Source organism: Phyllobates terribilis, unplaced genomic scaffold (genome assembly GCF_046119375.1).
Source record: "Phyllobates terribilis strain yellow unplaced genomic scaffold, ASM4611937v1 Scaffold_7__3_contigs__length_470593459, whole genome shotgun sequence".
Lineage (NCBI taxonomy): Eukaryota > Metazoa > Chordata > Amphibia > Anura > Dendrobatidae > Phyllobates > Phyllobates terribilis.
In genome coordinates this window covers 368,458,802-368,602,980 of record NW_027362767.1, presented here as the reverse complement: position 1 = coordinate 368,602,980, position 144,179 = coordinate 368,458,802, and the positions used below count along the sequence as shown (strand labels likewise).

Here is a 144,179-nt window from a genome sequence, read left to right as displayed (position 1 = left end):
ATTTTCCAGGTCGTTATGAGTTCATAGACACCAAACATGTATAGGTTCTTTTTTATTTAAGTGGTGAAAAAAAATCCAAAGCTTGCTAAAAAACAAATAAAAATGACGCCATTTTCCGAGACCCTTAGCTTCTCCATTTTTCAGGATCTGGGGCCAGGTGAGGGCTTATTTTTTGCATACCGGGCTGACATTTTTATTGATACCATTTTGGGGTAGATCCGATGTTTTGATCGCCCGTTATTGCATTTTATTGCAAAGTTGTAGCGACCAAAAAAACTTAATTCTGGCGTTTAAAATTTTTTTCTCGTTACGCCGTTTACTGATTGTAATAATTCTTCTTTTATATTGATAGATCGGGTGATTCTGAACGCGGCGATACCAAATATGTGTATGTGGGTTTTTTTTATATATATATATTTTATTTTGAATGGGGCGAAAGGGGGGTGACTTAAACTTTTATATATTTTTTATTCTTTTTATTTTTTAAAAAACTTTTTTTTACACTTTCTGCTTGCTTCTATAGTCTCCAGAGGAGACTAGAAGCAGCAGTTGTCTGATTGCTTCTACTGCATACAAGAGATGAGCAGATCGCTTGTATGCAGGAGAAATGCTCACTTGCTATGAGCGCTGACCACTAGGTGGCGCTCATAGCAATTGAGACATGACAACCACAGGCGTCTGCTGCAGACCCTGAGTTGTCATGCCCACCCATTGGTGACCCGCGATCACGTGACGGGGTCACTGATGGGCGGGGCTCAGGACTCCCAGAAGCGCGAGTTAAATGCCACTGTCAGAGATTTAACATGTTAACAGCCGCGGGTGGATTGCGATTCCAATAATCAGCTGACATGTGCTCGCTTCAGTGCGGGCTCACCGCCGGAGCCCCCGCTGAACTGGCCTTCCCGACCTGGTGCGTACTATTACTGACCAGGTCGGAAAGGGGTTAAGGAACATCCTTTCCAGGGTAAAGACTTGTGTATAAGGTAAAATAAATAACCAAAAACAAAAATACTCCTCCACACCTTGGGCTATGTTCACAAGTAGCATTTTTTATGCGTTTTTGCACGTTTGTATTGCTTTCAACCGTGACAAATGCATTCACCGGGAAATGTCATTTTAACATTTTACAACCTTATCTGGCCATGTGCTGTGTGACACATGCATACAGTGCTAAAAAGACATGGGAACAGCATGGGGAAGACCCCTGGAAGAATCTCTGACACCCAGGTCACTGCCTAAAAGTGTGCCCATCAGAAGTGATCCTTGCCGCATCAGAAGATGCAGACTTGCAACTATCCCCATGCAAGTCCTTGTCCCAGGGCAGTGTTCAATTGTACCTCCCCCATAACTTGCAATACAAGCGCAAGTATGCAGCCTGCCACCCACCCACCCCCAGGCTGCAATACCATACTGCTAGCTTGCTTGCACTTGAAATTGGGCCTTTTAGGCATGTGGAGGTGGAATCTGGCCACCACGTCATGGCTGCGTCTGTAGCCTGGTATTCATGCTCAGTCCCCAGCCGCCCGGCGGCCGGGTGTCCACGCTTGGTCCCCAGCCGCCAGGGGGCGGCCAGGTGTCCATACTCAGTCCCCGGCCGCGTGGGGGTGGCCGGGTGTCCATAAACGGTCCCCAGCCACCCCTATTTGTCCCGGTGCGCCTTATACACAAGCACGCATACCAAAACATTACCTGTGCCCTCCCCAGTGCATTTAGTGGGAAGGACAGCCTAACCACAAACACGTGGACAAGTGAATGTGGCCAGGAATGGTCCATCTCACTGACGCCTTCACACTGGGTTAATATTGTGGAAGCCGGGAAACAGTTGGACACTAGGATGCAACACGTCCTCCAGATATAGAGGATTGCGGGTCCTGGGTCAATCAGGCTTCAACACAAAGTTCAGAAGCTAGACAGCAGCAGTGGTCGGCCTCCTACACAACGAGTAAATTATTCATGATCATGAGTAGTGTTGAGCGAGCACTAAAATGCTCGGGTGCTCGAAGCTCGGGCCGAGCTCACTGTGATACTCGGGTGCTCGACCCGAGCAACGAGCCCAATGTTAGTCTATGGGAGACCCGAACATTTTTGCGGCGGCTCCCCCGGCAGTCTGTAGAAAGCCTAAAAAGTGCCCAAAACGATAGTGATAGTGCTCAAATGACATGGGGACAGCATGGGGATCGCCCCAGGAAGCATTTCTGACCCCCAGGTTACTGCTGTCAGCAACGTGGTCAGGGGTATTAAGCCACTTTTATGGGCTCACAATAAAACGTTCAAAAACGAAACTGAAACGGTTTTCCTGTGAAATATGTTAAGGAATTTCCTTTCCAGGGGAAAAATTTGTGTATAAGGTAAAATAAATAACCAAAAACCAAAATACTCCTCCACACCTTGGGCTATGTTCACAAGTAGCATTTTTCATGCGTTTTTGCACTTTTGTATTGCTTTCAACCGTGACAAATGCATTCACCGGGAAATGTCATTTTAACATTTACAACCTTATCTGGCCATGTGCTGTGTGACACATGCATACAGTGCTGAAAAGACAAGGGATTAGCATGGGGAAGACCCCTGGAAGCATCTCTGACCCCCAGGTCACTGTCTAAAAGTGTGCCCATCAGAAGTGATCCTTGCCGCATCAGAAGATGCAGACTTGCAACTATCCCCGTGCAAGTCCTTGTCCCTGGGCAGTGTTCAATTGTACCTCACCCATTCCTTGCAATGCAAGCGAAAATATGCAGCCAACCACCCACCCGCAGGCTGCAATACCATACTGCTAGCTTACACTTGAAATGGGGCCTTTTAGTTTGGAGGAGGCCGAAGCTGGCCGCTACCTCATGGCCGCTTCGGCAGCGAGGTATCCATACTCTGTCCCCAGCTGCCCGGCGGCCGGGTGTCCACGCTCGGTGCCCAGCCGCCAGGTGGCGGCCAGGTGTCCATACTCGGTCCCCAGCCGCCCTGATTTCTCCTGTCACCTTCCCCCACACTTTTCTTAGCCTGGCCTGCTTTAGGGCAGCATTGGACGAGCCCACCAGAGAACCAGACTCCTCCGGATGGCCCTGGCTTCTCCATCAGGGGAGTTGAGAGTGCCTAGGTGAGGAGCATGATGATGATGATAGAAGTTAGCATCTGCTTTGTTTTCTTGGAATGCAAGCGCATGTATGTTGTAGCGGCTAGGCCTGAGGTGGTCCGCGTTTTGGCGCATATCCTACCTCCTCCGAGGATTGCTGGATGTTTTCCTGCTACTATCCCAATTCTATGACTCCCGTTAAAACAAAGCTTCAGGTGATAAATGATGGATGAGGTGGTGGCAAAGGAGAAAGAGCAGGAGGAACAGGGACCATTCACATCAATATCAGGTCAGTCAACCAGATATGTCTTGTAGGATATGTTTCTGTAACAAAAGGAGCGGTTCGGCTACACCGTTATAGGGCATACAGTGAGTGCAATGCCTACCAAAAATTTCGAGCCACTCCAATGCCCCTTGGAAATGACATGGAGGTCAGAGGGCGTTAACTAAACCTTTTTTTCGATTTATAGCAACTGGGTCTCCCGTGCACTGTTGGCCTAAGCAGTGAATGGAAGGCTTTCCCAAAATTATGAGGAACTGCAATGCCCCTTACAAGAGCCATGTGTGGCACCCCAGGGGTCTGGTCACCACAGTAATAGAGATATTACGTCGGAGAGCAAGTGGGAGGTTTCCTGGTCAGGATCCCTTAAACATGCAACATAATCCTGGGAGGGGAGAATTCTGCCCTTATAAACTGGATCTGGGGCGGGGTTGAGTGAGTCAGAGAACAGTCAGAGTCAGAGTGAGAGCAAGGGAAAGTAACAGCAAGGAGGTCCGTAGGAGCTTGGAGCTAAAGACCAGGGGCTGGAAGCTGAGCAGAGCTCGCCCTGGCAGAAGACAATAGGAACCGGACACAGGAGTCCGAAGCTGTGAGGACTTATATATCCAGCAGCAGAAACCAGCCGGCAGGGGATTTCAGGTCCTCTGGCCATAGAAGCCCGGAGGCTCAGTCACAAGCAAGGGACCAGCACCGCCGTCGTGGAGCGGAGGCTAACAGAAGGCCCCAAGTCACCAGCCATACGGGTGAGCACTACACGGTACACTCTGGGACGTGGGGTACTTCTACCCGTTTACAGCAAGGTAGCCCGGAAGAGTGCAGACAGACAGGGAGGCCTACAACTCCACCTGGCCAGGGGAACTCTTGCTTGCTCACAGACTGACCAGGCCTCTTATGCTAGCCAGTACTCCCGGGAGGGTCTACCTTATAATCATCAGTAAAGACCCTGAACTGCACTGCAAAGACTCTGAGTCGTTCCTGCTGCGCTCGTGCACCATCACCCCCATCATCCACACTCACTGCCCTGAGGCTACACTCCTCCCAAGGGGAGTTATCCCATTCTATGCTGCGCACACAACACCAGCCTCAGCGGTCTGCCTCGCAGCGGTGGTACTCCCTGACCGCAATCCACAGGTGGCGCAGTCGGACAATTAACCTCAAAACCTAAGAAAGACTGCCACTGGTTTGACCAGCCTGAGCCACGGGACCGGGTCACCGCCACGGAGACTGCAGACCCCAGAGACCCGGCACAGGGTATCCCACACACGTGTACACACGGCCCAGGGGGCGCGTCACATGCAGTACAGCATATTACAAACATAAGTCCCATTATTGGGGAGTGGGTGTCCCATAGTATTTGCTTATGCCTTGCAAGCAAAAGCTGCCAAAAATTAGGATGGAGCAACTTGCAATGCCCCTTACAAGAGCCATGCAGTACAGCATATTACAAACATAAGTGTCATTATTGGGGAGTGGATGTCCCCTAGTATTTGCTTATGCCTTGCAAGCAAAAGCTGCCAAAAATTAGGATGCAGCAACTTGCAATGCCCCTTACAAGAGCCATGCAGTACAGCATATTATAAACATAAGTCCCATTATTGGGGAGTGGATGTCCCCTAGTATTTGCTTATGCCTTGCAAGCAAAAGCTGCCAAAAATTAGGACGGAGCAACTTGCAATGCCCCTTACAAGAGCCATGCAGTACAGCATATTACAAACATAAGTCCCATTATTGGGGAGTGGGTCTCCCATAGTATTTGCTTATGCTTTCCCAGCAAAAGCTGCCAAAAATTAGGACAGAGCAACTTGCAATGCCCCTTACAAGAGCCATGCAGTACAGCATATTACAAACATAAGTCGCATTATTGGGGAGTGGGTCTCCCATAGTATTTGCTTATGCTTTCCCAGCAAAAGCTGCCAAAAATTAGGACGGAGCAACTTGCAATTCCCCTTAAAAGAGCCATGCAGTACAGCATATTACAAACATAAGTCCCATTATTGGGGAGTGGGTCTCCCATATTATTTGCTTATGCTTTCCCAGCAAAAGCTGCCAAAAATTAGGACGGAGCAACTTGCAATTCCCCTTACAAGAGCCATGAAGTACAGCATATTACAAACATAAGTCCCATTATTGGGGAGTGGGTGTCCCATAGTATTTGCTTATGCCTTGCAAGCAAAAGCTGCCAAAAATTAGGACAGAGCAACTTGCAATGCCCCTTACAAGAGCTATGCAGTACAGCATATTACAAACATAAGTCCCATTATTGGGGAGTGGGTCTCCCATAGTATTTGCTTATGCTTTCCCAGCAAAAGCTGCCAAAAATTAGGACGGAGCAACTTGCAATGCCCCTTTCAAGAGCCATGCAGTACAGCATACTACAAACATAAGTCCCATTATTGGGGAGTGGGTATCCCATAGTATTTGCTTATGCCTTGCAAGCAAAAGCTGCCAAAAATTAGGACGGAGCAACTTGCAATGCCCTTTACAAGAGCCATGCAGTACAGCATATTACAAACATAAGTCCCATTATTGGGGAGTGTGTCTCCCATAGTATTTGCTTATGCTTTCCCAGCAAAAGCTGCCAAAAATTAGGACGGAGCAACTTGCAATGCCCCTTACAAGAGCCATGCAGTACAGAATATTACAAACATAAGTCCCATTATTGGGGAGTGGGTCTCCCATAGTATTTGCTTATGCTTTCCCTGCAAAAGCTGCCAAAAATTAGGACGGAGCAACTTGCAATGCCCCTTACAAGAGCCATGCAGTACAGCATATTACAAACATAAGTCCCATTATTGGGGAGTGGGTGTCCCATGGTATTTGCTTATGCTTTCACAGCAAAAGCTGCCAAAAATTAGGACGTAGGAACTTGCAATGCTGGCACCCTGGTGGTATAGTGGTGGTGGAGGCTGAGGATAAGGAGAAGAAGATTAACAGCCGAAACGAGGAAGCATATACCGATGTGTGGTTGTGAAGCGGTGCATGTGAATACACCTCCCAAAATAACACAGTGGATTTGACTTTATGTTACTCTGCTGTCATTTGGTGGTGATGAGAAGTCTGGCCCAATCCAGCCCTTGTTCATTTTGATAAGGGTCAGCTTGTCAGCATTGTCAGTTGACAGGCGAGTGCGCTTATCAGTTATAATTCCCCCAGCGGCACTAAAAACACGCTCCGATAACACGCTAGCGGCAGGGCAGGCCAGGACCTCCAAGGCGTACAGAGCGAGTTCATTCCAAGTGTCCAGCTTGGATACCCAATAATTAAAAGGCACAGAGGAATCACGGAGGACGCTGGTACGATCGGCAAGGTACTCCCTCACCATCTTTTGAAACTTTCCACTCCTTGTGAGAGTACCCCGCGCCTCAGGGCCTGTTAGCTGTGCGGGTTTCAGAAAACTGTCCCAGAACGTTGACAGTGTTCCCCTGCCTCTGCTGGATTGGAATTGTATCTCTCTCGCCTGTACGCCTTGGTTGGGCAACAAACTGTGACCTCTGCAGCTAGCGTGTTCAGATGGGAAATTTTTTAAGAGTTCTGCAGCAAGGGCCTTCTGGTATTGCCCCATTTTTGTAGACCTCTCCACCTCAGGAATAAGAGAGTGAAAGTTCTCCTTGTAGCGGGGGTCTACAAGTGTCACCAACCAGTAATGACTGTAACCCAACATTTTGACAACACGAGGGTCACGGTTAAGGCAGCGTAACATAAAGTCAGCCATGCGTGCCAGACTGGTAACGGGCAAGATTTCCGTGTCCTCACCAAGATGACGACTGACCATGCTCTCCTCCTCCTCCTCCTCCTCTTCCTCCTCCCCCCTGTCCTCAGGCCACCCACGCTGAACCGACAGTATGACACTTGTACAGGTACTACCGTCTACAACGCATGAAAGCAGCTCCTGTTCTTCCTCCTCCTCCTACTCTCCCTCATTGTCCCCCAATGCACTTTGGGATGAGATTAGGCTGGGCTGTGTGTAATCGCCCGCTACGGCTTCTTGATCCATCTCATCATACTCTGGCTGCAATGCCTCCTCTTTAATTCTCTGCAGAGAGCGTTGCAAAAGACAGACAAGTGGGATGCTGACACTAATGATGGCGTCATCGCCACTCACCATCTTGGTGGCCTCCTCAAAGTTTGTCAGGATGGTACATATGTCAGACATCCAGGTCCACTCCTGAGGTCTTATGTGTGGAGTCTGACCTGAATATCGACGGCCTTGTTGCAGCTGGTACTCCACATCTGCTCTCTTCTGCTCACAAATCCTTTGCAACATGTGGAGGGTAGAGTTCCAACGTGTGGGGACTAGTGTTGAGCGAGTACTAAAATGCTCGGGTGCTCGAAGCTCGGGCCGAGCTCGCCGTGATACTCAGGTGCTCGACCCGAGCAACGAGCCCAATGTTAGTCTATGGGAGACTCGAGCATTTTTGCGGTGGCACCCCCGGCAGTCTTTTAAAAGCCTAACAAGTGCCCAAAACGATAGTGACAGTGCTCAAATGACATGGGGACAGCATGGGGATTGCCCCAGGAAGCATTTCTGACCCCCAGGTCACTGCTGTCAACAACGTGGTCAGAGATATTAAGCCACTTTTACAGGCTCACAATAAAACGAACGTGAAACTTTTTTCCTGTGAAATATGTTAAGGAACATCCTTTCCAGGGAAAAGACTTGTGTATAAGTTAAAATAAATGACCAAAAACAAAAATACTCCTCCACACCTTCGGCTATGTTCACAAGTAGCATTTTTTATGCTTTTTTGCACTTTTGTATTGCTTTCAACTATGACAAATGCATTCACCGAGAATTGTCATTTTAACATTTTACAACCTTATCTGGCCATGTGCTGTGTGACACATGCATAAAGTGCTGAAAAGACATGGGAACAGCATGGGGAAGACCCCTGGAAGCATCTCTGACTCCCAGGTCACTGTCTAAAAGTGTGCCCATCATAAGTGATCCTTGCCGCATCAGAAGATGCAGACTTGCAACTATCCCCATGCAAGTTCTAGTCCCAGGGCAGTGTTCAATTGTACCTCCCCTATTCCTTGCAATACAAGCGCAAGTATGCAGCCTGCCACCCACCCACCCCCAGGCTGCAATACCATAATGCTTGCTTGCTTGAACTTGAAATTGGGCCTTTTAGGCATGTGGAGGCGGAATCTGGCCACCACGTCATGGCTGTGTTGGCGGCCTGGAATCCATACTCAGTCCCCAGCCGCCCGGCGGCCGGGTGTCCATACTCAGTCCCCAGCCACCCCGCGGCCGAGTGTCCACACGGTCCCCAGCCGCCTGGGGGCAGTCGGGTGTCCATAAACGGTCCCCAGCCGCCCCCATTTCTCCTTGGAACATCCCCCCACACACTTTTCTTAGCCCGGAATGCTTTAGCCAGCATTGGACGGGCCCACCAGAGAACCAGACTCCTCCGGTGGGCCCTGACTTCTCCATCGGTGGAGTTGAGAGTGCCAAGGTGAGGAGCATGATGATGATGACAGAAGTTAGCATCTGCTATGTTTTCTTTTAATGCAAGTGTAAGTGTGCAGCCTGCCACCCACCCACCCCCAGACTGCAATTCATACTGCTAGCTTGCACTTGAAATGGGGCCTTTTAGTTTAGAGGAGGCCGAAGCTGGCCACTACCTCATGGCTGCTTCGGCAGCGAGGTATCCATACTCAGTCCCCAGCTGCCCCTATTTGTCCTGATGTGCCTTATACATAAGATTAAGCGCGTATACCAAAACATTACCTGTGCCCTCCCCAGTGCATTTAGTGGGAAGGAGAGCCTATTCCGCTGTAGTGTGTGCATGCCAAACCCCTGTTCATGGTACATGCGAAGATGCCTCCCACCTTGCACCTGTCGTTGCAGACTTGCAACTATCCCCATTCAAGTCCTTGTCCCAGGGCAGTGTTTAATTGTACCTCTCCCATTCCTTGCAATGCAAGCGCAAGTATGCAGCCTGCCACTCACTCACCCCCAGGCTGCAATACCATACTGCTTGCTTGCACTTTAAATTGTGCCTTTTAGGCATGTGGAGGCGGAATCTGGCCACCACGCCATGGCTGTGTCGGTGGCCTGCTATCCATACTCAGTCCCCAGCCGCCTGGTGGCCGTGTGTCCCCGCTTGCTCCCCAGCCTCCAGGGGGTGGCCGGGTGTCCATACTCGGTCCCCAGCCACCCCTATTTGTACCGGTAACCTTTCCCACACTTTTCTTAGCCTGGCCTGCTTTAGGGCAGCATTGGCCGAGCACACCGGACTATCAGACTCCTCCGGAGGGCCCTGGCTTCTCCATCAGGGGAGTTGAGAGTGCCAAGGTGAGGAGCATGATGAGGATGATAGAAGTTAGCATCTGCTTTGTTTTGTTGTAATGCAAGCGCATGTATGTAGTAGCAGCTAGGCCTGAGGAGGTCAGCGTTTTGGCGCATATCCTACCTCCTCCGAGGATTGCTGGATGTTTTCCTGCTACTATCCAAGTTCTATGACTCCCGTTAAAACAAAGCTTCAGGTGATAAATGATGGATGAGGTAGTGGCAAAGTAGAAAGAGCAGGAGGAACAGGGACCATTCACATCATCAACCAGATATGTCTTGTAGGATATGTTTCTGTAACAAAAGGAGCAGTTCGGCTACACAGTTATAGGGCATACAGTGAGGGAATGCCTACCAAAAATTTCGAGGCTCTCCAATGCCCCTTGGAAATGACATGGAGGTCAGAGGGCTTTAACTAAACCTTTTTTTCGATTTATAGCAACTGGGTCTCCCGTGCACTGTTGGCCTAAGCAGTGAATGGAATGCTTTCCAAAAATTATGAGGTACTGCAATGCCCCTTACAAGAGCCATGTGTGGCACCCCAGGGGTCTGGTCACCACAGTAATAGAGATTAAGTCGGAGAGCAAGTGGGAGGTTTCCTGGTCAGGATCCCTTAAACATGCAACATGCTCCTGCCCCAGTCCTGTGAGGGGAGAATTCTGCCCTTATAAACTGGATCTGGGGTGGGGTTGAGTGAGTCAGAGAACAGAGAACAGTCAGAGTCAGAGTGAGAGCAAGGGAAAGTAACAGCAAGGAGCTCTGTAGGAGCTAGGAGCTAAAGACCAGGGGCTGGAAGCTGAGCAGAGCTCGCCCTTGCAGAGGACAATAGGAACCGGACACAGGAGTCCGAAGCTGTGAGGACTTATATATCCAGCAGCAGAAACCAGCCGGCAGAGGATTTCAGGTCCTCTGGCCATAGAAGCCCGGAGGCTCAGTCACAAGCAAGGGACCAGCACCGCCGTCGTGGAGCGGAGGCTAACAGAAGGCCCCAAGTCACCAGCCATACGCGTGAGCACTATACTCCTCCCGAGGAGAGTTATCCCATTTTATGCTGCGCACACAACACCAGCCTCAGCGGTCTGCCTCGCAGCGGTGGTACTCCGTGACCGCAATCCACGGGTGGAGCAGTCGGACAATTAACCTCAAAACCTAAGAAAGATTGCCACTGGTTTGACCAGCCTGAGCCACGGGACCGGGTCACCGCCACGGAGACTACAGACAACAGAGACCTGGCACCGGGTATCTCACACGCGTGTACACACGGCCCAGGGGGCTCGTCACATGCAGTACAGCATATTACAAACATAAGTCCCATTATTGGGGAGTGGGTGTCCCATAGTATTTGCTTATGCCTTGCAAGCAAAAGCTGCCAAAAATTAGGACGGAGCAACTTGCAATGCCCCTTACAAGAGCCATGCAGTACAGCATATTACAAACATAAGTCCCATTATTGGGGAGTGGGTGTCCCATGGTATTTGCTTATGCTTTCCCAGCAAAAGCTGCCAAAAATTAGGACGGAGGAACTTGCAATGCTGGCACCCTGGTGGTATAATGGTGGTGGAGGCTTAGGATAAGGAGAAGAAGATTAAACAGCCAAAACAAGGAAGCGTATACCCATGTGTGGGTGTGAAGCGGTGCATGTGAATACACTTCCCGAAATAACACAGTGGATTTGTCTTTATGTTACTCTGCTGTCATTTGGTGGTGATGAGAAGTCTGGCCCAATTCAGCCCTTGTTCATTTTGATAAGGGTCAGCTTGTCAGCATTGTCAGTTGACAGACGAGTCCGCTTATCAGTTAGAATTCCCCCAGCGGCACTAAAAACACGCTCCGATAACACGCTAGTGGCAGGGCAGGCCAGGAACTCCAAGGCGTACAGAGCGAGTTCATTCCAAGTGTCCAGCTTGGATACCCAATAATTAAAAGGCACAGAGGAATCACGGAGGACGCTGGTACGATCGGCAAGGTACTCCCTCACCATCTTTTGAAACTTTCCACTCCTTGTGAGAGTCCCCCGCGCCTCAGGGCCTGTAAGCTGGGCGGGTGTCAGAAAACTGTCCCAGAACGTTGACAGTGTTCCCCTGCCTCTGCTGGATTGGAGTTGCATCTCTCTCGCCTGTACGCCTTGGTTGGGCAACGAACTGTGACCTCTGCCGCTAGCGTGTTCAGAATTTTTTTAAGAGTTCTGCAGCAAGGGCCTTCTGGTATTGCCCCATTTTTGTAGACCTCTCCACCTCAGGAATAAGAGAGTGAAAGTTCTCCTTGTAGCGGGGGGTCTACAAGTGTCACCAACCAGTAATGACTGTCACCCAACATTTTGACAACGCGAGGGTCACGGTTAAGGCAGCGTAACATAAAGTCAGCCATGCGTGCCAGACTGGTAACGGGCAAGATTTCCGTGTCCTCACCAAGATGACGACTGACCATGCTCTCCTCCTCCTCCTCCTCTTCCTCCTCCCCCGTGTTCTCAGGCCACCCACGCCTAACCGACGGTATGACACTTGTACAGGTACTACCGTCTACAACGCATGATAGCAGCTCCTGTTCTTCCTCCTCCTCCTCTCCCTCATTGTCCCCCAATGCACGTTGGGATGAGATGAGGCTGGGCTGTGTGTAATCGCCCGCTACGGCTTCTTGATCCATCTCATCATACTCTGGCTGCAATGCCTCCTCTTTAATTCTCTGCAGAGAGCGTTGCAAAAGACAGACAAGTGGGATGCTGACACTAATGATGGCCTCCTCAAAGTTTGTCAGGATGGTACATATGTCAGACATCCAGGTCCACTCCTGAGGTCTTATGTGTGGAGTCTGACCTGAATATCGACGGCCTTGTTGCAGGTGGTACTCCACAACTGCTCTCTTCTGCTCACAAATCCTTTGCAACATGTGGAGGGTAGAGTTCCAACGTGTGGGGACATCACACACCAGTCGGTGTGCCGGAAGCTGCAAACGCTGCTGCAACACAGCAAGGGCGGCGGAAGCTGTAGTCGACTTGCGAAAATGAGCTGACAGGCGGCGTACTTTCACGAGCAGATCTGGCAACTCGGGGTACGATTTAAGAAACCGCTGAACCACGAGGTTAAGCACATGAGCCAGGCATGGTACGTGTGTGATCTCACCTCGCCTCAGAGCCGCCACCAGGTTACGGCCATTGTCACATATGACCATGCCGGGATGTAGGTTCAGCGGTCTCAGCCACAGATCTGCCTGCTCTTTCACAGCTGTCCACAACTCAGAAGCAGTGTGAGGTTTATCACCTAAGCTTATGAGTTTCAGCACAGCCTGTTGCCACTTGGAGGAGGCAGTACTGCAATGCTTCCAGCTTGTAACTGATGTGGTGATATCTGAGATGGAGGCTGAACATGAGGAGGAGGAGGAGGAGGAGGATGCGCAGGAGCTGTACACTGTGGGGGCAACTCTGACTGACATAGGGCCCGCAATCCTCGGTGTGGGGAGGATGTGTTCCGTCCCAAGGTCCGACTGAGTCCCGGCTTCCACGATGTTTACCCTGTGTGCCTGTCAGACAAATGTACCGTCCCTGGCCACAAGCACTTGTCCACGTGTCCATTGTCAGGTGGACTCTCCCAGTAACTGCGTTGTTGAGGGCACGGCAGATGCTTTGGGACACGTGCTTGTGTAGTGCAGGGATGACACACCGGGCAAAATAGTGTCGGCTGGGGACCGAGTACCGAGGGACGGCCACCGCCTTAAGATTGTGGAAGGATTCCATCTCCACCAGCCTAAAAGGCAGCATTTCCAATGCAAGCAGTCGTGAAATGTGCGAATTTAGGACTGTGGCCTGTGGGGCGTTAGCTGCGAATTTCCGCTTTCGTTCAAAGGTCTGGGATATGGACAATTGAACGCTGCGGTGGGACGTGGACGTGGACGTTGATGCTGTTTCTTGAGAAACTGCCATAACAAGTGAAGACTGAGAGGAGAGGGCATCTTTACATGCAGTATGGACAGGGGATTGCCTTGCACACACAACAGGGGGTTCTATTGCACGCACAACAGTGGAAGAAGCAGTGGTGACACCCGCTGACACTGGTCGTGGACCGTGGGTTTCGCCCCACAAAGTCAGGTGCTTTGCTGCCATATGCCTGATCATGCTGGTGGTGGTCAGGCTGGTAGTTTTGTCACCCCTGCTGATGCTGGCATGGCAGGTGGAACATATGGCCTTTTTGGGGTTATCAGCAGAGTCTTTAAAAAAATTCCAGACTCTGGAAGACCTACCGCTTGTACTGGCAACGTCCCTCATGTTGGTATTACGGGGAATGGATGCCTGCCTTCTGTCTGCGGCCACCACACTGCTTCTTCCTGCCTGTTGGGGTACTCTGCCTCCCTCCCCCTGTGTGCTGCTGGCCTCACTCTGCATGTCCTCCTTCCACGTTGGGTCAGTTACTAGATCATCCACCACCTCCTCCTCTTCCACTTGCGCACCACGATCCTCCTCCTCACTTCCTGGCAATTGTGTCTCGTCATCGTCCACCTCTCGTGACAGATTGCCAACGTCGACTTCCTGTGGCCGTGGCTGTTCAAATATTTGGGCATCGCAACATGGGATCTCCTCTTCCACCACTTCAAGCGTATCAGACGAGGGGCCCAAATATTGAAATGGACCAGTGAACAGCTCTTCAGAGTGTTCAAGTGTGGGATCACTTGCTGTCTGACGACACTCGGCATGGTGGGAGGAAGGAGCATCAGGGTGAGGAGGAGTATGCGGTCGAGACTCACGGCTACTAAGAGTTGACCGTGTGGAAGACAGACCGGAGGTGGTGGTGCCCAGGTAACTGGAAGTATTGTCTGCTATCCAATTAATAACCTGTTCACACTGATTAGTTCTCAATACTGGTGTTGTTCTGTGCTTCCCTAGTAATTCAGTCAAGAAGTGGGAGCGAGAAGATGTGGCTGTTGGTTGTGGCACATTTTCACCTTGGCCACGGCCCCGTCCTCTGCACGAACCATCACCAGAACGTCCACTTCCACGTCCCTTGCCACGCGCCTTGCCCATTGTAAATGAAGTAAAATAGCTTACACTTGCACTATCAATGGAAAAAGGGGAATAAAGAGTAGATTAGAACCGTGGAAGAGGAAAACCAGAGTTATTGTTTACTGGTGTATACCACACTTTTTTAAATAGAGATATTTGCGGCTGAACAGTGAGCGACACACTCAAACTGCTTTTTTTTTAGATACCAAAGGCCCAAAACTGGATAGTACAGCGATTTGACCCGTGGAACTGCGAAACCACACTGGGATGTCGGGCCTACACAAGACTATTTTCAACAGATATATTTTTGTGTCACAACAGTCAGGAGACACTACTGTTTTTCTTTACGGAAAAAACTTCCAAAACCTGAATAATAGAGATTTTTTTACCGTGGAACAGCAAAACCACAGTTATAATTTACTGGTGTATACCAGGCTTTTTAAAATATATATATATTTGCGGCTGAACAGTGAGCGACACACTCAAACTGTTTTTTTTAGATACAAATGGCCCAAAAGTGGATAATACAGAAGTTTGTACCGTGGTACTGCAAAACCACACTTGTATTTCTCGGGCCTACACCAGACTATTTTCAACAGATTTTTTTGTGTCTGAAAAATCAGGGAGACACTATTTTTTTTTTTTTTCACAGTAAAAAATGCAAAAAGCAGGATAATAGAGATTTTTTACCATGGAACAGCAAAAGCACACTTCTGTCTCTCTGGCCTACACCAGACTATTTTCAACAGATATATTTGTGTCTAAAAAATCAGGGAGACACTATTATTATTTTTATACAGCAAAAAATGCCAAAAACAGGATAATAGAGATGTTTTACCGTGGAACATCAAAACCACAGTAATAATTTACTGGTGTATACCAGGCTTTTTAAAATATATATATATTTGCGGCTGAGCAGTGAGCGACACACTCAAACTGTTTTTTTTAGATACAAATGGCCCAAAAGTGGATAATACAGAGATTTGTACCGTGGAACTGCAAAACCACACTTTTATTTCTCGGGCCTACACCAGACTATTTTCAACAGATATATTTGTGTCTGAAAAATCAGGGAGATACTATTTTTTTTTTTTTTACAGCAAAAAATGCAAAAAGCAGGATAATAGAGATTTTTTACCGTGGAACAGCAAAAGCACACTTCTGTCTCTCTGGCCTACACCAGACTATTTTCAACAGATATATTTGTGTCTGAAAAATCAGGGAGACACTATTATTATTTTTATACAGCAAAAAATGCCAAAAACAGGATAATAGAGATGTTTTACCGTGGAACATCAAAACCACAGTAATAATTTACTGGTGTATACCAGGCTTTTTAAAATATATATATATTTGCGGCTGAACAGTGAGCGACACACTCAAACTGTTTTTTTTAGATACAAATGGCCCAAAAGTGGATAATACAGAGATTTGTACCGTGGAACTGCAAAACCACACTTGTATTTCTCGGGCCTACACCAGACTATTTTCAACAGATATATTTGTGTCTGAAAAATCAGGGAGACACTATTTTTTTTTTTTTACAGCAAAAAATGCAAAAAGCAGGATAATAGAGATTTTTTACCGTGGAACAGCAAAAGCACACTTCTGTCTCTCTGGCCTACACCAGACTATTTTCAACAGATATATTTGTGTCTGAAAAATCAGGGAGACACTTATTATTTTTATACAGCAAAAAATGCCAAAAACAGGATAATAGAGATGTTTTACCGTGGAACATCAAAACCACAGTAATAATTTACTGGTGTATACCAGGCTTTTTAAAATATATATATATTTGCGGCTGAACAGTGAGCGACACACTCAAACTGTTTTTTTTAGATACAAATGGCCCATAGAACTGCAAAACCACACTTCTATTTCTCTGGCCTACACCAGACTATTTTCAACAGATATATTTGTGTCTGAAAAATCAGAGGCACACTATTTTTTTTTGGGGGGGGGGCACCAAAAGGTTAATAAGATGGGTATTTGTACATTGTGAAGGAAGAAAAAAAAAAGAGGATTTAGATAAAAAAAAAGCATGTTTCCTGGCCCCCGGGACCTGGAGCTAAGTCCAGCAATTTCAGCAACAGGAGCAGCACACAGGACTGTAATGCAGCGTTTGCTGGTATAACCACTGCGTCTCCTATACAGCCTGCCTGCCTGCCTGTCTGCCTGATATACCTGGGATGGATATTAGTCCTGAGAAGGATTGTTTGTTTGATCTGGCAGCCTTTACAGACCCTACACTAACTATTTTGCAGGATATATCTCTCCCTAAATCAGCAGCTCTGTCCCTACAATGTCTGATCCGGAGCGACTGTGTCCAAGATAGCGGCGCCCGGTTTTAAATACTCGAGGTGACGCTGTGCGGCCAGCCAATCACTGTAATGCCCACAAACAACATGGCTGCGGCATTACAGTGACTGGCTGGCAATCCCTGCATGTTCATTGGCTCTGTAAAGAGCGCCAAACATGCAGCGCGGAGACCCGAGCTCCCGCCCGAGTAACTCGGAAATGCTCGGTGCTCGCCGAACATCCCGAGTAGCGTGATGCTCTGGCGAGTACCGAGCAGTGTCGAGCATGTTCTCTCAACACTAATCATGAGGCCATCCACCTCCTTAGCTTTCTGCTCCTTGGAATGCAAGCGCATGTATGTAGTAGCAGCTAGGCCTGAGGTGGTCAGCGTTTTGGCGCATATTCTACCTCCTTCGAGGATTGCTGGATGTTTTCCTGCTACTATCCCAGTTCTATGACTCCCGTTAAAACAAAGCTTCAGGTGATGAATGATGGATGAGGTGGTGGCAAAGGAGAAAGAGCAGGAGGAACAGGGACCATTCACATCAATATCAGGCCAGCCAACCACACATGTCTTGTAGTATATGCTTCTGTACCAAAAGGAGCGGTTGAGCTGCACAGTTATAAGGCATACCGTGAATGCAATGCCTACCAAAAATTTCGAGGCACTCCAATAGCCCTTGGAAGTGACATGGAGGTCAGAGGGCCTTAACTAAACCGTTTTTTCCATTTATAGCAACTGGGTCTCCTGTACACTGTTGGCCTAAGCAGGGAATTGAAGGCTTTCCAAAAATTATTAGGCACTGCAATGCCCTTTGAAACAGACGTGGATTACAGCGTATTAAAAACCTTCTACCCATTATTGGGGAGTGTGTCTCCCTTAGTGTTTGCCTATGCATTGAAAAGCAAAAGCTGACAAAAATTAGGAGGAAATGCAATGCCCGTTGCAAGAGTCGTGGAGGTTAGAGGTAATTAAAAACAACATGTCAATTCCCCTTGGAAGAGCTGTGGAGTTCAGAGTGGTTTAACAAAATGGTTTTAATGCCCCTTAGAAGAGACGTGGAGTTCAGAGTGGTTTAACAAGACAGTTTTAATGCCCCTTGGAAGAGATGTGGAGGTCACAGTAGCTTAACAAGATGGTTTTAATGCCCCTTGGAAGAGACGGGGAGTTCAGAGTGGTTTAGCAAGACAGTTTTAATGCCCCTTGGAAGAGTGGTGGAGGTTACAGTGGAATAAAAAGACAATATCAATGCCCCGTGGAAGAGACGTGGAGGTCACAGTAGCTTAACAAGACGGTTTTAATGCGCCTTGGAAGAGTGGTGGAGGTCGCAGTGGAATAAAAAGACAATATCAATGCCCCTTGGAAGAGTGGTGGAGGTTACAGTGGAATAAAAAGACAATATCAACGCCCTGTGGAAGAGACGTGGAGGTCACAGTAGCTTAACAAGATGCTTTTAATGCCCCTTGGAAGAGTGGTGGAGCTCGCAGTGGAATAAAAAGACAATATTAACGACCCTTGGAAGAGACGTGGAGGTCACAGTAGCTTAACAAGACGATTTTAATGCCCCTTACAAGAGCCATGCAGTACAGCATATTAAAAACATTATTCCCATTATTGGGGAGTGGGTCTCCCACAGTCTTTGCCTATGCCTTCCAAGCAAAAGCTGCCAAAAATTAGGTCAGAGGAACTTGCAATGCTGGCAACATGTACCATGGTCACCCTGGTGGTATAGTGGTCATGGAGGCTGAGGATAAGGAGAAGAGCAAAAAACAGCCGAAATGAGGAAGCGTATACCCATGTGTGGGTGTGAAGCGATGCATGGGAATACACCTCCCGAAATAACACAGTGGATTTGACTTTATGTTACTCTGCTGTCTTTTGGTGGTGATGAGAAGTCTGGCCCAATCCAGCCCTTGTTCATTTTGATAAGGGTCAGCTTGTCAGCATTGTCAGTTGACAGGCGAGTGCGCTTATCAGTTATAATTCCCCCAGCAGCACTAAAAACACGCTCCGATAACACGCTAGCGGCAGGGCAGGCCAGGACCTCAAAGGCATACAGAGTGAGTTCATTCCAAGTGTCCAGCTTGGATACCCAATAATTAAAAGGCACAGAGGAATCACGGAGGACGCTGGTACTCCCTCACCATCTTTTGAAACTTTCCACTCCTTGTGAGAGTACCCTGCGCCTCAGGGCCTGTAAGCTAGGCAGGTCTCAGAAAACTGTCCTAGAACATTGACAGTGTTCCCCTGCCTCTGCTGGATTGGAGTTGCGTCTCTCTCGCCTGTATGCCTTAGTTGGGCAGCGAACTGTGACCTCTGCCGCTACCGTGTTCAGATGGGAATTTTTTTAATAGTTCTGCAGCAAGGGCCTTCTGGTACTGCCCCATTTTTGTAGACCTCTCCAACTCAGGAATAAGAGAGTGAAAGTTCTCCTTGTAGAGGGGGTCTAAAAGTGTCATCAACCAGTAATGACTGTCACCCAACATTTTGACAATGCGAGGGTCACGGTTAAGGCAGCGTAACATAAAGTCAGCCATGGGTGACAGACTGGTAACGGGCAAGACTTCCATGTCTTCACCAAGATGACGACTGATAGTGTTGAGCGATCACTAAAATGCTCGGGTGCTCGAAGCTCGGGCCGAGCTTACCGTGATACTCTGGTGCTCGACCCGAGCAACGAGCCCAATGTTAGTCTATGAGAGACCCGAGCATTTTTGAGGCAGCACCCCCGGCAGTCTGTAGAAAGCCTAAAAAGTGCCCAAAACGATAGTGACAGTGCTCAAAAGACATGGGGGCAGCATGGGGATCGCCCCTGGAAGCATTTCTGACCCCCAGGTAACTGCTTTCAACAACGTGGTCAGAGGTATTAAGCCACTTTTGCGGGCTCACAATAAAACGTTCAAAAACTAAACTGAAACGGTTTTCCTGTGAAATATGTTAAGGAATTTCCTTTCCAGGGTAAAAACTTGTGTATAAGGTAAAATAAATAACCAAAAACAAAAATACTCCTCCACACCTTGGGCTATGTTCACAAGTAGCATTTTTCATGCGTTTTTGCACTTTTGTATTGCTTTCAACCGTGACAAATGCATTCACCGGGAAATGTCATTTTAACATTTTACAACCTTATCTGGCCATGTGCTGTGTGACACATGCATACAGTGCTGAAAAGACAAGGGATCAGCATGGGGAAGACCCCTGGAAGCATCTCTGACCCCCAGGTCACTGTCTAAAAGTGTGCCCATCAGAAGTGATCCTTGCCGCATCAGAAGATGCAGACTTGCTACTATCCCCGTGCAAGTCCTTGTCCCAGGGCAGTGTTCAATTGTACCTCCCCCATTCCTTGCAATGCAAGCGAAAATATGCAGCCAACCACCCACCCGCAGGCTGCAATGCCATACTGCTAGCTTACACTTGAAATGGGGCCTTTTAGTTTGGAGGAGGCCGAAGCTGGCCACTACCTCATGGCCGCTTCGGCAGCAAGGTATCCATACTCTGTCCCCAGCCGCCCAGCGGCCGGGTGTCCACACTCGGTCCCCAGCCGCCAGGTGGCGGCCAGGTGTCCATACTCGGTCCCCAGCCGCCCTGATTTCTCCTGTCACCTTCCCCCACACTTTTCTTAGCCTGGCCTACTTTAGGGCAGCATTGGACGAGCCCACCAGAGAACCAGACTCCTCCGGTGGGCCCTGGCTTCTCCATCAGGGGAATTGAGAGTGCCTAAGTGAGGAGCATGATGATGATGATAGAAGTTAGCATCTGCTTTGTTTTCTTGGAATGCAAGCGCATGTATGTAGTAGCAGCTTTGCCTGAGGTGGTCCGCGTTTTGGCGCATATCCTACCTCCTCCGAGGATTGCTGGATGTTTTCTTGCTACTATCCCAGTTCTATGACTCCTGTTAAAACAAAGCTTCAGGTGATAAATGATGGATGAGGTGGTGGCAAAGGAGAAAGAGCAGGAGGAACAGGGACCATTCACATCAATATCAGGCCAGTCAACCAGATATGTCTTGTAGGATATGTTTTTGTAACAAAAGGAGCGGTTCGGCTACACAGTTATAGGGCATACAGTGAGTGCAATGCCTACCAAAAATTTCGAGCCACTCCAATGCCCCTTGGAAATGACATGGAGGTCAGAGGGCGTTAACTAAACCTTTTTTTCGATTTATAGCAACTGGGTCTCCCGTGCACTGTTGGCCTAAGCAGTGAATGGAAGACTTTCCCAAAATTATGAGGAACTGCAATGCCCCTTACAAGAGTCATGTGTGGCACCCCAGGGGTCTGGTCACCACAGTAATAGAGATATTACGTCGGAGAGCAAGTGGGAGGTTTCCTGGTCAGGATCCCTTAAACATGCAACATCCTCCTGCCCCAGTCCTGGGAGGGGAGAATTCTGCCCTTATAAACTGGATCTGGGGCGGGGTTGAGTGAGTCAGAGAATAGTCAGTGTCAGAGTGAGAGCAAGGGAAAGTAACAGCAAGGAGCTCTGTAGGAGCTAGGAGCTAAAGACCAGGGGCTAGAAGCTGAGCAGAGCTCGCCCTGGCAGAAGACAATAGGAACCAGACACAGGAGTCCGAAGCTGTGAGGACTTATATATCCAGCAGCAGAAACCAGCCGGTAGGGGATTTCAGGTCCTCTGGCCATAGAAGCCCGGAGGCTCAGTCACAAGCAAGGGACCAGCACCGCCGTCGTGGAGCGGAGGCTAACAGAAGGCCCCAAGTCACCAGCCATACGGGTGAGCACTACACGGTACACTCAGGGACGCGGGCTACTTCTACCCGCTTTCAGCAAGGTAGCCAGGAAGAGTGCAGACAGACGGGGAGGCCTACAACTCCACCTGGCCAAGGGAACTCCTGCTTGCTCACAGACTGACCAGGCCTCTTATGCTAGCCAGTACTCCCGGGAGGGTCTACCTTATAATCATCAGTAAAGACCCTGAACTGCACTGCAAAGACTCTGAGTCGTTCCTGCTGCGCTCGTGCACCATCACCCCCATCATCCACACTCACTGCCCTGAGGCTATACTCCTCCCGAGGGGAGACATCCCATTCTACGCTGTGCACACAACACCAGCCTCAGCGGTCTGCCTCGTAGCAGTGGTACTCCCTGACCGCAATCCACGCGTGGCGCAGTCGGACAATTAACCTCAAAACCTAAGAAAGACTGCCACTGGTTTGACCAGCCTGAGCCACGGGACCAGGTCAACGCCATGGAGACTACAGACCGCAGAGACCCGGCACCGGGTATCCCACACACGTGTACACATGGCCCAGGGGGCGCGTCACATGCATTACAGCATATTACAAACATAAGTCTCATTATTGGGGAGTGGGTGTCCCATAGTATTTGCTTATGCCTTGCAAGCAAAAGCTGCCAAAAATTAGGACGTAGCAACTTGCAATGCCCCTTACAAGAGCCATGCAGTACAGCATATTACAAACATAAGTCCCATTATTGGGGAGTGGGTCTCCCATAGTATTTGCTTATGCTTTCCCAGCAAAAGCTGCCAACAATTAGGACGGAGCAACTTGCAATGCCCCTTACAAGAGCCATGCAGTACAGCATATTACAAACATAAGTCCCATTATTGGGGAGTGGGTCTCCCATAGTATTTGCTTATGCTTTCCCAGCAAAAGCTGCCAAAAATTAGGACGTAGCAACTTGCAATGCCCCTTACAAGAGCCATGCAGTACAGCATATTACAAACATAAGTCCCATTATTGGGGAGTGGGTCTCCCATAGTATTTGCTTATGCTTTCCCAGCAAAAGCTGCCAAAAATTAGGACGGAGCAACTTGCAATGCCCCTTACAAGAGCCATGCAGTACAGCATATTACAAACATAAGTCCCATTATTGGGGAGTGGGTCTCCCATAGTATTTGCTTATGCTTTCCCAGCAAAAGCTGCCAAAAATTAGGACGGAGCAACTTGCAATGCCCCTTACAAGAGCCATGCAGTACAGCATATTACAAACATAAGTCCCATTATTGGGGAGTGGGTGTCCTATGGTATTTGCTTATGCTTTCCCAGCAAAAGCTGCCAAAAATTAGGACGGAGGAACTTGCAATGCTGGCACCCTGGTGGTATAGTGGTGGTGGAGGCTGAGGATAAGGAGAAGAAGATTAAACAGCCGAAACGAGGAAGTGTATACCCATATGTGGGTGTGAAGCGGTGCATGTGAATACACCTCCCAAAATAACAGAGTGGATTTGACTTTATGTTACTCTGCTGTCATTTGGTGGTGATGAGAAGTCTGGCCCAATCCAGCCCTTATTCATTTTGATAAGGGTCAGCTTGTCAGCATTGTCAGTTGACAGGCGAGTGCGCTTATCAGTTATAATTCCCCCAGCGGCACTAAAAACACGCTCCGATAACAGGCTAGTGGAGGGCAGGTCAGGACCTCCAAGGCGTACAGAGCGAGTTCATTCCAAGTTTCCAGCTTGGATACCCAATAATTAAAAGGCACAGAGGAATCACGGAGGACGCTGGTACGATCGGCATGGTACTACCTCACCATCTTTTGAAACTTTCCACTCCTTGTGAGAGTACCCCGCGCCTCAGGGCCTGTAAGCTGGGCGGGTGTCAGAAAACTGTCCCAGAATGTTGACAGTGTTCCCCTGCCTCTGCTGGATTGGAGTTGCATCTCTCTCGCCTGTACGCCTTGGTTGGGAAACGAACTGTGACCTCTGCCGCTAGCGTGTTCAGAATTTTTTTAAGAGTTCTGCAGCAAGGGCCTTCTGGTATTGCCCCATTTTTGTAGACCTCTCCACCTCAGGAATAAGAGAGTGAAAGTTCTCCTTGTAGCGGGGGGTCTACAAGTGTCACCAACCAGTAATGACTGTCACCCAACATTTTGACAACGCGAGGGTCACGGTTAAGGCAGCGTAACATAAAGTCAGCCATGCGTGCCAGACTGGTAACGGGCAAGATTTCCGTGTCCTCACCAAGATGACGACTGACCATGCTCTCCTCCTCCTCCTCCTCCTCTTCCTCCTCCCCCCTGTCCTCAGGCCCCCCACGCTGAACCGACGGTATGACACTTGTACAGGTACTACCGTCTACAACGCATGATAGCAGCTCCTGTTCTTCCTCCTCCTCCTCCTCCTCCTCTCCCTCATTGTCCCCCAATGCACGTTGGGATGAGATGAGGCTGGGCTGTGTGTAATCGCCCGCTACGGCTTCTTGATCCATCTCATCATACTCTGGCTGCAATGCCTCCTCTTTAATTCTCTGCAGAGAGCGTTGCAAAAGACAGACAAGTGGGACGCTGACACTAATGATGGCGTCATCACCACTCACCATCTTGGTGGCCTCCTCAAAGTTTGTCAGGATGGTACATATGTCAGACATCCAGGTCCACTCCTGAGGTCTTATGTGTGGAGTCTGACCAAAATATCAACGGCCTTGTTGCAGCTGGTGCTCTACAACTGCTCTCTTTTGCTCACAAATCCTTTGCAACATGTGGAGGGCAGAGTTCTAACGTGTGGAGACATCACACACCAGTCGGTGTGCCGGAAGCTGCAAACGCTGCTGCAACACAGCAAGGGCGGCGGAAGCTGTAGCCGACTTGCGAAAATGAGCTGACAGGCGGCGTACTTTCACGAGCAGATCTGGCAACTCGGGGTACGATTTAAGAAACCACTGACCCACGAGGTTAAGCACATGAGCCAGTCATGGTACGTGTGTGATCTCACCTCGCCTCAGAGCCGCCACCAGGTTACGGCCATTGTCACATATGACCATGCCGGGATGTAGGTTCAGCGGTCTCAGCCACAGATCTGCCTGCTCTTTCACAGCTGTCCACAACTCACAAGCAGTGTGAGGTTTATCCCCTAAGCTTATGAGTTTCAGCACAGCCTGTTGCCGCTTGGCGGAGGCAGTACTGCAATGCTTCCAGCTTGTAACTGATGTGGTGATATCTGAGATGGAGGCTGAACATGAGGAGGAGGAGGAGGAGGAGGATGCGCAGGAGCTGTACACTGTGGGGGCAACTCTGACTGACATAGGGCCCGCAATCCTCGGTGTGGGGAGGATGTGTTCCGTCCCAATGTCCGACTGGTCCCGGCTTCCACTATGTTTACCCAGTGTGCCATCAGAGAGATGTACCGTCCCTGGCCACAAACACTTGTCCACGTGTCCGTTTTCAGGTGGACTCTCCCAGTAACTGCGTTGTTGAGGGCACGGCAGATGCTTTGGGACACGTGCTTGTGTAGTGCGGGGATGGCACACCAGGCAAAATAGTGTTGGCTGGGGACCGAATACCGAGGGACGGCCACCGCCATAAGATTGCGGAAGGATTCCTTCTCCACCAGCCTAAAAGGCAGCATTTCCAATGCAAGCAGTCGTGAAATGTTCGAATTTAGGACTGTGGCCTGTGGGGCGTTAGCTGCGAATTTCCGCTTTCGTTCAAAGGTCTGGGATATGGACAATTGAACGCTGCGGTGTGACGTGGACGTGGACGTTGATGCTGTTTCTTGAGAAACTGCCATAACAAGTGAAGACTGAGAGGAGGGGGCATCTTTACATGCTGTATGGACAGGGGATTGCCTTGCACACACAACAGGGGGTTCTATTGCACTCACAACAGTGGAAGAAGCAGTGGTGACACCCGCTGACACTGGTCGTGGACCCTGGGTTTCGCCCCACAAAGTCGTGTGCTTTGCTGCCATGTGCCTGATCATGCTGGTGGTGGTCAGGCTGGTAGTTTTGTCACCCCTGCTGATGCTGGCATGGCAGGTGGAACATATGGCCTTTTTGGGGTTATCAGCAGAGTCTTTAAAAAAATTCCAGACACTGGAAGACCTACCGCTTGTACTGGCAACGTTCCTCGTGTTGGTGTTACGGGGAACGGTTGCCTGCCTTCTGTCTGCGGCCACCACACTGCTTCTTCCTGCCTGTTGGGGTACTCTGCCTCTCTCCCCCTGTGTGCTGCTGGCCTCACTCTGCATGTCCTCCTTCCACGTTGGGTCAGTTACTAGATCATCCACCACCTCCTCCTCTTCCACTTGCGCACCATGATCCTCCTCCTCACTTCCTGGTAATTGTGTCTCGCCATCGTCCACCTCTTGTGACAGATTGTCAACGTCGACTTCCTGTGGCCGTGGCTGTTCAAATATTTGGGCATCGCAACATGGGATCTCCTCTTCCAACGCTTCAAGCGTATCAGGCGAGGGGCCCAAATATGGAAATGGACCAGTGAACAGCTCTTCAGAGTGTCCAAGTGTGGGATCTCTTGCTGTCTGACGACACTCGGCATGGTGGGAGGAAGGAGCATCAGGGTGAGGAGGAGCATGCGGTCGAGACTCACGGCTACTAAGAGTTGACCGTGTGGAAGACAGACCGGAGGTGGTGGTGCCCAGGTAACTGGAAGTATTGTCTGCTATCCAATTAATAACCTGTTCACACTGATCAGTTCTGAATACTGGTGTTGTTCTGTGCTTCCCTAGTAATTCGGTCAAGAAGTGGGAGCGAGAAGATGTGGCTGTTGGTTGTGGCACATTTTCACCTTGGTCACGGCCCCGTCCTCTGCACGAACCATCACCAGAACGTCCACTTCCACATCCCTTGTCACGCGCCTTGCCCATTGTAAATGAAGTAAAATAGCTTACACTTGCACTATCAATGGAAAAAGGGTAAAAAAGAGTAGATTAGAACCGTGGAAGAGGAAAACCACAGTTATTGTTTACTGGGGTATACCACACTTTTTTAAATAGAGATATTTGCGGCTGAACAGTGAGCGACACACTCAAACTGCTTTTCTTTTAGATACCAAAGGCCCAAAACTGGATAGTACAGCGATTTGACCTGTGGAACTGCGAAACCACACTGGGATGTCGGGCCTACACAAGACTATTTTCAACAGATATATTTTTGTGTCACAACAGTCAGGAGACACTACTGATTTTCTTTACGGAAAAAACTACCAAAAGCTGAATAATAGAGATTTTTACCGTGGGATGGCAAAACCACAGTTATTGTTTGCTGGGGTATACCACACTTTTTTAAATAGAGATATTTGCGGCTGAACAGTGAGCGACACACTCAAACTGCTTTTTTTTCAGATACCAAAGGCCCAAAACTGGATAGTACAGCGATTTGACCCGTGGAACTGCGAAACCACACTGGGATGTCGGGCCTACACAAGACTATTTTCAACAGATATATTTTTGTGTCACAACAGTCAGGAGACACTACTGTTTTTCTTTATGGAAAAAACTACCAAAAGCTGAATAACAGATTTTTTACCGTGGGATGGCAAAACCACAGTTATTGTTTACTGGGGTATACCACACTTTTTTAAATAGAGATATTTGCGGCTGAACAGTGAGCGACACACTCAAACTGCTTTTTTTTTAGATACCAAAGGCCCAAAACTGGATAGTACAGCAATTTGACCTGTGGAACTGTGAAACCACACTGGGATGTCGGGCCTACACAAGACTATTTTCAGCAGATATACTTTTGTGTCACAACAGTCAGGAGACACTACTGTTTTTCTTTACGGAAAAAACTACCAAAAGCTGAATAATAGAGATTTTTTACCGTGGGATGGCAAAACCACAGTTATTGTTTACTGGGGTACACCACACTTTTTTAAATAGAGATATTTGCGGCTGAACAGTGAGCAACACACTCAAACTGCTTTTTTTTTAGATACCAAAGGCCCAAAACTGGATAGTACAGCGATTTGACCCGTGGAACTGCGAAACCACACTGGGATGTCGGGCCTACACAAGACTATTTTCAACAGATATATTTTTGTGTCACAACAGTCAGGAGACACTACTGTTTTTCTTTACGGAAAAAACTACCAAAAGCTGAATAATAGAGATTTTTTACGGTGGGATGGCAAAACCACAGTTATTGTTTACTGGGGTATACCACACTTTTTTAAATAGAGATATTTGCGGCTGAACAGTGAGCGACACACTCAAACTGCTTTTTTTTTAGATACCAAAGGCCCAAAACTGGATAGTACAGCGATTTGACCTGTGGAACTGCGAAACCACACTGGGATGTCGGGCCTACACAAGACTATTTTCAACAGATATATTTTTGTGTCACAACAGTCAGGAGACACTACTGTTTTTCTTTACGGAAAAAACTACCAAAGGCTGAATAATAGAGATTTTTTACGGTGGGATGGCAAAACCACAGTTATTGTTTACTGGGGTATACCACACTTTTTTAAATAGAGATATTTGCGGCTGAACAGTGAGCGACACACTCAAACTGCTTTTTTTTTTAGATACCAAAGGCCCAAAACTGGATAGTACAGCGATTTGACTCGTGGAACTGCGAAACCACACTGGGATGTTGGGCCTACACAAGACTATTTTCAACAGATATATTTTTGTGTCACAACAGTCAGGAGACACTACTGTTTTTCTTTACGGAAAAAACTACCAAAAGCTGAATAATAGAGATTTTTTACCGTGGGATGGCAAAACCACAGTTATTGTTTACTGGGGTATACCACACTTTTTTAAATAGAGATATTTGCGGCTGAACAGTGAGCGACACACTCAAACTGTTTTTTTTTTAGATTCAAATGGCCCAAAATGGATAATACAGAGGTTTGAACCGTGGAACTGCAAAACAACACTTCTGTTTCTCTAGCCTACACCAGACTATTTTCAACAGTTATATTTGTGTCTGAAAAATCAGAGACACGCTTTTTTTGGGGGGGGGGGGAGGGAGGACACACCAAAAGGTTAATAAGACGGGTATTTGTACAGTGTGAAGGAGGAAAAAAAAAGGAGGATTTAGATGGAAAAAAAAGGATTTTTCCTGGCCCCCGACACCTGGTGCTAAGTCCAGCAATTTGAGCAACAGGAGCACACAGGACTGTAATGCAGCGTTTGCTGGTATAACCACTGTGTCTCCTATACAGCCTGCCTGCCTGGTATCTGAGATGGATATTAGTCCTGAAAAGGACTGTTTGTTTGTTCTGGCAGCCTTTACAGAGCCTACACTAACTATTTCGCAGTTTATATCTCTCCCTAAATCAGCAGCGCTGTCCCTACACTGTCTAATCCGGAGCGACTGTGTCCAAGATGGCGGTGACCAGTTTTAAAGACTCGAGGTGACGCTGTGCGGCCAGCCAATCACTGTAATGCCCACAACCAACATGGCTGCAGCATTACAATGACTGGCTGGCAATCCCTGCATATTCATTGGCTCTGTAAAGAGCGCCAAACAAGCAGGGCGGAGACCCGAGCTCCCGCCCGAGTAACCCGGAAATGCTCGGTGCTCGCTGAACATCCCGAGTAGCGTGATGCTCGGGCGAGTAACGAGCAGTGTCGAGCATGTTCGCTCAACACTACAAATAGGTGATCGATGCCTCATATGAGGACCGGTATGTTTATCCGAAGAGAGTTGTAGTTAATCATCAAGGTGCCATAGAATTCGAATGACGTAGCAGAACTAGTATCGGTGACTGAAAAAGTTTGTTCTTGAGAAGTGCTATGGTGCGCATTAAGGAACAATACAAATAAGGCATTTGTGGAAAAAGTCAGATATATGTGAAATAAACAGGTAGAGAATAGCAGAAAAACATAAAAAGAGAAACAAAAAATAGAGAGCAGTAGATAGTTAAATCCAAGGAGACCTAAATACCCTGAATCAATTGAGTTTGGAGCCATAGGAGGTAAGTATTCCTCAGGATGGATCTCTGACAGCTGGAACGGAGATTAAAATGAAAATTCATATACCAGGTGTAATTTAAATGAATAGGAGAAAGAAAAGGAAAACAAGGATAGAAAATATGGTTGGATATATACCAAATGTGGAGGTTGATTTAGAGTCCCCAGTGATAAGTAGTATGTGGCACATATGGCCACCAGACTCCAGGAGGAGGAAATTACTGCATGCCAACAAGGGTTGTATGGGAGAATAGGCTGCCAGTCTGTTGACAGAGCATGAGGAAAAATCATCAGGCCATTCTGCATAATCTCATGAGTAATGTAGATGCCCTTGCCCCCCTGGTATGGTGGACCTTACCTGTGTCCTATACGAGGTGACCGAGTGTGTTCACCCTGTGTGCAACTTGGCTTTAAATAGCCAGTTCGCGCTCTGTTTCCCTACTTCCTGTTTGGTGGAACGCAGGTTCCTGTTGTGTGGAACGCATAATCGCGTATGCGCATGCGCGGGATGCGTACTGGAAAGGAGGAAGTGATAGTGGAACGCAAGTTATGCATTCCACTGCGTGCTGACAGTTTAGATTCCCTTGGTGAAGCACATACTGTGCGTTCTGCTAAATAAATGTGACAGGGAATCATAGTAGAGACCAGATATAAGGTAAGATAAGAATTATGCAAAAAAGATGCAATAAAGGGAAAATAAGAAAAATAGGAAAAATGAAAAAAAGGGGGGGGGGGAGAGGAGGGGGAGTATCAAAATAAGTATCCCCTTAAGGGATCAAATGCATACCTGAAATGCCAGACATGAATATTAATTAAATGAAACAGTAAGCATTGAAAAAGGATATGAAAGAAGTGACATTATAATACTTCGAGGGACGAAACCTATCTATATATGGAGAGTCTGTAAAAGAAGCAGATGATGTTAGTGTCAAACATTTTACATGGGTGATAAAGGAAATGCATGAAGATAAATATCTTGGAAGAAAAGAAGTACATAATTATTTCTAAAGTTACATATATAATGGAAAAATTGTCCGAGCAAAAATAGCAAGAGCAAAAGTTGTATGAGGATTAATCAGAGACCTACATACCATACCAAGAATAGGAACAATTAAACATGAATCTCATATTCCCTGTTCAGGCCATGGGGTTCGAGTGTTTTAAGAGAAAAGATCCAGTAAGTCTCTCTCTTTTTAAGTTTTTCTATCCTGTTACCACCCCTCCTATTGATCGGAACATGATCGATTACCTGAAACCTGAGTTGTGAGATGGAATGATTATGTGTGAAAAAATGATTGGGGATGGGTAATAAATTGTATTTGCACCTGATGGTGGATTTGTGCTTACTGATTCTGTCTCGGATATGTTGGGTGGTTTCTCCAACATATCCGAGACCACACGGACATTTTATGAGATAAATGACAAAAGATGACTCGCAGGTAAAGTAGCCTTTAATGGGGAAACTCCGGCCTGTTGCTGGGTGAGTAAAAGTGCTCCCTTTAGTCATATTTGAACACTGGCGACACCCCAGGCATGGGAAATTACCTCTGCGAGGGGTCGCCAGAGTAATTTGGCGTCTTTGTGTCTGCAGACTACCAATGTCGGCTCTTACTAATCTATCTCTTAAATTTTGCGGTCTCTTATTACAGGTCATTATTGATTGTTGAAACTCAGTTATGTCGGGGTAGGATCTGCCCAGTAGTGACCAATGATTTTTAAGAATGTCTTGAAAGAGGGTTTGATATGGATAGTATGTATTAACAAAAATCATTCTCTGTTTTGTTGGTTTTGGTTGTTTCTGTTCAAGAGACGGAAAGGAAATGAACGGAGGGTAACCTCTCTTAATAAATTTCTGTCCCATTTCTCTATGGCGTGTAGTCTTAAAGGAAGGGTCAGATACTATCCTACTCACCCTGGTATGTTGGGAAATGGGAAGAGATCTTTTGACATGTCTAGGGTGGCAGCTGGTATAATGTAGAAGGGCATTGCGGTCTGTTGATTTAACGAAGAGATCAGTGGATAAATGTCCTTGGTTGTCCATAATTACTTTGATATCCAGAAAGTTGACCTGATGTCTGTCGTGTGTGAGTGAAAAACAAATCCCGGGTATGCAACCATTGAGGTATTCAAAAAATTTGAATAAGTGTGCTTCATCCTGTTGCCAAATGACGAATACGTCATCTATGTATCGTTTCCAGCATATGATGCCAGGATGAATACCACTTTCTGGAGTCACAAACTTTTCCTCGAAGTATGCCATAAAAATGTTGGCATAAGGGGGTGCCATATTGGATCCCATGGCTGTCCCCTGTTTCTGTATATAGAAATGATCTCCAAAAAGAAAAAAATTATTGTGTAGAATGATATCGGTCAGGTCTCTGCAAAGCTTTTTATGTGACTGAGGATAACTGCTATGCTTTTCTAGGAACCAGGTAAGGGCCTCTAGACCAAGATTATGATTGATAGATGTATAGAGGCTGTTTACATCTAATGTGACCAAGATGGATGTAGGTGGTATTGTGCCTAGTGAATGTAACTGTGATAGGAAGTCCGATGAATCTTTGATATATGAAGGGATAACCGGTAAAAGTGGTGTAAGGAGTTTTTCTACAGTTTTGGCCAGTGGTGAAAGTAGGGAATCAGTTGATGCCACGATCGGTCGTCCAGGTGGGTGTTGTAAGTTTTTGTGAATCTTTGGTAGCGTGTAAAACACGGGAGTGATGGGGTGTTTGTTGATTAAATAGTCTGCCAATTTTTGGTCTATGGCCTGTGAAAGGTAATGATTCAATCTTATTCTGGATAAGTTGGCTAATCCGGGATGTGGGATTAGTAGAAACTCTGGTGTATACATCAGGATCATTGAGTTGCCCCTTAATTTCTGTGATATAGTATAGGCGGTCAATGACCACAATCGCACCCCCTTTATCGGCAGGTTTGATAATGATTTGTTCATTCGTGATCAGTGCCTGTAAGGCCTGTTTCTCTTCCCTATTAAGATTCATGTGAAGGGGAAAGACACCACTGGAAATTTTAGTCTTGAGTGCTTCAATATCTCTCTTTACTAGTGTGATATACGTTTCCACTGGATGGTGATTCTTAGGAGGATTAAATATAGATGGTGTCCTGAGTCCTAGTGTATTTAAGGACAAACGTTCGGTCTGAGGTTCTAGGGGAGCATGGCCAGGGCTATCCTGATTTGTTGAAAAATGTACTTTAAGTCGGAGGTTGCGAAAAAAACGTCTTAGTTCTAAGTCGAGGGTGAAGGGGTCAAATGTTGGGGTTGGACAAAAGGACAGTTCCTTCTGTAGTAATCCTGTCTCAGTTGGGGTAAGGGCCTGTGAAGAGATGTTATAAATGAGGGTGTCGGGCCTACCTGTGACCATAGTGTCATTCTGTTTGTCTGCACCTGTGAGGGAAGAGAAGGCGGTAGGGTTAAATTCTTGCTGGAATCTGTAGCGTGCCCCCCTATTTTTGCCATGACCACATCGCGTTTTCCGCGTCGGGGTTGACGAGCCCCAAAAAAACGCCTTGGGCCTGGGGCTACATATTCGCCCTCGCTCCCTGAAGAGGAATAGAAACGAGGATTTTGCGTTTTGTAACCAGCTCGCCATCTATATACCTGTCCTGATAAATAGTCTTCTTGATCCCTCCTGAATTTCGCTATTTTGCGATCTTGTAGTGTTTTTTTTATATGATACAAGTATATCTGTTGTTCTTTTTTTAAGACTTTCAAACTGTTCTGTTGAGGAGGTATTGGCTAATTGGTCCTCAAGAGAGATAATTTTACCCTCAAGATTAGTAATTTCTTTTTGTATAAATTCAATAGTTAGTACAATAAGGTCCATAGAGCATTTATTAAGGATGCTCTCAAATTTATTGCAATATTCAGAGTCCTCCGAGAAGAGAGTTGGATGTAGGTTAACTCGTAGTCCCCTCGGTATGCGCTTTACACGATGACATTCTGCTAAGGTCGAGAGGTGAAGGTCCAATGCCACTAATTTCTTCCTATCTTTCTCATAATCCCGAGTTTTATGATCTTCCGCTGAGGAATGTAGAAAAGAGTTCCTGTCGATCTTTGATAAGATGGCTGCAGTCTCTTCGTCGTTATATGCAAATGTGTTGAACGACATGAAGAAGGAAGTAGGAGCTCCGGTATAAACTCAAATATATTAGAAGAAATCTAAAGACCAGGCTCAACTATATGAGATAGGTGCCAGGAACACAACGTAATTCCAATAATCGAGTAAATAAGGTTCCTGCACTCATAAATGAATGATCAAAAAGTCAAACTTTAAATTAAACTCAATTTCTTTTATTGTTTCTCCAGTGAGTGATTTGCCCAACGTTTCAACCCCACCGGGGTTTTCATCAGAGGCTTTAAACAAAATTCTACATGTAAATAGAAAAACAGACAAAAAGAAATTAGCATTTAGTACTGATTACATGCATAGAAAAAATAACTGAAAAAACAACAAATAGGTGATCGATGCCTCATATGAGGACCGGTATGTTTATCCGAAGAGAGCTGTAGTTAATCATCAAGGTGCCATAGAATTCGAATGACGTAGCAGAACTAGTATTGGTGACTGAAAAAGTTTGTTCTAGAGAAGTGCTATGGTGCGCATTAAGGAACAATACAAATAAGGCATTTGTGGAAAAAGTCAGATATATGTGAAATAAACAGGTAGAGAATAGCAGAAAAACAGAAAAAGAGAAACAAAAAATAGAGAGCAGTAGATAGTTAAATCCAAGGAGACCTAAATACCCTGAATCAATTGAGTTTGGAGCCATAGGAGGTAAGTATTCCTCAGGATGGATCTCTGACAGCTGGAACGGAGATTAAAATGAAAATTCATATACCAGGTGTAATTTAAATGAATAGGAGAAAGAAAAGGAAAACAAGGGTAGAAAATATGGTCGGATATATACCAAATGTGGAGGTTGATTTAGAGTCCCCTGTGATAAGTAGTATGTGGCACATATGGCCACCAGACTCCAGGAGGAGGAAATTACTGCATGCCAACAAGGGTTGTATGGGAGAATAGGCTGCCAGTCTGTTGACAGAGCATGAGGAAAAATCATCAGGCCATTCTGCATAATCTCATGAGTAATGTAGATGCCCTTGCCCCCCTGGTATGGTGGACCTTACCTGTGTCCTATACGAGGTGACCGAGTGTGTTCACCCTGTGTGCAACTTGGCTTTAAATAGCCAGTTCGTGCTGTTTCCCTACTTCCTGTTTGGTGGAACGCAGGTTCCTGTTGTGTGGAACGCATAATCGCGTATGCGCATGCGCGGGATGCGTACTAACAAGGAGAAAGTGGTAGTGGAACGCAAGTTATGCGTTCCACTGCGTGCTGACAGTTTAGATTCCCTTGGTGAAGCACATACTGTGCGTTCTGCTAAATAAATGTGACAGGGAATCATAGTAGAGACCAGATGGAAGGTAAGATAAGAATTATGCAAAAAAGATGCAATAAAGGGAAAATAAGAAAAATAGGAAAAATGAAAAAAGGGGGGGGGGGGAGGGGAGATAGGAGGGGGAGTATCAAAATAAGTATCCCTTTAAGGGATCAAATGCATACCTGAAATGCCAGACATGAATATTAATTAAATGAAACAGTAAGCATTGAAAAAGGATATGAAAGAAGTGACATTATAATACTTCGAGGGGCGAAACCTATCTATATATGGAGAGTCTGTAAAAGAAGCAGATGATGTTAGTGTCAAACATTTTACATGGATGATAAAGGAAATGCATGAAGATAAATATCTTGGAAGAAAAGAAGTACATAATTATTTCTAAAGTTACATATATAATGGAAAAATTGTCCGAGCAAAAATAGCAAGAGCAAAAGTTGTATGAGGATTAATCTGAGACCTACATACTATACCAAGAATAGGAACAATTAAACATGAATCTCATATTCCCTGTTCAGGCCATGGGGTTCGAGTGTTTTAAGAGAAAAGATCCAGTAAGTCTCTCTCTCTCTTTAAGTTTTTCTATCCTGTTACCACCCCTCCTATTGATTAACTACAACTGTCTTCGGATAAACATACCGGTCCTCATATGAGGCATTGATCACCTATTTGCTGTTTTTTCAGTTATTTTTTCTATGCATGTAATCAGTACTAAATGCTAATTTCTTTTTGTCTGTTTTTCTATTTACATGTATAATTTTGTTTAAAGCCTCTGATGAAAACCCCGGTGGGGTTGAAACTTTGGGCAAATCACTCACTGGAGAAACAATAAAAGAAATTGAGTTTGATTTAAAATTTTACTTTTTGATCATTCATTTATGAGTGCCGGAACCTTATTTACTCGATTATTGGAATTACGTTGTGTTCCTGGCACCTATCTCATATAGTTGAGCCTGGTCTTTAGATTTCTTCTACTTATCTTTTGGTGACAAATATTACAGATAACACGAGTTGGGTCATCCTTATCGATCTGAAAAAATGCCCGGGCTAAGCAAGGCTTAGATCCCATGCGACCTGAAGAGCCACTACGACTTGTGGTCAGAGGCAGAGTTGTGGTTGAGGATGCAGTTGTTGGCGTGCTTCCAGTACTCCGTCTCTGTCAAGGAAGGCGCAACCTAACCTCGTCGTCAATAGCATCTGTGACGCCCAGCTGCGCTTTGTATCACAGATCCTAGAAGAGTGCATTGATGGAATCCTCCACAAGAGGCCCCCATAAACATTCACACCTCTCCACCTTCCACCTCAGACCAGCAGAGGGAGCCCGTTAGGGATATAAATAGGGAAGGTGGAGCTAGGCAGTTCAGTTCCTCTGAAGAGTTCCTGCAGTAGAGAAGCCTAAGAGACGTCAGTCTGCAGTGGAGCTCAGTCTAGTCTAGAGAACTCACTTAATAGTTCAGCAGTGGAGCACGAGGCTCCTGTTAGCTAGATTCAGGGAGCTCAGTTAGAGCTTAAGGTGTGCGGGCGCCATAAGATCGGTGAAGCGCGGCAAGCTGCTGTTAGAGTGTATAGCCTAGTGAGGGCCCGAGTAGGCCGAAGGCGAGTGGAGAGTTAGTGCATAGGGGGCAGAGGAGCTTAACCAGCTCACCCCGAAGCATTTACCGGACACCGGATCCGAGCTTACCGGGATCTCTATGACCCAGTAAGGCATAACCGGAATCCCTGGAGAACTACAAGTCCCAGGATGGCTAAGGTGCTGATACGTAACAGAGCCGGGAGACGCTTAGGCCCCGCATACTGGGAGCATGAACTCCAAGACAAGGCCCTACCACAAGGTCAGCCAGCGCAGGACAGAGACAAAGTTAGGCCTAGCTCCAGGCAGGTCAGAAACTTACTACGCAGAGGCAAGAAACAGGAGGCCCTACACCCGCTCATTGGGGAGGATCCTGATATGCACCCTTCACCCTACAGTGCTCCGGGATGTGCCTGAATTTCCACCAGTAAAAGGTACTGAAGTGACTACCGTGTCCATTCCCGTTCTTGCTCTGACCCAGCTGGGTCTCGCCTGTCCTGCATTCCCCCTGCATACACTTTTCTGAGGCCTAGCTCAACCTGTGGGGAGCTATACCATCGAGCTGCCTTATCACCAGCCTCAGTGGACTGGTGCTTCTCACCAGATACCACAGGTGGCGTCACAAACTCTTATAAAATTAACAATTATCCACCCTTTTAAAGAGTGACCCCAGGGTACGGGCCCGGGAGCCGACCACTGCGACATCCCAAAGGCCAGGCTAAGGCCCGGGTGCCAAGTCATCCCCATCCCCTGGGCTAGTCACATCCTCCTCCACCTCCTCTGATGACCTCATCGACTGGCTGACTGTGGGTTGACAGTAAGTGGGATCTCCAACTTTGTCATCATCACCCTGTGTGTTCTCACATCCGTCGTCCTCAGAGCCAACCTCTTCCTGCCCTGACCGAAAACTCAAGTTGTCGCTCCAATCAGGTATTTGAGTCTCATCATCGTCTTCATCATTGTCTCCACCAACAGGAGTTACAGTTTGGGAACGAGGGTCTACATTATGCTCAGAACCTTCTTCGTCTGGTCCTGGATCCGAATCATAAAGATTCTGGGCATCAGTGCAGATCATTTCCTCATCTGGATTAACAGAAGCTCTGGAGCAGACCTCCGTTTCACAGGCTATAGTATGAGTAAACAGCTTTGCAGACTCAACCATCTGTGTTACCCCATACTCAGACGGGCAGCTGGAGACTTGGGAGATGTGAGGAAGCAAGTGCGATTGGGGTGACACCTCTGAGGACTGGAGTATTTGTGATGTTGAAGTTGAGGTGGAGGAGAGCCCACTTGAAGGAGCACTTGATATCCGTTGAAGCACCTGCTGTTTTTTGCCTCATCTGGAATTTGTAGCGATGGGCATGTCCGTAAGAAAGGGATCGTATCACATTGTCCACGAAAAGAAGTAGACATCTTAGTTTGGCTGGAAGATAGTCTTTCTTCTGCAGATTTTACTCCCCCCCACCGCGGGGGAGCTCGACCCACCAGCGGACAGGCACCAGTATTGGGAGAGGGGGGCTGGCCGTCAGGGTCCACCGCGGCTCTGGCACAAACCCGGCGACACGGGTTCGCTTCGCATTCCAGCGTAGTCCCTCTGCCCGCTCGCGCCCGTAACCTCAAAGGGATGCGCAAGTGGCTTTTCTTCCCAGGGCTGTTCCCTGCCCAGCAGGAACGTGGGGGAGCTCAGGTCGGCCTTCCACTGTACTCCCTTACCTCCCTCGCCCTCTTTCCTTCTTCCATTCTCCATCTAACCCCTCGGCTCTGTGGTGTCCGCACTCCCTCCAGCTCTCTCCTTCTCACAGGTGGACTACCACGTGTATTCACACTGTGGCGAATCTTTTGGGCCCAGGCATAAGAAGTTGTCGAGGTAATGGATAATATGTGCCCCCTTATAAACGTCCATTACAACCCATTCGAGGAAGCAACTAAATGCCTCAAATAGTGAGCAGGATCTGGACCACCCCATGGGCAAACAGCGATCTATATAGTATTCTCCTTCCCAGAAGCAGCCCAATAGGTGTACACTATTCGGAGGCACAGGTAGTAAGTAACCGGAACACCGCATCAATGTCTGTTTTGGCCATTAGGGTGACCCTTCCCAACTTCTTGATCTGCCTGATTGCCTTGTCAAAGGATGTACAGTATATACTACTGTACTTGGTTCCGCGTCGATGTTGTCGTTTACGGACCTGCCCCTTGGATATGACAAATGGTGGATTAGTCCGAATGTATTTGGTTCCGTTTTTGGCACAACTCACAACGGGGATACCACTACGTCTTGTAAGGAAAGTGTTCTGAATGGAACCGCCATTCTACCTAAAGATATTTCTTTTTTTAATTTTCTTGTCACGACGTCTGGGTGTTGGTAGGCTGATTTTAGATTTTTACTCCAGCCTTTCTTGATTTTAGAAGGGCATGACATGCCTATATCTGTGTCTCCCCCTCCTTTTACTCCTCCACCTCTTTTCTTTTCGCATGACTATATGTACTTGTCACTTTTCCATGTGTTAGTTGTGTCTTCTGAGCAGTTTGTCAGCTTTTGGACACCTTTGAAGTGTTTTATATGTGTTTTCTATGTGTTTCTATGTGTTTTTGTTTGCCTGCCATTGGTTTTAACGGTGTTCGAAGGTGTTCGACGAACAGTTCGACGAACAGTTCGGCGAACATACGGGTGTTCGACGAACCGAACCGAACTCAAACACTACGGGCGTGGCTCAACACTAGTCAGGACTCCAGGTCGGACTGGAAGAAGCGTTAAGAGTGATGGATGGGGGTAGAGTCCTGCATACGAGTACGCAGGATCCTTCGTCGCCTGGAAATAGAAAGGACATGTTAGAGAGTTACACTTGTTGGCCAACTTGCCGGTGTGGAGACACAGGGCATGCTGCAAGAAGCTGAATTATTTTAGAAATAAAATGCCTTTCTAATGTCATGAGTATAAACAGTTAATAAAGCTGTGACCAATCCTCACCCATCCAGTTTTAAGAGTTACATGATTGTGTTGTCAATGAAAGGGGGGCGGTAGGGGGGCTGAGCATCTGGGTTTGGTTGGGGGTCCCCACCGTCTGCCTAGGCTAGATGCAGTTAAAAATTATTATTAGACACACAGGCGGTGCAGCTTGCTTCACAGCTGGGCTACTACGCTGACTAGTAGACACTGAAGCTTTGGAGCTGACCTCTGAGTAAATGGCTCTTCAGACTCCACCATCTGTGTTACTCCAAGCCATAGTGTATGTAGTTTCTTACGGTTAAAAGGGGGGGGGAGACCCAACCCACTTGTAATTGATGATGCCAACGTCACGTAAAACACAGCAAAGGGACTCCAAAAAGAGTCTCCATTTTTTTCAAAAATTTGTGGCACAGACACCACTTAAGTGGCATCAATTGCCCCAGAGTTGCTTAAAACGGTTGGTGAGGTGATTTTACCAAATCCTCAAGCTTTTACTTTCCCCAAGATGACACAGGGGTAGAAAAGTCCTTGCAGATCCATGATTTGTTCATCTTTATGAACGTGAGTCTGTCTACATTCTCAGTGGACAGCCGCGTGCGCTTATCTGTCAGCACACCACCAGCAGCACTGAACACACGTTCAGAGAGAACGCTGGCTGCGGGGCACGACAAGATCTCAAAGGCGTGAGTGGTGAGTTCAGGCCATTTTTCCAGATTGGAAGCCCAAAATGAGCAAGGGTCCAATGACATAGTCATGGCTTCGATGTTCACTTGGAGATACTCCTGTACCATCATCTCTAGGCGTTGACTATGTGTCAGACTTCTTGTCTCCTGTGGCCTTGCAAAGGATGGGCTAAAAAAGTGGCAAAATGATTGCACAAAATTGCTGTTACCAGCAGATACTGTGTTTCAGTTACAGTTTGAGTGCTGAAGACTCGACAGTCCCACGGTTGGCAAGTTAGAACTATGAGATTCACTACGTGCACCACTGGTGTTTTGTGGAAAAGCACATTTAAGATTCTGCAACAGTCTCTGCTGATACTCCTGCATGCTTGAATCCCTTTCTATGGCAGGAATTATTTCTGCAAATTTACTTTTGTACCGGGGATCTAAGAGTGTGGCAACCCAGTAGTCGGGATTACTTCGAATTCTGACAATCCGAGGGTCATGTTGCAGGTAGTGCAGCAAGAAGGCACTCACGTGTCTTGCGCATCCAGGAGGACCAAGTCCCTGTTGTGTTGGTGGTGAGGTAAGAATCATGCTTTCTTCCATGCCCATCGCCAGTTCGTCCTCCACTTCTTCCACGGCTCCTGCACCTTCCTCAACAGTTTGGCTGCTACCATGCGCCCTGGTTAATCCCTCTCCCCCACCCTCCCATGACAGCCGCCTTGGTGCTGCCGACCGTCTGGACCTTACAGATGTTAGCCCTTCCGCATACAACTCCTCCTCCTCTACTTCCTGCACCTCCTCTTGTCCCACCACCTGACTCCGAATTCTTTTTAACGTGTGCTCCAGCATGTAAATCACCGGAATAGTCATGCTGATAATGGCATCGTCAGCACTAAACATCATCGTTGCCATCCTCTGTGTCCACCAGGCAGAAAGGCAGCATTTCTGTAGCTAAGAGCTTGCAGATGGTGAAATTCAACCTCTTAGCTTTCTCATGGCTAGGAGGAAATGGTCTTTTACTTGTCCACATCTGAGGGACCGAGGGCTGGCTGTTGTGCTTAGACGGGGCCAGTAGGGTGTCCCTGGCAAACTTGCCGGTCTGTGAGGAAGATGCAGGCAGAAAAGTTAGGTTGCCTTGATCCAAAGGTGGTGCTCTCGATGTCGGAGAGCGCTCAACACCAGCTGGTGTTTCCACTTCCAAATGAAATGATGACCTGCCAATCACACTGGCTGTTGCGGGTAAAGAAGTGGCAAGTCTTCGTCCAAAAACATGTGTGACTGCTGTCCCCCCAGTCACAGAAGATGAAGAGGCCGCGGATGCACAAGATGGGGCAGACGGTGGTTGGCCCGGCCCGCTAGGCCGCATTGTAGCACAGTGAGCTTCCCACTGCAACTTATGCTTCATATCCATGTGACGGTTCATGCATGAAGTACTCAAACTATGGATTTTTTGGCCTCTACTTAGCTTTTGGTGACAAATGTTACAGATAACACGAGTTGGGCCATCCTTATCAATCTGAAAAAATGCCCAGGCTATGCAAGGCTTAGAGCCCATGCGACCTGAAGAGCCACCACGACTTGTGGTCAGAGGCAGAGTTGTGTTTGAGGATGCAGTTGTTGACATGCTTCCATTACTACGTCTCTGTCCAGGAAGGCGCAACCTGACCTCGTCGTCACTAGCATCCTCCTCCACCTCCTCTGCTGACCTCATCGACTGGCTGACTGTGGGTTGACAGTAAGTGGGATCTCCAACCTCGTCATCATCACCCTGTGTGTTCTCACACCTGTCGTCCTCAGAGCCAACCTCTTCCTGCCCTGACCGAAAACTCAAGTTGTCGCTCCAAACAGGTATTTGAGTCTCATCATCGTCTTCATCATTGTCTCCACCAACAGGAGTTACAGTTTGGGAACGAGGGTCTACATTATGCTCAGAACCTTCTTCGTCTGGTCCTGGATCGGACTCATAAAGATTCTGGGCATCAGTGCAGATCATTTCCTCGTCTGGATTAACAGAAGCTCTGGAGCAGACCTCCGTTTCACAGGCTATAGTATGAGTAAACAGCTTTGCAGACTCAACCATTAGTGTTACCCCATACTCAGACGGGCAGCTGGAGACTTGGGAGATGTGAGGAAGCAAGTGCAATTGGGGTGACACCTCGGAGGACTGGAATATTTGTGATGTTGAAGTTGAGGTGGAGGAGAGCCCACTTGAAGGAGCACTTGATATCCGTTGAAGCACCTGCTGTTTTTGTGCCTCATCTGGAATTTGTAGCAATGGGCGTGTCCGTAAGAAAGGGATCGTATCACATTGTCCACGAAAAGAAGTAGACATCTTAGTTTGGCTGGAAGATGGTCTTTCTTCTGCAGATGTTACTATTGCTTTAACACCTACTCCACGGACACAACCTTTTTTTCCCTTCCCAACACGCCTATTCCCCTTTCCACCAGCAGCAGGCCTTTTGCCACTCATTTTGGTGGTTAACTAATTGACAACTCTGTAGTTTGCACAAAAACGATGGATGGACACCGAGCAGAGCTGAGTGGCCAAACTGTGGTACTAGCCCAAAAGGATTGGCTGGGTTAGAAGCAGTAAAAAAAAATTATTACATACACAGGTGGTGGAGCTTGGTATAGATGGCCTAATAGAATGAGTACCACACACTGCTATATGCCCAAAATTAATTTCCGGGCTAGATGCAGCTAAAAATTATTATTAATTTCAAAGCTGGTGGAGCTTGGTATAGATGGCCTAATACAATGAGTACCACACACTGCTACTATGCCCAAAATTATTTTCCGGGCTAGATGCAGCTAAAAATTATTATTAATTTTAAAACTGGTGGAGCTTAGTATAGATGGCCTAATAGAATGAGTACCACACACTGCTACAGGCCCGAAATTATTTTCTGGGCTAGATGCAGCTAAAAATTATTATTAATTTCAAAGCTGGTGGAGCTTGGTATAGATGGCCTAATACAATGAGTACCACACACTGCTACTATGCCCAAAATTATTTTCCGGGCTAGATGCAGCTAAAAATTATTATTAATTTCAAAGCTGGTGGAGCTTGGTATAGATGGACTAATACAATGAGTACCACACACTGCTACTAAGCCCAAAATTATTTTCCGGGCTAGATGCAGCTAAAAATTATTATTAATTTCAAAGCTGGTGGAGCTTCTTACAGATGGCCTAATACAATGAGTACCACACACTGCTACTATGCCCAAAATTATTTTCCGGGCTAGATGCAGCTAAAAATTATTATTAATTTCAAAGCTGGTGGAGCTTGGTATAGATGGCCTAATACAATGAGTACCACACACTGCTACTATGCCCAAAATTATTTTCCGGGCTAGATGCAGCTAAAAATTATTATTAATTTCAAAGCTGGTGGAGCTTGGTATAGATGGACTAATACAATGAGTACCACACACTGCTACTAAGCCCAAAATTATTTTCCGGGCTAGATGCAGCTAAAAATTATTATTAATTTCAAAGCTGGTGGAGCTTGGTATAGATGGCCTAATACAATGAGTACCACACACTGCTACTATGCCCAAAATTATTTTCCGGGCTAGATGCAGCTAAAAATTATTATTAATTTCAAAGCTGGTGGAGCTTCTTACAGATGGCCTAATACAATGAGTACCACACACTGCTACTATGCCCAAAATTATTTTCCGGGCTAGATGCAGCTAAAAATTATTATTAATTTCAAAGCTGGTGGAGCTTAGTATAGATGGCCTAATAAAATGAGTACCACACACTGCTACAGGTCCAAAATTATTTTCCGGGCTAGATGCAGCTAAAAATTATTATTAATTTCAAAGCTGGTGGAGCTTGGTATAGATGGCCTAATACAATGAGTACCACACACTGCTACTATGCCCAAAATTATTTTCCGGGCTAGATGCAGCTAAAAATTCTTATTAATTTCAAAGCTGGTGGAGCTTGGTTTAGATGGCCTAATACAATAAGTACCACACACTGCTACTATGCCCAAAATTTTTTTCCGGGCTAGATGCAGCTAAAAATTATTATTAATTTCAAAGCTGGTGGAGCTCAGTATAGATGGCCTAATAGAATGAGTACCACACACTGCTACAGGCCCAAAATTATTTTCCGGGCTAGATGCAGCTAAAAATTATTATTAATTTCAAAGCTGGCGGAGCTTGGTATAGATGGCCTAATACAATGAGTACCACACACTGCTGCCATGCCCAAAAGGTTTTACTTGGCTAGGTGCAGTAAAAAATTCATATTACATACACAGGTGGTGTAGCTTGCAACACAGATAGGCTACTCCACTGACTAACACACACTGCAAGAGGCCCAAAAGGATTTGCTTAGCTAGATTTAGCCAAATGCTGTGAAAAACACTTGCACAGCAATAAAACAGACCTGCCTGGCAAAAAGTCCTAGGATATGCTGTAACCTAGCACTCAAACGGGCTGCAATTACAACTAGTCCCTACTCCCAACCTATCTGTCTATTTAAGAGCAAATTCTCTTGCAATTCACACAGTTAGATAGTATAGCACCCAGAGCTGCAGTGGTGCCGTCTAACACTCAGCTGCAACAGTGAGAAAATCGTGGCGACGTGGAAAATGGCTGGGTCTTATAGGGCAAGGACATGTGACATACACTGCTAATGACACATGCCCTTGCTTGTATGAAAAAAAGCACTTCGCGTGTGTGCCCTGCTGATAGGCTGACAGACTGCACCTCCCCACTGTAAATGCGGGAAGGAAAAAAAAATGGAGATCTTCATTATTTCTGCAGAGATCCATCCCCTGCCCCTCCCCCCGCCCACTATACACTGAAACTATGTATTAACATTGATTAACAGCATTACTGTGAAAAAATCCAGTTATGATTTTGGTGCACGAACAGTTATCGAACATAACCTCGAACAGCCGAATTTTTCTCAAATTGTTCGTGTTCGCCGAACGGCTCGAACACCGCCCAAAACAGCTCGAATTTGAGATTGGCGAACAGTTCGAGTCGAACACCGCTCATCTCTATTAGTAACTTCTGCTCCCTTCATAGAACATTGAAGTGTGCAACATTCTTTAATAAATATATCCACTTACCTAGACAGTGTTCTTTCTCTGGCAGACACCCTGAACCCTGATCCCATGGACTTCTGGTTAGAAAATTGGACCAGCGAATGAAAACTGGCCCAGTTTTCTATGAACACACTGCCATATCCAACCCCCAGTGTACTGTCAGAGAGGGTATTCTTTGCGGTCGGTGGCTTTGTCACACCCTAGCAGACGAGAATATCCTCCACATGCGTGGAAAACTTTACATTTGTCCTTGTCCTTCATGTCAACTAAACTGTATTGCTGCTGCTGGGGCTGCTATGGCTGACTCTACATTTCAAGAAATCTTATCCCTTTCCATCCTATTCTATACTATGCTGTTGCTGCCACTTCCACCACAGAGCCGCATCAACTGGCTGCCCACTGGGTTATACAGTGCTATACTGTACTGCTGCTGGGGCTGCTAGAGTTGGCCCTGTGCTGCCAGACAACTTCTTGCTTTGCAAAACATATTTTTCTACAATGTTGTTTTCACACTGTTATACATCCTTTATTTATTTATACAGATGCCTTTTCGTAATGCTGGAGAACAGTCAGAAGATTCCCTCAAGCAGTTCCAAAAAATATTTTCAAATATAAAATAAATTACAGTGTACTCATATCTCTCTTTTAGCTCCTACCCATGCTATGTTTTAAATAAAATCCATGAACTTTGTCTAAGGGAAGAGTCAGACAGCCGTGTAACTTGGACAAGGATCGCAACGCAATGCTCAGACTGGCCGTTGGCTCTCCGGACCCCGACAGCTACATAGAAATACATGTTATCACGCTCAGGTCAGGAGAGCCGACGGCCAGTCCGAGCATTGCGTTGCGATCCTCACCTGAGTTATACAGCGATCTGACTCTTCCCTAACATTATGTAAAGTGATACCGAAAAGGCTTAGATAACAGCTGTGAAGAAATTTGACATACTGAGATCTACTGTAGCTGAAAGGGAGTATAAAATAATCTATTGTTTAAATCAGGGTTTTGTGTTAAATATATTTATTAAAAAAAATGGCCCATGTGTTTTTCTCCATAACACAATGTTTATTAAAAAAGAAAAATAGAGAAAACTTGCAAAGTCCATTGATGCTTTTTTAGACTCCACTTGACTGTTAGTCACAATGAGCACAGACTGAGGATGTTTTCCCATGTATTAACTTCCTATGACTTATGTTATAGTAATTTATTGCATGTATGACCTCCTCAAATTTAATTTATTGTTATCATATGTTTGACTAATAATGGTTGTATCAGCCCTGCACAGCAAGATTAGAACATATGCCTGAAAAGTCACCAATAGAAGTATAGCAAAAACACATACTGGCATATTATAGTTTAAGCAAAAAAAAAATTGGCTACTATTGTCCTTGTGGGCTGAATATGTACATGATGACTGTGAATTTTTGATAAATTAAGAAAAATGTTGCATCAAACGTAATGCAGTATGTGTTTTTTCTTTTTGCTGAAGATTTCATTAGGGCCAGTGAGAGCTTCTTTTAGTGAGATTGGACTTTTGCTATTTTGGATCATTTATGGACATATACACACGGATCTGCTTCATAGATAACCTTATTACATATTATATGAATATTATTACACACCAGGAAACAAAGATAATTATTAATCTATGCAAGGAGGTTGTACGCCGGGTTATAGCTTATTTTTTATTGAAAAATACTGCAAATTTAAATTAACAATTATACATTTAGGCAAGAAATTATTTCACTTGGACTTGAAAACTATGTTACATCTATATGTACGTACAATATATATATATATATATATATATATATATATATATACACACACACTGCTCAAAAAAATAAAGGGAACACTTAAACAACAAAATATAACTCCAAGTAAGTCAAACTTCTGTGAAATCAAACTGTCCACTTAGGAAGCAACACTGATTGACAACCAATTTCACATGCTGTTGTGCAAATGGAATAGACAATAGGTGGAAATTATTGGCAATTATCAAGACACCCTCAACAAAAGAGTGGTTCTGCAGGTGGGGACCACAGACCACATCTCAGTACCAATGCTTTCTGGCTGATGTTTTGGTCACTTTTGAATGTTGGTTGTGCTTTCACACTCACACGTCAAGTGAGATGGACTCTACAACCCACAGACGTTGCTCAGGTAGTGCAGCTCATCCAGGATGGCACATCAATGCGACCTGTGGCAAGAAGGTTTGCTGTGTCTGTCAGCATAGTGTCCAGAGGCTGGAGGCACTACCAGGAGACAGGCCAGTACACCAGGAGATGTGGAGGGGGCAACAACCCAGCAGCAGGACTGCTACCTCCACCTTTGTGCAAGGAGGAACAGGAGGAGCACTGCCAGAGCCCTGTAAAATGACCTCCAGCAGGCCACAAATGTGCATGTGTTTGCACAAACGGTTAGAAACCAACTCCATGAGGGTGGTATGAGGACCCGATGTCCACAGATGGGGGTTGTGCTCACAGCCCAACACCATGCAGGACGATTGGCATTTGTCACAGAACACCAGGATTGGCAAAGACGCCACTGGTGCCCTGTGCTTTTCACAGATAAAAGCAGGTTCACACTGAGCACATGTGACAGACATGACAAAGTCTGTAGATGCCGTGGAGAATGATCTGCTGCCTGCAACATCCTTCAGCATGACCGGTTTGGCAGTGGGTCAGTAATGGTGTGGGGTGGCATTTCTTTGGAGGGCCGCACAGCCCTCCATGTGCTCGCCAGAGGTAGCCTGACTGCCATTAGGTACCGAGATGAGATCCTCAGACCCCTTGTGAGACCATATGCTGGTGCGGTTGGCCCTGGGTTCCTCCTAATGCAGGACAATGCCAGACCTCATGTGGCTAGAGTGTGTCAGCAGTTCCTGCAAGATGAAGGCATTGAAGCTATGGACTGGCCCGCCCGTTCCCCAGACCTGAATCCGATTGAGCACATCTGGGACATCATTTCTCGCTCCATCCACCAACATCACGTTGCACCACAGACTGTCCAGGAGTTGGCGGATGCTTTAGTCCAGGTCTGGGAGGAGATCCCACAGGAGACCATCCGCAACCTCATCAGGAGCATGCCCAGGCGTTGTAGGGAGGTCATACAGGCACGTGGAGGCCACACACAATACTGAACCTCATTTTGACTTGTTTTAAGGACATTACATCAAAGTTGGATCAGCCTGTAGTGTGTTTTTCCACTTTAATTTTGGGGGTGACTCCAAATCCAGGCCTCCATTGGTTAATAAATTTGATTTCCATTGATGATTTTTGTGTGATTTTGTTGTCAGCACATTCAACTTTGTACAGAACAAAGTATTCAATGAGAATATTTCATTCATTCAGATCTAGGATGTGTTATTTGAATGTTCCCTTTGTTTTTTTGAGCAGTGTATATACAGTTAGGTCCATACATATTTGGACAGAGACAACATTTTTCTAATTTTGGTTCTAGACATTACCACAATGAATTTTAAACAAAACAATTCAGATGCAGTTGAAGTTCAGACTTTCAGCTTTCATTTGAGGGTATCCACATTAAAATTGGATAAAGGGTTTAGGAGTTTCAACTCCTTAACATGTGCCACCCTGTTTTTAAAGGGACCAAAAGTAATTGGACAATTGACTCCAAGGCTATTTCATGGACACGTGTGGGCAATCCCTTCGCTATGTCATTCTCAATTAAGCAGATAAAAGGCCTGGAGTTGATTTGAGGTGTGGTGCTTGCATTTGGAAGGTTTTGCTGTGACGTAAACATGCGGTCAAAGGAGCTCTCCATGCAGGTGAAACAAGCCATCCTTAAGCTGCAAAAACAGAAAAAACCCATCCGAGAAATTGCTACAATATTAGGAGTGGCAAAATCTACAGCTTGGTACATCCTGAGAAATAAAGAAAGCACTGGTGAACTCATCAATGCAAAAAGAACTGGGCGCCCATGGAAGACAACAGTGGTGGATGATCGCAGAATAATCTCCATGGTGAAGAGAAACCCCTTCACTACAGCCAACCAAGTGAACAACACTCTCCAGGAGTATCAATATCCAAATCTACCATAAAGAGAAGACTGCATGAAAGTAAATACAGAGGGTTCACTGCACGGTGCAAGCCACTCATAAGCATCAAGAATAAAAAGGCTAGACTGGACTTTGCAAAAAAAAACATCTAAAAAAGCCAGCACAGTTCTGTAAGAACATTCTTTGGACAGATGAAACCAAGATCAACCTCTACTAGAATGATGGAAAGAGAAGGCGTGGTACAGCTCATGATCCAAAGCATACCATATCATCTGTAAAACACGGCGGAGGCAGTGTGATGGCTTGGGCATGCATGGCTGCCAGTGGCACTGGGTCACTAGTGTTTATTGATGATGTGACACAGGACAGAAGCAGCCGAATGAATTCTGATGTATTCAGAGCCATACTGTGTGCTCAGATCCAGCCAAATGCAGCCAAACTGATTGGTCGTCGTTTCATACTACAGATGGACAATGACCCAATACATAAAGCCAAAGCAACCCAGGAGTTTGCAAAGAGTGTGCAAAGCAGTCATCAAAGCAAAAGGTGGCTACTTTGAAGAACCTAGAATATAAGACATATTTTCAGTTGTTTCACACTTTTTTGTTAAGTATATAATTCCACATGTGTTAATTCATAGTTTTGATGCCTTCAGTGTGAATGTACAATTTTCATAGTCATGAAAATACTGAATCTTTAAATGAGAAGGTGTGTCCAAACTTTTGGTCTGTACTGTATATATATATAAAATATATATGCACAACGTGCTCACCATAAATTAGTACACCCCAACAGATTTACTAGAAAACCATTAGCTTTTTTTCAGAATCAACATTTCATATGGAATACAAAACTACAAAATACTGTAAAACAAAACATGATTTGTTATTTTGCACACCCAAAAAGGTAATTTTCCTAACAAATTCATTCAAGACCATGTTGCAAAAGTGAGTACACCCCAATGAAACTCTTAGGAGCAAAGCTAAAGTTTAGACTACAAAATACTAATTAACAAGAATTCAGCTACAGATGGGTTCCATTATTCATTAAACAACTGTCCATCAAACAGGTGACCATAAAAGTGCATCACTTAAAGAGAATCCCTTCCCATTTCATGTTGTCAGCAATGGCACCACATGGAAGAGAAATGTCACAAGACATGAGACAAAAATATTTTCTGTACACGAGTGAGGTATAGGCTGCAAGATCAGCAAAACTACACTTACGAGTTAGAATACTGTAGAAAAATTTGTACAAAAATGTAACAAAGATGGAACTGTAACCAGCTCCCATAGAGGTCCAGGCCACAGAAATTAATACCTAAATAGGAGCATCTTCTGATAAGAATTGTTGAAGAAAATAGAGATGCAAGTTCCACTGCAGTGAGGTAAAAAACTAGAAAGCCAAACCAGCATGAGTGTTTCGCATCACACAATAAAGCGTACACTGCAGAGGAATGGTATGCATGGGGTGTCTCTGCTAAAGCCCAAGCACAAAAAGGCTCACCTACAATTTGTCAGGGCCTATGCTGAAAATTATGAAGACTACTAAGACTCTATACTCTGGAGTGATGAGACCAAGATAAATATTTTTGGAACTGGTAGCTTCAAAACTGTATGGTGTCACAAAGATGAGAAAAATGCATTGTGCCTACAGTGAAACCTGGTGGTGGCAGTGTCCTTATGTGGGGCTGTATGAATGCTGCTGGTGTCGAGGAGCTACATTTCATTGATGGTATCATGAATTCACAGATGTACTGCTCTATGTTGAAAGAGAGCATGCTACCATCACTCCGTGCCCTTGGTAGACGTGTACTTTACCAACATAACAATGATCCAAAAGACACATCTAAGGCCATTGTTGCATTTCTGAAGAACAGGATGAAAGTGATTCAGTGGCCAAGTGTCTACTGATCTCAACCCAATTGAACATCCATGAGGAATTTGGAAGAGAGAAGTTGACATCACTTTCCATCCAGCATTCAGGCTCTAAAAGAGCTCTTTCTTAAAGAATGGAAAAACCTAGATTTTGCAATATGTCGCCATCTTGTTCCTTGCATGCCTATAAGACTTAGTACAGACCTTAAAAATCACTGAGGTCATACAAAATACTAGATGCAGTTGTTTCTGATGTGGGGCACATTTATTTTTGCATCAATTAATTTGCGTAAAATTGAAGATGTTATGAACCTTACTTTCATGTTATTGGTTAAAAAAAAAGATTTCTATAAAAACAGTCATGAAAAAATTTGGGAAAGTGTTCTTGTGGTCAGTGAGATATTTTAATTTTCAAAGTAGGTGTACTTATTTATGCTGAGCTATATAATATACATATACATTGTACTTTGCAAAAGTTTCAGGCCAATATGGAAAAATGTAGCAAAGTGTGAACACTTGAATCACCCTCTGCCTTCCAAATATCAATGATGCAGAAATCGGGGCTTTGCAAGGTCCAAATCATCACTTGCGAGATTCCTTGTTCTTTTTTAATGTCCTCAATGCTGAGAAATACAGGCAGATACTTATCCATCAAGCAGTATCATCAGGGAGGCATCTGAGCTCCAAATTTATTCTGCAGTCGGACAACGATCCCAAACATACAGCTAATGCCATTAAGAACGATCTTAAGTGTAAAGAAGAACAATGTGTCCTGGAAGTGATGATGCAACCCCAACAGAGCCCTGATCTCAACATCATCCAGTTTCTGTGGGATCACATAAAGAAACAGAAGCATTTGCCCAAGCCTCATACATAGAAGATCTGTGGTTAGTTCTCCAAGATGTTTGGAACAATCTCCCCGCTTCACTGTGTGCAAGTGTATCTAGAAAAATTCTTGCTTTGATGCTGTTTTGAAAGCAAAGGACGGTCATACCAAACATTGATCAGATTTAGATTTCTATTTTGTTCATTCACTTAGTTTATTTTTATTAATTAACAAAATTCTATTAACATTCTATTTTTGAAAACATTTTTACATTGCAGCATGTTTTCCCCACTTGCCTAAGACTTTAGCACAGTACAGAATATATTTAGATTGCGACTTTACAATTGAACTCGATGACATGAAACATCTGTTAATCCCAACCAATAATGTGTGCTCCTCATTATAAGTGTCTTGTTAAAAAAAAAGTCTCCTGGACACTTATAGAAACCAATTCACATTTTTTTCAGTGCAGTTTAAAAAAATGAAAGGAGTTTTCTCTGTAAGGAACTGCTCTCCTACTCTCAGGATACCCATCAATCAGAAAAGTGAGATCAGCACTTAAGGTTATGTCCGGAATCAATTTCATGCACCAGCTCTTTTGCCTTGCATTGTAATTTCTTGGACCATTGTCTAAAAGAAAAAAATAGATATAAACTTTAGAAATACATTTTGTTTTCAATGTGGTGGCTAAAGGAAACCTGACAGTAGATTCATACAGAGCTATATCACGGGAAGCACGTCTGGCTGCGTTATTTTAGCCATGTATGTTTTACTCAAGTTGAGATATTTTAAAGAAAACATATTTTGAAAAGCTGGTCGAGGACTATAAGTATCGGATGACTAGGCCTAGGGAGGTACCTGATGCTTTCTCATCACCTAGCTCCCGTAGATTGACAGGTCTCTTCCTACATACACACATAGGGATAAACCTGTCAGTTTAATGGTGAGAAGAAGCCACCGGGACCTGCCTTGGACATCCTTTGAGACACATAGCTTCCACATGGCTTTTCAAAGAATGTTTTCTCTAAGGCCGGGGTCACACAAGCCTATAGAATTGGATTGATCACGGTAATGACGCTCTGATCAAACTCTCATCAGAGTTTGATCCATGTGTCAGCTCAGTGTGATCCGATTCTCTCAGATGAGAGAATTGTAGCACAGGTGTGGAGAAGACAGAGAACTTCATTTCTCCATCTTCTCCATTGTGTGAGTCCGCTGAAATCACGGATGTCATCCAAGTGCAGTCCGATGTTTTCCATGCACCCCTAGAATTGAATGGGAGAATGGCTTCCAATTTGCACTGTAATTTGCAGCATGCTGCCATTTTTATGTAAGCGAGCCCTAAAAGTGTAAAAGAATAAAACATACATGGTCGCCATAACACAGCCAGTGATGAATTCATGCCATCAAAAATCACAGGCACCATAAATTTCCTTTCGAGTTCCCTTCAACTACAGCATATAAAATATTATCTCTACTAATATGGTACATAAAGTAGTACATGCACCCAATTACTCGTGACTGCTCCTTCCAAAAGTAGTATTCTCTAATGAGATACCCTCTTAAGGTTTCCACATATGACATCAGGCAAAACCTGAATTCGCCCATTCACACGGGTTTTATTCTGAAATTCGACTTATGGAGAATTTTAAGAAATATGTAAAAAATGAGGGAGAAAAAAAAAGCCTTATACTCACCTTAATGCTTACCTCTTCGGTCACACCTCTTCTGACCATCTGCTGTTCGGGCCTCGAAGGCTTTTCTGATACCCGCCGTTTGTGGTGAACTCTTCAAGCCTCTCACACAGAGCTTGGACTTCCAGTTCTGACGAGGCCTGGGAAGGTTCTGTGCACTTACAATGCACAAGGCTACAATGTTATGATGTCATGACATACACCGTGACCTTGTGTGTGCATGTGCAGAACCGAACCAGCCCTCATCAGGGACAGAAGTTCCGGGTCACTGTGAGATGCTCGAAGATTTCAGCAGGAGCTGCAGGGATTAGAAGATGTGGCGAGTAGTGTTGAGCCACCCCCGTAGTGTTTGAGTTCGGTTCGGTTCGTCGAACACCCGTGTGTTCGCCGAACTGTTCGTCGAACTGTTCGTCGAACACCTTCGAACACCGTTAAAACCAATGGCAGGCAAACAAAAACACATAGAAACACATAGAAAACACCTTCAAAGGTGTCCAAAAGCTGACAAACTGCTCAGAAGACATAACTAACACATGGAAAAGTGACAAGTACATATAGTCATGCGAAAATAAAAGAGGTGGAGGAGTAAAAGGAGGGGGAGACACAGATATAGGCATGTCATGCCCTTCTAAAATCCAAAAAGTGAGAAGCCGACACGGCCAGTCCGCTCCTGCCCGTGCCACCTCCGTGTCGCCGGGTTTGTGCCAGAGCCGCGGTGAACCCTGACGGCCAGCCCCCCTCTCCCAATACTGGTGCCTGTCCGCTGGTGGGTCGAGCGAGCCCCCTTGTGGTGGAGGCAGCTCTAAGCTTTTTAATTTAAATTGTCTCTCTAATTTGAATGAATACACTTTAAATCCATTTACAAGGATCTATTGGAGGGCAAGTCTCATGCCAGCAGCCGCGGTAATTCCAGCTCCAGTAGCGTCCACTAAAGCTGCTGCAGTTAAAAAGCTTTTATAAGGATCGAGCTCGGCTGTCCACCGCAAGGCATCCTACTGCCAGTCCCAGCCCCTATGCCTTGGGGTGCCTCCTGATGCTCTTCACTAAGTATCCCATGGTCCCGAAGCATTTCCTTTGAAAAAATTAAGTGTCTAAACTACAGGTGGTGCAGCTTGCTTAACAGCCGGGATAATCCGCTTACTAGCAGACACTGCTACTAGGCACAAAGTATTTCATGGGCTAGATGCAGTTAAAAATTTGTAATTAGATACTCTCGTTGGATGCTGAGAAAGCATTCCATAGAGTCTCCTGGCACGCCATATATGATTCTCTTAAAAAGCTTGGGGTAGGGGTCTAGGGGACCCTTTTATAGCCAAAATCACGGCCCTGTATCTCAATACGTCACCTAGGCTGAAGATAAATGGAACTGTAGTAACCTGAGGGCTCAGTTGCTAAAGACGTATTGCACCTCACCCAGAGGTGTGATATCTCACTCTCAGGTAAGGATGGAGTGTGGATCAGGACCCGACACCTGCATGCATTACACCACATTGCCGTGGGGCAGGGCGACCAATATGCCCCTGAGATGGGCACGACAGTCCCTGTCCCTGGCTGGAGTGGGGGGAGGGAACACTGAGGAAGGGGAACCCTGTAGTGCAGGAGCAGGGAGGAAGCAGTTCCTGGGTGCATTGAGAAGGGAGTATAAAAGGTGGGCACCATCTTAGTTCAGTGCAGAGAAGTCTGAGCAGAAGTGGCTGGGAGCAGGGGCTCTGCATGAGCTCTGCTCCGGAGGCGGGCCTAGTAACAGAGGCCCAGGCCTGGAAGAGGGAGAAGGAAGGAAGAGGAGCGGAGAAGGCTCCAGGAACGAGGAATGAAGGGATCCCAGGGGTGCGGACGGGCGAGTCGCCACCGCACGCCCGAATCCACCTGCGTGGAGGGGTCAGGCCAAAGGGGGAGACCGGTCCCCGAACTAGTGGAGGCAGGAAACGACCCTCAGCTAGAAACCGGAGGCTCTGACATTTTATGTGGCGCAGCCCCTCGCTACACCCGCTAGGAAGGCACCACATAGGGTCAGGGAAACTGGCGCCAAGTTTACCAAGAGGAGGCCCGAGGCAGCCGGACAGAAGTGTTGGTAAGAAAGGCCAGACAAAGGACACACAAAGGGGGTCCTGTGAAGTGCTCCAAAGTTATCTGGGAGTTGTCTGAGCCCCTCACCTGGTGAGCACAGTACGACGTGGGCAGCCGTTACCTGCAGACGTGGTCTGGATAATAAGAACTGTGAGTAAAGGCCCTGAACTGCATCACTGACTCCGTGTCGTTACTGCTGCTGCCCTGCACCATCACCCCCATCCTCCGCATACACTGCCCTGAGGCTATACTCCTCCCGTGGGGAGTTATGCTACGCTCTGCTGCACCCACAACACCAGCCTCAGTGGTCTGCCCTGTAGCGGCGGTTCACTCTGACCGCAATCCACGGGTGGCGTAGTCGGACATTTAAACATCAAAACCACATAAATAGTTCCGCCACTGGTTTGACCGCCCTGAGCCACGGAACTGGGTCGCCGCCACGAAGACTACAACCACCAGCATCCACCAAAAAGGGTCCGGCTCCGGGTGTCCCAAGGCCCAGGGGGTGCGTCAGAACATTTTCATCACCTTTCACAATCACCAATGGGACAAGGCAGTGATGTCCTCTGTCCCCTCTCTTATACATCCTAGTGACGGAGCACCTGCTCTCATCAATTCGCCATAACCCCAATATTAGGTGGATTGAGGTGGGAGGCACCGAGTACAAGTGCTCTCTATTTGCTGATGATGTCCTAGTATATATCACTCAATCACATATATCCATCCATGCTGTTATGGCTGAAATAGATCACTTTGTTACATGGTAAAATTTTAAAATCAATGCAGCGAAGTCTGAGGCCCTCGATGTCTCCCTCCCCAAATCCATATAGGATTCCATCCAGTCCAACTTTCCCTTTGCCTGGCCCTCACAGGGTATCAAATACTTAGGAATTCCTATTCATAGAGACCTCTCCCATCTATGTTATCTTAATTTTGGGCCCTTTATTGAACAACTCCATACAGACCACGGTTGGCAAGTTAGAACTGTAAGATTCACTACGTGAACCACTGGTGTTTTGTGGAAAAGCACATGTACACTGCGTTCCAAATTATTATACAAAAAGTGTTTAGGAGTGATAAGGGAAGAATTTGTTTGTTTGTCAGTTAAACTCATTGATGGTGATGTGTGTCAGGGCTCTTTATATCACTGTAAGCAATTGCAGACACCTGTGCTAATTAGTTTGGCAGGTGTGTCCAATGAAAGGCAAGACTACTTAAGAAGGCTCTCTCACATTATTAAGCAGCCTACATTTTCTGCCAAAATGGGAAAGAAAAAGGATGTGTCGGCTGCTGAGAAGCAACAAATTGTGGAGTGTTTAGGTCAAGGCATGACTACAATCAACATTGTGCGATGATCAGGATGAAGTGTCTTGGCAATCAAGAAGTATGTAGCTGATTCACAGTACACACGTGTGCGTGCTGATAAGGGCAAATTGAGGACTCTTTCCTACAGGCAATTACGTCAGGTTGAAAGAGCAGCGGCAAAAAAGCCTTGTCATAGCAGCAGACAAGTTTTTGAAGCTGCTTGTGCCTCCAACGTCCCCCGAACAACAAGATGCAGGGTCCTTCAGAGGTTTGCAGCTGTGCATGCGCCATCCTGTCGACCTCCTCTATCCACTTCACACAAGCAGAAACGGCTCCAGTGGGCCAAACATTACATGAAGACTGATTTCAAAACTGTTTTGTTCACGGATGAGTGCCGTGCAGCGCTCGATGGTCCAGATGGATGGAGTGGAGGATGGCTGGTTGATGGACACCCCACGCAAACACGGCTACAGCGCCAACAAGGAGGAGGTGGAGTAATGTTTTGGGCTGGAATCATGGGGAGAGAGATTGTCGGCCCCTTTAGGATCCCTGAAGGCGCTAAAGATGAACTCCATAATGTATGTGGATTTTCTCAAACAGCACTTCCTGCCATGGTTCAAGAAGAAGAACCGTGTATTTCACAGCAAGATCATTTTTCTGCATGATAATGCACCATCTCATGCTGCACATAAAACATCTGCATCTCTGGCTGATATGGGCATAAAAGGGGACAAACTTATGGTGTGACCCCCATGCTCCCCTGACCTCTACCCCATTCAGAACCTTTGGAGCATCATTAAAAGGAGTGTCTATGATGGCGGGAGGCAGTTCACATCTAAGCAACAGCTCTGGGAGGGTATTCTGTCCTCATGCAAAACAATTGAAGCAGAAACCATCCAAAACCTGACAAATTCAATGGACGAGAGAGTTCAGAAGCTCCTTTCGAAGAAGGGGTCCTATGTGAAAATGTAACATCACCTAGAATAAAGTTTTGAGTTGAAAACTGTTTGATTTCAGTTTCTAACAACCTGCTAATGCTTATAATTTCAAAAATGACCATTTTTTTGGTCTTTATTAAAATGAAAAGGTTGATCGAAAAGTTTGGGGGATCTAAGAGTGTGGCAACCCAGTAGTCATGATTACTTCGAATTCTGACAATATGAGGGTCATGCTGCAGGTAGTGCAGCAAGAAGGCACTTATGTGCCTTGCGCATCTCGGAGGCCCAAAATTATTTTCCGGGCTAGATGCAGCTAAAAATTATTTTTAATTTTAAATCTGGTGAAGCTTTAGTATAGATGGCCTAATAGGATCAGTGCTGCACACTGCTACAAAGCCCAAATTATTTTCCAGTCAAGATACAGATAAACATGATTAGTAATTTGAAAGCTTAAAACGGTTGGTAGGGTGATTTTAACCAATCATCAAGCTTTTACTCTCCCCAGGATGACACAGGGGTAGAAAAGTCGTTTCGGATCCATGATTTGTTCATCTTTATGAACGTGAGTCTGTCTACATTATCAGTGGAGAGCCGCGTGCGCTTATCTGTCAGCACACCACCAGCAGCGCTGAACACACGTTCAGACAGAACGCTGGCTGCGGGGCATGACAAGATCTCCAAGGCGTAAGTGGCTAGCTCCGGCCATTTATCCAGATTGGAAGCCCAAAAAGAGCAAGGGTCCAGTGACACAGTCGTGGCTTCAATGTTTACTTGGAGATACTCCTGTACCATCGTCTCTAGGCGTTGACTATGTGTCAGACTTCTTGTCTCCTGTGGCCTTGCAAAGGATGGGCTAAAAAAGTGGTGAAATGATTCCGCAAAATTGATGTTACCAGCAGATACTGTGGTTCTGTCACGGTTTGAGTGCTGAACACTTGACGGTCCCACGGTTGGCAAGTTGGAACTGTGAGATTCACTACGTGCACCACTGGTATTTTGTGGAAAAGCACATGTAAGATTCTGCAACAGTCTCTGCTGATACTCCTGCATGCGTGCATCCCTTTCTATGGCAGGAATAATTTCTGCAAATTTACACTTTTAACAGTGTGGCAACCCAGTAGTCAGGATTATTTCTAATTCTCACAATTCGAGGGTCATGTTGCAGGTAGTGCAGCAAGAAGGCACTCATGTGTGTTGCGCATCCAGGAGCACCAAGTCCCTGTTGTGTTGGTGGCGAGGTAACAATCATGCTTCCTTCCTCTGTCCTCTCCCCCCAACCTCGCACAACAGAAATGTGATCAAGGTCTCCCTCATCTGATGAGTCTTCCATCAGTTCGTCCTCCACTTCTTCCTGGGCTCCTGCACCTTCCTCACTAGTTTGGCTGCTACCATGCGCCCTGGTAAAACCATCTCCCCCACCCTCACATGCCTGCCGCCTTGGTGCTGCCGACCGTCTGGACCTTGCAGATGTTAGCCCTTCCGCATACAACTCCTCCTCCTCTACTTCCTCCACCTCCTCTTGTGCCACCACCTGACTCCGAATTCTGTTTAACATGTGCTCCAGCATGTAAATCACCGGAATAGTCATGCTGATAATGGCATCGTCAGCACTAAACATCTTCGTCGCCATTTCAAAACTGTGCAGAAGGGTGCATAGGTCCCTGATCTGAGACCACTCCTCCAGCGTGATTTGCCCCACCTCTGAATCTCGTTGGCCCAGGCTATACGTCAGAACGTATTGCACCAGGGCTTGTCGGTGCTGCCACAGTCGCTGCAACATGTGCAGAGTTGAATTCCACCGGGTAGGCACATCGCATTTTAGCCGGTGAAGTGGCAGGCCCAACGACTTCTGTAGAGATGTAAGTCGCTGAGCTGCGGGATGCGAACGGCGGAAGTGAGCACACAGCGACCGTGCCCTCTGCAGAAGGCCATCTAGTCTGGGATAGTGGGCTAAAAATTGCTGGACAACCAGGTTCAACACGTGAGCCATACAAGGCACGTGTGTGACATTGCCCCGGCGAAGGGCCGCACCCAGGTTTGCAGCATTGTCGCACACGGCCTTCCCTGGTTTCAGGTCCAGTGGAGACAACCATTCATGAAATTGGTTCTCCAGAGCTGACCACAACTCCTCAGCTGTGTGACTCACATTTCCCAGACATTTCAATGTAAAAAGCGCCTGATGACGTTGAGCCCTACTGCCAGCATAGTAAGGAGGTGTGCAGGATCCCTTCTGCGCAGTTAGAAAGCTTGTGGCATGACCAGACAGGCTTTGGGTGCAGGTGGAAGACCGAGAGGAGGTTGAGGAGGCAGAAGCAGTGGTGGAAAAATGACATAAAGAGGATTGACGCACAACTCGTGGGGACGGCAAGACTTGGACAGCAGCCCCTTGTCCTGCTGTCACCATAGTTACCCAGTGCCCAGTCAGCGACATGTAACGCCCCTGTCCATGCCTACTCGTCCAAGTGTCTGTGGTGAAATGCACCCTGTCACACACAGAGTTTCTCAAAGAAGCGGTGATGTTGTGTGCGACATGCTGGTGGAGCGCAGGCACACCTTTCTTTGAGAAGTAGTGCCGACTGGGCATCTGGTACTGGGGCACTGCGACGGACATAAGGTCTCGAAAATCCTCTGTGTCCACCAGGCGGAAAGGCAGCATTTCTGTAGCTAAGAGCTTGCAGATGGTGAAATTCAACCTCTTAGCTTTCTCATGGCTAGGAGGAAATGGTCTTTTACTTGTCCACATCTGAGGGACCGAGGGCTGGCTATTGTGCTTAGACGGGGTTGATAAGGGTGTCCCCGGCAAACTGCCGGTCTGTGAGGAAGATGCAGGCGGACATGTTAGGTTGCCTTGATCCAAAGGTGGTGCTATCGATGTCGGACAGCGCTCAAGACCAGCTGGTGTTACCACCTCCAAAGAAAATGATGACCTGCCAATCACGCTGGCTGTTGCGGGTAAAGAGGTGGCAGGTCTGCGCCCCAAAACAGGTGTGACTGCTGTCCCCCCAGTCACAGAGGATGAAGAGGCCGCGGATGCACAAGATATGGCAGACGGTGGTTGGCCCGGCCGGCTAGACCGCATTGTAGCACACTGAGCTTCCCACTGCAACTTATGCTTCATGTCCATGTGCCGGTTCATGCATGAAGTACTCAAACTATGTATTTTTTGGCCTCTACTTAGCTTTTGCTGACAAATGTTACAGATAACACGAGTTGGGTCATCTTTATCGATCTGAAAAAATGCCCAGGCTATGCAAGGCTTAGCACCCATGCGACCTGAAGAGCCACCACGACTTGTGGTGAGAGGCAGAGTTGTGTTTGAGGATGCAGTTGTTGACGTGCTTCCAGTACTACGTCTCTGTCCAGGAAGGCGCAACCTGACCTCGTCGTCACTAGCATCTTCCTCCACCTCCTCTGCTGACCTCATCTCTTGGCTGACTGTGGGTTGACAGTAAGTGGGATCTCCGACCTCATCATCATCACCCTGTGCGTTATCACACCCGTCGTCCTCAGAGCCAACCTGTTCCTGCCCTGACAAAAAACTAAAGTTGTCGCTCCAATCAGGTATTTGAGTCTTATCATCGTCTTCCTCATTGTCTCCACCAACAGGAGTTACAGTTTGGGAATGAGGGTCTACATTATGGTCAGAACCTTCTGCGTCTGGTCCTGGATCCGACTCATAAAGATTCTGGGCATCAGTGCAGATCATTTCCTCGTCTGGATTCACAGAAGCGCTGGAGTCGACCTCTGATTCCCAGGCTATAGTATGAGTAAACAGCTCTGCAGACTCAACCATCTGTTCTACCTCATACTCAGACGGGCAGCTGGAGATTTGGGAGCTGTGAGGAAGCAAGTGCGATTTGGGTGACACCTTTGAGGACTGGAGTATTTGTGATGTTGAAGTTGATGTGGAGGAGAGCCCACTTAAAGGAGCACTTGATATCCGTTGAAGCACCTGCTGTTTTTGTGCCTCATCTGGAATTTGTAGCGATTGGCGTGGCCGTAAGAAAGGGATCTTATCACATTGTCCGCTAAAAGAAGTAGACATTTTAGTTTGGCTGGAAGATGGTCTTTCTTCTGCACCTACCCCACGGACACAACCTTTTTTCCCCTTCCCAACACGCCTATTCCCCTTTCCACCAGCAGCAGGCCTTTTTCCACTCATTTTGGTGGTTAACTAATTCACAACTCTGGAGTTGTTTGCACAAAAAAACAATGGATGGTAACCGAGCAGAGCTGAGTGGCCAAACTGTGGTATTAGGCCAAAACTATTGGCTGGGTTAGATGCAGAAAAAAATTATTTTGAATTTGCAACCTGATGGAGGTCAGTATAGATGGACTAATAGACCAAGTCCCACACACTGCTAGAAGCCCAAATATTTTTTCAGAGCTAGATGCAGAAAAAAATTATTTTTAATTTGCAACCTGATGGAGGTCAGTATAGATGGACTAATAGAACAAGTCCCACACGCTGCTAGAAGCCCAAATATTTTTTCAGAGATAAATGAAGAAAAAAATTATTTTTAATTTGCAACCTGATGGAGGTCAGTATAGATGGACTAATAGACCAAGTCCCACACACCGCTAGAAGCCCAAATATTTTTTCAGAGCTAGATGCAGAAAAAAATTATTTTTAATTTGCAACCTGATGGAGGTCAGTATAGATGGACTAATAGACCAAGTCCCACACACCGCTAGAAGCCCAAATATTTTTTCAGAGCTAGATGCAGAAAAAAATTATTTTTAATTTGCAACCTGATGTAGGTCAGTATAGATGGACTAATAGACCAAGTCCCACACACTGCTAGAAGCCCAAATATTTTTTCAGAGCTAGATGCAGAAAAAAATTATTTTTAATTTGCAACCTGATGGAGGTCAGTATAGATGGACTAATAGACCAAGTCCCACACACCGCTAGAAGCCCAAATATTTTTTCAGAGCTAGATGCAGAAAAAAATTATTTTTAATTTGCAACCTGATGGAGGTCAGTATAGATGGACTAATAGACCAAGTCCCACACACCGCTAGAAGCCCAAATATTTTTTCAGAGCTAGATGCAGAAAAAAATTATATTCAGTTTGCAACCTGATGGAGGTCAGTATAGATGGACTAATAGAATGATGCTATGCCCAAAAGATTTTACTTCACTAGGTGCAGTAAAAAAATTGGTATTCTATACACAGGTGTTATATCTTGCAACACAGATAGGCTACTCCACTGACTAACACACTCTGCAATAGGCCAAAAAGGATTAGCTTTGCTAGATTCAGCCAAATGCTGTGAAAAAAACTTGCACAGCACTGGCACAGACCTGCCTGGCAAAAACTGATAGGAACTCATGTAACCTAGTCCTGAAAAGGACTCCAATTACAATTAGTCTTTACTCCCACAACCTATCTATTTAAGAGCACAGACCTCCCTGATAAAAGTCGTAGGAAATGCTGTAACCTAGTCCTTAAAAGGACTGCAATCACAACTATTCCCTGCTCCCATGCTATCTGTATATTTGTGCGAAATTTGGCTTGAAATTAACAAGGTATAGCACACACAGCAACAGCGGTGCCGTCTAACACGCAGCTGCAGCAGTGAGAAAATGGTGGCGACGGGGAAAATGGCTTGGTCTTATAGGGCAAGGACATGTGACATACACTGCCAATCACACATGCCCTTGCTTGTGTGAAAAAAAGCACTTCGCTCCGTGTGTGCGCTGCTGATAGGCTGACAGATTGCACCTCCCCACTGTAAATGCGGGAAAGAGAAAAAAAAATGGAGATCTTCATTGTTCCTGCAGAGATCCATCCCCTGCCCCTCCCCCCGCCCCGCTGTACACTCAAACTGCGTATTAACATTAATTTTCATCATTACTGAGAAAAAATCCAGTTATGATTTTGGTGCACGAACAGTTATCGAACATAACCTCGAACAGCCGAATTTTTCTCAAATTGTTCGTGTTCGCCGACCGGCTCGAACACCGCCCAAAACAGCTCGAATTTGAGATTGGCGAACAGTTCGAGTAGAACAACGCTCATCTCTAGTGGCGAGGATTGGACTGATAATAGTAAGGAGTGGAGATGTTGAAGATGTGAGTGGTAAGGTGAATATAAGGATATTTTTCTCTTTTTTAACCCTTTGATGGCCCTTTACAGGCCAGCAGCCACCATTTTGCTGAATGCACATGAAAGCGAATAACTAAACATTTGAGTAGAGTTAAATTCTACCCTAATTTATTGGGTCATCTATAGTTAATTTTCTTGACAAAAGTGAAAAGAAAAAAAACTTTTTTAAAGTACCCAGTATTAGGTGCTAACTTGTATTTCCCACTGTTCAAAATAGGAGCATATTACATTTAAACAATTCCTAGGGGACTATACTATTAGAAAAATAGCCTCTATGTATCAAATTTTCTGCCTACGTTTAGTGTGTACTCCTGATTAGTGTTGAGCGAATTTGTTCGGCATTTCAAATTTGGGTTCTTGTTCGGGGTTCCGGCTTGTTCATGAATTTGAAATGCCGAACAAATTCGCTCAACACTACTCCTGATGTACTCTAAGAGTGTGTGATTTAATGTCTTTTTCAGGCAGGTCATCTCTGAAAAATCAGCCAGAAAATTGCTAAATGGAGTTAAAAAAATAAATCACCAAGAAATTCCAGTACAAAAAAAACATAAAAATGCTGGAAATAATTTAAAAAAATGATTTAAAAATTTTAAAAAAACACCAACTATCAAAATTTTTTTGAAAAAGCGTTCTAGAAATGGCCCAAAAAAATCTAAAAAAGACACTTCAGAAAAAAAAAACACTGGGGTTTCCTAAAGCATCATCCCCTTGAAAAAGACATTACATGCACATACTCAATGTGTCTATAGTGTCCTCCATAGACAGAGGTCAGAAAAGTGTCCGTCTGGCTCAACAAAAAAATAAAAATGCTATGGGTCTCAGAAAATTGCTACAGAAACAAAATTTTTCACCGTTTAAATAAAAAAAAAAATCTATGCAAGTTTAGTATCGTCATAAACATACTGACCTGTGAAATCATGTTTACGGGTTTTGGTTTTTTTTTACCAAACAAAAAATACTTTAAAGCAAAACCCAAAAATGAATGGCAAACTTGAATTTGTTTTCATATTTTATCCCACTTGGAATTTTTTTCTCATTTTTCAGTACATTGCGCGATAAAATGGATTGTGTCATTCTAACTACAACTCACCCCACAAATAACAAGCCCTCATATTGTTATGTAGATGAAAAAGTCATAAACGTATGGCTCTTTGAATACGAGGAGGGAAAATGGTTACAAAAAAAATGAAAATTGGCTGCAGAGACAAAGGATTAAATAAATAAAAGAAACGGAGTTGAGGTTCAGGAACTTACCTCCTCTTTCTAACTGTGTATACACATGCAACAACACATAAACCTGTGAATACTGTGATCACAGCTGCAATACAGTATAGCCACTTGAGCTCAAGCTCTGAAGGAGGTTCTGAAAGGGAAAACCAAACCAAAAAGAATTATTGTTAATTGGAACATTGCAAGGAGATAAAGTAAAACCATTGGTATCTAAGATTAAAAAAATTATATTGACACTTTATCATATTTTCTACATTGGGAATTTACTGAAATTTTTAAGGGGTTGTCCTATGTTCTCAATCGGGAGCACACAGGCTACAGGCTTCCTGCTTGCTAAGGAGTGGTGCGTTCCTGATTGATTGACAGTTTGATTTAATGGCATAGTTGCACCACTGGCCTGAACTATGCATTTTCCAAAGCTGCAAGCTTTGTTCCAACATCAATGAAGCACAGGGGCACTGAAGCTGAATGGATCAAGAAATCTGATCAGCTTTCGAGCAGATGCTACAAAATAGAGACGAGTTTCTAAGCACTGTGCTCCTTGTCTAGGAATCCGTCCATCACTGATAGACTGCAGAAGTGGCCAGTAACCTAAGCAATGAGCAGTAAACTATAAAATGTAAAATTCCTCCGGAGATGATTTTTAATAACAGATAAATTGCAAAGTTGGTTACTTTTACAAGGACTTTTTAAGAATTTGAGACAACCCTTTAATTTGATTAGCTAGCTCAGGATTGGGTATATTCCCCTCACCCTTATTAGATTGTATTGTACATGCACTTTTGATGACTTTAAAAAAAAATTTTACAGCTATTTAAATAATTTTTGCCTCTTCTTTTGCGATACATTGGACTTAACTTTTATATCATTTTTATATTTTTATTTTTTTATGTTCATATCATGGAAAATTGTAAAGAAAAAGGGGAAATTCCTATTTGTTAGTTTCTTTTTTATGACCACAAAGGACCGCTAAAAACAGTTTAAGTTGTGTTTTCATAAAAATATTTTTATATATTCAACATATCTTTTTTCAAGGTTAGCAGGCAAGGCTACAAACAGTTATTCAGAGTGATGGTGTTATTTGTTTTAGTTTTTTTTTCTCTTGCTTTCTTTATTATTATTTTTTCATTTATTTTGCAAACTGTGCACCAATTAGGTCTTAGAAGACCTTTCAGGTGACGCCTGAACATATTAATTCATAATTTTTATTGCTGATGTCCCCTGTAACTAGGGCTGGTATAGCAAATACAGTTGCAGGGGAAATTCAGCTTGTGGCTGCATAGCAGAGCTGATGAGGTCTCCTAGGACACAGCAGCTCCTGTTTCTTCCCTACACCCAGCAATCACATAATCACTGGGTTCAGAGGAGGAAGTACTGTCAGTACTTCTTAATCTGTAGACACTTGTTTAACATTGTGTACACAATGATCAGAAAGGCAAACATGTTAATAAATCATGTCTGTCTTCTCTGTGGGGAGTCAGCTTTCTACCCCCACAGCTGCACATATTCCTGAAAGCTGCTTAATCTGCATTAACAATTTAGAAAGTCATAGCAGAATAAAGTGTAGACTGCCCAGACATTTATAGTCTTTGGGTGGTCCAGAAGAAATTTTTTTAGTTCTTTTATATTTTATTTTAGTTTGTGTCTAAATTTAGCTTTTTTCATTGCCCAAAAGATTTTTTTATCTTAAGTGTGTGATATTTATAGACTCTATATATAACTAATTAATAAATCCTGAAGACTGACTCATTAACAATCATTAACACATAGCTATCTATGAAAATAAAAAAAAATCATGAATACAAGTACTATAGATAAATGTGTAAACTAGGAGTTAAGAAATTAAAGAGGTTGTCTCAAATTCTTTAATGGTTAAAATTGCAAAGTGCTTGTAAAAGCAATCTACTCTGACATTTACCTCTTATTAAAATTCCTCTCTGTTCTTAAGAACGGAGGGATTTTTAACTCTATTCTGTACAGCTAGGTTTCTTATGTTACCAACCACCTCTGCAGTCTCAGGATAGCCACTTACTATTTAACTATTACCTGTCCAACACAATTCTGGGCTCCAGTCGCTCCAATATCCATCATCAGCACAATATATGTTTGCTTTTCCTCGGACACGTAAACAAGTGTTAGATGTCTCCGATCTTTGAACACTATACTGGCTGCTTTCTTTCTGATTAGCCACAATCTAGAAAAAAAAATATATACGATGTTATAGCTAAAATTTCAAACCAAAATATAATAATCCAACCTCATTTTCCTGGGCTACTAAAATGAGTGAACATTTACAAAATTGGTTATTTAGGGATTCCCTAAACAGGCACATTGTATTTGTATGTAAGGGGATAGCAGTAGTATAATTGGCATTGTAACAGTTGGCAGAATGTAATACAGGTTGTGTATTGGGGCCAAGGAGCAGTTATTAGAAATTACATTTAATACGAACCTGCCACATATCCATTTGGTTTTTGGACTGGATTTCATATTGGAAACAATGAGCAGGAAGTTTGCCCTTCGGTTCCTTCCAGCTCAGAACTAATTCATCAGGTGTGGGCATGGTCAAATTTAAATTTTCTGGTATACCAGGTTTACCTATCAAACACATGACAAATTGGAATTTGTAATTTTCCATGAATGGTATACTGTTCAAAATAAAACATATTTCTATACATTTTCCATAGACTTATCTGTAAAAAATATTTGTGCTGATCAGCAGTAATATTAAAGGGGTAGTCCAGGCTTTTTCTAAAAGTTTGCATTCACTCTAAGTGAGCACACACTTTTTAATCCTGATAGTGTGTGGTATGTACACTGCCAGGATTCACCAGTGAGAGTGACTGGTCATATGAGCTCAAGTGTGTGATTTGCATATATGCAAAATCCTGGATTTATAAATGGGTAGTCCTAGGCTGGTTTCTAAAGTGGCAACCCTAACATTGGTAATTATGCATGCCTTTTGAATGTTATAACAAAACTGTTTCTGTATAACTAACTTAAAGGGCTTTCTCTTTCATCAGTGATTGTAAGTTGTCATCTGAGGAAGAGGTGGCTGCCATTCAAGGAACTGGGGTTGGTGTTACAGTTTGTTCTCTATCTGGCTCATTGAGTGGGGTCAAGAGTTGGATATTTCCCATTGACATGCCCTAACAGGATGACTTTATGGATGTAATGATCAAGGAATTGTGACTATCTATTCCTTCACCACTCTATACTAACCACCATGTGAGCTTGTGTTGGCCTCTAGACACCTAGATGTTTGTCTTGCTGTTCTTGTCCAATAGAAAGTTATTTTACCAATAGGTAATTGATTATTTCTATCTTACCTATATTCTGTGGCTGTAAAATAAAGTATGATGGTCGTATTGGGTCCATGCCTGGAATTCCAGTGACACAAATAAACAGGTCAGAGAACATCTCGAATACATCACTTCCAAAATCACATCCTGTGTTCATTTGATTCAGCATCATGTACTTTCTACACGTCTTCTTCTGAGACATCCCATCTTGCCTTCAAAATAACAGATTGGAGTAAGTATTCACAAGTAGAGAACATATGCGCCAATGTCTATCAATTTCACTGTTTACTCAATAGATACTCAGATCCTTACAGATCCCAACTTTGCCAACTTTTCATGAGTCCAACACATCGACTTCAATATATGGCTCTTTATTTTTATTTAAATTATCTCAGCTCTTTAAGGAGGACCTTTCACCAAACTTTTTTAATTAAATTAATTGCCTCATCAGTGCTGCTCTACTGATTCTGGAATATTTTTTCTTTTTCTTCTGTGCCTCCCTGTTCCAAAGTTAATGCAACTGGGTGTACACCTCAGACCTTCTCTATGGGTTTTAATTGACCAGTGTAAGTGGAGAAAGAGCCAACACACACAGAGAAGTTCTATGGGATAGACCCAGTTGATTGATGGGGAAATTTTTATTATCACTACAAGGGGCACAACTTTAGAATTGAAGGGCACAGAAGAAAAAACACTGTTCCGAAAGTGCAATAGCATTAGTTGGAGGAGGTACTCGGTTTAAATAAAGAAAATACAACGAAAGGTCCTTATTAGCAGTGGTAGAGCAAATCTCCTGCTTTTACCCTCCACCTGAATGAGTTTAGTGCTCCCATTAAATGCTAAGTTCCCTCTGCGCCCAAGCCAAGCTACCCTCAGAGTTGGCTTTAGGCAACCAGATTTTTAGCACTTGACTCTGGAAGTGTTCACCAGTACAACCAATATGTCAGTGTCTATCAATTTCATTATTTACTGTGCTAAACAGGTTCTGTTACCATTGCACAGTGATGGCCTGATTAATATAGGTCTCGTTATTTCTGCTGAATACTACCAATCATCAGCATGGTCTCATTAATTGTATAGTTATTAAATGTATACTGATGGTGTAAGGTATTTGATTGTATACAGTTGTATTTAAATGTGTAGTAGACTATGCTTTTTCAATAATATTGGGGCTCCATGATCACTTTGTATCCAGTCAAATATATCTCAAAATAAAGTCCTTTTTGTCCATATTTGACCAGAATCCATTTGATATAAGTTTGATCTGCTCTCCACGCTGGTGAACTTGAGGTTGGAATATACATAATAACTATTCTGCACTAGCAGTGCTACAGTGTAAAGTATAAGGAATGGGAGTATAGAAAACGATTCAATGTTAATATAAGTATCGAAAGTAGAAGGGAAAGAAATTTAAATTTTCCTTCAAAGAATAGCACATTTGTAAAACGTATTAACCACATGATCTACTATATATTCTAGCAGAATGTAATAATTTTATGGTAAATAGTGATGAGCGAATCTTTTGAAATTCAAATTTTGACCGGGAATTTAATTGACCGTTAATTGAAAGTATTCCAAACGCTTTCAATCACCATGAAAAGACATGTATGACTCTTCTACCTCTCTCTCAATATAAAAGAAATCTTCACTGCTGTGCTGTCACCTATTATTTGAACAGTATCCTCAGTGTTTTATTGCTTTCTCTACTCTATTGCTAAGATGTGAGCTGTGAGGTCCTCTCACTATGCAGATTCAACCCCAATTTGGCTGCTGCGGTCCCTGCCTCTGCTTTTATATTTTCTACGACAGTTCCCTCCTGATTGGCTGTGCTAACTTTTGTGATGTGATAGCTGCAAGGCATAATTGGAAAGCCTGACCAGCCATGCCTGGAATTATGTAAGCTTTCTCTAGCTGATGTAATTTTCTGCTACATGTAAAATTGCTTATGCCCTTTAAGGCAAATTTATGTGAATTGCAAATTGTTCGGATTAAGTAAATACCTAAAAACTTAACACGAGTTATATTCACATCAATTTGATTTGCTCATCATTTCTAAAAAATTGATGCTCATCCCTGGATATATTTTAAAGCCACTGATTTATTTGTTGGTTGGATAAATCCCTAGTCCCGCCATGTATTGTCTTTTTGACCTGACATGAGTCTGTCCTCTCATATTAATCAGGGACATGGCATCAGCTTGGTAAATCTTATTACAAAAAGGGGCCAGAACAGTGTAAATTACTACAAGAAGGGGGCAGGACGGGCAAATTACTACAAGAAGGGGGCAGGATGGGGCAAATTATTACAAGAAGGGGCCAGGACAGGGGACATTATTACAGGGAGGTGGCAGGAGGGGGACATAATTACATGGAGGGTGAACACGTATTTCTTTGTAGGATCTAAAATACTATAAAGACCCCATACATCTGACCAACATGAAGATGGGGGCCAAGGTCCAAATTTTGCATCGGGGCCCATCGGACTCTAGTTACACCACAGGTACTGACTAATAATAATAACTAGCAAAGTTCTTGAAAATCATAAAGAATTAATATACAACGCATATTGGAAATTGATACATTTAATAATCTTCATTGGCTGAAATTAGAACACCCCTCAATGCAAATTAGAGATGACATGCGCTTACCAGTACAGTAGCTCATAGTTCTCATTGCTGCCGATTACACCAGCTTTCCATTCACATTTTAGGTTTTCATATTTATGGTTGATGCACCTGAAGTTTTTCACTTTTGTTTCAGGAGCTCCTGCAGAATAAGGAATTGTCAATTTTTTTTGTATGCTATAAATATCGATATTAGGCAAAAGCAAATCAAAACCTTTCCTGTATAATTAGCGGAGCTGTCTCATTGTCTTCGATACGAGTGCACTGCTCCACTGCCCCCAGCTACTTGCCGTTGGGACTCGGTGCACTTCTGCTTTACTTACAGTTATGACTAGCGGCATTATCACAATTCTGGCACAAAGTGTATGCGCTCCGATACTACTCCGAGCGTCGGAGAAGCTGGATGGATCAGGAACTAACAGATCACTCCAACGATCCAGTTAGCTTCAGAGCAGCATTTACAAACTTTACTGGAAACATCTTGTAAGCACTTAACGTGTTCAGCCACAGTTACTATAGTGAAAAGGTGGCCAGTAACCCATGCGATGACCAGGAAATAATACAATTAAAAATCACTCCATTCTTGAGAACAGTGGGTGTTTTTAATGAAAAAGTATATTGCTCCGTTGATTGTTTTTATGAGGATTTTTCTATTTTACCTCTGAAAGAACATAACTATTGCAACTTGTTACTTGTAATAGAGCTCAATTGATTATTAAATGTAAATTCCCTGAGATAACATAACATTCTTCTATATCTGTAAATGGGAATTACCTGAATTTAGAGTATTAACAGAACTTGTAAAGATCCCCTTTATTTAGGAAACAACTGTATGACATGGATATGAGATTCTCTTTTTTCCTCATCTTTTTACCTTGTAAAGAAACTTGGTAGTTGACTTCTACCCATTCACTCCATACTTCATTTCCTTCTGTACATTGGCCTTTCAAATATGTCCTCATTTTTATGGTGGCGTTCTTCTCAAGATTAAAGGCTCCTCTGTATGTCAGCTGCTTAATCCTAACTGACTTTGTAAAAAGAAATAAAAATATATAAAGTGAATGAGCATTTTACAGAAACTTTTAACCAATACAAAGAAGCATTATTCTATTAGGTAAAGCAGATGGGTCACCAGATTTCCCAATACAAGCTGCATACATTGTGATACAGATCAGCTGTGAAAATCCATGTCAAAATTACTGCATAATCCTTTATTAAGGTTTAGACACAATCTCTCCTGCATAGCTGTATTGAGAGCTCCTCAATGTACCTCCTTTCTGCTGCAGCTGAAAGAAATACCACAGCTCAGTACAAGCCGCAGCTGTCGGCCTGGGGTAGTGGGTTGAGACTGAATTCATCTGAACTCATGAGCTCTCAAACTCATTAGCTGGACTCATAAAAAGCTAAATTTATATAAATTGATTTTTACAGTAAGTACACCAGACAGTACCAGTACACCACCATTAGGTCTAAGAGATCTATTTCATCATATATGCAGCTCATATTATTACATCTGGTGACAGGTCTGCCTCCAGTAAAAAAATGCACAGTTTTCAAAGATTCTCATGTACAATATCTATGTGATACTTTTCACTTCAGCAGTTTGTGTTGTACATTTCTCCTTAATTTATTTTTACAGTGGAGCTGTGGGCAAGTAATGAGCTCTGTCTCTACAAATATTGGCAAATATTACATTTGATGTTTTTTTCCTTACTCTCTCCTTTCTGAGTACATTGCAAGACACTGCTCAAGTCATTGCCAAGGCTGCTGTAATCACAGGTTAAGTCATTGCCAAGGCTGCTGTAATCACAGATGAAGTCAGTGTCAAGGCTGCTGTAATCACAGATGAAGTCAGTGTCAAGGCTGCTGTAATCACAGGTCAAGTCATTGCCAAGGCTGCGGTTATCACAGGTCAAGTCAGTGTCAATGCTGCTGTAATCACAGGTCAAGTCATTGCCAAGGCTGCTGTAATCACAGGTCACATCAGTGCCAAGGCTGCTGTAAACACAGATCAAATCAGTGTCTAGGCTTCTGTAATCACAGGTCAAATCAGTGCCAAGGCTTCTGTAATCACAGGTCAAGTCAGTGCCAAAGCTGCTGTAATCACCGGTCAAGTCAGTGTCAAGGCTGCTTTAATCACAGGTCAAACCAGTGTCAAGGTTGCTGTAATCACCAGTCAAGTCAGTGCCAAGGTTGCTGTAATCACAGGTCAAATCAGAGTCAATGCTGCTTTAATCACAGGTCAAACCAGTGTCAAGGTTGCTGTAATCACCAGTCAAGTCAGTGCCAAGGTTGCTGTAATCACAGGTGAAGTCAGTGCCAAGGCTGCTGTAATCACAGGTCACATCAGTGCCAAGGCTGCTGTAATCACAGATCAAATCAGTTTCAAGGCTTCTGTAATCACAGGTCAAATCAGTGTCAAGGCTGCTGTAATCACAGGTCAAGTCAGTGCCAAGGCTGCTGTAATCACAGGTCAAGTCAGGGAAAGGTTGCTGTAATCACCGGTCAAGTCAGTGCCAAGGCTGCTGTAATCAAAGGTGAAGTCAGTGCCAAGGCTGCTGTAATCACAGGTCAAATTAGTGCCAAGGCTGCTGTAATCACAGGTCACATCAGTAGAGATGAGCATTGTTCTACTCGAACTGTTCGCCAATCTCAAATTCGAGCTGTTTTGGGCGGTGTTCGAGCCGTTCGGCGAACACGAACGATTTGAGAAAAATTCGGCTGTTCGAGGTTATGTTCGATAACTGTTCGTGCACCAAAATCATAACTGGATTTTTTCTCAGTAATGATGAAAATTAATGTTAATAAGCAGTTTGAGAGTACAGCGGGGTGGGGGGAGGGGCAGGGAATGGATCTCTGCAGGAATAATGAAGATCTCCATTTTTTTTTCTCTTTCCCGCATTTACAGTGGGGAGGTGCAATCTGTCAGCCTATCAGCAGTGCACACAAGGAGCGAAGTGCTTTTTTTCACACAAGCAAGGGCATGTGTCATTGGCAGTGTATGTCACATGTCCTTGCCCTATAAGACCAAGCCATTTTCTCCGTCGCCACCATTTTCTCACTGCTGCAGCTGCGTGTTAGACGGCACCGCTGTTGCTGTGTGCGCTATACCTTGTTAATTTCAAGCCAATTTTCGCACAAATCTACAGATAGCTTGGGAGTAGGGAATAGTTGTGATTGCAGTCCTTTTAAGGACTAGGTTACAGCATTTCCTACGACTTTTATCAGGCAGGTCTGTGCTCTTAAATAGATAGGTTGTGGGAGTAAAGACTAATTGTAATTGGAGTCCTTTTCAGGACTAGGTTACATCAGTTCCTATCAGTTTTTGCCAGGCAGGTCTGTGCCAGTGCTGTGCAAGTTTTTTTCACAGAATTTGGCTGAATCTAGCAAAGTTAATCCTTTTTGGCCTATTGCAGAGTGTGTTAGTCAGTGGAGTAGCCTATCTGTGTTGCAAGATATACCACCTGTGTATATAATACCAATTTTTTTACTGCACCTAGTGAAGTAAAATCTTTTGGGCATAGCATCATTCTATTAGTCCATCTATACTGACCTCCATCAGGTTGCAAATTGAATATAATTTTTTTCTGCATCTAGCTCTGAAAAAATATTTGGCCTTCTAGCAGTGTGTGGGACTTTCTCTATTAGTCCATCTATACTGACCTCCATCAGGTTGCAAACTGAATATATTTTTTTCTGCATCTACCTCTGAAAAAATATTGGGCTTGTAGCTGTGTGTGGGACTTGTTCTATTAATCCATCTATACAGACCTCCATCAGGTTGCAAACTGAATATAATTTTTTTCTGCATCTACCTCTGAAAAAATATTTGGGCTTCTAGCTGTGTGTGGGACTTGTTCTATTACTCCATCTATACTGACCTCCATCAGGTTGCAAATTGAATATAATTTTTTTCTGCATCTAGCTCTGAAAAAATATTAGGCTTCTAGCTGTGTGTGGGACTTGTTGTATTAGTCCACCTATACTGACCTCCATCAGGTTGCAAACTGAATATATTTTTTTCTGCATCTACCTCTGAAAAAATATTGGGCTTCTAGCTGTGTGTGGGACTTGTTCTATTAATCCATCTATACAGACCTCCATCAGGTTGCAAACTGAATATAATTTTTTTCTGCATCTAGCTCTGAAAAAATATTTGGCTTTCTAGCAGTGTGTGGGACGTTCTCTATTAGTCCATCTAGACTGACCTCCATCAGGTTGCAAATTAAAAATAATTTTTATCTGCATCTAGCTCTGAAAAAATATTTGGGCTTCTAGCTGTGTGTGGGACTTGTTCTATTACTCCATCTATACTGACCTCCATCAGGTTGCAAATTGAATATAATTTTTTTCTGCATCTATCTCTGAAAAAATATTGGGCTTCTAGATGTGTGTGGGACTTGTTGTATTAGTCCATCTATACTGACCTCCATCAGGTTGCAAACTGAATATATTTTTTTCTGCATCTACCTCTGAAAAAATATTGGGCTTCTAGCTGTGTGTGGGACTTGTTCTAATAATCCATCTATACAGACCTCCATCAGGTTGCAAACTGAATATAATTTTTTTCTACATCTAGCTCTGAAAAAATATTTGGCCTTCTAGCAGTGTGTGGGACTTTCTCTATTAGTCCATCTATACTGACCTCCATCAGGTTGCAAATTAAAAATAATTTTTATCTGCATCTAGCTCTGAAAAAATATTTGGGCTTCTAGCTGTGTGTGGGACTTGTTCTATTACTCCATCTATACTGACCTCCATCAGGTTGCAAATTGAATATAATTTTTTTCTGCATCTAGCTCTGAAAAAATATTGGGCTTCTAGCTGTGTGTAGGACTTGTTCTATTAATCCATCTATACTGACCTCCATCAGGTTGCAAACTGAATATATTTTTTTCTGCATCTACCTCTGAAAAAATATTGGGCTTGTAGCTGTGTGTGGGACTTGTTCTATTAATCCATCTATACAGACCTCCATCAGGTTGCAAACTGAATATAATTTTTTTCTGCATCTACCTCTGAAAAAATATTTGGGCTTCTAGCTGTGTGTGGGACTTGTTCTATTACTCCATCTATACTGACCTCCATCAGGTTGCAAATTGAATATAATTTTTTGTCTGCATCTAGCTCTGAAAAAATATTGGGCTTCTAGCTGTGTGTGGGACTTGTTGTATTAGTCCATCTATACTGACCTCCATCAGGTTGCAAACTGAATATATTTTTTTCTGCATCTACCTCTGAAAAAATATTGGGCTTCTAGCTGTGTGTGGGACTTGTTCTATTAATCCATATATACAGACCTCCATCAGGTTGCAAACTGAATATAATTTTTTTCTGCATCTAGCTCTGAAAAAATATTTGGCCTTCTAGCAGTGTGTGGGACTTTCTCTATTAGTTCATCTATACTGACCTCCATCAGGTTGCAAATTAAAAATAATTTTTATCTGCATCTAGCTCTGAAAAAATATTTGGGCTTCTAGCTGTGTGTGGGACTTGTTCTATTACTCCATCTATACTGACCTCCATCACGTTGCAAATTGAATATAATTTTTTTCTGCATCTAGCTCTGAAAAAATATTGGGCTTCTAGCTGTGTGTGGGACTTGTTGTATTAGTCCATCTATACAGACCTCCATCAGGTTGCAAACTGAATATATTTTTTTCTGCATCTACCTCTGAAAAAATATTGGGCTTCTAGCTGTGTGTGCGACTTGTTCTATTAATCCATCTATACAGACCTCCATCAGGTTGCAAACTGGCTATAATTTTTTTCTGCATCTAGCTCTGAAAAAATATTGGGCTTCTAGCTGTGTGTGGGACTTGTTCTATTAATCCATCTATACAGACCTCCATCAGGTTGCAAACTGAATATAATTTTTTTCTGCATCTAGCTCTGAAAAAATATTTGGCCTTCTAGCAGTGTGTGGGACTTTCTCTATTAGTTCATCTATACTGACCTCCATCAGGTTGCAAATTAAAAATAATTTTTATCTGCATCTACCTCTGAAAAAATATTTGGGCTTCTAGCTGTGTGTGGGACTTGTTCTATTAGTCCATCTATACTGACCTCCATCACGCTGCAAATTCAAAATAATTTTTTGTCTGCATCTAGCTCTGAAAAAATATTTGGCCTTCTAGCAGTGTGTGGGACTATCTCTATTAGCCATCTATACTGACCTCCATCAGGTTGCAAATTAAAAATAATTTTTATCTGCATCTAGCTCTGAAAAAATATTTGGGCTTCTAGCTGTGTGTGGGACTTGTTCTATTACTCCATCTATACTGACTTCCATCAGGTTGCAAATTGAATATAATTTTTTTCTGCATCTAGCTCTGAAAAAATATTGGGCTTCTAGCTGTGTGTGGGACTTGTTGTATTAGTCCATCTATACTGACCTCCATCAGGTTGCAAACTGAATATATTTTTTTCTGCATCTACCTCTGAAAAAATATTGGGCTTCTAGCTGTGTGTGGGACTTGTTCTATTAATCCATCTATACAGACCTCCATCAGGTTGCAAACTGAGTATAATTTTTTCTGCATCTAGCTCTGAAAAAATATTTGGCCTTCTAGCAGTGTGTGGAACTTTCTCTATTAATCCATCTATACTGACCTCCATCAGGTTGCAAACTGAATATAATTTTTTTCTGCATCTAGCTCTGAAAAAATATTTGGCCTTCTAGCAGTGTGTGGGACTTGTTCTATTAGTCCACCTATACTGACCTCCATCAGGTTGCAAATTCAAAATAATTTTTTGTCTGCATCTAGCTCTGAAAAAATATTTGGCCTTCTAGCAGTGTGTGGGACTTTCTCTATTAGTCCATCTATACTGACCTCCATCAGGTTGCAAACTGAATATATTTTTTTCTGCATCTACCTCTGAAAAAATATTTGGGCTTCTAGCTGTGTGTGGGACTTGTTCTATTAGTCCATCTATACTGACCTCCATCAGGTTGCAAATTGAATATAATTTTTTTCTGCATCTAACCCAGCCAATAGTTTTGGCCTAATACCACAGTTTGGCCACTCAGCTCTGCTCGGTTCCCATCCATTGTTTTTTTGTGCAAACAACTCCAGAGTTGTGAATTAGTTAACCACCAAAATGAGTGGAAAAAGGCCTGCTGCTGGTGGAAAGGGGAATAATCGTGTTGGGAAGGGGAAAAAAGGTTGTGTCCGTGGGGTAGGTGTTAAAGCAACAGTAACATCTGCAGAAGAAAGACCATCTTCCAGCCAAACTAAAATGTCTACTTCTTTTAGCGGACAATGTGATAAGATCCCTTTCTTACGGCCACGCCAATCGCTACAAATGCCAGATGAGGCACAAAAACAGCAGGTGCTTCAACGGATATCAAGTGCTCCTTTAAGTGGGCTCTCCTCCACATCAACTTCAACATCACAAATACTCCAGTTCTCAAAGGTATCACCCCAATCGCACTTGCTTCCTCACAGCTCCCAAATCTCCAGCTGCCCGTCTGAGTATGAGGTAGAACAGATGGTTGAGTCTGCAGAGCTGTTTACTCATACTATAGCCTGGGAATCAGAGATCGACTCCAGCGCTTCTGTGAATCCAGACGAGGAAATGATCTGCACTGATGCCCAGAATCTTTATGAGTCGGATCCAGGACCAGACGCAGAAGGTTCTGACCATAATGTAGACCCTCATTCCCAAACTGTAAATCCTGCTGGTGGAGACAATGAGGAAGACGATGATGAGACTCAAATACCTGATTGGAGCGACAACTTTAGTTTTTTGTCAGGGCAGGAACAGGTTGGCTCTGAGGACGACGGGTGTGATAACGCACAGGGTGATGATGATGAGGTTGGAGATCCCACTTACTGTCAACCCACAGTCAGCCAAGAGATGAGGTCAGCAGAGGAGGTGGAGGAAGATGCTAGTGACGAAGAGGTCAGGTTGCGCCTTCCTGGACAGAGACGTAGTACTGGAAGCACGTCAACAACTGCATCCTCAAACACAACTCTGCCTCTCACCACAATCGTGGTGGCTCTTCAGGTCGCATGGGTGCTAAGCCTTGCATAGCCTGGGCATTTTTTCAGATCGATAAAGATGACCCAACTCGTGTTATCTGTAACATTTGTCAGCAAAAGCTAAGTAGAGGCCAAAAAATACATAGTTTGAGTACTTTATGCATGAACCGGCACATGGACATGAAGCATAAGTTGCAGTGGGAAGCTCAGTGTGCTACAATGCGGCCTAGCCGGCCGGGCCAACCACCGTCTGCCATATCTTGTGCATCCGCGGCCTCTTCATCCTCTGTGACTGGGGGGACAGCAGTCACACCTGTTTTGGGGCGCAGACCTGCCACCTCTTTACCCGCAACAGCCAGCGTGATTGGCAGGTCATCATTTTCTTTGGAGGTGGTAACACCAGCTGGTGTTGAGCGCTCTCCGACATCGATAGCACCACCTTTGGATCAAGGCAACCTAACATGTCCGCCTGCATCTTCCTCACAGACCGGCAGTTTGCCTGGGACACCCTTATCAACCCCTTCTAAGCACAATAGCCAGCCCTCGGTCCCTCAGATGTGGACAAGTAAAAGACCATTTCCTCCTAGCCATGAGAAAGCTAAGAGGTTGAATTTCACCATCTGCAAGCTCTTGGCTACAGAAATGCTGCCTTTCCGCCTGGTGGACACAGAGGATTTTCGAGACCTTATGTCCGTCGCAGTGCCCCAGTACCAGATGCCCAGTCGGCACTACTTCTCAAAGAAAGGTGTGCCTGCGCTCCACCAGCATGTCGCACACAACATCACCGCTTCTTTGAGAAACTCTGTGTGTGACAGGGTGCATTTCACCACAGACACTTGGACGAGTAGGCATGGACAGGGGCGTTACATGTCGCTGACTGGGCACTGGGTAACTATGGTGACAGCAGGACAAGGGGCTGCTGTCCAAGTCTTGCCGTCCCCACGAGTTGTGCGTCAATCCTCTTTATGTCAAAGTTCCTCCACTGCTTCTGCCTCCTCAACCTCCTCTCGGTCTTCCACCTGCACCCAAAGCCTGTCTGGTCATGCCACAAGCTTTCTAACTGCGCAGAAGGGATCCTGCACACCTCCTTACTATGCTGGCAGTAGGGCTCAACGTCATCAGGTGGTTTTTACTTTGAAATGTCTGGGAAATGTGAGTCACACAGCTGAGGAGTTGTGGTCAGCTCTGGAGAACCAATTCCATGAATGGTTGTCTCCACTGGACCTGAAAACCAGGGAAGGCCGTGTGCGACAATGCTGCAAACCTGGGTGCGGGCCTTCGCCGGGGCAATGTCACACACGTGCCTTGTATGGCTCACGTGTTGAACCTGGTTGTCCAGCAATTTTTAGCCCACTATCCCAGACTAGATGGCCTTCTGCAGAGGGCACGGTCGCTGTGTGCTCACTTCCGCCGTTCGCATCCCACAGCTCAGCGACTTACATCTCTACAGAAGTCGTTGGGCCTGCCACTTCACCGGCTAAAATGTGCCTACCCGGTGGAATTCATCTCTGCACATGTTGCAGCGACTGTGGCAGCACCGACAAGCCCTGGTGCAATACGTTCTGACGTATAGCCTGGGCCAACGAGATCCAGACGTGGGGCAAATCACGCTGGAGGAGTGGTCTCAGATCAGGGACCTATGCACCCTTCTGCACAGTTTTGAAATGGCGACGAAGATGTTTAGTGCTGACGATGCCATTATCAGCATGACTATTCCGGTGATTTACATGCTGGAGCACATGTTAAACAGAATTCGGAGTCAGGTGGTGGCACAAGAGGAGGTGGAGGAAGCAGAGGAGGAGGAGTTGTATGCGGAAGGGCTAACATCTGCAAGGTCCAGACGGTCGGCAGCACCAAGGCGGCAGGCATGTGAGGGTGGGGGAGATGGTTTTACCAGGGCGCATGGTAGCAGCCAAACTAGTGAGGAAGGTGCAGGAGCCCAGGAAGAAGTGGAGGACGAACTGATGGAAGACTCATCAGATGAGGGAGACCTTGATCACATTTCTGTTGTGCGAGGTTGGGGGGAGAGGACAGAGGAAGGAAGCATGATTGTTACCTCGCCACCAACACAACAGGGACTTGGTGCTCCTGGATGCGCAACACACATGAGTGCCTTCTTGCTGCACTACCTGCAACATGACCCTCGAATTGTGAGAATTAGAAATAATCCTGACTACTGGGTTGCCACACTGTTAGATCCCCGGTACAAAAGTAAATTTGCAGAAATTATTCCTGCCATAGAAAGGGAAGCACGCTTGCAGGAGTATCAGCAGAGACTGTTGCAGAATCTTACATGTGCTTTTCCACAAAACACCAGTGGTGCACGTAGTGAATCTCACAGTTCCAACTTGCCAACCGTGGGACCGTCAAGTGTTCAGCACTCAAACCATAACAGAACCACAGTATCTGCTGGTAATATCAATTTTGCGCAATCATTTCACCACTTTTTTAGCCCATCCTTTGCAAGGCCACAGGAGACAAGAAGTCTGACACATAGTCAACGCCTAGAGACGATGGTACAGGAGTATCTCCAAGTAAACATTGAAGCCATGACTGTGTCACTGGACCCTTGCTCTTTTTGGGCTTCCAATCTGGATAAATGGCCGGAGCTAGCCACTTACGCCTTGGAGATCTTGTCATGCCCCGCAGCCAGTGTTCTGTCTGAACGTGTGTTCAGCGCTGCTGGTGGTGTGCTGACAGATAAGCGCACGCGGCTCTCCACTGATAATGTAGACAGACTCACGTTCATAAAGATGAACAAATCATGGATCCGAAACGACTTTTCTACCCCTGTGTCATCCTGGGGAGAGTAAAAGCTTGATGATTGGTTAAAATCACCCTACCAACCGTTTTAAGCTTTCAAATTACTAATCATGTTTATCTGTATCTTGGCTGGAAAATAATTTGGGCTTTGTAGCAGTGTGCAGCACTGATTCTATTAGGCCATCTATAATAAGCTCCACCAGATTTAAAATTACTAATCATGTTTATCTGTATCTTGGCTGGAAAATAATTTGGGCTTTGTAGCAGTGTGCAGCACTGATCCTATTAGGCCATCTATACTAAGCTCCACCAGATTTAAAATTAATAATAATTTTTAGCTGCATCTAGCCCGGAAAATAATTTTGGGGCTCCGAGATGCGCAAGACACATAAGTGCCTTCTTGCTGCACTACCTGCAACATGACCCTCATATTGTCAGAATTCAAAGTAATCATGACTACTGGGTTGCCACACTCTTAGATCCCCCAAACTTTTCGATCAACTTTTTCATTTTAATAAAGACCAAAAAAATGGTCATTTTTGAAATTATAAGCATTAGCAGGTTATTAGAAACTGAAATCAAACAGTTTTCAACTCAAAACTTTATTCTAGGTGATGTTACATTTTCACATAGGACCCCTTGTTTGAAAGGAGCTTCTGAACTCTCTCGTCCATTGAATTTGTCAGGTTTTGGATGGTTTCTGCTTCAATTGTTTTGCATGAGGACAGAATACCCTCCCAGAGCTGTTGCTTAGATGTGAACTGCCTCCCGCCATCATAGACACTCCTTTTGATGATGCTCCAGAGGTTCTGAATGGGGTAGAGGTCAGGGGAGCATAGGGTTCACACCATAAGTTTGTCCCCTTTTATGCCCATATCAGCCAGAGATGCAGATGTTTTATGTGCAGCATGAGATGGTGCATTATCATGCAAAAAAATGATCTTGCTGTGAAATACACGGTTCTTCTTCTTGAACCATGGCAGGAAGTGCTGTTTGAGAAAATCCACATACATTATGGAGTTCATCTTTAGCGCCTTCAGGGATCCTAAAGGGGCCGACAATCTCTCTCCCCATGATTCCAGCCCAAAACATTACTCCACCTCCTCCTTGTTGGCGCTGTAGCCGTGTTTGCGTGGGGTGTCCATCAACCAACCATCCTCCACTCCATCCATCTGGACCATCGAGCGCTGCACGGCACTCATCCGTGAACAAAACAGTTTTGAAATCAGTCTTCATGTAATGTTTGGCCCACTGGAGCCGTTTCTGCTTGTGTGAAGTGGATAGAGGAGGTCGACAGGATGGCGTATGCACAGCTGCAAACCTCTGAAGGACCCTGCATCTTGTTGTTCGGGGGACGTTGGAGGCACAAGCAGCTTCAAAAACTTGTCTGCTGCTATGACAAGGCTTTTTTGCCGCTGCTCTTTTAACCTGACGTAATTGCCTGTAGGAAAGAGTCCTCAATTTGCCCTTATCAGCACGCACACGTGTGTACTGTGAATCAGCTACATACTTCTTGATTGCCAAGACACTTCATCCTGATCATCGCACAATGTTGATTGTAGTCATGCCTTGACCTAAACACTCCACAATTTGTTGCTTCTCAGCAGCCGACACATCCTTTTTCTTTCCCATTTTGGCAGAAAATGTAGGCTGCTTAATAATGTGAGACAGCCTTCTTAAGTAGTCTTGCCTTTCATTGGACACACCTGCCAAACTAATTAGCACAGGTGTCTGCAATTGCTTACAGTGATATAAAGAGCCCTGACACACATCACCATCAATGAGTTTAACTGACAAACAAACAAATTCTTCCCTTATCACTCCTAAACACTTTTTGCATAATAATTTGGAACACAGTGTACATGTGCTTTTCCACAAAACACCAGTGGTTCACGTAGTGAATCTTACAGTTCTAACTTGCCAACCGTGGTCTGTATGGAGTTGTTCAATAAAGGGCCCAAAATTAAGATAACATAGATGGGAGAGGAATCTATGAATAGGAATTCCTAAGTATTTGATACCCTGTGAGGGCCAGGCAAAGGGAAAGTTGGACTGGATGGAATCCTATATGGATTTGGGGAGGGAGACATCGAGGGCCTCAGACTTCGCTGCATTGATTTTAAAATTTGACCATGTAACAAAGTGATCTATTTCAGCCATAACAGCATGGATGGATATATGTGATTGAGTGATATATACTAGGACATCATCAGCAAATAGAGAGCACTTGTACTCGGTGCCTCCCACCTCAATCCACCTAATATTGGGGTTATGGCGAATTGATGAGAGCAGGTGCTCCGTCACTAGGATGTATAAGAGAGTGGACAGAGAACATCCCTGCCTTGTCCCATTGGTGATTGTGAAAGGTGATGAAAATGTTCTGACGCGCCCCCTGGGCCTTGGGACACCCGGAGCCGGACCCTTTTTGGTGGATGCTGGTGGTTGTAGTCTCCGTGGCGGCGACCCGGTTCCGTGGCTCAGGGCGGTCAAACCAGTGGCGGAACTATTTATGTGGTTTTGATGTTTAAATATCCGACTACGCCACCCGTGGATTGCGGTCAGAGTGAACCGCCGCTCCAGGGCAGACTGCTGAGGCTGGTGTTGTGGGTGCAGCAGAGCATAGCATAACTCCCCACGGGAGGAGTATAGCCTCAGGGCAGTGTATGCGGAGGATGGGGGTGATGGTGCAGGGCAGCAGCAGTAACGACACGGAGTCAGTGATGCAGTCCAGGGCCTTTACTCACAGTTCTTATTATCCAGACCACGTCTGCAGGTAACGGCTGCCCACGTCGTACTGTGCTCACCAGGTGAGGGGCTCAGACAACTCCCAGATAACTTTGGAGCGCTTCACAGGACCCCCTTTGTGTGTCCTTTGTCTGGCCTTTCTTACCAACCCTTCTGTCCGGCTGCCTCGGGCCTCCTCTTGGTAAACTTGGCGCCAGTTTCCCTGACCCTATTTGGTGCCTTCCTAGCGGGTGTAGCGAGGGGCTGCGCCACATAAAATGTCACAGCCTCCTGTTTCTAGCTGAGGGTCGTTTCCTGCCTCCACTAGTTTCGGGGACCAGTCTCCCCCTTTGGCCTGACCCCTCCACGCAGGTGGATTCGGGCGTGCGGTGGCGACTCGCCCGTCCCCACCCCTGGGATCCCTTCGTTCCTCGTTCCTGGAGCCTTCTCCGCTCCTCTTCCTTCCTTCTCCCTCTTCCAGGCCTGGGCCTCTGTTACTAGGCCCGCCTCCGGAGCAGAGCTCATGCAGAGCCCCTGCTCCCTGCCACTTCTGCTCAGACTTCTCTGCACTGAACTAAGATGGTGCCCACCTTTTATACTCCCTTCTCAATGCACCCAGGAACTGCTTCCTCCCTGCTCCTGCACTACAGGGTTCCCCTTCCTCAGTGTTCCCTCCCCCCACTCCAGCCAGGGACAGGGACTGTCGTGCCCATCTCAGGGGCATATTGGTCGCCCTGCCCCACGGCAATGTGGTGTAATGCATGCAGGTGTCTGGTCCTGATCCACACTACATCCTTACCTGAGAGTGAGATATCACACCTCTGGGTGAGGTGCAATACCTCTGTAGCAACCGAGCCCTCAGGGTAATACAGTTCCATTTATCTTCAGCCTAGGTGACGTATTGCGATACAGGGCCGTGATTTTGGCTATAAAAGGGTCCCCTAGACCCCTACCCCAAGCTTTTTAGGAGAATCATACATGGCGTGCCAGGAGACTCTATGGAATGCTTTCTCAGCATCCAACGAGAGTATCTAATTACAAATTTTTAACTGCATCTAGCCCAGGAAATACTTTGTGCCTAGTAGCAGTGTCTGCTAGTCAGCGGATTATCCCGGCTGTTAAGCAAGCTACACCACCTGTAGCTTGGACACTTAATTTTTTCAAAGGAAATGCTTCGGGACCACGGGATACTCAGTGAAGAGCATCAGGAGGCACCCCAAGGCATAGGGGCTGGGACTGGCAGTAGGATGCCTTGCGGTGGACAGCCGAGCTCGATCCTTATAAAAGCTTTTTAACTGCAGCAGCTTTAGTGGACGCTACTGGAGCTGGAATTACGCGGCTGCTGGCATGAGACTTGCCCTCCAATAGATCCTTGTAAATGGATTTAAAGTGTATTCATTCAAATTAGAGAGACAATTTAAATTAAAAAGCTTAGAGCTGCCTCCACCACAGGGGGGCTCGCTCGACCCACCAGCGGACAGGCACCAGTATTGGGAGAGGGGGGCTGGCCATCAGGGTTCACCGCGGCTCTGGCACAAACCCGGCGACACGGAGGTGGCACGGGCAGGAGCAGACTGAACGTGTCGGCTTCTCACTTTTTGGATTTTAGAAGGGCATGACATGCCTATATCTGTGTCTCCCCCTCCTTTTACTCCTCCACCTCTTTTCTTTTCGCATGACTATATGTACTTGTCACTTTTCCATGTGTTAGTTGTGTCTTCAGAGCAGTTTGTCAGCTTTTGGACACCTTTGAAGGTGTTTTCTATGTGTTTCTATGTGTTTTTGTTTGCCTGCCATTGGTTTTAACGGTGTTCGAAGGTGTTCGACGAACAGTTCGACGAACAGTTCGGCGAACACACGGGTGTTCGACGAACCGAACCAAACTCGAACACTACGGGGGTGGCTCAACACTACACATCAGTGTCAAGGCTGCTGCAATCACAAGTCAAGTCAGTGCCAAGGCTGCTGTAATCATAGGTCAAGTCAGTGTCAAGGCTGCTGTAATCACAGGTCAAATCAGAGTCAAGGCTGCTTTAATCCCAGGTCAAATCAGTGTCAAGGTTGCTGTAATCACCAGTCAAGTCAGTGCCAAGGCTGCTGTAATCACAGGTGAAGTCAGTGCCAAGGCTGCTGTAATCACAGGTCACATCAGTGCCAAGGCTGCTGTAATCACAGGTCACATCAGTGCAAAGGCTGCTGTAATCACAGATCAAATCAGTTTCAAGGCTTCTGTAATCGCAGGTCAAATCAGGGTCAGGCTTCAGTAATCACAGGTCAAATCAGTACCAAGGCTGCTGTAATCACAGATCAAGTCAGTGCCAAGGCTGCTGTAATCACAGGTTAAGTCAGTGTCAAGGCTGCTGTAATCACAGGTCAAATCATAGTCAAGGCTGCTGTAATCACAGGTCAAATCAGTGTCAAGGTTGCCGTAATCACCGGTCAAGTCAGTGTCAAGGCTGCTGTAATCACAGGTGAAGTCAGTGCCAAGGCTGCTGTAATCACAGGTCACATCAGTGCCAAGGCTGCTGTAATCACAGATCAAATCAGTGCCAAGGCTGCTGTAATCACAGGTCAAATCAGTGCCAAGGCTGCTTTAATCACAGATCACATCAGTGCCAAGGCTGCTGTAATCACAGGTCAAGTCAGTGCCAAGGCTGCTGTAATCACAGGTCACATCAGTGTCAAGGCTGCTGTAATCACAGATCAAATCAGTGCCAAGGCTGCTGTAATCACAGGTCACTTCCATGTCAAGGATGCTGTAATCACAGGTCAAATCAGTGTAAAGGCTCCTGTAATCCCAGGTCAAGTCAGTGTCAAGGCTGCTGTAATCACAGTTCACTATTAGTGTTGAGCGAACATGCTCGACACTGCTCGGTACTCGCCCGAGCATCACGCTACTCGGGATGTTCGGCGAGCACCGAGCATTTCCGGGTTACTCGGGCGGGAGCTCGGGTCTCCGCCCTGCATGTTTGGCGCTCTTTACAGAGCCAATGAACATGCAGGGATTGCCAGCCAGTCACTGTAATGCCGCAGCCATGTTGTTTGTGGGCATTACAGTGATTGGCTGGCCGCACAGCGTCACCTCGAGTATTTAAAACCGGGCGCCGCCATCTTGGACACAGTCGCTCCGGATCAGACAGTGTAGGGACAGCGCTGCTGATTTAGGGAGAGATATATCCTGCAAAATAGTTAGTGTAGGGTCTGTAAAGGCTGCCAGATCAAACAAACAGTCCTTCTCAGGACTAATATCCATCCCAGGTATATCAGGCAGGCAGGCAGGCAGGCTGTATAGGAGACGCAGTGGTTATACCAGCAAACGCTGCATTACAGTCCTGTGTGCTGCTCCTGTTGCTGAAATTGCTGGACTTAGCTCCAGGTCCCGAGGGCCAGGAAAAATCCTTTTTTTTTATCTAAATCCTCTTTTTTTTTTCCTCCTTCACAATGTACAAATACCCATCTTATTAACCTTTTGGTGCCCCCCCACCCCCCAAAAAAAAGTGTGCCTCTGATTTTTCAGACACAAATATATCTGTTGAAAATAGTCTGGTGTAGGCCAGAGAAATAGAAGTGTGGTTTTGCAGTTCTATGGGCCATTTGTATCTAAAAAAAACAGCTTGAGTGTGTCGCTCACTGTTCAGCCGCAAATATATATATATTTTAAAAAGCCTGGTATACACCAGTAAATTATTACTGTGGATTTGATGTTCCACGGTAAAACATCTCTATTATCCTGATTTTGGCATTTTTTGCTGTATAAAAATAATAATAGTGTCTCCCTGATTTTTCAGACACAAATATATCTGTTGAAAATAGTCTGGTGTAGGCCAGAGAGACAGAAGTGTGCTTTTGCTGTTCCACGGTAAAAAATCTCTATTATCCTGCTTTTTGCATTTTTTGCTGTAAAAAAAAAAAAATAGTGTCTCCCTGATTTTTCAGACACAAATATATCTGTTGAAAATAGTCTGGTGTAGGCCAGAGAGACAGAAGTGTGCTTTTGCTGTTCCACGGTAAAAAATCTCTATTATCCTGCTTTTTGCATTTTTTGCTGTAAAAAAAAAAAATATATAGTGTCTCCCTGATTTTTCAGACACAAATATATCTGTTGAAAATACTCTGGTGTAGGCCCGAGAAATACAAGTGTGGTTTTGCAGTTCCACGGTACAAACCTCTGTATTATCCACTTTTGGGCCATTTGTATCTAAAAAAAACAGTTTGAGTGTGTCGCTCACTGTTCAGCCGCAAATATATATATATTTTAAAAAGCCTGGTATACACCAGTAAATTATAACTGTGGTTTTGCTGTTCCACGGTAAAAAATCTCTATTATTCAGGTTTTGGTAGTTTTTTCCGTAAAGAAAAACAGTAGTGTCTCCTGACTGTTGTGACACAAAAATATATCTGTTGAAAATAGTCTTGTGTAGGCCCGACATCCCAGTGTAGTTTCGCAGTTCCACGGGTCAAATCGCTGTACTATCCAGTTTTGGGCCTTTGGTATCTAAAAAAAAAGCAGTTTGAGTGTGTCGCTCACTGTTCAGCCGCAAATATCTCTATTTAAAAAAGTGTGGTATACCCCAGTAAATAATAACTGTGGTTTTCCTCTTCCACGGTTCTAATCTACTCTTTATTACCCTATTTCCATTGATAGTGCAAGTGTAAGCTATTTTACTTCATTTACAATGGGCAAGGCGCGTGGCAAGGGACGTGGAAGTGGACGTTCTGGTGATGGTTCGTGCAGAGGAAGGGGCCATGGCCAAGGTGAAAATGTGCCACAACCAACAGCCACATCTTCTCGCTCCCACTTCTTGACCAAATTACTAGGGAAGCACAGAACAACACCAGTATTGAGAACTGATCAGTGTGAACAGGTTATTAATTGGATAGCAGACAATACTTCCAGTTACCTGGGCACCACCACCTCCGGTCTGTCTTCCACACGGTCAACTCATAGTAGCCGTGAGTCTCGACCGCATACTCCTCCTCACCCTGATGCTCCTTCCTCCCACCATGCCGAGTGTCGTCAGACAGCAAGTGATCCCACACTTGGACACTCTGAAGAGCTGTTCACTGGTCCATTTCCATATTTGGGCCCCTCGCCTGATACGCTTGAAGTGGTGGAAGAGGAGATCCCATGTTGCGATGCCCAAATATTTGAACAGCCACGGCCACAGGAAGTCGACGTTGGCAATCTGTCACAAGAGGTGGACGATGACGAGACACAATTGCCAGGAAGTGAGGAGGAGGATCGTGGTGCGCAAGTGGAAGAGGAGGAGGTGGTGGATGATCTAGTAACTAACCCAACGTGGAAGGAGGACATGCAGAGTGAGGCCAGCAGCACACAGGGGGAGGGAGGCAGAGTACCCCAACAGGCAGGAAGAAGCAGTGTGGTGGCCGCAGACAGAAGGCAGGCAACCGTTCCCCGTAACACCAACACGAGGGACGTTGCCAGTACAAGCGGTAGGTCTTCCAGAGTCTGGAATTCTTTTAAAGACTCTGCTGATAACCCCAAAAAGGCCATATGTTCCACCTGCCATGCCAGCATCAGCAGGGGTGACAAAACTACCAGCCTGACCACCACCAGCATGATCAGGCACATGGCCGCAAAGCACCCGACTTTGTGGGGCGAAACCCAGGGTCCACGACCAGTGTCAGCGGGTGTCACCACTGCTTCTTCCACTGTTGTGCGTGCAATAGAACCCCCTGTTGTGTGTGCAAGGCAATCCCCTGTCCATACTGCATGTAAAGATGCCCCCTCCTCTCAGTCTTCACTTGTTATGGCAGTTTCTCAAGAAACAGCATCAACGTCCACGTCCACGTCCCACCGCAGCGTTCAATTGTCCATATCCCAGACCTTTGAACAAAAGCGGAAATTCGCAGCTAACGCCCCACAGGCCACAGTCCTAAATTCGCACATTTCACGACTGCTTGCATTGGAAATGCTGCCTTTTAGGCTGGTGGAGACGGAATCCTTCAGCAATCTTATGGCGGTGGCCGTCCCTCGGTACTCGGTCCCCAGCCAACACTATTTTGCCCGGTGTGCCATCCCCGCACTACACAAGCACGTGTCCCAAAGCATCTGCCATGCCCTCAACAACGCAGTTACTGGGAGAGTCCACCTGACAACGGACACGTGGACAAGTGCTTGTGGCCAGGGACGGTACATCTCTCTGACGGCACACTGGGTAAACATAGTGGAAGCCGGGACCCAGTCGGACCTTGGGACGGAACACATCCTCCCAACACCTATGTCAGTCAGAGTTGCCCCCACAGTGTACAGCTCCTGCGCATCCTCCTCCTCCTCCTCATGTTCAGCCTCCATCTCAGATATCACCACATCAGTTGCAAGCTGGAAGCATTGCAGTACTGCCTCCAGCAAGCGGCAACAGGCTGTGCTGAAACTCATAAGCTTAGGTGATAAACCTCACACTGCTTGTGAGTTGTGGACAGCTGTGAAAGAGCAGGCAGATCTGTGGCTGAGACCGCTGAACCTACATCCCGGCATGGTCGTGTGTGACAATGGCCGTAACCTGGTGGCGGCTCTGAGGCGAGGTGAGATCACACACGTACCATGCCTGGCTCATGTGCTTAACCTCGTGGTTCAGCGGTTTCTTAAATCGTATCCCGAGCTGCCAGATCTGCTCGTGAAAGTACGCCGCCTGTCAGCTCATTTTCGCAAGTCGGCTACAGCTTCCGCCGCCCTTGCTGTGTTGCAGCAGCGTTTGCAGCTTCCGGCACACCGACTGGTGTGTGATGTCCCCACACGTTGGAACTCTACCCTCCACATGTTGCAAAGGATTTGTGAGCAGAAGAGAGCAGTTGTGGAGTACCAGCTGCAACAAGGCCGTCGATATTCAGGTCAGACTCCACACATAAGACCTCAGGAGTGGACCTGGATGTCTGACATATGTACCATCCTGACAAACTTTGAGGAGGCCACCAAGATGGTGAGTGGTGATTACGCCATCATTAGTGTCAGCATCCCACTTGTCTGTCTTTTGCAACGCTCTCTGCAGAGAATTAAAGAGGAGGCATTGCAGCCAGAGTATGATGAGATGGATCAAGAAGCCGTAGCAGGCGATTACACACAGCCCAGCCTCATCTCATCCCAACGTGCTTTATGGGAACAATGAGGGAGAGGAGGAGGAGGAGGAGGAAGAACAGGAGCTGCTATCATGCAGCATGGTCAGTCGTCATCTTGGTGAGGACACGGAAATCTTGCCCGTTACCAGTCTGGCATGCATGGCTGACTTTATGTTACGCTGCCTTAACCGTGACCCTCGCGTTGTCAAGATGTTGGGTGACAGTCATTACTGGTTGGTGACACTTGTAGACCCCCGCTACAAGGAGAACTTTCACTCTCTTATTCCTGAGATGGAGAGGTCTACAAAAATGGGGCAATACCAGAAGGCCCTTGCTGCAGAACTCTTAAAAAAATTCCCATCTGAACACGCTAGCGGCAGAGGTCACAGTTCGTTGCCCAACCAAGGCGTACAGGTGAGAGAGATGCAACTCCAATCCAGCAGAGGCAGGGGAACACTGTCAACGTTCTGGGACAGTTTTCTGACACCCGCCCAGCTTACAGGCCCTGAGGCGCGGGGTACTCTCACAAGGAGTGGAAAGTTTCAAAAGATGGTGAGGGAGAACCTTGCCGATCGTACCAGCATCCTCCGTGATTCCTCTGTGCCTTTTAATTATTGGGTATCCAAGCTGGACACTTGGAATGAACTCGCTCTGTACGCCTTGGAGGTCCTGGCCTGCCCTGCCGCTAGCGTGCTATCGGAGCGTGTTTTTAGTGCCGCTGGGAGAATTATAACTGATAAGCGCACTCGCCTGTCAACTGACAATGCTGACAAGCTGACCCTTATCAAAATGAACAAGGGCTGGATTGAGCCAGACTTCTCATCACCACCAAATGACAGCAGAGTAACATAAAGTCAAATCCACTGTGTTATTTCGGGAGGTGTATTCCCATGCATCGCTTCACACCCACACATGGGTATACGCTTCCTCATTTCGGCTGTTTTTTGCTCTTCTCCTTATCCTCAGCCTCCACGACCACTATACCACCAGGGTTACCGTGGTCCATGTTGCCAGCATTGCAAGTTCCTCTGTCCTAATTTTTGGCAGCTTTTGCTTGGAAGGCATAGGCAAAGACTATGGGAGACCCACTCCCCAATAATGGGAATAATGTTTTTAATATGCTGTACTGCATGGCTCTTGTAAGGGACATTGCAAGTTCCCCCTTCCTAATTTTTGGCAGCTTTTACTTGAAAGGCATAGGCAAAGACTATGGGAGACCCACTCTCCAATAATGGGAATAATGTTTTTAATATGCTGTACTGCATGGCTCTTGTAAGGGGCATTAAAATCGTCTTGTTAAGCTACTGTGACCTCCATGTCTCTTCCAAGGGTCGTTAATATTGTCTTTTTATTCCACTGCGACCTCCACCACTCTTCCAAGGGGCATTAAAAGCGTCTTGTTAAGCTACTGTGACCTCCACGTCTCTTCCACAGGGCTTTGATATTGTCTTTTTATTCCACTGTAACCTCCACCACTCTTCCAAGGGGCATTAAAACTGTCTTGTTAAACCACTCTGAACTCCACGTCTCTTCCAAGGGTCATTAAAACCATCTTGTTAAGCTACTGTGACCTCCACATCTCTTCCAAGGTGCATTAAAACTGTCTTGTTAAACCACTCTGAACTCCACGTCTCTTCTAAGGGGCATTAAAACCGTCTTGTTAAACCACTCTGAACTCCACAGCTCTTCCAAGGGGCATTGACATGTTGTTTTTAATTACCTCTAACCTCCACGACTCTTGCAACGGGCATAGCATTTCCTCCTAATTTTTGTCAGCTTTTGCTTTTCAATGCATAGGCGAACACTAAGGAAGACCCACTCCCCAATAATGGGTAGAAGGTTTTTAATACGCTGTAATCCACGTCTGTTTCAAGGGGCATTGCAGTGCCTAATAATTTTTGGAAAGCCTTCCATTCCCTGCTTAGGCCAACAGTGTACAGGAGACCCAGTTGCTATAAATGGAAAAAACGGTTTAGTTAAGGCCCTCTGACCTCCATGTCACTTCCAAGGGGCATTGGAGTGCCTCGAAATTTTTAGTAGGCATTGCATTCACTGTATGCCTTATAACTGTGTAGCTGAACCGCTCCTTTTGGTACGGAAACATATCCTACAAGACATGTGTGGTTGGCTGGCCTGATATTGATGTGAATGGTCCCTGTTCCTCCTGCTCTTTCTCCTTTGCCACCACCTCATCCATCATTCATCACCTGAAGCTTTGTTTTAACGGGAGTCATAGAACTGGGATAATAGCAGGAAAACATCCAGCAATCCTCGAAGGAGGTAGAATATGCGCCAAAACGCTGACCACCTCAGGCCTAGCTGCTACTACATACATGCGCTTGCATTCCAAGGAACAGAAAGCTAAGGAGGTGGATGGCCTCATGATCATGAATAATTTACTCATTGTGTAGGAGGCCGACCACTGCTGCTGTCTACCTTCTGAACTTTGTGTTGAAGCCTGATTGACCCAGGACCCGCAATCCTCTATGTCTGGAGGACGTGTTGCATCCCAGTGTCCAACTGTGTCCCGGCTTCCACAATATTAACCCAGTGTGAAGGCGTCAGTGAGATGGACCATTCCTGGCCACATTCACTGGTCCACGTGTTTGTGGTTAGGCTGTCCTTCCCACTAAATGCACTGGGGAGGGCACAGGTAATGTTTTGGTATGCGCGCTTGTGTATAAGGCTCACCAGGACAAATAGGGGCGGCTGGGGACCGTTTATGGACACCCGGCCACCCCCACGCGGCTGGGGACTGTGTGTGGGCACCCGTCCGCGGGGCGGCTGGGGACTGAGTATGGACACCCGGCCGCCCCTTGGCGGCTGGGGACCAAGCGTGGACACCCGGCCGCTGGGCGGCTGGGGACTGAGTATGAATACCAGGCTACCGACGCAGCCATGACGTGGTGGCCAGATTCCACCTCCACATGCCTAAAAGGCCCAATTTCAAGTGCAAGCAAGCTAGCAGTATGGTATTGCAGCCTGGGGGGTGGGTGGGTGGCAGGCTGCATACTTGCGCTTGTATTGCAAGTTATGGGGGAGGTACAATTGAACACTGCCCTGGGACAAGGACTTGCACGGGGATAGTTGCAAGTCTGCATCTTCTGATGCGGCAAGGATCACTTCTGATGGGCACACTTTTAGGCAGTGACCTGGGTGTCAGAGATGCTTCCAGGGGTCTTCCCCATGCTGTTCCCATGTCTTTTTAGCACTGTATGCATGTGTCACACAGCACATGGCCAGATAAGGTTGTAAAATGTTAAAATTACATTTCCCGGTGAATCCATTTGTCACGGTTGAAAGCAATACAAACGTGCAAAAACGCATAAAAAATGCTACTTGTGAACATAGCCCAAGGTGTGGAGGAGTATTTTTGTTTTTGGTTATTTATTTTACCTTATACACAAGTCTTTACCCTGGAAAGGATGTTCCTTAACCCCTTTCCGACCTGGTCAGTAATAGTACGCACCAGGTCGGGAAGGCCAGTTCAGCGGGGGCTCCGGCGGTGAGCCCGCACTGAAGCAAGCACATGTCAGCTGATTATTGGAATCGCAATCAACCCGCGGCTGTTAATATGTTAAATCTCTGACAGTGGCATTTAACTCGCGCTTCCGGGAGTCCTAAGCCCCGCCCATCAGTGACCCCGTGACGTGATCGCGGGTCACCAATGGGTGGACATGACAACTCAGGGTCTGCAGCAGACTCCTGTGGTTGTCATGTCTCAATTGCTATGAGCGCCACCTAGTGGTCAGCGCTCATAGCAAGTGAGCATTTCTCCTGCATACAAGCGATCTGCTCATCTCTTGTATGCAGGAGAAGCAATCAGACAACTGCTGCTTCTAGTCTCCTCTGGAGACTATAGAAGCAAGCAGAAAGTGTAAAAAAAAGTTTTTAAAAAAATAAAAAAAATAAAAAATATATAAAAGTTTAAGTCACCCCCCTTTCGCCCCATTCAAAATAAAATATATATATATAAAAAAAAAACACATACACATATTTGGTATCGCCGCGTTCAGAATCACCCGATCTATCAATATAAAAGAAGAATTAATACAATCAGTAAACGGCGTAACGAGAAAAAAATTTTAAACGCCAGAATTACGTTTTTTTGGTCGCTACAACTTTGCAATAAAATGCAATAACGGGCGATCAAAACATCGGATCTACCCCAAAATGGTATCAATAAAAACGTCAGCCCGGCACACAAAAAATAAGCCCTCACCTGGCCCCAGATCCCGAAAAATGGAGAAGCTAAGGGTCTCGGAAAATGGCGTCATTTTTTTTTGTTTTTTTAGCAAGCTTTGGATTTTTTTTTCACCACTTAAATAAAAAAGAACCTATACATGTTTGGTGTCTATGAACTCGTAACGACCTGGAAAATAATGATGGCAGGTCAGTTTTAGCAATCTGTGAACGTGGTAAAAAAAGGACCCAAAAAGCAACTGTGGAATTGCATTTTTTTTGCAGTTTCACTGCACTTGGAATTTTTTTCCCATTTTCCAGCACACGATATGGTAAAACCAGTGATGGGGTTTAAAAGTACAACTCGTCCCACAAAAAATAAGCCCTCACATGGCCATATTGAATGAAAATAAAAAAGTTCTGGCTCTGGGAAGAAGGGGAGCAAAAAAGGAAAACACAAAAACAGAAAGACCCATGGTCGTTAAGGAGTTAACATATTTCACAGGTAAGCACTTTCACTTTCGTTTTTGAAGTTTTATTGTGAGCCTGTAAAAGTGGCTTAATACCTCTGACCACGTTGTTGACAGCAGTGACCTGGGGTCAGAAATGCTTCCAGGGGCGATCCCCATGCTGTCCCCATGTCATTTGAGCACTGTCACTATCGTTTTGGGCACTTTCTAGGCTGTCTACAGACTGCCGGGGGAGCCGCCGCAAAAATGTTCGGGTCTCCCATAGACTAACATTGGGCTCGTTGCTCGGGTCGAGCACCCGAGTATCACAGCGAGCTCGGCCCGAGCTTCGAGCACCCGAGCATTTTAGTGCTCGCTCAACACTAGTCACTATCTCTACAATTCTTTTAGCTCATATCACACTTGCCACTTCCTTTCCTATTTCTTGCCACTATAATTGGCTGCTATAATTACAGGACTTTATTAAATCTGGCATATAAATAGCTTGTCATTCATTTAATTAATATATTCAAATTAATGTATCTCTATTATCCCTCTTTCACTTTCTTTCCCAACATCAACAGGGAGAAAGTAAAGGACTGTTTTACTAATTTGTAAAACTCACAGATTTTTTCTACACATAAGTGAGCTTATGGACAAACGTTTATTAAAAGGGGACAACGCCTTTAACCCTAGATGGAAAAAAAAACTTAAGTCAGCAAAAGTTGGAGCCTGGCAGTTATCGACAGCTGAACTCCTGCTTTAACAGCCGGGATCAGAGAAACCCGGAGCATGTAAGAGCCTTGGTACAGGGAGAGACTATAATATTATACTTTGAAATATGGTAAAAAAAATTAAAAATACAGGGTGGTGCAAAAGTAGGTGGACAGAAAATACTAACATTTATTTTGATTTCTATGTAAAATTATATTTACTAACACAAGCATAACATTGACAATTAAATTTTAGTCTGAACAATAATACAAAAGCCCTTAAATTTTATCAACGCAGGCGCTCAAACTGTTTTCCATTACAATTTGCACAGCTTTGAAGTCTGCCTCTTACGCTTTGACAAACTTTTTTGCACAAGTCTCTTTGGGTATTAATTTCTTGAAATGCATCTCTTATGTAATTTTTCAAATCACTGACACTTTTTGGTTTTCGACTATAAACTTTGTCCTTGAGTACTCCCCAAAAGAAAAAATCCATTGGGGTCAAGTCTGGTGAACGTGCCGGCCAATCAAGTGGGCCTCTTCGGCCAATCCATTTATTAGGAAATGTTTCATCAAGATACTCGCGGACTACTCTTGAATAATGAGAAGGGGCCCCATCTTGTTGGAAATAAAGGTCATTTGAATTAGGCTGTTGCTGTAACTGGGGAACAACTTGATTCATTAGAATTTCGAGATACTTATCTCCTGTGACTGTTCCATCAAAAAATATTGGTCCTAAGACACCAAAACTTGAAATACCTCCCCAAACATTGACACCTGGCTCATTTAGTTGTTGCTCTAATATTAAATGCATGTTCCTATTATACCAGTAAATACAATTATGTCTGTTAATATGGCCAGAGAATTTGAAAGAAGCTTCATCACTCCACATAATGTTATCTAAAATTACTGGATTTTCTTCAATTTCGTTAAGCATAATCTCACTAAATTGCAGCCACCTGTCTGGATCATCCTCCAATAAACCATGTATTAGATGTGGACGATAAGCTTTCCACCCAATAGATTTCAGGATTCGCATGATAGAAGCTCGTGAAATTCCCAATTCCAAAGAGGCTCTTCTGGTGGACTTTTTTGGACTCTGAACAAATGTTTCAGCAACAAGCTGTTTATTATCTTCTGTACAGACTGTTTTGGGTCGACCAGTTTTTGGAGCATTAAGGATTGAGCCAGTGGCATTAAATTTGTCATGAATGTGGTAAATGGTTTGTCTCTTTGGGGCTTGAGAATCAAATGTTTCAACCCAATTTGCTCTAATGGTTTCAGCATTTTGAGATTTCCAATACTCTGTTAAATTCCATTTTCTTTCATCTGTATTTAAATTATTTGCCATTATGTGATATCTGAATTATCTGAAAAGAAAACAGATTTAGGGGAGATCTATCTGTGAAAACTAGATCTGTGAAACTGGCTCAATTGCCCTTAGCAACCAATCAGATTCCACCTTTCATTTTCCAAAGAGTCTGAGCCAGTTTCACTTTACACCATGTTTGATAAATCTTCCCCTTCATAACCTTATTACACTTTCTGTCCACCTACTTTTGGACCACCCCATATACAATCGATAAAATTATATACTAAATACTGTTACATATTATGTAAACAGCATGACATATAGTGTGAAAGAAAACTCAGAGCACAACTGCAAAATTAATGTTTTTTCTATCGCCTCCGTTAAAATGTTTTAAATTTTATATAAAAAAATAAATTGTATGTACCCTAAAAATTGTATCAATAATAGTGACAACACAGCCTGCAAAACACAAGTCAATCTTGGGCTTCATTTAGTATTTCCTTATTTGCACGGACCACAAACTAACTACGTATTTTATTGTTGAGTGGACTGTGGGAATAGAATCTAAAAAAGTAGTGGCCAAATTCCAGGTTTTTTCCATTAATCACAAGCCCACAAAAACAGTTATATAATGCAAAATGCAAATCATCATACAGCTATGCCAATGAGAAAAAAATGTATGTCTGCTCAAATGCATTGATAAAAAAATACAAAATGATTGGTCCTGATGGTCCAAAATAGACTAGACTTTAAGGGGTTAACAGTCACTTAACCTTCAGGTGAATACACAGAGCATATTGCTCTGGTGGTCTATGATTGTTACCTTACCTTCCATCTTTGATCATTGACGACTTGGTGAGTTATTTCATACCGTACAGGACACTCACTGGTGCTATTTATGAAAGCTGGAGGCTGCCACGTCATTTCTAAAATTCCCAAATTCCCAAGGTCTTTAATAAGTATATTATTTGGTGGATCAACTAGAAGGAAGAATGATTAAAATGTTATTATCAATCATTTTTTCTTCCCTACTAACATTTGTTTTTAATATTATATGTGAGCATTTCTGAAATATAAATCCAAAAGGAGTATGGACCTTTTTCCTTCCTGGAGAAAAAAAAAAAGTAGTTCAAATGCTTCATAGAGTTTATGATCCAAAAGTAGGATCTATAGGTTAAACTGATGTGGCTTCAAAGTATTGCTTGACTCTCCCAATGACTTTATACATTGCAGGTTGGACTTTCTCATACAAATATTACATTACCAGAATATAAATTAAACATACCCAACTAGAAGAAAATTAGTCTAGCAGAAGCGCTCAGTAGCGAAGCTGCCCAGCACAGCTCCGTCAACTGTATGGTAGCCTCGGCCAGATACTGCATATCCGCCCCCTATTGAGTTGAATGGCAGGCAGATGTGCAGTACCCAGCCACGGCCACTATATTGTTGATGGAGCTATGCAGAAACTTAGCACTTCTGCCTGAGATCGAAGCGAATTGATCAGCGATCAGCCAACAATCAGATTTTAATGACCTATCCTAATGATAGGACATTAAAGTAAAAGTCACAGGCAACCTGTTTAATGACCAGCCAATTTTACTTTTGTTTTATTCCTTTCCACATTTCAGTAACTATAACTTTTTTAATTAATTATTTTTTTTTTTTTTTTACTTACATGGCTGTATGAAACCCTGTTTTATGTTGGGAGAAATTGTATCATTGTTCTGCCTCTGTTTTGGGGAAAATATTAATTACTGTGAAATGTAGTTTATTTGCTATGCAAATAATTTATTTATTTATTTATTGCTTATGTATTATTCAGGTTATTATGGTCATGTGGATGCCTAACTTGTGAATTTTTTTATTATATATTTATGCTTAATGTAGGTCGGCAGTGTTCACACTGTGCAGTAACTGAGGTAGTAACTCAAGCAAGTCCAACATAAGCAGGTTTTATTCAGCAAAAACTTACAGGTAACCAGAAAGTCCTCCGGTTCGCAGCCGGGTTAACACAAGTCCATAACACAGTCCGGGGGCAAAAAAGGCCGTTCAGAGCCTGACGGGTGCAGAGCTTTCCCAGGCTTGGGTTCAGCTACTCACAGGTCCGCCAAGCTTTCCTGCTATGCTCCTAGCAGGTCCCAACACTGAACAACACTAATCCTTAGTGCTGGGTTTTTAAAGGATCTGTGGCAAGAGCCACTGGAAAACCCGGGTTGGAGGGAGGAGGCCGCTCCACTACCTTCCTGTAGCCTCCTCCAAGAAATGAAGGCCCTGCCGGGTTTTACTTAATCTGCCTTAGCCAGATAGCCTGACCAGGTCAATGCTCACCTTCATTCCTGCATTGCAGCCGCCGGTGTGTATGTGACTGCAATGCACTCCAATGGGTTTAATAGGTCTCTGTACACATTCTGGGGGATATATACCGCCCCTCGTATACGATCCCAGTCACTGCCTTACATTACATATATTTTGCATGGGACAAAATCTGAATTTCTTTGTATTTTTATTGCCGGAGAGATTTTAAATGTTTTTTGTGATGCCTCATTCTCGAAAAAGCCCTTTTAGTTTACCCTGGGTGATGGGGGACTCAGAGTCGGGTCCTGTGATGGAGAGATGGGGTGCAGCCGTGGCCCGGACCCGACCCGTGCTCAGGGCCGTCACATTAAAAAGGATGGTGTGGGCTTGTCCGGGTTGAGTGGCTGATTTACGACTACGCCACCTGTGGCACCTGATGAAGGCCATCAGCGCCGCTGCAGTCCACTGAAGCATGGTGTTATGGCGGCCAGAGTTATTACTACTCCCCACAGGTGGAGCAAGGCCTCAGGGCAGAGGGACAGGAGGATGGGGGTAGTAGTAGAGGGAGACAGGCGCCGCGTCATGCGGTGTAGCGCAGAATAAACAGTCCGGAGGCCATAGGGGTGAACTTCCAAGGCTTTACTCACTTTAGAGATGGCAGAAGGAAGGTGACTCCCTGCTCCCCGCGGAGTCCTGCGGTCACCAGGGACAGGGGTCCGACAACCTCCGAGTAAGTCCAGCGTTCAATCGGGACCCTACTGCAGAGTGTTCCTGAACTACAGACTGAATCCTTTCCTGTCCGTGTGTGTGCAAATAGGCCGGGACTCCCTCTGAACTCCTCTCAGAACAAGGGCACGGGTGGCAGCTCCCCTCCGTCCGATACTCCTGTGTGATCCTCTGGGCCCACTGGGCTTTCCCGTCCAGGACGTAGAGTAGCAAGGTTGGGTGTCGTGGGCCGGTACCCCTCTTGCAGCCGGATTCCCTCTGAATATATCAGCATGGCGAGGACAGGTTGCGTACACCGCTCCGTCTGCATCCTGCCTGGGAACCATTTGCTGTGGAGCCACACTTTAAAGCTCCGGGCCTTCTTGGTCCTGGTCAATGGCCGGGTTGAGACATTCCGTGTCTACAACTTACCTCTCATCCCAAGGCCAGGGTACGAGGGCTGTGTCCCTTGTCGGTGCAGGCCCACACAGGATCTGCGCTCCCGGAGGGAGGTCACAGTACACACAGTATTTGACAGCACAGATAACAACCGAAAGACCAAGCCCAAAGATGGCTTTTTATTAAATATGAAATTTAAAGTGTAACTAACTTGTAAGTCCTCCACCCTCACCCACTAACCGGTTCCCCTAACTCTTGGTTCCCCAGTCTCCCTGTAACCATGGGAGCAGCACCTAGTGCATACTTGCCCCCTCTGATGGAGAAATGTGGTGTTGGATGCAAAGGTTGGGTCACGACTATCACACTGGCCTTACCTCAGAGGAGGAACACTACACTCCATTAAAGAAGTGCAGCATCCCTGTGGTGGTCGAACCCTCAGGGGCGCCACATTTTTATGATTCATTTAGTTATTGATACTTTCCTGATATTTTAATGCATTTTTTTAACATAACGTTTCATTTCCTCTGTTGTGCTTTTTCCACTGTAACCAGGGGCATGTATAGGCCCATTACAGTGTCATTTCACTAGCAGAGCTGAACTGGATCTAAGTGGTCTTCTATGCCGGTAGACACCTGACGACAGTGTCCATGCATATATTCTTTGCATAGAGCTCACTAAGCGCTATATAGGCATCAAAACAGAAGACAAAAGTGGAAATAAACCACTTCTGTCATCTAGCGTACTCAGTTGTGTGACAGTCAGGGAACTGACCTGTTCCTGCAAGATTGCATGAACTTTTATCCCATCCGTAAATTTACAATAATGTGGGATTAAAGCACAGATGTCTGCTTTTTTTTCTTAAAACAGCGCCTCTCTTGTTTATAGGCTATGTCTGGTATTGCAGTTCAGACTCACTTGAAATGGACTGGACTGCGGTTCCAAGCAAAGCTTAAGGACAAGAGAAGCAATGTTTCTGGAGAAAAAAAAGTATTTTTTTCTAATAAAAGACAACGATTTTACAGTATTGCAACATGAGCAATCTAACATTACAAATATTTAGTTTCTAGTACTGTAAAGAACGCCCACTAATCTGGCAGCAGTCCAAACTAAGACGTAGAAGTTACAAACCAGAGGGAACTTTAATGCTCTGGATTCCTGGAGGTATTTCTCTAGATTGTTTAGGAATTTAGGGCCAACGATCTAATGCGTTTATGACTCTGTGGATACAAATTGGTGAGTAATTATTAAAAGGCATATAAAAAGCTAATATTTACCAGCCATCTGTAGTGTTGATGAGCACCGGATATGAAGGGTTAAGTATACAATAAATAATGATATCCACTGAAGGCTTACGCTTTTCATATTATTACACAGGCACATGCGGTTCAGGTTCCACATTTCTTTTCCTTTCGCAACACACAAAAAATCACTGAAAAGAGAAGAAAAACAGTGATAATTAATGCAACTAATAAAATGAAATTTGTGGGATTTTAACCCTTTCGCAACCCTGGGATTTTCCGTTTTTGCATTTTCGTTTGTTGCTCCCCTTGTTCCCAGAGCCATAGTGTTTTTATTTTTTGGTCAATATGGCCGTGTGAGGGCTTATTTTTTGCAGGACGAGTTGTACTTTTGAACAACATTACTGGTTTCACCATATTATGTACGGGAAAATGGGAAAAAAATCCAAGTGCGGTGAAATTGCAAAAAAAATGCAATACCACAGATGGTTTTTTTTTATTTTTTTTACCACGTTCACTGAATGCTAAAACTGACCTGCCATTATTATTCTCCAGGTCATTACGAGTTCGTAGACACCAAACATGTATAGGTTCATTTTTATTTAAGCGGTGAAAAAAAATTACAAAGTTTGCTAACAAAAAAAAAAATGGGGCCATTTTCCAAGACCCGTAGCTTCACAATTTTTCGGGATCTGGGGCCGGGTGTGGGCTGATTTTTTGCGCACCGACCTGAAGTTTTTATTGATACCATTTTTAGGTAGGTTCGATGTTTTGATCGCCCTTTATTGCATTTTATTGCAATTTTGCGGCGACCAAAAAACGTAATTCTGGGGTTTAGAATTTTTTTCTCATTACGCCGTTTACTGATTGGATTAATTCTTTTTTTATATTGATAGATCGGGCGATTCTGAACGCGGCAATACCAAATATGTGTATGTGGGTTTTTCTTTTTATTATTTTATTTTGAATGGGGCGTAAGGGAGGTGATTTAAACTTTTATATTTTTTTAACTTTTTTAAAACCATTTTTTTTTCACTTTTTGCTTGCCTCTATAGTCTCCATAGGAGACAAGAAGCAGCACTTGTCTGATCGCCTCTGCTACATACAGGGGACCAGTAGATCCCCTGTATGAAGCAGAAATGCTCCTGTGCTATGAGCGTCGACCACTAGGTGGCGCTCATAGTAATCTTTGCATGACAACCACTGGAGTCTCCTGCAGACCCAGGATTGTCATGCCCACCCATCAGTGACCCGCAATCAGCTGAACGGGGATTGCGATTCCACCCGCGGCTGTTGCGGGCACATGTCAGCTGTAATAATCAGCTGACATGTGCCCAGTTCAGTGCGGGTCAGGAGCCCTCACTGAACCGGGGGATACAGCCTGATGCGTACATCCCAGGCTGTAAAGGGTTAAGTTACTTTCCTTTTTTGTCTTGTGGTATTAGCTATTGTTTTTGACAGTAAAGTCTTCAAAATTAAGCGTGCGGTTGATGAATTTGGTGCAAAGTCCAAAAATTTTTTTTTCTGTCTTGAACCGTGTTTGCGACTCCTTAGTGTAAAAAGTTTCACGTTTTGCAAAATTATGCAAAAATTGCAGCAAAATACTGACATACTCACAAGTATACCAGGTGGGGGACAGGATTGGAGCCGCAATTGACGAACCAGGCAAAAACATTTGGAATCGCTAAAACCCCACAAAGCAAATAACAAAAAAAAAAGAAAACACATTTGAAATAGACTTCAAAAATGGTGCAAATAGAATAATGAATTGGATGCAAGCAAAAAAATGGGGCAAACACACACAAAACTATACAAAAAAAAGCTGGCATAAAGGCAATGATAAATCGGGGCTGAAAGTTTGAAATGCATCAAATGAATTTGTAAGGAATAACACATTTCCTCTCGTTCTTGCCTTTATCTATTATGTAAAGGCTAGATTGGTTTGGACTAATGGGTTGTCTCATGATAAATGGATCTAAGGCCCCAATGTTGGCTTACACCTTACATACAATAAAAGGAAAGTAATTTTTATCAAATAACTTTACAGCCCCGAGTCATCAAGAGCGCCATTGTTCACACAGGTCTTGATGATGACGTATGTTGAAGATGATATGTGACTGATTCATATAAAGGCAAATGGAGTAAGATTTGTAGAATAAGCTAAGCCACAGCTCAGTATGAATTTGTTGAGAAGGCATTGCCATGCCTGTCCCACCTCCATCCCACCCCAGCTCCACCCAATTTTGGCAGAGCTAGAGCAAACTAGCATGGAAATAAGTTGGAAAATTTTGTGCAGCTTCATATTGTGCAAAAATCTTGCAACTTTTCAGGTGTACTCTGATGAATCGAGGCTTATGTGTCCTATTAACATATGTGTAGTTATTTTTATGGGTGCTATTGTTTCCTTGCTAAAGGTAGCAGTTCAATCCGGTGCTGCTCTACAGAAGTGTTTTTAACCCCAGACCTCAAGTACTTTCATAGATAATGATTTGAGAATATTCCATGGCATACATATTAATGGCTCTTCCTAATGTTCTTTCAATAGTAATATCACTTGTGTAACACTAGGGAAATCTGGTGAACATAGCCTGTGGTAGGGGAAACACTGTTCTACAACACTCTTCAGATTTAATGCATGAAGAAGAGTCTTCCATACCACAACCTTCTTCATGAATCGTCAGTCATCTCTACTTCTGTTACGTTTATTGTTGTATTCTTCATTTTATGTCACAAGTCATGGTTAACAGAATGTAATTGGTCACTGTTGTTTCAACTAACTCTTGCGTAAATCAATAGAGCAAGTGAATATAAAAAACGTTGTAGTATATCTTATTTGAGATATTGGTTTCTTTCTCCATTTATGAGCCCCTTCTTTTCCTTCTACCTCCCAATTTTATCATTCACACTTAAAAACTTCTAAAATACAGCTTGGTTGAAACAAAATAGGTTGCTAGCTCAATTATGGATCATATTTCAGATACCTTTTGGAGTCAATGGTGAGGGGAAAAAGGAGGAGAGGGATAGATTAAACCAACACTTTTGCTTTTTAGTAACTAACTATATTAAATCATTTCAGTGCTACATTCACAGCTACACTGCTCAGTACTGCTGTATGATGACCTCCATGTGGCTGCTGCTTCTAAACATGTGCTACATAGAGACAGGAAAACAGGAATCCCTCATGTCTCTGTGTGCTGTGTATGAGAGACATTGTCGCAGCTAGTCTCCACCCACTAGCTCAGAGATAACTATTAAATCTGAGTATATTCAACTGTATCCATAACTGAGCTTTATCCCAAAAACACTTTGTAGAATTGCAACTTTTACACAACCATGCCAAATACAGTGACACCTTAAGTATTATTCTGCTACTTAATGTCTGGCAGTAAACAACAAGGAGCAGGTAGACAATAGGATTATTAATGTCATGGATGTGACATGAGATTTCTTAAAGGGGCTCTCCAGGACTATATAATTTTTATTATGGGCCTAAGAACTAACAGGTGTCACGCCAGGTGTGGGAAAGACTTTGTGCAACACAGAGGGAAGAGGGAAAGGGAGCCCAGACTCTAGGGAAAGGGGGGAGTGGAGACATCCTGGACTGGTCTAGTGTCACCCTGACTCAACTACCATCCCTATATTGGCTCTGCACCAATCGCCGCATGTGTGCCTCACCCTGACATTCTCTGGTGTATAGCTAAGGCTAGGGAAGGGAGGAGATGAGCACTAGTCGATCTCTACTAAACTCTATAGACAACAAGGGTAAACAAACAGGAGGGAATTGCTTACCTTTACACGACTCCAGACAAATGGGCACACGGCCTCAAGCTCCAGAGAGGACGAAGTACTGCTCTGGCTAAAGCTTCACATGTAGTAATGAATGCACCTCCCTCTCAGACACACCAGGTATTTATACACCCAGGCCAGGAGCTAATTAGCAAGAGGGAGGTAGCCGCTGGGTCCTAGAGACAGCCAGCCTCTAAGAGGATGTCTGTAATGCCAAACGTAGAGATCTCCTGCAACCAACTGCAGGGCGATTGTCTGTCACCTCTGACACTCCCGTGACAACAGGCTGGTAGTTGTTGCTTCCGCTGACATCATGTTGACAAATAAGCTGCTTCTTTTCTACTCTGCTCTATTGACAGGGCTTGCCTGATGATGTCATGCTGATAGATGCTGGCTCTCCACTATCTAACTGCGGGGAGCCAGCTGTCAATCAGCATGATTTCGGCAGTTATGCCCATTGATAGAACAGGAAGAGGTGCTCTGTTGATGTGAAGAAGCTGAATCACCTGCAGGAGCAATCAGTGATCGCTTTGAGCTGGTGCTGGGTAGAATAGGCAGGTAGTTGCATCTATTAGTAAATTAATGCCTGTTTGTAGGGCCATAGTAAAAAAAATATATAATAGACCTGGACAACCTCTTTACGAATAAGCAGGAGATTTATTGGGTGAAAAATGGTTATTTTTTCATTTCAAAGTTTACATTATTATTTTTTTCTACTTTAAGACTATGTTCACACGTCAAGGTTTTTTCTGTGTTAATTTTCTGTAGCAAAACCTAATCTCTTGCCAGGAGGTTGTTCAGGATTTTTGTTGCTGTTTTTTTGCTTTTTTGCTTCGATTTTTCACTGTCCTTTTGTCTCTGTTATGCATGTACATAAAGTTCAGTGAAAAAAAAATCTCATTCTGGTTTAGGCACAAAAAACGTTGAAAACTTGACATCTGTGTTTTTGGTGCGTCTTTTCAGCGTTTTTTTCACCACCCATTACTTCCAATGGATGTAAAAATGCTGAAAAAACACGGAAAGAAGTGACATGCTCTATTTTGCAAAAAAATATGCAAAGCACAAAATCCTGAACAAAAAAAAAATATGATGTGTGCATGAGATTTCTGGAATCTCGTAGACTTTGCTGGTACTGCAAAACACAGCTGAAATTTTTCATTAAAAAACGCTGAAAAAAACATGATGTGTGAACATAGCCTAAGACTTTCTGTTCTTATGTTGCTGTATTATAATCCCGGAAAACCCCAGATATCTGCAGGAGTATTGTGTCGGCAGTGTCAGCCACCTGCTGTGCCAATTATTGCTGGGCACCAGACCAAGTCAATTTCAGCACTGCCAAACAAGAACAGCGTCCTTAAAGCTGCTCATTAAAGCGTCTATAACACTCTCCAATAAAAAGTTACAAAGGCCCAGTATCCGCTTATCAGCACACTTTAGTGGCTGTTGCTGCAGGATTGTGCTGTGACACAACCTGCCTCTATAAAAGTGCTGCATGTTATAAATGTACAGTACACGGAGGGACCTTTGGATTTGCCGTATAAAAGTATAGGATGCATAGATAGCAAAGCAGCCCTTAGTGTATTTATGCAACAGACCCAACTCAGATACATTTATACAAAAAGGTAATTTCAGGACCAGACCTGCTGCCCAAAAATATTACAGTATTAATGGTCAGTGCAACAAATCAAATATTGCTTCCGATACAAATGTCAGTATTAATATTGAATTTAATATTAATTCACCCATATTATGGGTCTGGTATGAATATAATCAGCTAAAGTATTTCAGCCCCATAATTACAGTCTGTTCTAATCAGAATATAAAAATGATTAAATTATTTATTCATGAATATGACGAATTCTAATTATCTTGCAAGACTTTCAGATGCCCAAAAGGTGAAACCGATACATGAAAGAAAATGTTACAACAAATGTGTCTCTTCTTGTCATATATCACATTTTATACACTAGATAGATAGATAGATAGATAGATAGATAGATAGACAGTACCACTATTCAATATTTTTTAATGTTAAAAATATACATAAAAGCAAAGAAAAAAAACACATATATATCTAATCTAAATTAAACTGATCACATAGTGAAATATTTTCCTACTTTAAAAATATATTTGGCATAAGTGTAATTCTCATAACACATCACTGTGCACTTACCAAACAGCTTATTCTGGAATCAGCATCAGCTCGGTGTTCTTGCTGCTCAATACGACAGAGCAGAATAAATATTGGGACGGAGAGGTGTGGTCAGAGGAGGGCAGCACTCGCCTAAGTCACACTGAAAATACTCCGTTTTGTCATTCATTCATTAAATTGGTAAAAAGAACAGACCATATTTTGTCAATTATGTTACTTCTACCTCATTGTCAAACAATGATAGAATCTGACATATTTTCACCAATTTAGTACACATTTATGATAATCGTGTAATAAAGGGATTGCCTGGGACTTTTATCTGGTATCTATAATTATTAGTGATGAGCGAGCACTAAAATGCTCAGGTGCTCGAAGCTCGGGTCGAGCACACTGGAATACTCGAGTGCTCGACCCGAGCAACGAGCCCAATGTAAGTCTATGGGAAACTCGAGCATTTTTCTGGCGGTCCCCCCCGGCGGTCTGCAGAAGGTCAAAAATTGCCCAAATCGATGGGAACACTGCTCAATTAAACATAGGGCAGGCAGAATATATAGGCAGACAGGCAGGCAGGGTATATAGGAGGGTACATGAAAAACATAGCAGGGCACTTGGAACACACTAGTGCCCTCCGATTTTCATGCACCCGTCTCTTTAAAAAAGCCGGCCGGCAATTCATCAGTGGCATACATCGGTACCCGACAATTTAGAACAGAAAGAATAGAGCATCACACACAGATTAGATAGATAGAAACATGTCAGTCACATATATAATAAGTACAGTGATAGTGTTGATTACTGTACTTGTCATTTAGTGTTAAAATAAAGGATTTATTAAAAAAAAAAAATTGTCGTAGGGTTCCCAGTAATTTTAGTTTCTAGCGGAGGTTAAGCAGACGGCTGGGGCAGATGTTTGAAGCCTGAGAAGGGGGTAATACCCACGGAGCTCCCAAGGCTACTAATATCAGCCCCCAGCTGAATACCTAGCCTTTACTAGCTATTAAAATGGGGGACCCAAAAAAAATGAAGTGGGGTCCCCCTTATTTTAATAGCTAGCAAAGGCTAGGCAGACAGCTGGGGGCTGATATTAATAGCCCAGGAAGGGTGCCATGAATATTGGCCCCCTCCCAGGCTAGAAACACTAGCCGTCAGCCGCCCAAGAAATGGCGCATCCATAGGATGCGCCAATTCTGGCACTTAGCCTCGCTCTTCCCACTGCCCTGTAGCGGTGGCAGTGGGGTAATAGGGTTGGGGTTGATGTCAGCTTATAATGCCAGCTGACATCAAGCCCAGGTTAGTAATGGAGAGGCGTCTATAAGACACCCCCATTACTAACCCCATAGTCAAAGTTAAAAAAAACACAAACACCCTGAATAAAGTCCTTTAATTGAAATAAACACGCAATTCTTTATTGTTCTAAATTAAACCATACTTACCATCACGCCCATTCCAGCTGAAGCCAACGATCTCCTGCAATAAAAATAAAATAATAAACCAACCTCATCCTTACCTTTCCATGGTTCCCAGGACGGCTCCAGCTCTGCTACATTCACATGACAGGCTGGATCGCAGCCGAAAGCTGCCATCCAGCTTGCCATGCCGCAGACACTGAGAAGCTCCTCAGTGTCTGGCTGTGACGGCATCCAGATGAGCCAAGATCATGTCCAATGAACTCAGCTCACCTCATGCACGTCACTGACAGCGTGGGAAAATTCTCCCGCGCTCAGCGCTTGAGCAGGAGAATTCTCCCACGCTGGGATGGCATTGAGATGACAGGCTGGATCGCAGCTGAGCGCTGCCATCCAGCTTGTCATCCTTCAGAGACACTGCAGAGCGCAAGCATGCCTGCGCTCTGCAGTGTCTATGAAGGATGGCATGCTGGATGGCAGCGCTCAGCTGCGATCCAGCCTGTCATCTCAATGCCATCCCAGCGTGGGAGAATTCTCCTGCTCAAGCGGTGATGTCATTTGGCGGCACCGCTTGAGCAGGAGAATTCTCCCACGCTGTCAGTGACGTGCATGAGGTGAGCTGAGTTCATTGGATATCGGCTCATCTCCCACCCGAGCATCTCCAAAGTACTCGGCGAGCTCTGAGCATCTCGAGTACTGAGATGCTCGGGCGAGTACCGAGCAGTGGCGAGCATGCTCGCTCATCACTAATAATTATCTTTCAATCTCTATAATATCTATCTATCTATCTATCTATGTAATATCTATCTATTAACTATCTATTATCTATCTATGTATGTTTCTATCTCTATAATATATATCTATTATCCATCTATTAACTATCTATTTATCTATCTAGACAGTAAAAAAAAGCACAATCCACATATGCAGGTGCAAATCTATACCCAGCATAACAGCCAGTACTAAAGTGAAAAAGGATGTGAATTTATTCCCCAAGGATGAAAATTTTTGGTTTACACAATGACTCCTTTTAGAAGAAGCTTGAGAAAGGCCTCATTGTGTAACCTTAAATGCCGCATCCCGGGTGAATAAATAAACTCATATTCTTTTTCATTTATAACTTTTGGATTGCTGCCTTTGTCTGTTTGTCTATCTATCTATCTCAGGGGCGGACATACAGTATAGCCAGTGCATCCGGTCTAGCTGCACCAGGCCCGGAGGTGGAGGGGGGACCTTGCAGGGGGGTAATAAGGAGGGCATTCTCCTTGCGGCATGCTTCGCATGGAGCGATCCTGCAGCTCCACTGCCTACAGGAAGAAATGGCAGCGGAGCTGCAGGATCCCATCCTCAGCTTCCTGCCCTTCTCTGTGACACAGGCATGCGCAGCTTGATGACATCAGCTTGTGTCATTTAGAAAGTTGCTTGCGGCAAAGAAAGAAGTTATGCTGCAGGGGAACAAACAGAAAGGTGAGTGTGGGTTTTTTCCCAATACACTAGGGAGAGGACAATGATGGGAGTGGGGGAGAGGACAATGATAGGAGTGTGGGAGAGGACAATGATGGATGTGGGGGAGAGGAGAATGATGGATGTGGGGGAGAGGACAATGATGTAAGTGGGGAGAGGACAATGAGGGGGAGGAGGAAAGGACAATGATGGGAGTAGAGAGAGGACAATGATGGGATGTGGGGGAGAGGACAATGAGGAACATAGGGGAGAGGACAAAGAGGGATGTGGGGGAGAGGACAATGAGGGATGTGGGGAAGGGGACAATGAGGGATGTGGAGGAGGGGACAATGAGGGAGTTGGGGGAGAGGACAATGATGGGAGGTCTATCTATCTCTCATGTATTTAGAAATAGAAAAGCAACACTTTTATATGCAAAGATGGGTGGTTGCAAAGCCCCCAATGGTGTCACCAAAAAAAAACTTTTCTTGTAAAAACTACAAAAAATGAGGGCAACACTGCCAAGATAAATTGTGAAAATTTGATTTTAATCAGCCCATGCTATCCATCAATCCGCCCTATTGAAAAAATGGCCAAAAATCCAGCCACAAAAAGGGATGATACCTTTATTAATCCAGTAGCAACATTTCAGTTCCACACAGATTTTTTCTCTAGCAGGTTCTAGTTGGATCTGAATTGTTCTCTTGTAGGACATAGATTATTAAAAAGCATTATTAGTTTATCACTTTTTGTTCCTGCATTTTGGAGTGCTTCCATTTTTTCAACTATAACTACTGTATATAGTTTAATTGAAGTCAGGGGATTTGCACCAATTTCTGTTATGGTGCTGCTTCAGATTTTATCTATCAAGCTATTGATCTACCTTTCTTTTATATGTGAAGTTTGTTGACAAAAATGTATTAGTTGCTACAGAAAATCTTCAACTTTTCCCCTCTGCTGTTTCCCCTTTGCTGACTAAATTAGCATATAAACAAACTCACGGCATGACCATACTAGAGATACTAACCAGAAATGCGAGTAGGTCAGAATGAAATTGGAATCGCCTTTAATGAGCGGTATGGCCTAGATATATTATCTAGTGATTAAAATGCTCGGGTGCTCGTTGTTCGAGTCGAGAAAATTGGAATACTCGGGTGCTCGGTCCGAGTAACAAGCCCAATGTAAGTCTATGGGAAACTCAATCATTTTTCCGTCTGCTCCCCCCCCAGTGGTCTGCATAGGGCCTAAAAATTGCCCAAATCGATGGGAACAGTGGTCAAATGACATGGGAAGAGCATTGGGAAGAACCCTGGAAGCATTTCTGACCCCCAGGTCACTGCTGTCAACAAAGTTGTCAAAGGTATTATGCCACTTTTACGGGCTCACAATAAAACATACAAAAACGAAAAGCAAAATGGATTTTCCTGGGAAATATGTTAAAGAACATCCTTTCTATGGTAATGACTTGTATATAAGGCAAAATAAATAGCTAAAAACAGAAATGCTCCTTCACACCTTGAGCTATGTTCACACGTAGCGTTTTTGATGCGTTTTTGCACTTTTGCATTGCTTTCAACCAAGACAAATGCAATCACTGGGAAATGTAATTTTAACATTTTGCAACCTTATCTGGCCATGTGGTGTGTGAGACATCATCAGACACATCCTGTTTCATTTATGAAGGAGGGATTGTGAAAGTCACAAACACTATTTTTACAGCCTTATTATTATTAAAGGGCCAGCAGTCGGCCCTTGCTATTGTTAAAGAGGCATCAGCCGGCTATGCTTTGTTGTTCTCATTATTAACGAGTGGTTCTCCTACACTGTTATTGCGTATGCAGTGACTGCAAGGGCTGCCAAAATTTGGACGCAACCCAATACCCACTTTGAAGAGAAATACAGGAGGGTCTCAGTAAAAAGAAATGTTCCCATTGTCGCCTATAGTGGTAATGCCCATGCTGTGACTGCAAGGGCTGCCACTAACAATTTAAAGACACATAGAGCTGGGCCACAGTAATCACATGTTCCCATTAGAAAGGAGAAGGTCTGCTATTCAGTTATAGGGTATGCAGTGAGTGCAACAGCTGCCAAAATTTAGGAAAAACCCTATTAAAAATGTAAAGACATATAGAGCTGGGCCACAGTAGCGACATGTTCCCATTAGAAAGGAGAGGGTCTGCTATACAGTTATAGGGTATGCAGTGAGTCAAATGGCTGCCAAAATTTAGGAAAAACCCCACTAACAATTTAAAGACACATAGAGTTGGGCCACAGTAATGGCATGTTCCCATTAGAAAGGAGAGGTTCTCCCATACTGTTTGCCTATGCAGTGACTGCAATGGCTGTCAAAAATTTGTAAGAACTCCAATGCCCCTTGCAAGAGACGTAGAGGTCAGAGGGCCTCCTGAAAACAATGTTCCCATTATTAGGAAGTGGGTCTCTCATACTGTTTGCCTATGCAGTGAAGCAACGGCTGCCAAAAATTTGGAGGAACTCCAATGTCTCTTGCAAGAGACGTAGATATGTTGATATGGTACATATGGTGGTGATATGGTGGTGGAAGATGAGGATGCGGAGAAGGAGGACAGGAGGAAATAGACAAAATCAGGAAGTGTATACCTATGTCTGGGTGTGAAGACATAGGTGCATGGGAATAGAGTTAGTCCTCCCAAAAAAAAAAAGACACTGTATTTGAGTTTATGTTACGCTGCTATCATTTGGTGGTGTTAAGAAGTCTGGCCCAATCCAGTCCTTGTTCATTTTTATAAGAATCAGCCTGTCAGCATCTTCAGTTGACAGGCGGATGCGCCTATAGGTTATAATTCCACTAGCAGCACTAAAAACCTGCTCTAATAAAACGCTAGCGGCAGGGCAGGCCAGGACCTCTGAGGCGTAGAGAGCCAGTTCATGCCACGTGTTCAGCTTGGATACCCAATAATTATAAGGCTCAGAGGAATCACAGAGGACGTTGGTACGGTCGGCAAGGTACTCCCTCAGCATTTTCCAAAACGTTTCCCTCCTAGGGAGAATACCCCGCGCCTCAGGGCCTGTGCGATGGGAGGGTCTGAGAAAACTGTCCCAGAACTTTGACAGTGTTCCCCTGCCCCTGCTGGATTGCATTTGTGTCTCTCTCGCCTGTACTCCTTGGTTGTCCAATGAACTGTGACCTCTGCCGCCAGCGTTTTCAGATGGGAATTTTTTTATTAATTCTGCAACAAGGGCGTTCTCGTACTGCCCCATTTTATTAGGCCTATCCTGCGCGGGAATAAGAGGCAGAAAGTTCTCCTTGTAGCGTAGGTCTAGAAGTGTCACCAACCAATAATGACTGTCACCCAAAATTTGGACAACGCGAGGGTCACAGGAAAGGCAGCGTAACATAAACACAGCCATGTGTGCCAGACTGCAAAGAGGCAAGACTTCCGTGTCCTCACCAAGAGGACGACTGACCATGCTCTCCTCCTCATCCTCCTCCTCCTCCCTGTCCTCAGGCCATCCACGCTGAACAGATGATATGACAGTTGTGCAGGCAGTACTGTCTATAGCACAGGAAACTAGCTCCTGTTCTTCCTCCTCCTCCTCCTCTTCCTCATTGTCACCCAATCCTCATTGTGCTCTGCCTGCAATGTGTCACAGTTCCACCCCTCACTGTGTCTGGGATGCAGTTACTGACAGCTCAGCCATCCAATCTTGTACAGGGGCGTGCTGGAGCTCTCAGTACTGTGATTGACAGCTCGACCATCCAATCTGGTACAGGGGTGTGCAATAGCTGTCAGTGTGGTGATTGACAGCTCGGCTATCCAACCTGAGACTGGGAGGCACTGGCTATCTTCAGGTGTTCATTATTCTAATTGAATGTCTGGCTACTTAACTGAGCTGTTTTCCCCAGATCTCTGCCAGACGTACATTCAGCTAATGTGTGGTTTCTGCTCTGTGCCTTGAGTTCTGCTTATTGATCTTCTGTTGCCTGACCTTGGACCTTGTTCTGACCATCCATCTGTTTAACCCCTTCTGCTCTGATCTGCTTTCCTCCTGGTATTCTGATATACGGAACGTTACCGGACTACGCCTTTGCCTCTTTCCTCTGTTTATGACGTACCCTCCTGGCTTTGACTTCGGACTCCTTGCCTATCCTATCTCACAGTCTGGCCATGAAAAGTGACTCAGCGTCACATTACGTCTGGCCCATACGTTTTTCTTTTTCACCTGTATGGAGACTGTTCACAAGCTCTGTGACCAGATAGCGAATTTGAAGCTGATGACTCAGGATCTGGTTAAGGAATGCCAGAGTCTGGAGTCATCACAATGTCGGCTGCAGGGTCAGATAACTAATATAATGAAAACCTCAGATAGCCCTTGACTGCCGGCAGTCACTGTGACATCAGTACCCACTGATATACAGTTGGTCTCTCCAGACCCTGTAATAGACGTCCCTGATAAATTTTCTGGAGAGAGAGACCAGTTTAGGGTCTTCAGGGAGAGCTGTGGGTTATTCTTTACCCTGTGCCCCTGATCGTCAGTGGCAGAGTTCCAGCGGGTGGGAATAATCATGTCCCTACTGCGAGGGGGCCCTCAGACCTTGGCATTTTCCTTGTTCCCACAGGCCCCAGAACGGTTTTCTGTTGACGCCTTCTTTGACAGTTTAGGACTTGTATATGACGAACCCGACAGGATCCAGGTCGCTGAGGCTAAGATCACGAACCTGGCACAAGGGGGTTGCACAGCTGAGGACTACTGTACTGAGTTCCGTCAGTGGTCCACTGCAGTTCTGTGGAACGATGCAGCTCTCAGATGCCTGTTCCACAAAGGTCTTTCTGAAACCCTTAAGGATGCCTTGGTCCTCCATGACGCTCCTTGTTCTCTGGCGGAGGCCATGACCCATGCCATACAAATGGACCGTAGAATCCATGAGAGACGTGATGAATGGCAGACTGCCGGTTATATTTCCCTGGAGCAAGGCCATTTACCGGAGGTGAAACCATTGGAAATTAGAGTTGCCAGTCTTGGTGTTGGGGAGAGAAGATGCAGAGAAGATCTCAGACTCTGTATGTACTGTGGTTTCTCTGGACATTTTCTCAAGAATTGTCCTACTCGTCCTCAGGCTACCAAGCCATCAGGAGAACATCTGAGTCTGGGTGATGGCCGAGGAGGTCGCCCAGACTCCCAGGTACCTTTTTCTTCCTCCTCCAGGGTACTGTTAAATACTGTGTTATCCTTCGAGAACCAGGTGTTATCAACATTGGCGTTCATCGACTGTGGGTCTGCTGATAACTTTATTGATTCAAGACTGGTTCTGAAGTTACGGTTAGGGACAGTTAGTTTAGAAAGACCCTTGCAAGTCTTTGCCCTTGACAAAACACCATTATCCAGGAATTTGGTCAAGAAGGTTACGATGGATTTCACGATGGTTGCAGATGCACAATTCTGTCATTGATTGGTGTCAGAGGGAGATTGTTAAATGGAGCTCCAATTGTTGCAAGAAATGTCTAAAAACTGTACAAATATGCTCCACTAGCCTGAAGGGTCTGCCGGCGTACCTGAAGGACTTCGGTGATGTGTTCTCGGAAAAGGAGGAAATACTACCTGACCATCGTCCTTATGATTGTGCTATTGAGCTTATTCCTTGTGCCAAACTGCCTAAAGCTCGCCATTACAATTTATCCGGGCCTGAACGGGCTGCCATGAAAGAATATGTTAACGAAAGTTTAAGGAAGGGTCATATCCGTCCTTCCTCCTTTCTGGAAGCTGCCATTTTTTTCTCTGTAAAAAAGAAATATGGGGGTCTCCGTCCTTGCCTCGATTTCCGGGAACTAAACAAAATCACGATTAAAAATACGTACCCACTCATCCCAGATCTATATAATCAGCTTCTGGGGGCCAGGGTATTCTCTAAACTTGATCTTTTAGGGGCTTACAATTTTATACGCATCCGGGAGGGTGATGAGTGGAAGACTGCGTTTTTAACATCTGAGGGTCTGTTTGAAAACCTCATCATGCCTTTTGGGTTATCCAATGCACCTGCTGTGTTTCAAAATTTTATGAATGATATTTTCTCTGATTACATTGGAAGATATGTTGTAATTTATCTGGATGATATTCTAATTTTCTCGCCAGATTTGAACTCTCACCAGGAACATGTCCGGGTTGTGTTACAAAGGTTAAGGGAGAACTCTTTGTTTGCTAAATTGGAAAAATGTGTTTTTTCTGTTCAGGAAATTTTGTTCTTGGGGTTCATCTTGTCTGCAGAAGTGTTTAAGATGGACCCTGGGAAGGCACAGGCCATAATTGACTGGGTTCATCCTTGTGATCTTAAGGCTTTACAGCATTTTCTGGAATTCGCCAACTATTATAGGAAATTTATCAAGGGGTTTTCTCAGATTGCTAAACCTCTTACTGACCTTACACGTAAGAGGGCAAATCTCAAGATATGGTCACCGAGTGCTATCAAGGCTTATGAAAAATTAAAAGAGTGTTTTATGTCTGCCCCCATTCTGATCCAACCTGATCTCCAAGAGCCATTCATTCTAGAGGTGGATGCTTTGGAGGTCGGAGTAGGGGCGATTTTGTCGCAGGGGCCCAAAACTCTGACTAACTTGCGTCCATGTGCTTTTTTGTCTAAGAAATTTTCATCGGCGGAAAGAAATTATGATGTTGGGAATCGTGAGTTACTTGCTGTAAAATTAGCCTTTGAGGAATGGAGGCATTTTTTGGAGGGGGCGGTCCATCCAGTTACTGTGATCACTGATCACAATAATCAAGCCTATATTGAGTCAGCTAAAAGGTTGACTCCTAGACAAGCCAGATGGTCCTTGTTTTTCTCAAGGTTTAATTTTTCAATTACATTCAGACCGGGGTCTAAGAATGTGAAAGCTGATTCATTGTCTCGTAGTCTCGATCCATTTTCTCCTCCAGAACCTCCATCCTCCATTATTCCTCAGGGTATTGTGATTTCTATGGTAACCTCAAAATTGGAGGAGGAGATTCGTAATACCCAGTCTTTGGCTCCTCCCGCTACTCCTGGGTCCAAATTATTTGTGCCTGTGTACCTAAGATTGCGTGTGTTACAGGAATTTCATGATTCCATTACTGTCTGTCTAATGATCAGTTACATGGTGGCCAATCAGCTTATATTTTGCTGAGCCTGTGAAGCAAATTTAAAAAAAATCTGTATTCTTATACAAAAGGATTTTTTTGTGTATATTCAATAGAATAAGATTATTCAGATAAAAAGTTTTGAGAGATTATATAGTTATCACACACAGCCTTTACGACAAATGTTCTGTAGGAATGATAGAGAAGAACAATGGATATAAACAATGCATATGTGAATACAAACTTGTCTGATGGACTCAAAAATTAAACAGTTTGCATTAAACTCCTAAATTCCCTCTAGTGATGACTGCAGGCAGACAAAATGCTACTGAACTCTATGTAAATATAGATATAGCAAAGGAAACTTGAAACAATGTGCAGCATACTATGATGCAGCAAACCCTGTGCACACGTTTTTTTTTTTCTGTCGGATAAACCCACCAAGTTTTTCAAGATGAAAACATTTCAGGAAAAGCTAGTGTTATTTTTTACTGAAGTCTCTTTTTAGCTCTTTCTTAGTAATTTCCTGAGTACTTTTTGGATGTATTTGACAGCTGGCACTACAGGTTCTTCAGCAATTAGCTGCAATACTGGTTTTCCATACCGGTGCCAGCAGGATGGCAATGGGAATGAAACTCTGATATGGGAAAAGGTTTGGCCTTGCTACGATGGGCATGTTAGTAATTGAATTCTGACCAAAGGTACATTAACGGACTACACCTTTGCCTCTTCCCTCTGTTTATGACATACCCTCCTGGCTTTGACTTCGGACTCCTTGACTATCCCGGCTCACGGCCTGGCCATGAAAAGTGACTCAGCGTCACACAATGCATCCTCTTTAATTGTGAGCAGAGAGCGTTTCAGAAGACAGAGAAGATGTGATGCTAATTATGGTGTCATCGCCGCTCACCATCTTAGTGGAGTCATTGAAGTTTTGGAGGATGGTACATACAGTACAGACCAAAAGTTTGGACACACCTTCTCATTTAAAGATTTTTCTGTATTTTCATGACTATGAAAATTGTACATTCACACTGAAGGCATCAAAACTATGAATTAACACATGTGGAATTATATACTTAACAAAAAAAGTGTGAAACAACTAAAAATATGTCTTATATTCTAGGTTCTTCAAAGTAGCCACCTTTTGCTTTGATGACTGCTTTGCACACTCTTGGCATTCTCTTGATGAGCTTCAAGAGGTAGTCACCGGAAATGGTTTTCACTTCACAGGTGTGCCCTGTCAGGTTTAATAAGTGGGATTTCTTGCCTTATAAATGCGGTTGGGACTATCAGTTGTGTTGTGCAGAAGTCTGGTGGATACACAGCTGATAGTCCAACTGAATAGACTGTTAGAATTTGTATTATGGCAAGAAAAAAGCAGCTAAGTAAAGAAAAACGAGTGGCCATCATTACTTTAAGAAATGAAGGTCAGTCAGTCCGAAAAATTGGGAAAACTTTGAAAGTGTCCCCAAGTGCAGTTGCAAAAACCATCAAGTGCTACAAAGAAACTGGCTCACACGAGGACCGCCCCAGGAAAGGAAGACCAAGAGTCACCTCTGCTTCTGAGGATAAGTTTATCCGAGTCACCAGCCTCAGAAATTGCAGGTTAACAGCAGCTCCGATTAGAGACCAGGTCAATGCCACACAGATTTCTAGCAGCAGACACATCTCTACAACAACTCTTAAGAGGAGACTTTGTGCAGCAGGCCTTCATGGTAAAAGAGCTGCTAGGAAATCACTGCTAAGGACAGGCAACAAGCAGAAGAGACTTGTTTGGGCTAAAGAACACAAGGAATGGACATTAGACCAGTGCAAATTTGTGCTTTGGTCTGATGAGTCCAAATTTGAGATCTTTGGTTCCAACCACCGTGTCTTTGTGCAACGCAGAAAAGGTGAACGGATGGACTCTACATGCCTGGTTCCCACCGTGAAGCATGGAGGAGGAGCTATAATGGTGTGGGGGTGCTCTGCTGGTGACACTGTTGGGGATTTATTCAAAATTGAAAGCATACTGAACCAGCATGGCTACCACAGCATCTTGCAGTGGCATGCTATTCCAGCCCGTTTGCATTTAGTTGGACCATCATTTATTTTTCAACAGGACATTGACCCCAAACACACCTCCAGGCTGTGTAAGGGCTATTTGACCAAGAGGGAGAGTGATGGGGTGCTACGCCAGATGACCTGGCCTCCACAGTCAACAGACCTGAACACAATCAAGATGGTTTGGGGTGAGCTGGACCGCAGAGTGAAGGCAAAAGGGCCAACAAGTGCTAAGCATCTCTGGGAACTCCTTCAAGATTGTTGGAAGACCATTTCCGGTGACTACCTCTTGAAGCTCATCAAGAGAATGCCAAGAGTGTGCAAAGCAGTCATCAAAGCAAAAGGTGGCTACTTTGAAGAACCTAGAATATAAGACATATTTTCAGTTGTTTCACACTCTTTTGTTAAGTATATAATTCCACATGTGCTAATTCAAAGTTTTGATGCCTTCAGTGTGAATGTACAATTTTCATAGTCATGAAAAAACAGAAAAATCTTTTAATGAGAAGGTGTGTCCAAACTTTTGGTCTGTATTGTTTGTCTGACATCCATGTCCACTCCTAAAGTTTTCTGTGTGGAGTCTGACCTGAATACCGGTGGCCATGTTGATGCTAGTAGTCAACAACTGCCCTCTTCTGCTCACAAATCCTTCCCAACATCTGCAATTTAGCGTTCCAACGCGTTGGAACATCGCAGATCAGTCAGTGAGCTGGAAGCTGCAAATGCTGCTGAAGCACGGCAAAGGCCGGGGGAAGCTGTAGATGACTTTCTAAAATGGGCACACAGGCTGCTTACTTTGACAAGCATATCCGACAGATCCGGGTAGGTTTTGAGAAACCGCTGAACCACGAGGTTAAGCACATGGTCCAGGCATGGTACGTGTGTGAGCTCGCCTCGCCTCAGAGCCGCCACCAGGTTCCGGCCATTCACACACGACCATGCCTGGCTGTAGGGTCAGCGGTGTTAGTCACAGATCTGACTCCTCTTTCAGAGCTGTCCACAACTCTTCAGAGTTGTGCGGATTGTCACCTAAGCATATTAACTTCAGCACAGCATGTTGTCGCTTGGCCGAGTCAGTGCTGCAGTGCTTCCAGCTTGTGACTGATGTGATCATTTCGGAGATGGAGGCTGAAGAGGAGGAGGAGGTGCAGGAGCTGTACAATGTGGGGGCAACCCTGATTGACCCGATTAATCCTCGGCGTCGGGAGGACGTGTTCGGTCCCATGGTCCGACTGGGTCCAAGCTTCCACTATTTTAACCCAGTGTGCCGTCAGCGAGATGTACCGTCCCTGCCCACAAGCACTTGTCCACATGTCCGTGGATAGGTGGACTTTCCCAGTAACTGCGTTGTTGAGGGCATGTCTAATGTTGAGGGACACGTGCTCGTGTAATGCGGGAACGGCAAACTGGGAGAAATAGTGGCACCTGGGGACTGAGTAACGAGGGACAGCCACCGCCATCAGGTTGCGAAAAGCTTCTGTCTCCACGAGCCTGAAAGGCAACATTTCGTGCGCAAGCATTCTCGAAATGTGTGAATTTAGTAGTGTGGCCTGTGGGGCGTTGGCTGCGTATTTGAGCTTGCATTCCAAGGACTGGGGTAGGGACAACTGAACGCTGCGCTGGGACAAGGACGTGGACGTGCTTGCTGATGGTGCTAGTTGAGAGTGTTCATCGACAGGTGCAGGGCGGGAGACATATTGGCATGCGCCATGGACAGGGGATTGGCGTGCATGCACAACAGTGGAACAAGCAGTGGTGTCACCCGCAGACACTGTTGCTGGTCCCTGGGGTTTGGCCCACTTAGTCGGGTGCTTTGCTGCCATGTGCCTGATCATTCTGGTTGTCGTCAGGCTGCTAGTTTTCTTACCCCTGCTGATGCTGGCCTGGCAGGGGGTGCAAATGGCTTTTTTGGGGTTATCTGCAGAGTCTTTAAAAAATAACCAGACTCGTGAAGACCTAACAGTTGTACTGGCAACTTCTGTCGTGTTGGTGTTACGAGGAACACTTTCCCACCTTGTGTCTGTGGCCACCAAACTGCTTCTTCTTACCTGCTGTGGTGCTACGCCCCCCCCCCGTGTGCTGCTGTCCTCCCCCTGTATGTCCCCCTGCCAGGTTGGGTCAGTTACTATATTATCCATCACTTCGTCTTCCACTTCCAAACCCTGGTCCTCCTCCTGACTTTCTAGCAATTGTGTCTCATCATCATCATCCACCTCTTGTGACAGTAATTGCACTTTCTCACCGTCACCTTCATGAAACCGTGGCTGCTCCAATATTTGGGCATCGCTACACGCGTTCTCCTCTTGACTCGCTTGAAGCTGGCCCGGCGAGAGGCCCGAATCTACAAATGGAAAAGTGAACAGCTCTTCTGAGTGTCCAAGTGTGGGATCAGTTGTCTCTGGGTACTCAACATGATGGGAGGAAGGAGGATCAGGGTGAGGAATATGCGATCCAGACTCGCGGCTACTGAGACTTGACCGTGTGGAAGACTTGGGTGGTGGTGATGGCAAAGTGACTGGAAGCATTATCTGCTATCCAACCAATAACCTTTTGACACTGCTCTGTGTTCAATAGTGGTGTTCAGCGGTCCACTAGTAATTGGGACAGGAAGGTCGAGCGACAAGATGTGGGTGTTTGTTCTGGCAATTTCAGCTTGCCCACGGCCACGTCCTCGGTCTCTGCATGCACCATCACGTCCACTTCCCTGTCCTTTGCCACACACCTTGCCCATTTTTAATGGAGGACAATATTTTTCACGTTCACAAGAAATGGCTGATTTTGGAATGCAGTTATACAGTGGGTACGGAAAGTATTCAAACCCCTTTAAATTTTTCACGCTTTATTTCATAGCAGCCATTTGGTAAATTCTAAATCGTTCATTTTTTCCCATTAAAGTACACTCTGCACCCTATCTTGACTGAAAAAAAAACAGAAATGTTGAACTTTTTGCAAATTTATTAAAAAAGAAAAACTGAAATATCACATGGTCATAAGTATTCAGACCCCTTTTCTCAGACACTCATATTTAAGTCACATGCTGTCCATTTCCTTGTGATCCTCCTTGAGATGGTTCTACTCCTTCATTGGAGTCCAGCTGTGTTTAATTAAACTGATAGGACTTGATTTGGAAAGGCACACACCTGTCTATATAAGACCTCACAGCTCACAGTACATGTCAGACCAAATGAGAATCATGAGCTCAAAAGAACTGCCCAAGGAGCTTAGAGACAGAATTGTGGCAAGGCACAGATCTGGCCAAGATTACAAAAGAATTTCTGCAGTACTCAAGGTTCCTAAGAGCACAGTGGCCTCTATAATCCTTAAATGGGAGAAGTTTGAGACCACCAGAAGTCTTCCTAGACCTGGCCGTCCAGCCAAACTGAGCAATCATGGGAGAAGAGCCTTGGTGAGAGAGGTGAAGAAGAACCCCAAGATCACTGTGTTGAGCTACAGAGATGCAGTAGGGAAATGGAAGAAAGTTCCACAAAGTCAACTATCACTGTAGCCCTCCACCACTCGGGCCTTTATGGCAGAGTGGCCCAACGGAAGCCTCTCCTTAGTGCAAGACATATGAAAGCCCGTATAGAGTTTGCTCAAAAACACATGCAGGACTCACAGACTATGAGAAATAAGATTCTCTGGTTGATGAGCTGAAGATAGAACTTTTTGGTGATAATTCTAAGTGGTATATGTGGAGAAAACTAGGCACTGCTCATCACCTGCCCAATACAATCCCAACAGTGAAACATGGTGGTGGCAGCATCATGCTATGGGGGTGATTTTCAGCTGCAGGGTCAGGAAGACTGGTTGCAATTGAAGGAAACATGAATGCGTCCAAGTACAGAGATATCCTGGATGAAAACCTCTTACAGAGTGCTCTGGACCTCAGACTTGTCCGAAGGTTCACCTTCCAACAAGAGAATGACCCTAAGCACTACAGATGAGCGTTGTTCGACTCGAACTGTTCGCCAATCTCAAATTCGAGCTGTTTTGGGCGGTGTTCGAGCCGTTCGGCGAACACGAACGATTTGAAAAAAATTCGGCTGTTCGAGGTTATGTTCGATAACTGTTCGTGCACCAAAATCATAACTGGATTTTTTCTCAGTAATGATGAAAATTAATGTTAATACGCAGTTTGAGTGTACAGTGGGGCGGGGGGGGGGCAGGGGATGGATCTCTGCAGGAATAATGAAGATCTCCATTTTTTTTTTCTCTTTCCCGCATTTACAGTGGGGAGGTGCAATCTGTCAGACTATCAGCAGCGCACACACGGAGAGAAGTGCTTTTTTTCACACAAGCAAGGACATGTGTCATTGGCAGTGTATGTCACATGTCCTTGCCCTATAAGACCCAGCCATTTTCCCCGTCGCCACCATTTTCTCACTGCTGCAGCTGCGTGTTAGACGGCACCGCTGTTGCTGTGTGTGCTATACCTTGTTAATTTCAAGCCAATTTTCGCACAAATCTACAGATAGCTTGGGAGTAGGGAATAGTTGTGATTGCAGTCCTTTTAAGGACTAGGTTACAGCATTTCCTACGACTTTTATCAGGCAGTTCTGTGCTCTTAAATAGATACGTTGTGGGAGTAAAGACTAATTGTAATTGCAGTCCTTTTCAGGACTAAGTTACATCAGTTCCTATCAGTTTTCGCCAGGCAGGTCTGTGCCAGTGCTGTGCAAGTTTTTTTCACAGCATTTGGCTAAATCTAGCAAAGCTAATCCTTTTTGGTCTATTGCAGAGTGTGTTAGTCAGTGGAGTAGCCTATCTGTGTTGCAAGCTACACTACCTGTGTATAGAATACCAATTTTTTTACTGCACCTAGTGAAGTAAAACCTTTTGGGCATAGCATCATTCTATTAGTCCATCTATACTGACCTCCATAAGGTTGCAAAGTGAATATAATTTTTTTCTGCATCTAGCTCTGAAAAAATATTTGGGCTTCTAGCAGTGTGTGGGACTTGTTCTACTAGTCCATCTATACCGACCTCCATCAGGTTGCAAACTGAATATAATTTTTTTCTGCATCTACCTCTGAAAAAATATTTGGGCTTCTAGCTGTGTGTGGGACTTGTTCTATTAGTCCATCTATACTGACCTCCATCACGTTGCAAATTGAATATAATTTTTTTCTGCATCTAGCTCTGAAAAAATATTTGACCTTCTAGCAGTGTGTGGGACTTGTTCTATTAGTCCATCTATACTGACCTCCATCAGGTTGCAAATTCAAAAGAATTTTTATCTGCATCTAGCTCTGAAAAAATATTTGGCCTTCTAGCAGTGTGTGGGACTTGTTCTATTAGTCTATCTATACTGACCTCCATCAGGTTGCAAATTGAATATAATTTTTTTCTGCATCTAGCTCGGAAAAAATATTTGCCCTTCTAGCAGTGTGTAGGACTTGTTCTATTAGTCCATCTATACTGACCTCCATCACGTTGCAAATTGAATATAATTTTTTTCTGCATCTAGCTCTGAAAAAATATTTGGGCTTCTAGCAGTGTGTGGGACTTGTTCTATTAGTCCATCTATACTGACCTCCATCAGGTTGCAAATTGAATATCATTTTTTTCTGCATCTAACTCTGAAAAAATATTTGGGCTTCTAGCAGTGTGTGGGACTTGTTCTATTAGTCCATCTATACTGACCTCCATCAGGTTGCAAACTGAATATAATTTTTTTCTGCATCTACCTCTGAAAAAATATTTGGGCTTCTAGCAGTGTGTGGGACTTGTTTCATTAGTCCATCTATACTGACCTCCATCAGGTTGAAAACTGAATACAACTTTTTTTCTGCATCAAGCTCTGAAAAAATATTTGGGCTTCTAGCAGTGTGTGGGACTTGTTCTATTAGTCCTTCTATACTGACCTCCATCAGGTTGCAAATTGAATATAATTTTTTTCTGCATCTAGCTCAGAAAAAATATTTGGCCTTCTAGCAGTGTGTGGGACTTGTTCTATTAGTCCATCTATACTGACCTCCATCAGGTTGCAAATTGAATATAATATTTTTCTGCATCTAGCTCGTAAAAAATATTTGGCCTTCTAGCAGTGTGTGTGACTTGTTCTATTAGTCCATCTATACTGACCTCCATCAGGTTGCAAACTGAATATAATTTTTTTCTGCATCTGCCTCTGAAAAAATATTTGGGCTTCTAGCAGTGTGTGGGACTTGTTCTATTAGTCGATCTATACTGACCTCCATCAGGCTACAAATTGAATATAATTTTTTTCTGCATCTAGCTCTGAAAAAATATTTGGCCTTCTAGCAGTGTGTGGGACTTGTTCTATTAGTCCATCTATACTGACCTCCATCAGGTTGCAAATTGAATATAATTTTTTTCTGCATCTAGCTCTGAAAAAATATTTGGCCTTCTAGCAGTGTGTGGGACTTGTCTATTAGTCCATCTATACTGACCTCCATCAGGTTGCAAATTGAAAATAATTTTTTTCTGCATCTAGCTCTGAAAAAATATTTGGCCTTCTAGCAGTGTGTGGGACTTGTTCTATTAGTCCATCTATACTGACCTCCATCAGGTTGCAAATTGAATATAATTTTTTTCTGCATCTAGCTCTGAAAAAATATTTGGCCTTCTAGCAGTGTGTGGGACTTGTTCTATTAGTCCATCTATACTGACCTCCATCAGGTTGCAAACTGAACATAATTTTTTTCTGCATCTAACCCAGACAATAGCTTTGGCCTAATACCACAGTTTGGCCACTCAGCTCTGCTCGGTTCCCATCCATTATTTTTTTGTGCAAACAACTCCAGAGTTGTGAATTAGTTAACCACCAAAATGAGTGGAAAAAGGCCTGCTGCTGGTGGAAAGGGGAATAGGCGTGTTGGGAAGGGGAAAAAAGGTTGTGTCCGTGGGGTAGGTGTTAAAGCAACAGTAACATCTGCAGAAGAAAGACCATCTTCCAGCAAAACTAAAATGTCTACTTCTTTTAGCGGACAATGTGATAAGATCCCTTTCTTACGGCCACGCCAATCGCTACAAATTCCAGATGAGGCACAAAAACAGCAGGTGCTTCAACGGATATCAAGTGCTCCTTTAAGTGGGCTCTCCTCCACATCAACTTCAACATCACAAATACTCCAGTCCTCAGAGGTGTCACCCCAATCGCACTTGCTTCCTCACAGCTCCCAAATCTCCAGCTGCCCGTCTGAGTATGAGGTAGAACAGATGGTTGAGTCTGCAGAGCTGTTTACTCATACTATAGCCTGGGAATCAGAGGTCGGCTCCAGCGCTTCTGTGAATCCAGACGAGGAAATGATCTGCACTGATGCCCAGAATCTTTATGAGTCGGATCCAGGACCAGACGCAGAAGGTTCTGACCATAATGTAGACCCTCATTCCCAAACTGTAACTCCTGTTGGTGGAGACAATGAGGAAGACAATGATGAGACTCAAATACCTGATTGGAGCGACAACTTTAGTTTTTTGTCAGGGCAGGAACAGGTTGGCTCTGAGGACGACGGGTGTGATAACACACAGGGTGATGATGATGAGGTTGTAGATCCCACTTACTGTCAACCCACAGTCAGCCAAGAGATGAGGTCAGCAGAGGAGGTGGAGGAGGATGCTAGTGACGACGAGGTCAGGTTGCGCCTTCCTGGACAGAGACGTAGTACTGGAAGCACGTCAACAACTGCATCCTCAAACACAACTCTGCCTCTGACCACAAGTCGTGGTGGCTCTGCAGGTCGCATGGGTGCTAAGCCTTGCATGGCCTGGGCATTTTTTCAGATCGATAAAGATGACCCAACTCGTGTTATCTGTAACATTTGTCAACAAAAGCTAAGTAGAGGCCAAAAAATACATAGTTTGAGTACTTCATGCATGAACCGGCACATGGACATGAAGCATAAGTTGCAGTGGGAAGCTCACTGTGCTACAATGCGGCCTAGCCGGCCGGGCCAACCACCGTCTGCCCCATCTTGTGCATCTGCGGCCTCTTCATCCTCTGTGACTGGGGGGACAGCAGTCACACCTGTTTTGGGACGCAGACCTGCCAGCTCTTTACCCGCAACAGCCAGCGTGATTGGCAGGTCATCATTTTCTTTGGAGGTGGTAACACCAGCTGGTGTTGAGTGCTGTCCGACATCGATAGCACCACCTTTGGATCAAGGCATCCTAACATGTCCGCCTGCATCTTCCTCACAGACCGGCAGTTTTCCGGGGACACCCTTATCAACCCCGTCTAAGCACAACAGCAAGCACACAGTCCCTCAGATGTGGACAAGTAAAAGACCATTTCCTCCTAGCCATGAGAAAGCTAAGAGGTTGAATTTCACCATCTGCAAGCTCTTGGCTACAGAAATGCTGCCTTTCCGCCTGGTGGACACAGAGGATTTTTGAGACCTTATGTCTGTCGCAGTGCACCAGTACCAGATGCCCAGTCAGCACTATTTCTCAAAGAAAGGTGTGCCTGCGCTCCACCAGCATGTCGCACACAACATCACCGCTTCTTTGAGAAACTCTATGTGTGACAGGGTGCATTTCACCACAGACACTTGGACGAGTAGGCATGGACAGGGGCGTTACATGTCACTGACTGGGCACTGGGTAACTATGGTGACAGCAGGACAAGGGGCTGCTGTCCAAGTCTTGCCGTCCCCACGAGTTGTGCGTCAATCCTCTTTATGTCAAAGTTCCTCCACTGCTTCTGCCTCCTCAACCTCCTCTCGGTCCTCCACCTGCACCCAAAGCCTGTCTGGTCATGCCACAAGCTTTCTAACTGCGCAGAAGGGATCCTGCACACCTCCTTACTATGCTGGCAGTAGGGCTCAACGTCATCAGGCAGTTTTTACTTTGAAATGTCTGGGAAATGTGAGTCACACAGCTGAGGAGTTGTGGTCAGCTCTGGAGAACCAATTTCATGAATGGTTGTCTCCACTGGACCTGAAACCAGGGAAGGCCATGTGCGACAATGCTGCAAACCCGGGTGCGGCCCTTCGCCGGGGCAATATCACACACGTGCCTTGTATGGCTCACGTGTTGAACCTGGTTGTCCAGCAATTTTTAGCCCACTATCCCGGACTAGATGGCCTTCTGCAGAGGGCACGGTCGCTGTGTGCTCACTTCCGACGTTTGCATCCCGCAGCTCAGCGACTTACATCTCTACAGAAGTCGTTGGGCCTGCCACTTCACCGGCTAAAATGCGATGTGCCTACCCGGTGGAATTCAGCTCTGCACATGTTGCAGCGACTGTGGCAGCACCGACAAGCCCTGGTGCAATACGTTCTGACGTATAGTCTGGGCCAACGGGATCCAGAGGTGGGGCAAATCACGCTGGAGGAGTAGTCTCAGATCAGGGACCTATGCACCCTTCTGCACAGTTTTGAAATGGCGACGAAGATGTTTAGTGCTGACGATGCCATTAACAGCATGAATATTCCTGTGATTTACATGCTGGAGCACATGTTAAACAAAATTCGGAGTCAGGTGGTGGCACAAGAGGAGGTGGAGGAAGTAGAGGAGGAGGAGTTGTATGCGGAAGGGATAACATCTGCAAGGTCCAGACGGTCGGCAGCACCAAGGTGGCAGGCATGTGAGGGTGGGGGAGATGGTTTTACCAGGGCGCATGGTAGCAGACAAACTAGTGAGGAAGGTTCAGGAGCCCAGGAAGAAGTGGAGGACGAACTGATGGAAGACTCATCAGATGAGGGAGACCTTGATCACATTTCTGTTGTGCGAGGTTGGGGGGAGAGGACAGAGGAAGGAAGCATGATTGTTACCTCGCCACCAACACAACAGGGACTTGTTGCTCCTGGATGCGCAAGACACATGAGTGCCTTCTTGCTGCACTACCTGCAACATGACCCTCGAATTGGGAGAATTAGAAATAATCCTGACTACTGGGTTGCCACACTGTTAGATCCCCGGTACAAAAGTAAATTTGCAGAAATAATTCCTGCCATAGAAAGGGATGCACGCATGCTGGAGTATCAGCAGAGACTGTTGCAGAATCTTACATGTGCTTTTCCACAAAACACCAGTGGTGCACGTAGTGAATCTCACAGTTCCAACTTGCCAACCATGGGACCGTTGAGTGTTCAGCACTCAAACCGTAACAGAAAGACAGTATCTGCTGGTAACATCAATTTTGCGGAATCATTTCACCACTTTTTAGCTCATCCTTTGCAAGGCCACAGGAGACAAGAAGTCTGACACATAGTCAACGCCTAGAGACGATGGTACAGGAGTATCTCCAAGTAAACATTGAAGCCATGACTGTGTCACTGGACCCTTGCTCTTTTTTGGCTTCCAATCTGGATAAATGGCCGGAGCTCGCCACTTACGCCTTGGAGATCTTGTCATTCCCCGCAGCCAGCGTTCTGCATGAACGTGTGTTCAGCGCTGCTGGTGGTGTGCTGACAGATAAGCGAACGCGGCTCTCCACTGATAATGTAGACAGACTCACGTTCATAAAGATGAACAAATCATGGGTCCGAAACGACTTTTCTACCCCTGTGTCATCCTGGGAGAGTAAAAGCTTGATGATTGGTTAAAATCACCTCACCAACCGTTTTAAGCTTTCAAATTACTAATCATGTTTATCTGTATCTTGGCTGGAAAATTATTTGGGCTTTGTAGCAGTGTGCAGTAATGATTCTATCAGGCCATCTATACTAAGCTCCACCAGATTTCAAATTACTAATAATGTTTATCTGTATCTTGGCTGGAAAATTATTTGGGCTTTGTAGCAGTGTGCAGTAATGATTCTATTAGGCCATCTATACTAAGCTCCACCAGATTTAAAATTACTAATCATGTTTATCTGTATCTTGGCTGGAAAATAATTTAGGCTTTGTAGCAGTGTGCAGTACTGATTCTATTAGGCCATCTATACTAAGCTCCACCAGATTTAAAATTAATAATAATTTTTAGCTGCATCTAGCCCGGAAAATAATTTTGGGGCTCCGAGATGCGCAAGACACATAAGTGCCTTCTTGCTGCACTACCTGCAACATGACCCTCAGATTGTCAGAATTCGAAGTAATCCTGACTACTGGGTTGCCACACTCTTAGATCCCCCACACTCTTCGATCAACCTTTTCATTTTAATAAAGACCAAAAAAATGGTCATTTTTGAAATTATAAGCATTAGCAGGTTATTAGAAACTGAAATCAAACAGTTTTCAACTCAAAACTTTATTCTAGGTGATGTTACATTTGCACATAGGACCCCTTGTTCGAAAGGAGCTTCTGAACTCTTTCATCCATTGAATTTGTCTGGTTTTGGATGGTTTCTGCTTCAATTGTTTTGCATGAGGACAGAATACCCTCCCAGAGCTGTTGCTTAGATGTGAACTGCCTCCTGCCATCATAGACACTCCTTTTGATGATGCTCCAGAGGTTCTGAATGGGGTAGAGGTCAGGGGAGCATGGGGGTCACACCATAAGTTTGTCCCCTTTTATGCCCATATCAGCCAGAGATGCAGATGTGTTATGTGCAGCATGAGACGGTGCATTATCATGCATGAAAATGATCTTGCTGTGGAATACACGGTTCTTCTTCTTGAACCATGGCAGGAAGTGCTGTTTGAGAAACTCCACATACATTATGGAGTTCATCTTTATCCCTTCAGGGATCCTAAAGGGGCTGACAATCTCTCTCCCCATGATTCCAGCCCAAAACATTACTCCACCTCCTCCTTGTTGGTGCTGTAGCCGTGTTTGCGTGGGGTGTCCATCAACCAGCCATCCTCCACTCCATCCATCTGGACCATCGAGCGTTGCACGTCACTCATCCGTGAACAAAACAGTTTTGAAATCAGTCTTCATGTAATGTTTGGCCCACTGGAGCCATTTCTGCTTGTGTGCAGTGGATAGAGGAGGTCGACAGGATGGCGTACGCACAGCTGCAAACCTCTGAAGGACCCTGCATCTTGTTGTTCGGGGGACGTTGGAGGCACCAGCAGCTTCAAAAACTTGTCTGCTGCTATGACAAGGCTTTTTTGCCGCTGCTCTTTTAACCTGACATAATTGCCTGTAGGAAAGAGTCCTCAATTTGCCCTTATCAGCACGCACACGTGTGTACTGTGAATCAGCTACATACTTCTTGATTGCCAAGACACTTCATCCTGATCATCTCACAATGTTGATTGTAGTCATGCCTTGACCTAAACACTACACAATTTGTTGCTTCTCAGCAGCTGACACATCCTTTTTCTTTCCCATTTTGGCAGAAAATGTAGGCTGCTTAATAATGTGGGACAGCCTTCTTAAGTAGTCTTGCCATTAATTGGACACACCTGCCTAACTAATTAGCACAGGTGTCTGCAATTGCTTACAGTGATATAAAGAGCCCTGACACACATCACCATCAATGAGTTTAACTGACAAACAAACAAATTCTTCCCTTATCACTCCTAAACACTTTTTGCATAATAATTTGGAACACAGTGTACATGTGCTTTTCCACAAAACACCAGTGGTTCACGTAGTGAATCTTACAGTTCTAACTTGCCAACCGTGGTCTGTATGGAGTTGTTCAATAAAGGGCCCAAAATTAAGATAACATAGACGGGAGAGGTCTCTATGAATAGGAATTCCTAAGAATTTGATACCCTGTGAGGGCCAGGCAAAGGGAAAGTTGGACTGGATGGAATCCTGTATGGATTTGGGGAGGGAAACATCGAGGGCCTCAGACTTCGCTGTATTGATTTTAAAATTTGACCATGTAACAAAGTGATCTATTTCAGCCATAATAGCCTGCTGATGGATATATGTGATTGACATCATCAGCAAATGCAGAGCACTTGTACTCGGTGCCTCCCACCTCAATCCACCTAATATTGGGGTTATGGCGAATTGATGAGAGCAGGTGCTCCGTCACTAGGATGTATAAGAGAGGGGACAGAGGACATCCCTGCCTTGTCCCATAGGTGATTATGAAAGGTGATGAAAATGTTCTGACATGCCCCCTGGGCCTTGGAACATCCGGAGCCGGACCCTTTTTGGTGGATGCTGGTGGTTGTAGTTTCCGTGGCGGCGACCCGGTTCCGTGGCTCAGGGCGGTCAAACCAGTGGCGGAACTATTTATGTGGTTTTGATGTTTAAATGTCCGACTACGCCACCCGTGGATTGCGGTCAGAGTGAACCGCCGCTGCAGGGCAGACCGCTGAGGCTGGCGTTGTGGGTGCAGCAGAGCGTAGCATAACTCCCCACGGGAGGAGTATAGCCTCAGGGCAGTGTATGCGGAGTATGGGGGTGATGGTGCAGTGCAGCAGCAGTAACGACACGGAGTCAGTGATGCAGTCCAGGGCCTTTACTCACAGTTCTTATTCTCCAGACCACTTCTGCAGGTAACTGCTGCCCACGTCGTACTGTGCTCACCAGGTGAGGGGCTCAGACAACTCCCAGATAACTTTGGAGCGCTTCACAGGACCCCCTTTGTGTGTCCTTTGTCTGGCCTTTCTTACCAACCCTTCTGTCCGGCTGCCTCGGGCCTCCTCTTGGTAAACTTGGCGCCAGTTTCCCTGACCTTATGTGCTGCCCTCCTAGCGGGTGTAGCGAGGGGCTGCGCCACATAAAATGTCACAGGCTCCGGTTTCTAGCTGAGGGTCGTTTCCCGCCTCCACTAGTTTCGGGGACTGGTCTCCCCCTTTGGCCTGACCCCTCCACGCAGGTGGATTCGGGCGTGCGGTGGCGACTCGCCCGTCCACACCCCTAGGATCCCTTTGTTCCTCGTTCCTGGAGCCTTCTCCGCTCCTCTTCCTTCCTTCTCCCTCTTCCAGGCCTGGGCCTCTGTTACTAGGCCCGCCTCTGGAGCAGAGCTCATGCAGAGCCCCTGCTCCCTGTCACTTCTGCTCAGACTTCTCTGCACTGAACTAAGATGGTGCCCACCTTTTATACTCCCTTCTCAATGCACCCAGGAACTGCTTCCTCCCTGCTCCTGCACTACAGGGTTCCCCTTCCTCAGTGTTCCCTCCCCCCACTCCAGCCAGAGACAGGGACTGTCGTGCCCATCTCAGGGACATATTGGTCTCCCTGCCCCACGGCAATGTGGTGTAATGCATGCAGGTGTCGGGGTCCTGATCCACACTCTATCCTTACCTGAGAGTGAGATATCACACCTCTGGGTGAGGTGCAATACCTCTGCAGCAACCGAGCCCTCAGGGTGCTACAGTTCCATTTATCTTCAGCCTAGGTGACGCATTGCGATACAGGGCCGTGATTTTGGCTATAAAAGGGTCCCCTAGACCCCTACCCCAAGCTTTTTAAGAGAATCATATATGGCGTGCCAGGAGACTCTATGGAATGCTTTCTCAGTATCCAACAAGAGTATCTAATTACAAATTTTTAACTGCATCTAGCCCAGGAAATACTTTGTGCCTAGTAGCAGTGTCTGCTAGTCAGCGGATTATCCCGGCTGTTAAGCAAGCTACACCACCTGTAGTTTGGACACTTAATTTTTTCAAAGGAAATGCTTCGGGACCACGGGATACTCAGTGAAGAGCATCAGGAGGCACCCCAAGGCATAGGGGCTGGGACTGGCGGTAGGACGCCTTGCGGTGGACAGCCGAGCTCGATCCTTATAAAAGCTTTTTAACTGCAGCAGCTTTAGTGGACGCTACTGGAGCTGGAATTACGCAGCTGCTGGCATGAGACTTGCCCTTCAATAGATCCTTGTAAAAGGATTTAAAGTGTATTCATTCAAATTAGAGACACAATTTAAATTAAAAAGCTTAGAGCTGCCTCCACCACAGGGGGGCTCTCTCGACCCACCAGCGGACAGGCACCAGTATTGGGAGAGGGGGGCTGGCCGTCAGGGTCCACCGCGGCTCTGGCACAAACGGAGGTGGCACGGGCAGGAATGGACTGGCCGTGTCGGCTTCTCACTTTTTGGATTTTAGAAGGGCATGACATGCCTATATCTGTGTCTCCCCCTCCTTTTACTCCTCCACCTCTTTTCTTTTTGCATGACTATATGTACTTGTCACTTTTCCATGTGTTAGTTATGTCTTCTGAGCAGTTTGTCAGCTTTTGGACACCTTTGAAGGTGTTTTCTATGTGTTTCTATGTGTTTTTGCTTGCCTGCCATTGGTTTTAACGGTGTTCGAAGGTGTTCGACGAACAGTTCGACGAACAGTTCGGCGACCCGAAACCGAACTCGAACACTACGGGGGTGGCTCAACACTACTAAGCACACAGCTAAAATAACAAAGGAGTGGCTTCAGAACAACTCTGTGACCATTCTTGACTGGCCCAGCCAGAGCCCTGACCTAAGTCCAATTGAGCATGTCTGGAGAGACCTGAAAATGGCTGTCCACCAACGTTCACCATACAACCTGACGGAACAGGAGAGGATCTGCAAGGAAGAATGGCAGAGAATCCCCAAATCCAGGTGTGAAAAACTTGTTGCATCATTCCCAAGAAGACTCATTGCTTTACTAGCTCAAAAGGATTATTCTACTCAATACTGAGCAAAGGTCTGAATACTTATGACCAAGTGATATTTCAGTTTTTCTTTTTTAATAAATTTGCAAAAATTTCCTCATTTCTGTATTTTTCAGTCAAGATAAGGTGCAAAGTGTACTTTAATGAGAAAAAAAATGAACTTTTTAGAATTTACCAAATGGCTGCAATGAAACAAAGAATGAAAAATTTAAAGGGGTCTGAATACTTTCCGTACCCACCGTATGTGATACTTCTGACAGAGAACCACAATTTTAAATAGCAGGCCTGTAATTTACTAATATTTTTCTCCACAGAGACGTAGTGTGAGTAGCTTGACCGACACACTGCAACGAAATGAAAGAAATGGCTGATTTTGGAACAGTCTTATAGGTGTTATGTCTGACAGAGAACCACGGTTTTAAATAGCAGGCCTGTAATTTGCCAACACTATTCTTCACAGACACCTAGTGTGAATAGCTTGACTGACACACTGCAACAGAATGGAAATGGAAGAAATGTCTGATTTTGGAACAGTCTTATACCTGATATGTCTGACAGAGAACCACGGTTTTAAATAGCAGGCCTGTAATTTACTAATACTATTCTTCACAGACACCTAGTGTGAATAGCTTGACCGACACACTGCAACAGAATGGAAAAGGAGGCCAATATTTTTCACGTTCAGTTTACATTTCTGGATTTTTATTGCTGAAATATGGAACAAATCTGGCTTTATTATGCAGTGAGAACAAGCAAATGGAACAGAAAAATGGTGTACTCTGGATAGCTTTTTAAGAAAATAACCATGATTAAGAAAAAAAAATTGCCCTGTCCCTGATATCTGGGGCTATGTCTACAAATATCTGTAATTATTACAGCAGCAGCAGACAGGACTTTCAATGGACCCTCTTGCACTATAGGCACTGCAGTCTGCCACATACACTGCCTGCCTGCCTAACTCCTGCTATAACCATTGACTATATGCAGCTGGATTAGTCTTCAGAAGGATTGTTAGTTCAGTTGGATACATATATATATATATATGTAGTGGACTACCTATACTAACTATAAAGAATCAAATCTCTCCCTGACACAGCAGCAGCTCTCCCTACTCTGCCTGATTCCGAGGTTCACTGTGACGAGCATGGCGGCGCCCAGTGTTATATAGAACTGATGATGCTGTGCGGCCAGCCAATCACTGTAATGCCCACAACCAACATGGCTACGGCATTACAGTGCGTGGCATGCAATCCATGCATGTTCATTGGCTCTCTAAAGAGTGCCAAACATGCAGGGAGGGGACCAGAGTTCCCGCCTGAGCAACCCGGAATTACTCGCCGAGCTTGTCGAGCACCGTGATGCTCGGGCGAATACCGAGCAGTGGCGAGCATGCTCGCTCATCACTAATAATATCCCTAACGTAATTCAGCGACCAGACTTTGTACTTACCCTCCATGCTCTCACTTCATTCATCATACCCATATACCTGTCCAGCACACAATCTGGGGATTATATTTTCAGTCTTTATTATATCATTGTGTTCATAGACAGCCTCCACTTAACACTCCAACGCATTTCTAACCGCTAGTTCTTATTCAAATATAAGTGAGGCCATCCACTTTGTCTTTAATTACAGAATTACAATTCTCAGAATGCTTTGCCTGAGGTAACAGGACAGGCACTCACTCTGCTCCACAACAAAAGGAGAAGAGAGTGGGCTGTGCTTGATAATATGGCACCTCAAATTACTAGTTGTGACTCCCCTCACCTTGTGTCGCACTCAGGAAGAGAGGAGTAAACTCAGATGACTACTATCAGAGTGTGATCACTATTTTTGCTTATTGGTATATATGGTTGCGATCAAAACATATAGGACACACCGACTCACTGCATTTCTACATTATGTCTTTCTTCTGACGGTGCACAGACTCAGTCAAATGAGAAAGCTAGCAATTCAAAAACTTGTGAAGTTCTGTCCAGCACACAATCTGGTGATTATATTCTCCGTTTCTGTTATACTGTATGATCATATGTGCGCAGTAGATTGCCCATGTCCTGAATTCACACTTCATGTACACCACTGGAGAGAAACACCATAGTCCTCCATGTCTGTGTTGCCATTTCACCCAGCGACCTTGAAAACAAGGTTCCGTAAAATAAGAATTCCACCGTGCACTGACCATTATTGTTATTAATACTATCATTATTATTTATAGACTTTATATTGTAAATCACAGCTGCCAGGTCACCAGTTGCCATTGGCCTTTGTTACACATCAGGTTCTTCTCAAGAACCTGGGATGTTGCAATATATCGTTGAGCACATCCGAGTAGAGCTGCTTCTTGCAGTTGGCTGATGGTGATTTTGTCAACATTGAGTTGTTGTGCTTCCTGAGGTTTTGTGGACAGCACCCAGTGTGCCCAGGACCACTGGTACCACAACTGTTTATTTGTGCCATAGTCTTTGAATTTGAATTTTTGGGTCTTCATATTTTTAGCCTCTTCCATTTCTTTTTCCTCAATCCTGTTATACTGAGGTATTGCTCTGTTGTTAATCCACACCGTCTTTTTCTCATATGATAGTTAAGTCGGGTGTGTTGTTGACCAGTATTTTGTCCCTTTATATGTGAAAGTCCAACAACATTTTCACATATTTAATTTCGACCACTTTTTCCTCTGTACTTTTTTGCCACAGTATTGTTGAGGTAGGGCAGCAATAACCCTTCACCGTTGACCAAGTGCGTGTCAAATTATTATGTTACAAGGTTGATTGCAATCAGGGAGCCAGACGGAGACAGAGCTCTGTATGGGAGGATTCGGAGAATCTCTAATCCCATTTATTTTACTTAGCATTATATATTGTTTTGAGTATATCAATAGCCAATCACCTACAGCCATACTACAGGCTTAAACCAATGTTAGTCCAATTATTACAGAAACACACATACGGTCATATTATTGTTAGTTCGGCACATGATGGAAAGTTACAAGTAGAGATGAGCGTTGTTCGACTCGAACTATTTGCCAATCTCAAATTCGAGCTGTTTTGGGCGGTGTTCGAGCCGTTCGGCGAACACAAACGATTTGAGAAAAATTCGGCTGTTCGAGGTTATGTTCGATAACTGTTCGTGCACCAAAATCATAACTGGATTTTTTCTCAGTAATGATGAAAATTAATGTTAATACGCAGTTTGAGTGTACAGCGGGGTGGGGGGAGGGGCAGGGGATGGATCTCTGCAGGAATAATGAAGATCTCCATTTTTTTTTCTCTTTCCCGCATTTACAGTGGGGAGGTGCAATCTGTCAGCCTATCAGCAGCGCACACACGGAGCGAAGTGCTTTTTTACACACAAGCAAGGGCATGTGTCATTGGCAGTGTATGTCACATGTCCTTGCCCTATAAGACCAAGCCATTTTCCCCGTCGCCATCATTTTCTCACTGTTGCAGCTGAGTGTTAAATGGCACTGCTGCTGCTGTGTGCGCTATACCTTGTTAATTTCAAGCCAATTTTCGCACAAATCTACAGATAGCTTGGGAGTAGGGAATAGTTGTGATTGCAGTCCTTTTAAGGACTAGGTTACAGCATTTTCTACGACTTTTATCAGGCAGGTCTGTGCTCTTAAATAGATAGATTGTGGGAGTAAAGACTAATTGTAATTGCAGTCCTTTTCAGGACTAGGATACATCAGTTCCTATCAGTTATTGCCAGGCAGGTCTGTGCCAGTGCTGTGCAAGTTGTTTTCACAGCATTTGGCTGAATCTAGCAAAGCTAATCCTTTTTGGCCTATTGCAGAGTGTGTTAGTCAGTGGAGTAGCCTATCTGTGTTTCAAGATATACCACCTGTGTATAGAATACCAATTTTTTTACTGCACCTAGTGAAGTAAAATCTTTTGGGCAAAGCATCCATCTAGCTCTGAAAAAATATTTGGGCTTCTAGCAGTGTGTGGGACTTGTTCTATTAGTCCATCTATACTGACCTCCATCAGGTTGCAAACTGAATATAATTTTTTTCTGCATCTAGCTCTGAAAAAATATTTGGCCTTATAGCAGAGTGTGGGACTTTCTCTATTAGTCCATCTATACTGACCTCCATCAGGTTGCAAATTAAAAATAGTTTTTATCTGCATCTACCTCTGAAAACATATTTGGGCTTCTAGCTGTGTGTGGGACTTGTTCTATTAGTCCATCTATACTGACCTCCATCAGGTTGCAAACTGAATATAATTTTTTCTGCATCTAGCTCTGAAAAAATATTTGGCCTTCTAGCAGTGTGTGGGACTTTCTCTATTAGTCCATCTATACTGACCTCCATCAGGTTGCAAATTAAAAATAATTTTTATCTGCATCTAGCTCTGAAAAAATATTTGGCCTTCTAGCAGTGTGTGGGACTTTCTCTATTAGTCCATCTATACTGACCTCCATCAGGTTGCAAATTAAAAATAATTTTTTGTCTGCATCTAGCTCTGAAAAAATATTTGGCCTTCTAGCAGTGTGTGGGACTTTCTCTATTAGTCCATCTATACTGACCTCCATCAGGCTGAAAATTAAAAATAATTTTTATCTGCATCTACCTCTGAAAAAATATTTGGCCTTCTAGCTGTGTGTGGGACTTGTTCTATTAGTCCATCTATACTGACCTCCATCAGGTTGCAAACTGAATATAATTTTTTTCTGCATCTAGCTCTGAAAAATTATTTGGCCTTCTAGCAGTGTGTGGGACTTTCTATATTAGTCCATCTATACTGACCTCCATCAGGTTGCAAATTAAAAATAATTTATATCTGCATCTAGCTCTGAAAAAATATTTGGCCTTCTAGCAGTGTGTGGGACTTTCTCTATTAGTCCATCTATACTGACCTCCATCAGGTTGCAAATTAAAAATAATTTTTTGTCTGCATCAAGCTCTGAAAAAATATTTGGCCTTCTAGCAGTGTGTGGGACTTTCTCTATTAGTCCATCTATACTGACCTCCATCAGGTTGCAAACTGAATATAATTTTTTTCTGCATCTACCTCTGAAAAAATATTTGGGCTTCTAGCTGTGTGTGGGACTTGTTCTATTAGTCCATCTATACTGACCTCCATCAGGTTGCAAACTGAATATAATTTTTTTCTGCATCTAGCTCTGAAAAAATATTTGGCCTTCTAGCAGTGTTTGGGACTTTCTCTATTAGTCCATCTATACTGACCTCCATCAGGTTGCAAATTAAAAATAATTTATATCTGCATCTAGCTCTGAAAAAATATTTGGCCTTCTAGCAGTGTGTGGGACTTTCTCTATTAGTCCATCTATACTGACCTCCATCAGGTTGCAAATTCAAAATAATTCTTTCTCTGCATCTTGCTCTGAAAAAATATTTGGCCTTCTAGCAGTGTGTGGGACTTTCTCTATTAGTCCATCTATACTGACCTCCATCAGGCTGCAAATTAAAAATAATTTTTATCTGCATCTACCTCTGAAAAAATATTTGGCCTTCTAGCTGTGTGTGGGACTTGTTCTATTAGTCCATCTATACTGACCTCCATCAGGTTGCAAACTGAATATAATTTTTTTCTGCATCTAGCTCTGAAAAAATATTTGGCCTTCTAGCAGTGTGTGGGACTTTCTCTATTAGTCTATCTATACTGACCTCCATCAGGTTGCAAATTAAAAATAATTTTTTGTCTGCATCTAGCTCTGAAAAAATATTTGGCCTTCTAGCAGTGTGTGGGACTTTCTCTATTAGTCCATCTATACTGACCTCCATCAGGTTGCAAACTGAATATATTTTTTTTCTGCATCTACCTCTGAAAAAATATTTGGGCTTCTAGCTGTGTGTAGGACTTGTTCTATTAGTCCATCTATACTGACCTCCATCAGGTTGCAAACTGAATACAATTTTTTTCTGCATCTACCTCTGAAAAAATATTTGGGCTTCTAGCTGTGTGTGGGACTTGTTCTATTAGTCCATCTATACTGACCTCCATCAGGTTGCAAATTGAATATAATTTTTTTCTGCATCTAACCCAGCCAATAGTTTTGGCCTAATACCACAGTTTGGCCACTCAGCTCTGCTCGGTTCCCATCCATTGTTTTTTTGTGCAAACAACTCCAGAGTTGTTAATTAGTTAACCACCAAAATGAGTGGAAAAAGGCCTGCTGCTGGTGGAAAGGGGAATAGGCGTGTTGGGAAGGGGAAAAAAGGTTGTGTCCGTGGGGTAGGTGTTAAAGCAACAGTAACATCTGCAGAAGAAAGACCATCTTCCAGCCAAACTAAAATGTCTACTTCTTTTAGCGGACAATGTGATAAGATCCCTTTCTTACGGCCACGCCAATCGCTACAAATTCCAGATGAGGCACAAAAACAGCAGGTGCTTCAACGGATATCAAGTGCTCCTTTAAGTGGGCTCTCCTCCACATCAACTTCAACATCACAAATACTCCAGTCCTCAAAGGTGTCACCCCAATCGCACTTGCTTCCTCACAGCTCCCAAATCTCCAGCTGCCCGTCTGAGTATGAGGTAGAACAGATGGTTGAGTCTGTAGAGCTGTTTACTCATACTATAGCCTGGGAATCAGAGGTCGACTCCAGCGCTTCTGTGAATCCAGACGAGGAAATGATCTGCACTGATGCCCAGAATCTTTATGAGTCGGATCCAGGACCAGACGCAGAAGGTTCTGACCATAATGTAGACCCTCATTCCCAAACTGTAACTCCTGTTGGTGGAGACAATGAGGAAGACGATGATGAGACTCAAATACCTGATTGGAGCGACAACTTTAGTTTTTTGTCAGGGCAGGAACAGGTTGGCTCTGAGGACGACGGGTGTGATAACGCACAGGGTGATGATGATGAGGTTGGAGATCCCACTTACTGTCAACCCACAGTCAGCCAAGAGATGAGGTCAGCAGAGGAGGTGGAGGAAGATGCTAGTGACGACGAGGTCAGGTTGCGCCTTCCTGGACAGAGACGTAGTACTGGAAGCACGTCAACAACTGCATCCTCAAACACAACTCTGCCTCTCACCACAAGTCGTGGTGGCTCTTCAGGTCGCATGGGTGCTAAGCCTTGCATAGCCTGGGCATTTTTTCAGATCGATAAAGATGACCCAACTCGTGTTATCTGTAACATTTGTCAGCAAAAGCTAAGTAGAGGCCAAAAAATACATAGTTTGAGTACTTCATGCATGAACCGGCATATGGACATGAAGCATAAGTTGCAGTGGGAAGCTCAGTGTGCTACAATGCGGCCTAGCCGGCCGGGCCAACCACCGTCTGCCATATCTTGTGCATCCGCGGCCTCTTCATCCTCTGTGACTGGGGGGACAGCAGTCACACCTGTTTTGGGGCACAGACCTGCCACCTCTTTACCGGCAACAGCCAGCGTGATTGGCAGGTCATCATTTTCTTTGGAGGTGGTAACACCAGCTGGTGTTGAGCGCTGTCCGACATCGATAGCACCACCTTTGGATCAAGGCAACCTAACATGTCCGCCTGCATCTTCCTCACAGACCGGCAGTTTGCCGGGGACACCCTTATCAACCCCGTCTAAGCACAATAGTGAGCCCTCGGTCCCTCAGATGTGGCCAAGTAAAAGACCATTTCCTCCTAGCCATGAGAAAGCTAAGAGGTTGAATTTCACCATCTGCAAGCTCTTGGCTACAGAAATGCTGCCTTTCCGCCTGGTGGACACAGAGGATTTTCGAGACCTTTTGTCCGTCGCAGTGCCCCAGTACCAGATGCCCAGTCGGCACTACTTCTCAAAGAAAGGTGTGCCTGCGCTC

General features: G+C 44.8%; 1 protein-coding gene across 1 annotated transcript; it reads right to left on the bottom strand.

Moving 5' to 3' along the window:
* Window positions 1–52,161: 52,161 nt before the first annotated feature.
* On the bottom strand, window positions 52,162–109,134 carry LOC141154851 (interleukin-13 receptor subunit alpha-2-like). The gene is made up of 10 exons (XM_073641355.1): window positions 109,046–109,134; window positions 103,123–103,277; window positions 99,278–99,429; window positions 72,119–72,272; window positions 71,269–71,386; window positions 68,649–68,833; window positions 67,772–67,917; window positions 67,366–67,513; window positions 65,344–65,452; window positions 52,162–52,602 (listed from the first exon to the last, which is right to left on the bottom strand). Exons 2-10 carry the CDS (start codon window positions 103,244–103,246, stop codon window positions 52,524–52,526), a joined length of 1,215 nt encoding a protein of 404 aa, XP_073497456.1. The 5' UTR covers window positions 103,247–103,277; window positions 109,046–109,134; the 3' UTR covers window positions 52,162–52,523.
* Window positions 109,135–144,179: the final 35,045 nt, after the last annotated feature.

Coding starts and splice junctions, on each gene's coding strand:
- LOC141154851 (XM_073641355.1), bottom strand. CDS start 103,246: ATGTGGAACCTGAACCGCATGTGCCTGTGTAATAATATGAAAAGCGTA. Junction 68,834..71,268: donor AACTATGAGCTACTGTACTG/GTAAGCGCATGT, acceptor GTTATTTTGAAG/GCAAGATGGGATGTCTCAGA. Junction 65,453..67,365: donor CCCAGAATTGTGTTGGACAG/GTAATAGTTAAA, acceptor TTTCCCTTTCAG/AACCTCCTTCAGAGCTTGAG.